The 144179-nt window shown below is 42.4% G+C and overlaps 2 protein-coding genes and 1 pseudogene across 5 annotated transcripts in view; all 3 read right to left on the minus strand.

Annotated features, from left to right (window-relative positions):
- Positions 1-9070: 9070 nt before the first annotated feature.
- Positions 9071-81179, minus strand: ZBTB8A (zinc finger and BTB domain containing 8A). 4 transcript variants are annotated; one of them, XR_007155085.1, is made up of 6 exons: positions 80758-80886; positions 66509-66612; positions 24037-24860; positions 19881-20050; positions 13029-13768; positions 9071-12679 (listed from the first exon to the last, which is right to left on the minus strand). XR_007155085.1 is itself a non-coding variant. In XM_047872891.1 (6 exons), exons 4-6 carry the CDS (start codon positions 24857-24859, stop codon positions 13436-13438), a joined length of 1326 nt encoding a protein of 441 aa, XP_047728847.1. In that variant the 5' UTR covers position 24860; positions 66509-66612; positions 80758-80858; positions 81120-81179; the 3' UTR covers positions 13028-13435. The 4 variants fall into 4 exon arrangements, 3 of the variants coding, with proteins under 3 accessions (XP_047728847.1, XP_047728848.1, XP_047728846.1); XM_047872891.1 differs by lacking the exon at positions 9071-12679 and adding an exon at positions 81120-81179 and having other exon boundaries at positions 13028-13768; positions 80758-80858; XM_047872892.1 differs by lacking the exons at positions 9071-12679; positions 66509-66612 and adding an exon at positions 81120-81179 and having other exon boundaries at positions 13028-13768; positions 80758-80858.
- A 19669-nt stretch (positions 81180-100848) lies between these two features.
- Positions 100849-101854, minus strand: LOC125173724 (proliferating cell nuclear antigen-like; annotated as a pseudogene).
- Positions 101855-128758: 26904 nt separating this feature from the next.
- The window catches only part of ZBTB8B (zinc finger and BTB domain containing 8B), a 22898-nt gene continuing 7477 nt past the window's right edge, over positions 128759-144179 (minus strand). Inside the window, exons 3-4 of the mRNA XM_047872324.1 lie at positions 132550-132728; positions 128759-129076 (exon numbers count right to left, since the gene is read on the minus strand). Of these exons, the coding sequence (XP_047728280.1) occupies positions 128759-129076; positions 132550-132728 (497 nt within the window). The remainder of the gene's footprint in view (positions 129077-132549; positions 132729-144179) is intronic.

The following is a 144179-nucleotide window of genomic DNA, read 5'->3' on the forward strand; positions in this document are numbered from 1 at the left end:
TCGGAAAGTCCTGCTTTAAAATTTTTTTTTTTTTTTTTAACGTTTATTTATTTTTGGGACAGAGAGACACAGAGCATGAACGGGGGAGGGGCAGAGAGAGAGGGAGACACAGAATCGGAAACAGGCTCCAGGCTCTGAGCCATCAGCCCAGAGCCTGATGCGGGGCTCAAACTCACGGACCGCGAGATCGTGACCTGGCTGAAGTCGGACGCTTAACCGACTGCGCCACCCAGGCGCCCCGGAAAGTCCTGCTTTAAAGCACAGCTCAAGGGGTGCCTGGGTGGCCCAGTTGGTTAAGCGTCCCAACTGTTGATTTCGGCTCAGGTCATGATCTCAGTTTGTGAGTTCGAACCCTGCCTCAGGCTCTGCTAAGGAGCCTGCTTGGGATTCTGTCTCCTGATTTCTCTGCCCCACCCCCGCTCGCACGCGATCTCTCTCAAAATAAAAACATAAACTTCAAAAGAAATATTAAAAAAAAAAAAAAGCTCAAGTCCCATTTTCTTGAGGACTTCCCAATATTCTAGCCTTCTGTGGTCTTTATGTCTCCCTAGTTAGTTTTAAAGATTTGCAGCCTTAATGTTTTAATTGTTCAGTGTTTGCTAGGCTCATCCCTCTAAACAGAAGGAGTGCTTCCCGATGGCACATAACGGATGGTCCATCACCGCCTGGTGGTCTCTGGGTTAAGCATCTTGGAACTGCATCAAACTCAAGCAGAGCTTGAGCTCTGAGAGATCAGCTCCTTGAGCAGATCTACAAAAGCGTAAGATTGCAAGTCACAAGCCTCAATTTCTAGCCCTCACTCTGCTGTCTAACCTTGGACCTGCTTCCCCATCTGCATATTATAAGTGTTAGTGGGGCACCTGGGTGGCCCAGTTGGTTGAGCTTCGGACTTTGGCTTAGGTCATGATCTCGTAGTTCGTGAGTTTGAGGCCCACATCGGGCTTGTTGATGTCAGTGCACACACTGCTTCGGATCCTCTGTCAACCTCTGTCTCCCTCCTGCATGGGCTCTGCCAAAAATAAACAAACATTTAAAATAAGTAAACAAATGAAACGGGAGTGTTAGTGATTCCTGAACTTTCCAGTTTTAAGTTTCTGTGATCCTGTATACTGTATTTTAAACAACTGAGCTGAGAACGAGCAGGTTTCTGCAGTTTCTGTTTGTTTAGGTCCAAAGCACACCCATCAGCATCTTCTCATTCACTCTTATCAGACAGCCTTTGTTGTGAGTATGGCTGGATGTGCTCTGATGGCAGCGATTTGCCGTAGTGGACATTCCATAGTGGCATGGTGACCTTTTCTCACTGGTGTCTCTTCCTCCCAAGTGGGCTAAGTAACCATCTGTCTCTGTGACCACTTTGCCAATTCTCTTTCCACTTTGTTATTTTGCCACTTGGGCTTTGGAAGAAAATGTTCAAGAAGGGTGGAAAAAGAACAATTTATACCCTCCTCAAGGTGGGGCATGTGCACTGAGTGAACTAGAATTCTGGCCCGTCCCCACCTCTGAAGTCTGAGCTTCAATCAGAAGGCTTTGAGGATTCCAGATTGAGACCAAGGATTCTGTTTCTTCATCTAAGAAACCAGGGAATTGGAAAGGATGTCCTCCAAAAGCTTTCAGAGCAAATATCCACAGAACTTAGTGACTATAGTACTTTATCAATGTTGCCCATCTAATGTACTATAAATAATTTTTATTTTGTTACCTATCAAATGAATGATGTCTAATTCTGGACATGCAAGAAAGTACTCTTAGGAAAAGGGCCAACATATTTATTTTGTCATAAACGCATATCCAGGACTGGTCTGTGTGAGGTATTTTCCCAAGTGCTTTCAGTATGTTTCCCATTTGTCCTTACAGTATTTTTTTCTTTTCTTCCTTTTTTTAGAGAGCATGCACATGAGTTGGGGAGGGGCAGAAGGAGAGAGAGAATCTTAAGCAGGCTCTATGCCCAGCGCATGGGCTTATGACCTGAGCCAAAATCAAGAGTCAGACACTTAACCGACTGAGCCACATAGGTGTTCCATGTTCTTCCAGTATTTCTATACGTGGTATCTGCATTTTACAAACATGGAAATTAGTAACACCTAGAACCACCTGGCTATATGACTCTCTTCATTGTCTTCATACCATATCCTTTAATATATAACAAATCACATTTATGTAATGATCCTCTGAGGTTAGTATAGCAGCCATCACTCACATTTTATATATAAGGAAGCACTTCATGTTTGGGTGATATTTCTAAGGTACAACCCAAAAAGAGATCACTGACAAAGATTGTGCCACTTTCTCTGACATTTATTCTGAAAGTTCAAAAGTTAATGTTATTTAGCAGAGACATTTGAACTATAGAAACGTCTGGTTTCCTAGGACAAGACAGTAAAGAATGGTGGATTTCTACTGTTTCTTCCCACTGTCAAATAAATATACAACTGTGTGTGTGTGTTTTAATTTATATCTATATATTAAATTTTTTAAACATTCATTTTTCAGAGACAGAGACAGAGCATGAGTGGGGGAGGAGCAGAGAGAGAGGGAGACACAGAATCCGAAGCAGGCTCCAGGACTGCTATCAGCACAGAGCCTGACGTGGGGCTTGAATTCACAGACCGCAAGATCATGACTTTAGCTGAAGTCGGATGTTTAACGGACTGAGCTCCCCAGGCGCCCCTATATCTATGTATTTTTAAGTAGACTCCACACCCAATGTGGGGCTCGAACTCATGACCCCAAGATCAAGAGCCGTATGCTTCACTGACTAGGCCAGCCAGGCCCCCATGTGTGTTTTTTAAACTGCTTCCAAGTATAACTGTTAAGGTCATTAGAGTCATGGATTCTGATGCTGACTCTGTCATTCATGAACTGTATGACTTCAGGAAATTTCCTTAACCTATCTGAGGCTTAGTCTCCTCAACTCTGAAATGGGGAGGATGACCACTGACAGACCAGGTTGCTGTGCAATACCCCAGCATCACTGGGGTCATTAAGAATCTTATTTTGTAAATGAAAAAAAAGGGGAGTAATTTTGGAATTACACTTGGAGCTGTAGACTACGCTAGCGTTATTTTGAGGGTTTGGACTGTGTTGTAAACAGCACAAACCAGAGCCAGATCACTGGGGTCCCTGAACAGTCCTGGTAAGCCACTTACTAACTGTCCACTTTGGACATGTTGCTTTACCTCTCTGCCTTAATTTCTTTATTTGAAGTGATGATGATAGTACTTGTAGGATTGTTAAGAAGATTAAGAAATATAAAGGACGGCACATGACACATAGTAAATGCTCTGTGAGGGCTAGTATTATTACTTTGACGAGAATAATAAGTGCTAACAGCTCCTTACTTTCCTCCTTATCAAAACAGTCCAGTGTTTGGTTAGGGGGTGTCACCAGCCTAGAGACAACCCTGGTCGCCGGTGCCATTCTGCGAAGGTCTGTGTTTATGAAGGGCAAAAAAGCCGCTTCTTTCTGCTTCTCCCCGCTCCTGTTTTCTCTTTCAACTTCATTTTCCTTCCTGCTTCTCTACGCCAAGTTTTTCCTGTTTTTCTTTCTTCCATATGTCAGTTGAGCATCCATTTTCAAAAGCTGTGCCCATCTCTTTATGCCAAACCAGTTGCCCTTCTGAGGCGCTCCCTTCCGCTCGTCCCTTCTGGGTTTCCTTGTAGCTCACAGCATTAAACATTCAAGGGCGTATCACAGGAGAAGGAAGATGAGCCAGTTACTGGGTGACTTTGTTTCTGCCTTTATCATTGTTCCCCTAGGCCCTCCAGAGCCCCTCTCAGGACCAGTGCAACTCACCATCACCAACCAGCTAAGTTTACATAACTCTCCAGTTCTGCCCTTTGATTTTTTTACCCAGATTGTCTTTATAACTACTTTATTGAGATATAACTCTACCATACAGTTCACCCACTGAAAATGTACAATTCAGTGGTCTTTAGTATATTTTCACAGTTGTGCAACTGTTGCCACAATTTTAGAACATTTTCACCCTCCAAAAAACCCACTACTTTTTTAAGTACACTCCCCACCCTCCTGCCTCCCAGCCCTAGGCAACCACTAATCTACTTCCTGTTCTTTAGCTCTGTGTATTCTGTTGCCCAGATTCTTACCTGCCAATCCTGTCCTTTTTTGAAATAACTGGAAACTCACCTTTTAACGTTTGTTTATTTATTTATTTATTTATTTATTTATTGGGACAGAGAGAGACAGAGCATGAATGGGGGAGGGGCAGAGAGAGAGGGAGACACAGAATCGGAAACAGGCTCCAGGCTCCGAGCCATCAGCCCAGAGCCCGATGCGGGGCTCGAACCCACAGACCGCAAGATCGTGACCTGGCTGAAGTCGGACGCTTAACCGACTGCACCACCCAGGCGCCCCTGGAAACTCACCTTTTAGAAGCTATTTGGACTCATCCCACCTGCTTGATCCCAACTTTCCTGGGTTCTCTGATTTCCAAAGAAATACTTAGACTGTGTTGTAAATATTTGGATACATTGCTGCATAAAGTCCCTTAAGTAAATATATGTAGTCACAATTCTGCTTTATATACGTTTTTTTAAGTTTATTTATTTTGAGAGAGTGGAGGAGGGGCAGGGAGAGAGAGAATCCCAAGCAGACTCCGTGCTGTCAGCACAGAGCCTGACACAGGCCTTGATCCCATGAACAATGAGATCATGACCTGAGCTGAAATCAAGAGCCCACGCTAAACCGACTGGGCCACCCAGGTGTCCCTATACCTTTTTTAAACCTTCTTCTTTTTTTTTTTTTTCATGCTTAAAAAAAAATTTTTTTTAACAATTCATTTTTGAGAGATGGAGAGAGACAGAGTGTGTGCGGGGAGGGGCAGAGAGAAGGGGAGACACAGAATCTGAAGGAGGCTCTAGGCTCTGAGCTGTCAGCACAGAGCCCGATGCCAGGCTCCAACCCATGAACCATGAGATCATGACCTGAGCCGAAGTCAGATGCTTAGCCAACAGCCACCCAGGCGCCCCTGAACCTTCTATCTTTAGTGGTCTGTTTCAGTGACACTTAATCCAGGTTTTCCTGGATTCCAAAGCTCCTGGCGCCACGCTCCTTAGGAAGAGATCCTTAATGTCATGTTTTCATATCCAAATTCCATATTTCTTATTTCTATCTATAGCACCCTTAGCCTCCCACTCCCCAGACTGCAGCTGTCTTGGATTCCTCTTAGACTTCTATTCCCTGCACTCATTCCGTGGTTATATTGATGTCCTTTCCATTCGAGGCACAGCTCAAAGCCCTAGCTTTCCTTTTCTTTTTAAATCAGCACGTTATTTGTATGTTGGGATGAATGGCCATTTTTGTTATCTATATTCGTTTTTGTGTAAAAACAAACGTAATACTCTCCCCACCCAAATAATTTGTCTCAACTCCACCTAGGGATCCGTGTGTTTGGAGGAGGCTGCAAATGGTAGATGTTCAGGTATCTGTTGAACGGACAAATTGATACGATTCTGGCAGTTGGTACTTTTCTACCTCACATCATTATTGGCCGTATGTACGTCTCCCCACCTGGAATGTAGTGTTCCTCCACCCTTTTCACTTCATTCCTCTGCCTTGCACGTGGCAGGGTTCCCTGAGTCATTATAAATGCCTAATCTCCCAATATATACTTAGAAGCAGGAGCCAGAGCCTCTGCTTCCAATTCCGTCTGGAAACTTACCGACTGTGGTCTTCCCTAAGCCTGTTTCTTCATCTACCATAATAGCACCTACCTCACAGGGCTGGACCGTTAAAACATTTGTTGTTCAATGCTTCTCTTAAAGAGTTATGACCCTCTAAAAATTAAGGGAACGAACGAGGGACGAGGGGCGAAGAAATAGAAAGGTCAGGTACGCCGGATAAACTGGAGAACAGCAGCGAGGTCCCGGCTGAGTCTGACCAGCAGGGCGTTCTGGAGTGGCAGGGGTTTCGGCCAACAGCGGGTCCGGCTCCGCCCCCACGTGTCTTTGCCTGGCTGCGATTGGCTTAGCTGCGGAAGCCTAAGACTATCATTGGCCGCCAAGGCCTGTCTGTCCAAGCCACCTGACCGGCGTGCGCTACGGCCTCGGTAGACTGTTCGTGTGTGAGGGTCCCGAACTGGCAAGCGGGGAAGCGCCTGGTCGCACACCTCGCAATAATGTAACCGGAAGTCGGGATCAAATGGACTAGCTGCCCCTGGCGTGGCCACGACTTTCGGCATGCACATGTGGGTGTGCCACCGCGTGGGCTCAAATCCCTGCTGGGACATCAGTCAGCGTGGCTTCGGAGTCAGTCATTTTTCACCTTCTCAAGCCTCAATTTCCTCCTGAGACAGGGGAAACTGAAGGACTTCATAAAATCTGCGTTTCGTTCCTTTTCCTGCTCCTATTCTTGCTAGGACCTGCACCCCCACTTCACATATGTCTCATCGTGCAAAAGCATATGTCCTTGTAAGGGACAGGGAGTTCATGATTTCTTTACAATAAATAACATCTAAGGAAGGACCAGGTGAGAATAACCAGCGGAAGCTATCGTATGCGTATTCCAGACCACTGGCCTAGACAGTTCCAGGTCAAGACCCCTGGCTCCAAAGAATAACTCCTGGCCCTCCTCTTTGTTCTAGCTGGTTTCTGGATGCCTGCGAGGAGTATACACCAGATCACAATCCTCAATAAAAAACCCAGACCCGCGGCAAAGACGAGGCTCTCTCCTTTCTGAGTCTCCCACTCTACCTGCACTCTCTCCATACCCTCAATAAACTCTTTCACCTCCTGCTGGCTCCTGTTTGATTTCTACCCTTGCGTGCATCCAGGGACCCTCTTGACTGGTTCCCTGGGATCCCCTCTGGGTCCTCACCAGGGCTGCCAGCATCACTTTCAGTCATAAACAGGGATGGTGCCAATGCCTACCTCAGAGGACTGGGATCCAGTAAGCACTCGGGAAATGGGGGCTCTTTAATCTGGTGCCCACTTTGCAGACCCTTACGTTTTTTCCCCTAGAATGTAGTCTTGGGGTGTCTGGTAGGTCGCGGGCCTCTCCTGGGGTCTAGCTGCGGGACTCTGTGATAACTTTCCAGGAAAAGCATTTGTGGGACAAAACAGGACCGAAAAGGAAAAGGAAGGTTTGTACTACTCACTGCTGTACTCCTCCCTGAAAAGAAGATATAAAACCAAGCCGTTTACCCACCTGACCGCGAATAAATGTCGCTGATAGTTAGCAAGAAAAAAAAGGCTTTCATTGTTTAACATGGCCCTCAAATGCTGGAGCCTTCTAGTGCTAATGCTTATAGGTGCTGCTTTTCAGGGTTGTGTTCCTCGTGGATTTTTTTCCTCCAGGGGAAAAAAAAAAGTTTTAAGTCAATTCAAAAACGCAGCAAAAGGCACAGTATCTATTTCTATTTTGTTCCAGCATTTAACCTTTTGAACTAAGCAAAAAAGTGCCACTTCGTTATTGGATAACATTCTTTTTTTTTGTAGGGGACCAAGCAAGGGAGTGTGTGTATACTATACTGGTGAAGGGATATACCCATAGTGTTTGAATCGCAAACACAACCTTAAAGGTGGGAATGAGGATGGTACTCTACTCGTCTTCTCATTAAAGAAAAAAAAAATTTTTTAATGGTAATACTTGAAGAATAAGGAAGAAAATTACTTTTGTTTCCTAATTTGTCCTCAGCCTTCTTTAAATAACACATCTTAGTATTGAATCCTACCTTTCCAGTATGACATTTAACTTGAATAAAAAATGACTTAATTCAGGGGCGCCTGGGTGGCGCAGTCGGTTAAGCGTCCGACTTCAGCCAGGTCACGATCTCGCGGTCCGTGAGTTCGAGCCCCGCTTCCGGCTCTGGGCTGATGGCTCGGAGCCTGGAGCCTGTTTCTGATTCTGTGTCTCCCTCTCTCTCTGCCCCTCCCCCGTTCATGCTCTGTCTCTCTCTGTCCCAAAAATAAATAAAAACGTTGAAAAAAAAATTAAAAAAAAAATGACTTAATTCAATTCATTGATGGAATTCTAATGTGTAGCAATTAAGTTCCATAGTGCTTAGAGAGTGTTCTGGTTCCTTCTTCAAAAACAAGACATAATTTCAAGATACCGTATTTCAGTCACATATTCCTAATGTAGTTTTTATTAATCTGAAGTACTGTGTGAATTCCCAGAATGCAATACCCATAATCAAATAAAACCCAAATGTATCCCAAAGTAAAAGTGGATTAGTTTAAGACTACCCAATAATTTAGAGTGTTATTATTTGTCCTAATAAAAACTTTAAGAAAACATATACGGTATCTTGACATTTCACAAAAATTAATATCTTCCTTTCAGATAAGGTTGAGAACCAGTAAGCTGGAAGGTCAAATGGTTCAAATGCCCATTGAGGCAACTATAAGGACAGAGGGAAACCTTGAATAGGGGTCCTATTTTGCACAAAAGACACTGGGAAGATTTTTAAAAAATACCTCATCAAGGTCCCATCTGCCAAAGATTGTGATTTGCTTAGGCATCTGTGTTTTTATTTTTACTTATTTATTTTTATTTATTTATTTTTTTAACGTTTTTTATTTATTTTTGAGACAGAGAGAGACAGAGCATGAAGGGGGGAGGGGCAGAGAGAGAAGGAGACACAGAATCGGAAGCAGTCTCCAGGCCCTGAGCCATCAGCCCAGAGCCCGACGCGGGGCTCGAACTCACGGACCGTGAGATCGTGGGCATCTGTGTTTTTAAAAGCTTCAGAAGTGGAGCGCCTGGGTGGTGCAGTTGGTTAAGCATCCGACTTCAGCTCAGGTCATGATCTCACTGCTCGTGAGTTCAAGCCCTGTGTTGGGCTCTCTATGCTGACAGCCTGGAGCCTGCTTCAGATTTTGCATCCCCCACTCTCTCTCTGCCCCTCCCGGCTCATACTCTCTCTCTCAAAAATAAATAAACTTAAAAAAATAAATAAATAAAAGCTCCACAAGTGATTCTAATATGCAGCCAAGGCTGAGAACCACGGTCTAGGCAGAAATGTTCCCCTTTCTCCCCTTAAGGGTTGAATAAATATAAATGTAAATGTAAATATAAAGTTACTTTTTAATGAAGAAATTTAAGTGGTTGTAAATAATATCAACAAGGGATTAAAAGATTTTCCCAATGGGAAAATCAAGCAACTATATAATGGATTTGTATATCTAGAAATCTGAAAGAGCAAAGCAGAGTATAATAAATTCCTAGATATACTTTATAAGCTGTATTCCATTTAACAATGTTTGTAAATGATCTATCTAATCAAGTCTCAAGGTAAAAAGATGACTGGCATTACCCTGGTCACTGGTTTCGAATCTCAAGGTGGTAAGTATCCAATGGCTTTTGAAACGGATGTGAAAAAAAATAAAGAGATGGAGAAAAATGTTTATCCTATTTTAGTATCGAAAAGCCTTGAAAAGTTAAGAGGCCCTTGGCTTCTCTTGTGTGTGGTTTATCACTTATTAACATATTTGACTTTTTGTTGGCATCAATACAAATTCCGTAGGGAAAAGACTAACATGTTAGAAGACGAAGTGTATAGATCCTCTGTGGATTTCATTTTTCTGGTCTATTCATGGCTCCATTAGCATGAATAGTTAAGAAACTCCTATATCAAAACAAAATATTAATTATACTTCACAATATATAAAGCCACTGGCTAAACAGTGCTGTTTCTGTGATAGCCTGAATTTTATCATTAAAACTCTTATAACTAAAGTCACATCCTTTACATAATATTTATTCTGTATAGGATTTATCCACATACAATGACGTCAACTTTAAGACAATTGACTATTATTTGTAAAAGGCATCTTATAAAATCGAGTAATACACAACACACCTCAGTGAATTAAGCTGATATTCTAGGATTCAGAAAATCCGATCATTCTAGTTCCTATTTTTGCCATTGTTTCACTGGGTTGTCTTAGGGAGGTTGCTTTACTGTTCTGTGCCTCAATTTCTTTACCTTTCATGTGAGAGAACTGTCCTATTTCATAGATATGTAAAGAATAACATAAAAATTATTAAATACTTTGTAAATATAAAATGCTATATAAATGATAAATAGTAATACTGATCCACTCTAATATAAAATAACATAGAACTTTCCATGTATGATCTAAAGTTTGGTCCTCCAGTACCTATTATTATCAGCCTTCCCAGTTAAATAATCTTACACTATGTCACTTTTAGTGATTTTCCACAGTATTAAATTTCCATGGTATTAATTAATTTAGGATATATATGTATATATAGGATATATATGTATATATAGGTATATATATATATATATCCAATATGAGTGGAAGTTTCGATATATCTTAGCATGACTTAGCAAAATAACTTTAATGAATTCAGTCTGAACTCTTAAGTAACTGACACACCAAACTTTCTTCATCCATTAAGCAATGACTTGGTGGCATAAAAGCAGTAACGGTGCTTGTTTTGATTTCGTTAGTCAAAAATACAATGTTGAAAAATTTGTTCTTCAAAAGACATGCTAACTATAGAAGGAATATTGTACCGATGAAGGCTGTGAGCTGCTGCTCTAGGAGACCCCGTGATTACCAGTTTATCAGCACGGTAACAGAGGTAATGAAGTAAGACCGCAATGCTCAAAGGGAATTCAAAAAGTTCCCTGGTTCCAAGGTTTTCAGTACCGCACTCCTGAGCTCTGCAGAGGTGTCTGGTGAAAGGCTCACAGAGGGCTTTAACAAGAGCAGCTCTGATTTTAGGGTTTCGCCCACCTTAAATGGTGGGCTTCTCTCTGAAACAATTCATTTGAAGAAAGGGTTTCTTGGGTTAAAAAAAAAATCTTTTAAACCACCGATCTAGTCCATTTTGCCTCCTCCAGCCACTAGGCACGACTGCGGTATTGCTTTATTTTGCAACACTTCTTCCCATCGCCACACACTCTTGAGGACCACACAGTTAGAAAGGCATTCACCAGCTGATAAACAGCATTACTGTAAGAGCAAACTTTGTTCTAACCAACTCCCGCTATTTTGCTAATATGAAAAAAAGAAAAAACCCTTGGCATAAATTAAGCTTACATTAAGAGATTACACCCCTATGTAACATTTCCCCACATTTAAAAGCCAAAGACTTTTGTTTTCTCAGAAACCATTACTGGACAGTCTCACTCTGGGAAAGAACTGGTCTTTAAAGTCTTCGATACATATGATATGATAACTGGAGTTATTATTTACAACTTACAAACATGTCACAAATGTTTTTCTTTTAGGATACTAAAATGGTAGGATAGATGAGCTGTCTAGTTTGATGAGCCTGATGGCTGTTTTGTGGGGATAGCCTGTTGCTTGTTATAAACAATGAGAAAGCATTATTTCAGATAAGGTGCTGGTGGCACCGTGTCCAGTGGGCTTTGCTGACATTCATGCTGATGTTCGCATGCATAAGAGAACAGCATAAAAGAACATTTAGATCACAGACTAAAGTGCATTAGAGCATACACATGCAAGCACTAATCATCCTCATGAATAAAGCTCCCATCACTCATTTTTCCTCTTGGCTCCAAGGACTAAAAAATCAGATAATAATTTTAAAAGATGCTACCATCTGGTGAGACTAGAGAATGACAAGTGTTCCCTCCCTCATTTGGATACAACTTCATTGTTAAGACTCCTGATTCAGGAACAGTCATGTTGGGAGCACAATGAACTCAGTGCATACCATCCAGTCTTGAAGCGAATGGAAATTTACCGCCAGGGGAATCTTGAAAAAAGTCTCAGCATTAAGTACCATAAAACAAAAACAAATGGTTAGTCATCTATTTATAAAAACTGTTTTAGAAATTAACCATTTTAGCCCTCAACTTGTATCAAAGGACAATCACTAATGAAAGAATGAGAGAAAGAATAAAATGAAAAGGGTCATATTGACATATGTTATGACATTTAGAAATATAGTATAATTTGATAGAGAGCCTCTCTCCATCAAAATTAAATCAGATCAAGCTTAATTGTAATAACTTGCAGTGACCTTTAGTAAGGTCAGGTTTTTTTGGCATTTAGATTTTATCTTCAGAACTAAAATAATGCTTCTCCAATTTAACTGTACGTTTAGAATGTTTCCTAATTCACACAGGGGAGGAGTTGAAACTCACCTTTGTTTCCTTGGGGAAAAGTTTGTTTTGAAAAATTACATAAACAAGATAAGTAAAAATGCTTAAAGCATCTAAGAGAAGAATTGGTTCAAATAGTGTTATATATAAAATTTACATATAAATAACTTGACATTAAAAACATGTCAAAAGACACTGTAGGGACATTACTGAGCACTCTTGGATAACTCTAGTTCAAGTTATTATATGTTGTTAGAGATTATTAAAATCTTTCATGCTTTCTGATAGGCTTCTTTTTCTAATTACTGCAGATTGGTGAGGTTTGACTTTAATTCTCTGCCATTTCCAGAGACAATACAGGGAGAGACAGTTGGAAGAGGGCTGTGTAAAATCAAAACCTGTCCGTCACAAGTCCCAAAGCTTAAACTTTCTGACCTTAATTTCGTCATTTGCAAATCAGAGGCAATTAATATTTACCTTGCTGATTAAGTGAGAAAATGTGTGAGACAGCACTTTAAAAACAATAGAGCAGAAAAATAAATGTTAGAAATCATTCTTAAGAAGTGGTAACCTCCAATTTTCTTGTGTATCGTTTTTTGTTGTTTTTTTCTCCTGTAGAGAGGAAGAGGATTACATTGTCAGATCTTCACAAACTACCTTGACTTTTAGGCAGTATTAGTTCCTGCTTTAGAAAATGAGGTCTGTACGTAATCTCTGGTCTGCCTCTACTTTAGGCTTTTGTTTTTTTAAAACAACACGGACTACGTAAGAGTAATTTTTAACTTCATGACAAAACATTCAAATATGAATCGTTTCAAACATTTTTGATTTGTCTTCTGCCATGATCCTAAAACAATATGTAGCATATTGGGATAATGACAGGTTGTTTTAGATCTGAAATTAATAGAAAGACTTATCAGTTCAGTCAGATTGGGTGCCAGACCCTTAAATGTGCTCTTACCTGGTTCCCTGTGAAAATTCAGTATTCATAGTTTGTGTTTTTGCAACACCTTGAAATTCTCTTACATAAGGTTTGGTTGTGGTAAATTTATTTAAAATATTTTCTTTGAGAAAAGTTTGCTAAGTAGATCTTCCAGTATTAAAAGGGGGAAAAAAAAAGAGGATTAATTGTTCATCCATCATGCCAACTCAAGCTAGGTCTTCCTTTCCGGTGCAGCAACATATTTTAGGGCAACAAAGTTCAGAATGGATACAATGACCTGTTTGGAAAGCATGCAAGTTATATTAGGTCATTACTTTTAAGTCAGTCTGATAAATTTGTTAACCAGACTCTGACCATGGAAAGAGAGATACAGGAAGTCAATGTAAGTTGCATACACGCCACAGCTCTGTGGGGTCACACGTCAGCTACCTAATGTTGGGTTTTATTTCCTTTTCTTCTTCTTCTTCACTATCATCAACCTGTTGTATGACCAGATCAGCAGACCCATCCTCTACAATCTCCACGTATGATCTATTCTCATCTTCACTCAAGTGCCATCTGGAATCCTTATCTCCATCTGATGGGGACATAAGATGCTGTTCAGCTTCCAAATCAATGGGGAGGCTGTCTATGCCAACTTCAGCAAGGCACTCGTTACAGAGTCTGTAGCGCCTGGTTCCTTCCTGGACCACTTGCCCTGTTAGATCAGTCACGTGGCGTTTGCATTTTCTGCAGATTAGTTTGCATGCCTGGTGAATCTGTGTAGAGATTTAAATAGCGATAAAAAAAAGATTTTTCAAAAGCGGCATAGTTCGAGATCTCGGTACCAGTGCATAAACTTAAGATGTCCAAAACCAAGCACTAATATTAAAATTAACATCTAATTATTAGAAAAAGATCACAGGTTTTGATGATAAACTGACATCACAAATAAATACCAACTTTCTCTAAATGATGGCTATAACGTTTTTATGATTAATATCACATGCTTAATAATTTCACATATCCCTTAATCCAACAATATTTTGATATCTAAGGTAACAAGGGACACCTTCCAGAATAATAATAATTGCAAACACTAAATATATCACATGTACTATTCTAAGGACTTTATATACCTTAATTTTGGTGAGGGAGAAACCTCTTGTTTTGTGTGTTAATTTATTATTATCAGCTAGAGAAAGAAAAATATATTGTCTCAAATTTAAGTTTATCGAAACATTTTTTTAAAAAAGATTTTATCTTTGGGGCACCTGGGTGGCTCATTTGCTTGAGCATCTAACTCTTGATTTTGGCTCAGGTCATGACCCCAGGGTTGTGGGATTGAGCCCCACATCAGGCTCCACACTGAGCATGGAGCCTGCTTAAGATTCTCTCTCTCTCTCTCTCTCTCTCTCTCTCTCTCATTCTCTTTAAAATAGAATAAAAAATATACAGGGTGCCTGGTGGCTTAGTCGGTTAAGTGTCTGACTCTTGATTTTGGCCTAGGTGATGATCTCACAGTTTGGGAGAGATCAAGCCCCAAGTTGAGCTCTGCACTGACAGCATGGAGCCTGCTTGGGATTCTCTCTCCCTTCCTCTCTCTCTGCCCCTCCCCTGCTTGCTCATGCTCTGTCAAAATAAATAAATAAACTTAAAACAATAAAAAATAAATAAGACTGGGGCACCTGGGTGACTGAGTCAGTTAAGTGTCCGATTTCAGCTCAGGTCACAATCTCAACGTTTGTGAATTCAAGCCCCGCATCAGACTCTCTGCTATCAGTGCAGAGCCAGCTTTGGATCCTCTGTCTCTCTCTCTTTCTCTGCCCATCCCCCACACTCTCTCAAAAATAAAAAATGAGACATTAAAAAAATATATATATATATCTATATATACATACATACATGTGTGTGTATGTGTATGTGTGTGTATATATGTATATGTGTGTGTGTGTATATATATATATATGTATATATATAAATTTTATCTTTAAGTAATCTCTACACCCAACGTGGGGCCCAAATCCACAACCTTGAGACCAAGAGTTGCATCCTCCACTGACTGAGCCAGCCAGGATACATATTTTTAGATAGAAGGATCTCTTGTCACTTCTATTAATGAAAGATCCTGTAGAAAGAGGACTAGACCAGGAACTGGAAGGCTTGGGTTCTAGCCCTGCTTTTGTCATTTATTAACCATGTATCTTGAAGCAAGTAACTGAAAACAATATAAACCTGCTTCCAGGGTGATAGTCAAAATATCTAACAACTAGCAAGGTAGAAGTACCACCCAAACAGAACAGAAGCCTGAAAATCACAATGGACACTGGTCCAGACAACAACATATGTCAAAACAACACAGGCTGCTATGTGTCAGCCTATTATTATCCCTGCTTCCTTCCTTAACAACTAGTGGGAATACAACTCGGGTTGTGAGAACCAAATGAGTTAATACGTGTGAAGTTGCTTTAGAAAAAAGTTGTAAGATGAGTAATTATATAATTATACTTATTAATAAGCAGATTTCTTTCTTTCTTTTTTATTTATTTTTGAGAGAGAGAGGGTGCAAGTGAGTGGCAGAGAGAGATGGTGAGAGAATCCCACAAGAGGCAGAGAGGGAGAGAGAGAGAGGGAGAGAGAGAGGGAGAGAGAGAGAAGTGGGGCTCACCTGAAGCAGGACCTGAACTCACGAACCGTGAGATCATGACTTAAGACGAAGTCAGATGCTTAACTGACTAAGCCACCCACATGTCCTAAATAACTTTCTTTAATAGCTGTCAGAGCAGAGATTATGGGTTCTACTCTAAAAATCACTATAATTAATATCATAATGTTGAATTAATATTTATGGCATATTCATTTAGATAAAATCAGAACACTATGGAAGTACATCACCAAACACAAATGGCCAAAAACCCCAAGAAAACTAGTGCAGTGTGGTAAAATATCTAAGAAAATGTATAGGACTACAACTCAGTATAGTTATTATTTTCTACTTAACTCCTGACATATTAATCAGTAAACATTGAAAGTACACAATTTGAGTGTACCTTTATTTCTCCTGAAATAGTAATGTTATGGGTATCATATGTGGTACTGTTTTTGTTAGAAAGTTCTGGCACAGATTCATGTTCATCCCCCATCCCTTCAATTCCAATATGATTATGAAGTCAAAGAAATTAAATAGAACATTATGTTAAAATTGAATATATCATCATGGATTAATTTTTTTTAACTTTTTTTTTTAATGTTTTTATTTATTTTTGAGACAGAGAGAGAGACAGAGCACCAGCTGGGGAGGGGCAGAGAGAGAGGGAGACACAGAACCCAAAGCAGGCTCCAGGCTCTGAGCTGTGAGCACAGAGCCCTACACGGGGCTCAAACCCACGAACTGTGAGATCATGACCTGAGCCGAAGTCGGACACTTAACCGACTGAGCCACCCAGGTGCCCCATGAATTCATTATTTTAAAAACATATATCTTCCAGCTCTGTCCACTGAAATAATCTTTTTTTTTTCAATGTTTATTTATTTTTGAGAGAGAGAACGAGCAGAGGAGGGGCAGAGAGAGAGGGGGACAGAAGATCCTAAGTGGGCTCTGCACTGACAGTGGTGAGACCAATGTAGGACTTGAACTCACGTACTGTGAGATCATGACCTGAGCTGAAGTCAGACGCTCAGCCGAATGAGCCACCACAGTGCCCCTGTCCACTGAAATAATCTAAGGGGAATGACACCATAGTAACAATGAGCACCCCAGGTGTCCAAAGTTTGGTTTCTAATTTCATTCCCCATTAAAAGGACCCACAGGTCTTTTGAGAAATGGCTGATTCCAGTTTTGTGACAGGGAAAATACAAGGTGAGCCTAGGGAAATTTGGGGGCCAGAGAATAAGGCCACCTTGAATATTTAATGGACTTATGACAAAGGGACACAAGAACCAGGTTCAAGTCGTCCAACTGGACAAAACTGAAAATTTGAGTATCAAAAAGAATAATAATTGTTGTGGTCCCAAACACAATGAACCAGTGAAAATTCATGAGACTGTATGCTATTTAGAAAAAAAATAAAACCAGAAAAAACTCATATTACCATTTGAGTATTTAATCAACTCTTTATTTTGAAAATTGATAATTAAAGGGAAAGAATTAAATATTTATCCTGTTTCTCCTGTAGTAACTGTATGTCAAAGTAACCAAGTAGTTCCAGGTGATGAGGGAAGGTTTTACTTTATAGGATTCTAGCTAATAATGTAGAAGAAATGATAAAATCAGTAAATCATACCACAAGTAAAATTAATAATTTGGGCAGAGTTTATCAACTGCTGTTAATCTCATTAAATGAATGCTTGATGAAGAAATGGATATAGCATAATGCCAAAATAGTTCCACATAGATTCCTTTCTAATCACGTGGTGGCATCTTTAACTGCTCAACGGTGGGATATCACTAAGCTAGGTATCATTACCTAGCTTATCTTTTTTTTTTTTTAATTTTTTAATTTAATTTAATTTAATTTTTAAAAATTTTTTTTTAACGTTTATTTATTTTTGAGACAGAGAGAGACAGAGCATGAATGGGGGAGGGGCAGAGAGAGAGAGGGAGACAGAATCGGAAGCAGGCTCCAGGCTCTGAGCTGTCAGCCCAGAGCCCCACGCGAGGCTCGAACTCACGGACTGCGAGATCGTGACCTGAGCCGAAGTCGGACACTTAACCGACTAAGCCACCCGGGCGCCCCTCTTTTTTTTTTTTTTTTTAATTTTTTTTAACGTTTATTTATTTTTGAGACAGAGAGAGACAGAGCATGAATGGGGTGGGGCAGAGAGAGAGGGAGACACAGAATGCGAAGCAGGCTCCAGGCTCCAAGCTGTCAGTACAGAGCCGGACGCGGGGCTCGAACTCGGGGACCGCGAGATCATGACCTGAGCTGAAGTCGGACGCTCAACCAACTGAGCCACCCAGGTGCCCCGGAAAGTATTTTTCTTGAATCCATTAAGACTTTAGATAAAAATTCTAGTTTATAGAAAATTCAGGGGGGAGAGAGGAACAAACTAAATGACACCATGTGGAAGCAAGCAGAGAAATCAAGAGGTAGGTTATTTTATAAAACAATTATCTTGATATCTCAAGTAAGTCAGTGTTATGGAAATAAAAAGGGTGGCTGAGAGTACTATGCTCTCTTAAAAACATATTTAAGGGACTTAACAGTGAGATCCCTGGGTCCTGAATTGGATACTGGCTTGGAAAAACCAGCTATAAAAGGTATTGGGAGACTACAGGGAAATGCAAAATTGAACTGGATGTCAGATAAAAGTTTACTGAGATGGCAAGGTAGATTATTCACGAAAGAGAGCAGGCTACAAAATATCACAAGTAGTATGATCTAATTTAGTTAGAAACAACCCATATATATGCATGTGATAAAGTGTTAAGAAAGGTATATTTCGGTGGTGAAAATAAAGTATTTTATTTTTCTTATTTTTACTTTGTTTAATACTTTTTCATTGCTTTAAATAATAAAAGGTTGTTTTTAATTTTAAAAAACCAGCTTCATAAGGTTAATGAAGGTAGAGATTTTGTCTGTTTTGCTCACTCACTGCTGGATACCTAGCACTGAGAAAAGGGGCTGGCGCATAGGTGCTCAGTATATATTTGCTGACTAACTATAAAGCAATGCATGAAGAAATTGCCTTACGTGACCCACTGTCCTTTATTTATTATTTATTTTATTTATTTATTTATTTATTTATTTATTTATTTTAACATTTATTTATTTTTGAGACAGAGACAGAGCATGAACGGGGGAGGGTCAGAGAGAGAGAGGGAGACACAGAATCTGAAACAGGCTCCAGGTTCTGAGCTGTCAGCACAGAGCCCGACGCGGGGCTTGAACTCACGAACCGCGAGATCATGACCTGAGCCGAAGTCGGTATTTATTATTTTTAAAAGTTTATTTATTTATTTTGAGCGAGGGAGAGAGAGAGTGAGCACAGGGGAGAGGCAGAAAGAGAGGGAGAGAATCCCAAGCAGGGTCTGTGCTGTCAGCACAGAGCCCAATTTGGGGCTCAATCTCACAAACTGTGAGATCATGACCTGAGCCAAAATCCAGTTGGATACTTAACCAACTGAGGCACTCAGGTGCCCCAATCCACTGTCCTTTAAAGCTAAAAGGAGATCATATAAATGGAATAAAAGTATGAGTAATACAACAGATTTTGGAAAACATTCTTGCCTCAAGATGAACAGCAGAGTAATTTTCCAATGTCCTTACCTTATTAACCCGCCAGAGCACTGAACAGCAAATTCCCTGAGATTTCTGACTGCTGACAATCCTGTCCCTGGCTGGAAGTGGCTCAATCTGCCACCTTGCTCCCTTCCTTGAGGAGACTACAGATAAACTAGAGAGAGACTAAAAAGGGAGTATAGTGGACAGAGGTTGAACAGTAGAAACTAGACTGAGATCCTTTCAGAAAAGGATTCAAGAACCACTAGCAGAGGCTGAGTACCTGAAGTAGTGACTCTGACCTAGACATTCAAATATCTTTGGTTTACATTGTCTTCGGCTCTTGAAAAGACCAGTATACAAAAACATATTAGATTTTAAATGAATTATAATATATATGCCAAAAAATAAATAAAAAACAAAAAAGTAAAATGGATATTCAAAAGAATATCTCTTACTTCAAGGTCTCAAAGGAGAATAAAAAAATGTATATATATTATATATTAAATTATGCATCACGTGTATAGGAAAACCATTAAGTTGGAAACATTTCCAATATGGTAGAGTTGTATGAAAAGATTTCCCGCAGTAAATGAGATTTAGTAAATCCTAAAGCAGATAAATGCGCACATTTCTTGAGAAGTAAGATGATGAAAAATTATATACATACTGTTCGGAAATGGCTACTGAGATGGTCCAGCCTGCTAAATCTTTTCCCACAAGCTTGACACGGATAGGGCCTTTCTCCCGTATGGCAGCGAAGGTGGCGCTTGAGGTCTGCTTTCCGCTTCACCACGTGTGTGCAGTACGGGCACTTGAACCGCATCCTGGGCAGATCATCTGTCAGGAGACAGTTTGATTAAGTTTCTGGAAAGTTCATCATAACAATTGTATAACACGAAGAATCCCAAAGGAGTTGGTGAGTCCCGTCTTCGAAAGGCAGGAGAAAAGGAGAAGGAAGAAATTGCATTTATTTCTTTTATTTATTTTCCCTTTTTTTTAATTTTAATTTTTTTATTTTGAGAGAGAGAGAGAGAGAGAGAGAGTGCAAGCAAGCAGGGGAGAGGCAGAGGGAGAGGGAGAGAGAGAATCTCAAGCAGGCTCCACACTCAGCACGGAGCTGGACTCGGGGCTCTATCCCACGACCCTGGGATCGTGACCTGAACGGAAATCAGGAGTCAGTGGGCCGCTTAACTGAACCATCCAGGTGCCCCAAGAAAGAAATTTTATTAAGACTAGATCATTAATGTGATCCTGAGTCCAGAACTGTAACTTCAGTATTTGATATATTTACAAAGTCAGGGTTAACTGACTCTCACCCTTATCTTTCTACTCAGTGTTGTAGAGTCACTAGATTTGAAATGTCAAAAGGTGGTGCTGGATTTTAAAACTGGAGATACAATCCGAAGTAAAAGTATTTAATATTATAGCTTTTTTTTTTTTAATTTTTTTTCCCCACGTTTTTATTTATTTTTGGGACAGAGAGAGACAGAGCATGAACGGGGGAGGGGCAGAGAGAGAGGGAGACACAGAATCGGAAACAGGCTCCAGGCTCTGAGCCATCAGCCCAGAGCCTGACGCGGGGCTCGAACTCACAGACCGCGAGATCGTGACCTGGCTGAAGTCGGACGCTTAACCGACTGCGCCACCCAGGCGCCCCAATATTATAGCTTTTAAGTGACTTTTTTATTTACCTATTTTTATCCTCTTGCCTTTTCTTTTCATACACTTATAGTACTTTTTAAAGGTGAAAAAATGAAAAGGATATTTAATTTTTTGTTTTAAAACTCATGTATTCAAAAGAAAAACGAAAAAAAAGGGCGCCTGGGTGGCTCAGTCGGTTAAGCATCTCACTTCAGCTCAGGTCATGATCTCACAGTTTGTGGGCTTGAGCCCTGTGCTGGGTTCTGTCCTGACGGCTCAGAGCCTGGAGCCTGCTTCGGATTCTGTGTCTCCCCCTCTCTGTCCCTCCCCTGCTGGCACTCTGTCTCTCTCTCTCTCTCTTAAAAAATAAATAAATATTAAAAAAAATGTTTTTAATAAAACTGTATTCAAGGGGTGCCTGGATGGCTTAGTCAGTAGAGCATGCAACTCTTGATCTCGGGGTCATGAGTTCAAGCCCCATGTGGGGCATAGAGATTACTAAAAGCAAAACAAAACAAAAACAAAAACATATATATACATATATATATAAACTTTAAAAAAATAAATAAAACTCATATGTATTCAAGATGTTAGTTATGATTGGAGGCAAATTTCATCAATTTAATAGCTGTTAAATTCAGCTGTTCATTACTGAAGTTAGGTTAACATAGCCTAGAATTACAGAAGTACAGAGCATAAACAGAGAAAAGATCAGTCTTTTGCTGTTTTAAAACTCAATAGAGATTTCTCATTTTTTGCTCTGTTACCAGTATGCCTTGGTCAATGGTCAGAGCTCAGCAGGACGTTTAGTAAGCTCTGTAATAGGATAGAATTTCATGTCTTTTCAGGTTAGTACTACAGAAAAATGTGGTTAGTAAAGATCAATCCGGTTGCCTATTATTTTTTTTAATGTTTCTTTTCGAGAGAAAGCGAGCGAGCAGGGGAGGGGCAGAGAGAAGGGGTCAGAGGATCAGAAGCGGGCTCTGCACTGGCAGCAGTGAGCCCAATGCAGGGCTTGATTGAACTCACGAACCTTGAGATCGTGACCTGAGCCAGTCAGGCGTTCAACCAACAGAGCCACCCAGGCGCCCCTTGGTTGACTATTATTTTAAGGTTATCTTATCTACAACTGAATTTTTTTTTTTTAATTTTTTTTTTTTCAACGTTTTATTTATTTTTGGGACAGAGAGAGACAGAGCATGAACGGGGGAGGGGCAGAGAGAGAGGGAGACACAGAATCGGAAACAGGTTCCAGGCTCCGAGCCATCAGCCCAGAGCCTGACGCGGGGCTCGAACTCCCGGACCGCGAGATCGTGACCTGGCTGAAGTCGGACGCTTAACCGACTACGCCACCCAGGCGCCCCTGAATTTTTTTTTTTAAGTTTATTTATGTATTTAGAGAAAGAATGTGCATGTGAGTGAGCATGGGGGAGAGGCAGAGACAAAGGGACAGAGAATCTCAAGCAGGCTCCGTGTTGTCAGCATTGAACCTGATGATGCAGGGCTGGAACCTACAAACCGTGAGAAAATGACCTGAGCTGAAATCAAGAGTCAGATGCTTAACCACTGAGCCACCCAAGCACCCACAACCGAATTATTTTTAAAAATTTATGTGACAACCCAGGAAATGTGAATACTGACTGGCTATTTACTGATGTTAAGAAACTGTTAATTTTGTTTAGGTACAATTATAGTATTGTAGTGGGTTTTTTTAAAAGACTATATTTTAGGGACACTTTCTGAAATATTTACAGATGAAAACTTATGATGTGTTATATTTGCTTAAAAAAATAAAGGGAGGGATGCTTAGGTGGCTTAGTCAGTTAAGTGTCTGGCTCTTGATTTCGGCTCAGGTCGTGATCTCATGGTTTGTTTGTGAGATCAAGTCCTGCATTAGAGCCTGCTTGAGATTCTCTCTCTCCCTCTCTCTCTGCCTCGCCCCCACTCAGGCTTTCTCTCTCTCTCTCGCTCTCAAAATAAATAAACTTAAAAAAATAATACTAAAGGGAAGGGTGAGAAGTAGTGATCCAGATGAAACAAGATTGACCATGAGTCGGAAGTTGTTCAGACTGGGTAATGGGGTACATGGAGGTGAATTATGCTATTCTCTTTACTTTTTTATATGTTTGAAATTTTCCTAAATTAAAAAAAAAATTAAATATATAATCTGAATCTTATAATCAGTCGGAGTTTCACCTTATGATTTTCCTTTAAATTCACACGTAAACTATTAAACAAATTTGCTACTTGATTAATTGATTTGCTGCCTGATTATGACATGCATTTCTGGGGCACCTGGGTGGCTCAGTCAGTTGAGCTTCTGACTTTGGCTCAGGTCACGATCCCACAGTTCATGGGTTCGAGCCCCACGTCAGGCTCTGTGCTGACAGCTCAGAGCCTGGAACCTGCTTCTGATTCTGTGTCCCTCTCTCTGTGTCCCTCCCTTACTCACAGTCTGTCTCTCTCTCTCAAAAACAAATAAACATAAAAAAAAAAATGACATGCATTTCTAATCCCTGTTCTCTATGGCAGCAGGGAGGGGAGAATTACTGAAACCAACAACCTACATAATAATCTTTCTGCATTTTACTACTATCATAAAAATGAGATGTCTCATATTATTGTTGCATATAGGATTACAGTGTCAATGTTATGGGTTGTGTGTTAAGTTTGTTTTTTTTTTTAATTATGTATTTATATCTCAATAAAATCAGATGTAGTTTCATTTCTGGTAGGTCTTGGGTCTGTGAACCTTTGTAAGTTCACATGGTTGCTCTGTTTAACTTTTCTCTATAAAAGTACTCCTCCCGAGTGAATACTCAGAAAAAAAATAACCCATTTAAAGTGAAGCTATGCCCCTTAGGGATTTAAACCATTTAGAAGAGAGCTTTAAACACTTAACAGTGATCTAATCATCTGTTGACACAGGTTTGGGAATCTTGGGCTTTGCACCTCAGAAGTCTGTTAAGTTTTGACTATTCTCAAATTTAGCCAATATTATTTTTAGTTAAAAATTTAAATTTATGTCTTATACAATAAATTTCATTAGAGAAGTAGGACTTAAAAAAAACCTCTTGGTTTAACTGCCTGTAACACTTCAGAGTAAGGGCATGTTGAGATAGGACTGATTTGGATAGGAGTCTTAGAAACTCATTGAGAGGACTGATGCTTTTTTTGGGTACCTGGAAAGCTTCTGGATGTGACATCAGATCCTGGACCATACGGATAGCCAACAGGAGTAGAGTCCATGTCAGCATCAACTTGTGCTTGTTCTTCCGACTGGGAAACGTGGCCGGAAGAATCCGATGTCCGAGCTTCTCGTTTGCTAGACTTATAATGAGCAACTTCAGAAGGCTGTGACAACCTCCAATGTTTGGACTTTTTAATGGAATCTTTCCTTTGTTCATGCTTGGCCAAAGGTTGTTGGGTGTTCCTTTGGGAGGCTGGATGGTAATTATACTTGCTCCAAGATTTCCCACTTATTATACCCGTTCCTTGATCTGGGCTTAGGTGAGAATGTGGAGAACCGCTTTCTTCTTGCCAGCTACCACTATAAAAGGAGGAACGTTCTATACCGTTAGAATTAGCATCTTTATCGGAGAGACTGAAATAGCGATCTTTTTCTTTCTCGCTAATGTCTAGTGAAGATTTAATAAAGGTCTTACATACACTAATGACATCAGTCATCTGAAGGAAGCTAGCAGCTGACATCACTTCTATGACATTCTGACCAGTGAGAGAGAGTTTGCCGGAATAGACGAAGTCCAGGATAACCGTAAAAGTGTCGGGGGAGAAAGCCTGAAATGTAGCTGTAGTGGGTTGACTGGTCTCCTTTGAATTCTGAGAAAGAAGCATTTTGAAATAGCCGCTGCTAGCAAATAATACATTTCGATGCGCTTTGAAGACCTTCCCTTCAACCAGAATGCTGCAGTCGCAAAAGACATCTTGCCTGCGCTGCTCGTTCAGTTGTTGCAGGAGGTGGGACTGGTGAGAGGAGATCTCCATGCTGGAGGGAAAAAGACACGTGGTTAACCGAAATGACACAGGCAACTGAAATAGCCATCAGAAACCTCTCTCTTGTTTCCACTGAAAAACACTTTCTTAGAGAATACAGTCTCCAAAACACAGGAGATTACTTAGCACTGTGCTATTAGTGACGTGATTCGGGGACAATTATTTGTTCAGTCACCAACCTTTACTGAGTATCCTCTATGAATCAGGCTTTCTGCTATGTGCTGAACTGAACAGGCTTGCTTCCTGGGTTCATGCAGTGTACAGTCTAGAGGGGGACCAGGAAACTAAGCAAACACTCACGTGAAGTCACAAACGACTTGCCAAGGGCAAAGACAGAAAGACAATGTTGTGAGTAGAAGAGTAAGTCAGTGGAGATTGGGATGGAGAGGGTTGGGAACACCTCCCTGAGAAGTAATCTTTAGGCTGGGACCTCAAAGGTGAACAGGAATTAGCCAGGGGAAGAATGAGGGGAAAGATTACAGCTTCCAGCAAAATGGTGATCTAGAAAGGGCGGAAACTCTCCTGCCACAAATTTCTAGAGATGCTGGCTAAAATATAACCAAATGTTTTCAACATATGCCAGGGCTTGCAGGGAAATGAGAAGTCCCTAGATGCCTGCAGTGGAGAAGGAGTAGAGCTGAAGCAGCAATATGGGCTCGGGTTTTGATCAGTAACAAGTAGGAACCCTCTAAGGACCACCACCTCAATGAAGAAAGACTAGTAAACTTTGCCCATAAATCCCCGGCAAAAAAACAAAGAAAGTTTGTCTTTGTGGGACTGGGGGGAAAAAAAAAGTACCTAGGTGAGATATCAAACCTTTTGCTTTTTTTTTTTTTTCAACGTTTATTTATTTTTTTGGGACAGAGAGAGACAGAGCATGAACGGGGGAGGGGCAGAGAGAGAGGGAGACACAGAACTCGGGGCTCGAACTCACGGACCGCGAGATCGTGACCTGGCTGAAGTCGGACGCTTAACCGACTGCACCACCCAGGCGCCCCTAAACTTTTTGCTTTTTAATTTTTTTTAATGTTTGAGAGACAGAGAGCAGGGGAAGGGAAGAGAGAAAAGACAGACACAGAATCCAAAGCAGGCTCCAGGCTCTGAGGTGTCAGCACAGAGCCCGACACAGGGCTCAAACTCACGAACCTTGAGATCATGACCTAAATCCAAGTCAGACATTTAACCGACTGAGCCACCCAGGCACCCCCAACCCTTTGCTTTTTGAGGTTCTGGAATCCAAATTGATTTTACCTGTTTGGTGTGGCAAACCACAAGGTGAAATTTTAATGTGAAAATTAGTCCTGGGCTGGTAGGGCCCGTTGGGCGCCTGGCAGAAGTAAATGCAAAACCGCTCAGGAGGGCTGCTCTCAGGAACCAAGCCATGTGGGAAGTAAGCTCTGCTTATGCTTCCCTTCTTCATATAAAGTGGATAGTTTCCAATATTGGATCGTCATGGTGCCTAATACCTCTTATCTTAAAAAGAAACAAGCAGACAAAACCTCCCTTGGTTTCACAGTCCACCTCTGGCTACTACTCATTTCTCTGTAATGGTTTTAAATTTTGTTTTAAGTAAACTCTACACCACACATGGGGCTCGAACCCATGACCCTGCGATCAAGAGTCGTATGCCCTACTGGCTGGGCCAGCCAGGCGCCCCAGCTTACTACTCATTTCCCCGCTCCCTTCACACAAAATTCATTGAAGGCGTGTTTTGGTTTGCTCTCTTCACTTGCCGTCTTCACTTCAGTTCTCTATCAGGTTTCATCCCGATCCATCAGAATCATTTTTAAAAAGCTCACTAGTAACTTGCATGTCAAATCCAACGGCCATTCCTTTGTCCTCATTTTACTGAGGCAGTGGGTCCTTCTCTTCATCCTCAAACACTTCCTTCACTTGACGCTGGGACACCAACTCCTCCATGGTTCTTCTCCTATCAGCCACTCCTTCTCAGTCTCCTTTGCTGGGTGTTCATTTTCCTAATCTCTCAGTGCCGGGGGATTCCGGACACGCTACCCTAAAATAGGGCACCTTGGTGTATTGAATATTTTGAACTAAAGAAGTCTGGGAAAACAGCAGAAGCAGAAAGGTCACTCTGACACCCCCCTCCCTTCTCCCCTGCAACTAAAATAACCCTACTGTGAGAGGTGCCCTCCCTATACCCAGAAGAAAGAGATTCCTTATCTCAGAAAACAAAGGGACGCTGAAAAGAATGTGAACAAACAGGCTTTGGCGAGTTCCCCCCCCCACCTTACTAAATTTATCTCCTACTCCTTGACCTACCATATTCCTCCACGACTGTCCTGTCCACTCTTCATCCAACCTAGCATAAAAATATACTGTCTGTTTCTTCCGGTCTTCATTTCCTTATGAAGGCTTCTGGGTCATGTAAAACTTACATTAAGTAATTTGTTTGCGTTCCTCGTGTTCACTTGCTTTTGTCAGTTTAACTTCCAGACCCAGCCAGGAAGACGGTCAAGGAAAAATTTTCCTCCCCTACAGCTGGAAGGTCCCAGGCCTCAGGGCTCAGACCTCTTCTCTACTTAACACTATTCCCTGGGTGAGCCCATCTGGTCTCATAGTTTTAAATACCATCTCTGAGCTTATGACTCACAAAAAAGCCTCCAAAGGCCCCCCCATCCAGCCTCAAAGTTATGACCTCAAAGGCCCTGCGTGATGGGCACCTCTCGCGTCCAGGTGTCTCTCTGCCCTCATCTGCTCCGCTCTGTCCCTCACATGCCACATTCCAGCTACACAGGCCTCTGCCCATTCCTGAACATTCAAGGCATGTTCCTGCCGTGCAGCCCTTGTCTTGGCCATTCTATCTGCTTGGGGATTCTTCTCCCAGATATACACATAGCTCACATTCTCACATTTTCAGGTCTCTTTTCAAATGTCACCTTATCAGAGATCTTTCCTTTACCATCCTATATAATCACTCCCTTCTGTTCTCTGTCCCCTTGTTTACTGTTTTCTCCTACTAGAATTTAAGGTAAGAGAGCAGAGACTTGGCCTGCTTTACTTATGTATCCCCAGCTCCACACGATACGTGCTCAATCAGTGTTGCTGAATGAATGAATCAAAAATGTTAAAACATACAAGGGAATCATTCTTTATAAAGAAGAATCAGCAGGTGGAACAAACAGGAGAATAGGAACGCCAACAATTTTAGAAAATAAAAACCCAAGAGACTATTAAATAAGCCTTTTTAAGACGGTCGAAGAGATAAAAGAGAATAAAAAGTAGCAGATAGTCATGAGCATAGACGCTAGAGCCGGGTAGCTGGATTTGGAATTCTGGCTCCACTTAATAGCTGTATGAACCCAGGCAATTTATTTAACTTCTGTATCCATTTCCTTATCTGTAAAATGGGACAAAAAAATAGCACTTCTTTCATAGGATTATTGTGAGGATTGAATGAGCTGAGGTACACAGAGCACTCCAAATTATATGTTGGACATGTAAAAAGTACTTCATAAATGTTAGCCATTCTCCTTTTATTATTATCCACAAAAAAAGAAACCAGTGGGGGGAGGGGCGGGAAGAAGAGGTAGGTTTGAGGGGGAACCAAATGGATTTAATATATGAAAAATACAATCAATGAAATTAAAACACCTCATGTTGCAAGATAGCGGCCGCCCCATCTCCAGCCTGATGTCCACATTCCTGGCAGGGAGAGGAAAAGACAAAAGACAATTACCAGCCCAGTTTGTCTTCTTTTTTTAATCGGGGCGGGGGCTGTGTGGAATGGCTTTCCTGGATGCCTCACCCAGGGGACTTACACTTGCAACGCAATGGCCAGAGCCCTGTCACTCCCATTAATGGTATATATCAATTACTACTTCTCATTTCTGTCAGAACTTAGTATTATACTTTTTAATTTTGTCAATCTTTCAAATATGCAATGGTATGTCATTGCTTTTATTTGTGTGGATCGTACAATTAATGTTTATTGACTGATTCGGAGAATTCTTGCTCATTACAGTGTTGTTAACTAACACTGTAAAACAACTAACTACAAAAAACAATGCCATACAGTAAGTATTTATTTAGCTCACATGCCTGTGGGTTGGCTAATTTAGGCTGGACTTGTTAGGGCAGCTCTGTGATCTTGCCTGGGTCCACTCACATACCTAGGAGTCAGCTGATTTAGGCAGCTTGTCCAGGTTAGTTGTGTTATTACATGGTCTCATACCTTCCTCCTGGAACCAGTTGGCTGGCTTAGCCAATTTCTTTTTTTTTTTTAATTTTTTTTTTCAACGTTTATTTATTTTTGGGACAGAGAGAGACAGAGCATGAACGGGGGAGGGGCAGAGAGAGAGGGAGACACAGAATCGGAAACAGGCTCCAGGCTCTGAGCCATCAGCCCAGAGCCCGACGAGGGGCTCGAACCCACAGACCGCGAGATCGTGACCTGGCTGAAGTCGGACGCTTAACCAACTGCGCCACCCAGGCGCCCCAGGCTTAGCCAATTTCATCTCGTGATAATGGCAAAGGTACAAAAGACCAAGTGGAAATATATGAGACCTCTTATGGCTTAGGCTTGCAAGTGGCACACTGTTACATCTACCAAATTCTAATAGTCTAAAGCAAATGCCATGGCCAAATCTAAAGTCAAGGGAAGAAATATCTCGTGCTGCGTGAGTGGGAAGAACTGTGAAGTCACACAGCAAAGGGTGTGAATATTGGCAGGGGATGATGAACAGGGGCAATAATGCTATCTACACAATAACATTTCTTATTTTTCAAGTTGGGTTGTCTTTTTATTTATTTATTTATTTATAGATATCCTTTAAATAGCCAACATACCAATCCTTCATCAGCTATATGTTTTGCAAGTATCTTCTCCCAGTCTGTGGTTTGACTTTTTAACTTCACTTAAGGTGGCTTTCATTAAAAAGAAGCTTTTAGGGGCACCTGGGTGGCTCAGTCGGTTAAGCGTCTCTTAATTTCGGCTCAGGTCATGATCTCACAGTTCATGGGTTCGAGCCCCGAGTCGGGCTCCCCGCTGATAGTGCAATCCTGCGTGGGAGTCTCTCTCTCTCTTTCTGTCCCTCCCATGCATGCTCTCTCTCAAAAAAAAAAAAAAAAAAAAAAAAAAAAAAAAAAAAAATTCCTGTTTCAAGGACATAAAGATATTTTTTAAAGTTCTGTTTTTCACTTTTAAGGCTTTAATCTACTATTTATTTTGCATGTGGTATTCTAATTTTTTTCATTCAGGTAACCAATTTTTCTGGCACTATTTACTGAATAGTCTATCCTTTCCCCATTAATTTGTAATACTATGTCTGTTATACATTTAGTTTACATAAATTCATGGATCTATTTCTGAGCTCTTTGTTCAGTTCAGTTGGTCTATTTGTCTATCTCTGCAGTAATACTTCACAGTATTAATTGCCAAAACTTTAAAATGAATTCCCCCATCTAATTCATCAAATAACATTAAAAAAAAAGTGTCTCTTTCTACTTCCATATAAATATTAGGGTAAGTTTATCAAGTTTCACTAAAAAAAAAAATCCTATAGGCATTTATTTTGGAATTGAATTTATAGATTATGGGAAAACTCACATCTTTATGATATTGAGTCTTATCATCCAGGAACATAGTATAATTCTCCATTTATTTAGGCCTTTTTTTGTATTCTTCAGTAATGTTTCCTTCTTTTTTCTTTTTTTTTTTTTTAATGTTTATTTATTTTTGAGAGACAGAGAAAGAGAGAGCAAACAGGGGAGGGGAGGGGAAGAAAGAGAGGGAGACACAGAATCTGAAGCAGGCTCCAGGCTCTGAGCTGTCAGCACAGAGCCCGACTCAGGGCTCGAATTCACAAACCGTGAGATTATGACCTGAGCCAAAGTCGAACGCTTAACCGATTGAGTCACCCAGGAGCTCCCCCTTATTTTCTTTATTAAGATCTTGCATATTTTTGTTAGATTTATTTATATTGACTGAATGGAAATGCTCCTAAAATTTCAGCATTAAGACTGATGTTTAGTATAGGTGTTTGATGGTTACCCTTTTGTTTCCAACTTGCTAAAAATTTTTATCATAAATGAGTCCTAAATTTTATTAAATGCATATGTGGTATTTACATGTTTTTTTCTTTCTTAATCTGTATATTAGTTTCCTGGAGCTATTGTAATAAAGTACCATAAACTGGGTGACTTAACACAACAGAAGTTTATTATCTTGCAGTCTGGATGCTGGATATCTAAAACCAGATGTCAGCAGCGCCATGCTCCCTCTGAAACCTGTGAGGGAGGAATCCTTCTTTGCTTCTTCCTAGTGTCTAGTGACCCCAGGAGTTCTCTGGTTTGTGGCAGCAAAACCCCAATCTGTTTCCATCTTCACACGGCTGTCTTCTCCCTGTGTCTCTGTGTCTTCACAAGGAGCTCTCTCCTTGTATCTTCACAATGTCTTCTTATAAGGACATTAGTCATTTTCTAGAGCCATTTAAAAAAATTTTTTTTTCAACGTTTATTTATTTTTGGGACAGAGAGAGACAGAGCATGAACGGGGCAAGGGCAGAGAAAGAGAAGGAGACACAGAATCGGAAACAGGCTCCAGGCTCTGAGCCATCAGCCCAGAGCCTGACGCGGGGCTCGAACTCACGGACCGCGAGATCGTGACCTGGCTGAAGTCGGACGCTTAACCGACTGCGCCACCCAGGCGCCCCTTCAGCCATTTTTTAAAAGTAAGCGCTAGGCTTGACATGGGGTTTGAACTCACAACCCCGAGATCAAGAGTCACATGCTCTACCGACTGAGCCAGCCAGGAGCCCCAGACATTAGTCCTTTTTTTTTTTTTTTTATTAAAAAAAATTTTTTTTTAATGTTTATTTTTGAGAGAGAGAGACACACACACAGAGCGGGGAGAGGGGCAGAGAATCTGAAGCAGGCTCCAGGCTCTGATCTGGAGCGAAAGGACACAAAAGGACATTAGTCATTTAGGATTAAGGGCCCATCCTACTCCAATATGACCTCATCTTAACTGATTACCTGTGCAACAACTGTATTTCCAAATAAGGTACTGCAGGTTGGCACTTAGACATATCTTTTGGGGGGAACACAATTCAAGCCACAAGCAATCATTAGTATATTACATTTTCTGGGTGTTGAATTATCTTTGCATTCCTGAGATACTTTAACCCAGTCTTTACTTTTGTTCTTCTACCGAATCAGAGACTTTTGAAAAGACAAATTTTCTGCTTTTTCAGCACAGTCTCCAATAATATTAAGTGAACTTAGTGGGTTGAATACTGTCCCCTCAAAATTCAGGTCTACTTGAAAAAAAAAAACAACAATTCATGTCTACCTGGAACCTCAGAATATAACCTTGTTTGGAAATAGGGTCTTTGCAGAAATAATTGGTTACGACAAGGTCACTGGATTGGGGTCTTCTGTCCTTGTAAGAAGAGGAGAGGACACATAAATACAAAGAAGAAAAAAAAAAAAAAACCTTGTGAAATAACAGGTGGAGACTGGAGTCATGCCATACTAGTCAAGAAATACCTCCCCCAGAGGCTGGAAGGAGTCTCCTCTAGAGCCTTCAGAGGGAACACCTTGATTTCTGACTTCCAGCCTCCAGAACTGAGAGAATACATTTTGGTTGTTTTAAGCAACCCAGTTTGAGGTACTTTGTTATAGCAGCCCTAGGTAACCAGCACACACTGCATGAAATTGCCAGGATTTAACCATTCTGACCAATAAAAATAGTGATTTCATATAGTGGATCTAAACTCTTGATTTTAAATGAACTGATGAAAGGGAAAATATTTATTTCCGCATTAACAGAAGAGGCTGCAGCCCTTTAAAAGCTGTGATTTGGGGCGCCTGGGTGGCTCAGTTGGTTAAACGTCCGACTTCGGCTCAGGTCATGATCTTGCGGTCCGTGAGTTCAAGCCCCGCGTCGGGCTCTGTGCTGACAGCTCAGAGCCTGGAGCCTGTTTCAGATTCTGTGTCTCCCTCTCTCTGACCCTCCCCCGTTCATGCTTTGTCTCTCTCTGTCTCAAAAATAAATAAAACGTTAAAAATTAAAAATAAATAAATAAATAAATAAATAAAAATAAAAGCTGTGTTTTAGGGGGGCCCGGGTAGCTCAGTTGGTTAAGCGTCTGACTTTGGCTCAGATCGTGATCTCTCAGTCCATGGGTTCGAGCCCTGTGTCAGGCTCTGGGCCGACAGCTCAGAGCCTGGAGCCTGCTTCGGATTCTGTGTCTCCCTCGCTCTCTGTCCCTCCCCCACTTGCACTCTGTCTCTCTGTCTCTCAAAAAATGAATGTTAGAAAAAAAAAATTTTTAATAAAAAAAATTTAAAAATAAAAGCTGTGATTTTAATTCTTTCAGTGATGTTTTCGTTTACCAGCCTGTTATACAACTTCCCTTCCATTTACTCATTATTCTATTCTGACTTCTCCCTCTTCTCATTTTTCTGGCAATTGCTTCCCACAACTTTTCTTGAGAGGATCACCCCTTCATCTCTTTCAGTTCTTATGGTTTGGGAGATATTGACTTGACTCATCACTCCAGAGGTCAACCTGTGACCTAGACCTGACAAATCGGGGCACTGCATTCCCATGGCCAGTTACTGGCTTGAGGATGGACACACCAAGCAAAGCAAGGAAAGGAGGTTCAATCAAAGTGAATCCTAGAATTTTTACTGGAGCAACTGGAAAGAAGACCACTCCCATGAGGATGTAACCCTGGAGTTATACATTGTAGATGTTCTTTCTGCCACCATGACAGAGCCTCCATGAGAAAGGGCCAACGCTGAGGAAAGCAGAGCAGAGAAACAGAAAGGCCAGATCCCACTGACATCATTCTGTTTCCTAGGTTGGTAATTTTTTTTTCTGTAAAGGGCCAGGCAGGAAATATTTCAGGGTTTGTGGGTATGAGATTATTATTTATAATAAATATATGTTTTTGACTTTGCCAATGGTCCCTGGCTCATTGCTTCCCAAACCCTTGTAATTTCCTAAGCAATAAGAGCAATAAAAGCATCTTTTAAAAAAATGTTGATTTATTTATTTTGAGAGAGAGGGAGAGAGAGAGAGAGAGCACGTACATGAATGGGGAGGGGCAGAGACAGAGGGAGAGAGAATCCCAAGCAGGCTCCACGCTGTCAGTGCAGAGCCAGACGCAGGGCTCGATCTCACAAACCGTGATCATGACCTGAGATGAAATCAAGAGTTGAAGGCTTAACCAACTAAACCACCCAGGCGTCCCCAAGAGCATGTTTTGTTCTCATATTTGGTCTTTTATCCTCAGTTCCCGAAATCACTTCAGAGCCATAAAGGTGCCACGGGTGTCTTGCTATTCACAAAAAAAACCCCTTTCAACAACAGCTGAGTTTATGTTAATGAGGTGACTCTTGGAAGTTCCCTAAGATGGTGGGGGGGTTGTGCCAGGAGAACCAACCATTACATTAGATTAATTAGACTAGAGGTTTGGAACTTTCAGTCCCTCCCCATGACTTCTGGGAAAGAGGGGAGGGGCTAGAAATTGAATCAAGCACCAACAGCCAATGATTTAATCAATCACATCTATGTAATGAAGCATCCATAAAACCCTGAAAGGACAGGGTTCTGAGAGCTTCCAGGTTGGTGAACCAGAATGCATCCACTTGTTGGCCCCAAGCTCCATGGGAAAGAAGTTCTTGCATTTGGAACCTTGCCCTATGTATCTCTTCATCTGGCTGTTCACCTGTATCCTTTAATATCTTTTGTAATAAACTGGTAATCTGTGAGTAAACTGGTTTCCTTAGTTCTGTGAGCCACTCTAGCAAACTATTCGAACCCAAGGAGGGGGTCCTCCAGTCAGTCAGAAGCACAGGTAACCACCTGGACTAGTGATGGGCATCTGATGTGGGGGCCATCTTGCGGGACTGAGCCCTTAACCTGTGAATCTGATGCTATCTCCAGGTAGACAGTGTCAGAACGGAGTTGGATTAGTCTTGGAGAATTGCTTGATTTGGGGCGGGAAACCCACACATCATAGTGGGGCTCTCTCTCACAACTCCTCAGCTTCACCACTATATTACTCACTTCTGCCACTGTGGCACAAAAGCAGCCATAGGCAACAGGAGAAGCAATGGGTAGGGTAGTGTTCTAATAAAGCTTTATTTACAGAAATAGCCACAGGCTGCTTTTTGTCAACCCCAGTCCTAGTCCCAGCAATGCCTTAAGCTATATCTATCCTTGGACTTTCCAGTTACCTGTCCCAATAAATGTCATTTTCCTTAAGCCAGCGTGAGTTGGCTTTCCTTTTACTTATAACCAGAGAATCTCGCTTTATAAGTTATTTCTGAAGGTTCTGAATTCTTTGATCACTTTCTTCTAATTATTAGTGCAGCTTTTCTTTTAAAAATGTTTTTTAACATTTTATTTATTTATTTTATTATTTTTTTAAATTTTTTTTTTCAACGTTTATTTATTTTTGGGACAGAGAGAGACAGAGCATGAATGGGGGAGGGGCAGAGAGAGAGAGGGAGACACAGAATCGGAAACAGGCTCCAGGCTCTGAGCCATCAGCCCAGAGCCTGACGCGGGGCTCGAACTCACGGACCGCGAGATCGTGACCTGGTTGAAGTCGGACGCTTGACCGACTGCGCCACCCAGGCGCCCCGACATTTTATTTATTTTTGAGAGAGAGACAGACAGAGACAGAGCAGGAGCAGGGGGAGGAGCAGAGAGAGAGGGAGACACAGAATCCGAAGCAGGCTCCAAGCTCTGAGCTGTTACCATAGAGCCCGGTGTGGGGCTCAAACCCACAAACTGCAAAATCATGACCTGAGCCGAAGTCACACGCTTTAACCAACTGAGCCACCCAGGAGCCCCAGTGCAGCTTTTCTTTAAAATCTACTCCTGATTCTGAAAGGAATCAAAATTGATTTCATAGAGGAATGATTAATTGACATCCAACACATTGTCAGTTCTTTTTCAGACATGAAAGTGTTTTATACAGTTTTAGGGAAAAGTTAATTCCGTGGAGGAAAAATGTTTTGTTTGTTTTTTTAGTTTAAATTTCAGTCAGATACTGCTTTCTTTTCTAGGCAACCTGTAGACGTTCTAAGTGAGCTTCAGTATTGTCACGTGTTGCAAACGGTAGTCACTCTGTGCAAATTTAAACAGGCTCCTGAGAGTTGACAGGGAGTGAGAAGATGTTTAGTGAAATATCCCACGTTGGCGGCTGAATTCCCAGTGCCATGTTCTCCCGTCTTGAAAGGAGGCTCTAATTCCAAGATAGGATTAAGAATAAGTTTAAGAGCCTTAATGAAAAGACTCCGATAGATAAAAAGGAAAAGGCAATTCACACGCATGTGTGCACACACACACACACACACACACACACAGGACCACAACCAGGTAACACACATATGGCAGGGAGAGCAAGAGAACAATCAAGGGTGACCCCGAGGCCAATGGCGTGGTACTGGCAGAGTGGAGTTACCGTTTACTGAAATGGGGAAGACTAGGAAAGGAACCCGTGGGGGCTGGTCTCTGCAGCTCAAGTTTGGACATGGTAAGTTTAACATGTCCTGTTATCCATCCAACAAGAGAGAAAGGGTGGGCGGTTGGACATACGAGCAGAGTTGAGGAAATAGGTCCAGGCTGGGGATGGGAACTGGGAATCAGCATTTGAATGGTATTTAAAGTCATGAGACTAGATGTGATTACCAAAGGAGGCAGGCCACATAGAATAGAGGTGAGCCCTTGGCCCTCTGACATTTAGGGAATAGAAGGATAAGGATCAAGCAAAGATACCAGAGAAAAACCAGAAAGCCAGGAGGACATCCCGGAAGTGAAGAAAGTGCTTCAAGGAGAAGCACTGGATGGATCAGTAGTGTGTGTGTGTGTGTGTGTGTGTGTGTGTATACACATGCACATGTGTGCATGTGTGCATATGTGGTGTGTGTGTGTGATGTGCGTGTTTGCATATGTTGTATGTGCCTGTGTGTGTCTATGTGTGTGCACGTGTGTATCTGTGTCCCTGTGTTGGGGTGAGTTTCACAGAGAATGGGATGGAGGAGAGAGTACATACAACTCTTTCTGCAGAATTTTGCTGTGAAGTGAAAGGATAAGGCAGATAGTGATAGAAAGGGGAGGTGTCATCAAGACTGAAGAAGAATTTGAGTATTCTGGAAAGAAAAAATTCACTGAAGAAATAAATTTCCAGATAAGGCAGGGAGGAATGAGATTGAGAACACGTTAAAATGGTTATTGTTGAAAAGGATTAGTGAGGGGTAGGAGGACAGGATACCTTCTTCTTTGCAACAGAAAGAGATAATGAAAAAGTGTACAGATCTCTACAGGAAGATGGTATCGGGGCTCATTTCCGATGCCTTTGATCTCTAAGTAAAATAGCATTATTTGTGAAAACGATGAGGATATGGGAAATTTGGTAGAATTACAGTAGTTAACATAAAAATGTATATCTGATGTTTAATCTACTCTGATTTATACTTTCCACTTAAATCACAAGATTAAAGTATAACAGCATGAGCCCGGCTTACAGCATAGTAATACTCAGCAAATATTTAAGGGATTTCTACTGGTGAAACTGTTCCATGGATAGACTATAGCAACTGACAGGCAGGAGAAGCTGCCATTTTTCTTTAACCTACCCATCTATGGCTGAATACATTTGTTCTTTGCCCTTGTAAGTAAGCAGGGCCTTCATAACTAAGGCAACTGATTTTGGTTTTTGTACTGGTTATCTACCTATTGTTTTTAAGCCCCCAAACTGCCTTTTTATATTCTGCTCTGTTTGTATTTTTTTTTTAACTTTTTTAAAATTTATTTTTCAGAAACAGAGAGAGACAGAGAATGAGTAGGGGAGGAACAGAGATAGAGGGAGACACAGAATCTGAAGCAGGCTCCAGGCTCTGAGCTGTCAGCACAGAGCCCGACGCAGGGCTCGAACCCACAAACCGTGAGATCATGACCTGAGCCAAAGTCAGTTGCTTAACTAACTGAGCCACCCAGGTGCCCCTGTTTTTTTTTTTTTTTTTTTTTTTTTTTTTAATTTTATTTATTCTTGAGAGAGAGAGACAGAGCATGAGCAGGGGAGGGGCAGAGAGAGAGGGAGACACAGAATCTGAAGCAGGCTCTGCACTTGCTCTCCCTGCCATATGTCTGTGCTGATGGCTCAGTAGGTTCTGAGCCATCAGTACAGAGCCTGATACAGGGCTCAAACTCACACATCATGAGATCATGACCTGAGCCGAAGTCAGATACTTAACTGCCTGAGCCATCCAGGAACCCCATATTCTGCTCTGTTCTGATGGGGCTGAGAGTCTGCAAACTACGTTACCCAGTATCTCTCACCAGCTGGCTTCCTGCAGGATAGGTACAATGGGACTTGGAGGGCTGGAGGAAGAGGGGAACTCCCTGCTCTAGCTCTCACGGTTGCTGATGGTTGCTGTAGTAGCAGCTGGGTGGCAGGATTCTGGACTACAGCAGCTCAGGCAGATGTGGAATCTTTCTGGTGGTTCCAGCTCTCATCGAAGTGTTACCTCTCAGCGGATCCTGGACTGTGTCTCCAAAAGGGTAGCAGCAGGTATATGCTCAAGGGCTCCAGCAAGGGTATATGCTTCAAGGGACATTAGCAGCTTGTGATCCCTGAGTATCATTTCCTTCTATTTGTTCTCCCACCCCCATCCTCATTTGTGCTCTCCCACACCGTCCCACACCTGTATAATTTCCAAGGTATCTTTGTCTGGAATATCTAGAATGGCATCTGTTTTCTGGATAGGACTCTTACTTTATAACCTGGGTAACAGAAAAGGTCCCAGGAAATAGAATCTCTAAAATAGGGTTTGGGGGTTGGTTTGCTGTTTTGAGCTTGAACAGAATAATGGCCTTATTGCCAATGAAAAACAGAAATACTGGTAATCCATGTCCTGTAGTGGCATTCTGATTACTTATCATCATTTGTTTCAGGTGAAGTCCTACTGAAGCGAACACTTTGGGAGACTAAGTGGCTGCTATATCTCACCATGACATTAGTAATGATGACTACAAGGACACATCAGGTGAGCTGCTTCTGACTGTACTGGAGCACTTACAGAAAGGAAATGACAAGCTCCAAGCTTTAAACTCAGCTTAGGGCGCCTGGGTGGGTCAGTTGGTTAAGCATCCAACTTCGGCTCAGGTCATGATCTCACGGTTTGTGGGTTTGAGCCCCACATTGGGCTCTCTGCTGTTAGCATGGAGCCCACATCAGATCCTCTGTCCCCTTCTCTCTCGCCCTCTCTCAAAAATAAATAAACATTTAATGGGGTGCCTGGGTAGCTCAGCTGGTTAAGCATCGGACTTCAGCTCAGATCATGATCAGGAGTTTGAGCCCCACGTTCGGCTCTGTGCTGACAGCTCTGAGCCTGGAGTCTGTTTTGGATTCTGTGTCTCCCTCTCTCCCTGCCTCTCTCCCTCTCTCTTTCCCTCTCTCTCTCAAAAATAAATATAAGCATTAAATTTTTTTTTTAAATAAACATTAAAAAAAATTTAAAACTCAGCTCAGGTCAACCATTAGAAAACCAGAGAACTGGGGCGCCTGGGTGGCTCAGTCGGTTAAGCGTCCGACTTCGGCTCAGGTCATGATCTCGCGGTCCGTGAGTTCGAGCCCCGCGTCGGGCTCTGGGCTGATGGCTCAGAGCCTGGAGCCTGCTTCCGATTCTGTGTCTCCCTCTCTCTCTCCCCCGTTCATGCTCTGTCTCTCTCTGTCTCAAAAATAAATAAATGTTAAAAAAAAATTAAAAAAAAAAAAAAAGAAAAGAAAGAAAACCAGAGAACTTTGACAGGGACCTTAAAGGAACCTCTGTGAAGCCACAGGGTAGATATAGCTAAAAATCAGACACTAAATGTAATTGTGTGGGTTGTAAAATTGCAGCCTAAGTTGATTTTACATCTGACCAAGTCTCTTATATGATGGGTGCTGATTGTGAAGGAGACCCTGGGACTGGGAACATCTGAATAGATTCAGACACTCTGAAAACCTTGAACTTGTAAATTCCCATGAGTCTCCCTTGTCAGGAAGCAGCCTCTCCTTCGTCTGAGGAGACTAGCCTTCCCTTTCTCGAAGACTCTGTAATAACACACCAGAGGGAATTGCCTTACAAGAGGATGCCAATTTTCCTCCAAACACACCTCACCACCGCTTATTGCCACGGACCATAACCAGAATCAGCATTTCTCCCGGAGAATAATGAAAAAAAAATATCATATGGGAGGAGATAATTTATAAAACCAAAACTATTGCACGGTTTTTCTAATTTACCTTGGCAAACACGGGAATATGTTTAGTGACGGATTCTGAGGGTTACCATGTTGAAACAGGCTGGATTTATTCATAAGGCCGCACTGGATTTTATGTGTTAGTTCAAACACTTAGGAATGGCTCTAAAAATTTGTGTCAAGGGCAGACCACAACTTGAACTCAAGGGTGGACTATTTTCAATGAAGCTGAGATGCCAGAACTCCTGCCATAATGTGGAGGAAGAAACCCAGAGATCCAGATGACACTTCCTTCACTGAGAGAATGCAGCTGTCACCTATAGGATGGAAATGACAAAGGGAGATGTCTTCACTGAAATGGGGATGACGAGATCCCAGAGTGGCAAAGACCAAGTGACAGTGGTTAAATGCCAGAGACAATGTGTACACAATTACCATATACACAGCAGGAGTGGGTCTTTGGTGATGGCTAGTTGACCATGTTGTCTCTAAGGATGAACAGCTTCCTAAAGTGTTAAATTGACCTCTATCACCAAAAAGCCAACAAACAAAAGTAAAAACAAATAAACAGAAATTCTAGGTCTCTTGAGCAAGAATCTGACCTGGTTTGCCTTACTGGGGGCATGATAGCCTGTCATGTATACCACAGACCTAAACCAATGTACAGAACTGGATTTGTTGAACCTTTGATCAGAGAAGGATACTACACTACCACGAGTACGTACTGGAACATTTCCTCCCTGTCTTCCTCAAAGAGACCTGAAATAATGTCCTGGTAAATGATGTCCTACTAAATGAATGTAAGTGAAACCATGTACTAGGATGACTGAAGACTGAGAAAGAGTAATATCTAGAGCTCCGAGGGATTGCTAGATATTGGTTCTGAATTGATGTTAATCTCTGGGTACCCAGAACACCATCGTGACCCACCAGTGTAGGCAGGGGCTTATCAAGGTCAAGCGTTGTGATCTTTCCATTGGAACAAACTGGCATAGTAGCCAGCACCTGGGATACAGCTATTGACTTGGAGAGATGTTTTCGTCTCTACATGGATTAGCAAGAACATGAGCTGCAGTTTGCTCTTACCTGTCAGGGACAACAGTTCACACACTGACAATGTCGTCCTGACTGGACACAACGAGCAGAAAGCAGCAACTATCCTAGGTGTCTTAGTAGGACAGATGCATGCCAGAAGGTAGGAGACAAAGACCCTGAAGATTGAGGGTCCCGCCTCCTTGCTGAAATTTTTAGGGGTCATATGATCTGCGACAAGTTGGGATTAGCCCAATATAAAGTGAAAGACAAACTGTTCTACCTTATGCCACCCACCACAGAAAGAGAGGAAAGTTGCAGGAATCTTTTGGTTTGGGAGCAACATTATGCCTCAGTCTAGGAGCTATTCCAACCTATATCTCCTGACTAACTCACAAGATGGACAGTTTTAATTGTGGCCCAGAGCAAGGAAAGATTCTGCAGAAGGTCCAGGCTACAGTGCAAGTTGCTCTGTTACGTAGGCCTTATGACACAGCAACTCCAGTGGTGTTACAGGATGCTTTATGGTACCAATGGCCATCCCCAGTAGAGGAATTATGGCCCTTAGAATTTGGGAGAAAATTCAATACTTCTTGTATTAGTTAAGCTTCTCCAGAAAAAGAGAACCAATAGAATGCATACACACATACACACACACACACACACACACACACACACACACATATAAACATACACATACACACACATATGTATATATAAGATTTATTATAAGGAATTGGCTCAAATGAGTCTAGAGGGTAACAAGTCCAAAAATCTGCAGTTGGCAAGCTGGATGGAGTAGTTCCAGTCCAAGACTGAAGGCCTGAGAACCAGGGGAGCCAATGACGCAAGTTCCAGTTCAAAGGCTGGCAGGCTTGAGACCCAGGAAGAGCCAATGTTTCAGTTTGAGTCCAAAGGCAGGAAAAAACCCAGTGTACCGGCTCAAAGTAGTCAGGCAGGAAGAAATACTTTCTTACGTGGGAGAAGATCAGTCCTTTGATCTATTCAGGCCTTCCACTGACTGGGTGAGGCCGACTCACGTTAGGGAGGGCAAACTGCTTTCCTATCAATTTCAATGTTAAATGCATCCAAAATCATTCTCACAGAATCACCCAGAATAATGTTTGACCAAATTACTGGGTACACTGTAGACCAGTCCAGCTGACACGTAAAATTAACCATCATACCTCTCCACCAAATAACTATTCTCCTTTTGAAAAAGAGCTTTTGGAATGCCACCAGGCCCTCTTATTAGAGCTTGATGCCTGACCATGGACATCAAGTGGGTATGCCTGAGTTGCCTATCATGGGTGTTCCTGACGTACCAAATTATACATTTGGGCATGTGCAGCAGCACTTCATACCAAGGTCAAATGTTACGTACAAGATTGAACTGAGCAGGTCCTGAATCCAGAAATAAGTTCATGAGCAGGGGGCCCATGCCACAGTTCCTACTCCTAGTACACTGCTGCTTTTCCACCACTCACACATATGGTTGTTGGGTTCCTAAACTAGCTGACTTAGGAAGAAAAAGTTGAAGCGTGATTTATAGATGGTTCTGTGTAATATGCTGGCACCAGCTGGAAGTGGGTGGCAGAAACATCATAACTCCAATCAGGAGGGCCCCTGAAAGACGCTGGTAAGGAAAGTCTCCCCAGTGAGCATCTGGTGGTCCACTTTGCATGGCCAAAGAGATCGACACAGGCACAGGTTTTACCTTGATCCATGGACAATGGCTAACAAGTTGGCCAAACAATCAAGGATTTAGAAAGAATTGGATAGAAGGATTGGTGGCCATGTGAGGAAGAGGCATGGGGAAAAGGCAGGTGGATATACCTCTTGGAGCGGGCACAGAGTATAAAGTTTTAGAGCTCAGGTGAATGTTTACTAAAGGGTACCCACTTCAGAGGAGGCTTTCAGAAATCAAGGCGACCTGTTCTGTGGCTGTCAGCTGGCCTCTTTCCCTGGCCGCCATGAAGCTTGCCATCTACTCTGCCACCCAGAAGCAGCTCGCCTGATAAAATGGTAGAATAACCAAGTGAATATTCCATTATGACCCCATCTGAGGGATGACAGCCTGAGAGATAGGGGTGCTATCCAAATGGATGTGGTTGGGGTGCCTGGGTGGTCCAGTCAGTTAAGCAGCTGACCCTTGATTTCAGTTCAGGTCATCATCTCATGGTTGGTGAGATCAAGCCCTAAGTCAGGCTAGGGCTCCATGCTGACAGCTCAGGGTCTGCTTCGGATTCTCTCTCTCCCTCTCTTCTCTGCCTCTCCCCCATTTGTGCGTGTGCACTCGCTTTCTCTCTCAAAATAAATAAATAAACTAAAAAAAAAAAAACTGCAAATGGATGTGGAATATGCTCTTAACCACTGACCAATATATAATGCTATGTTTTTCCATGGCTAGAAATCAAGGGATGGGAGTGCTTTCACTTTTATCTCTAATAACCCATTTACAGAATTTTTGCTTTCTGTCCCTGCCAAGGTCTTAGCTCCCAAGACAGGAACACTTCCAGCAGGGAAACATCACATGATTCTAATAAATTTGATTATGACTGACCTAGAAAAGGAATTAACATCACCCATTTTGGAAGTGGGTGAGGACTTTTTTTTTTTTTTTTTGGTATGAAGGATAGTTACATATTGTAAAACAGACTCATGAATTTATTTAGAATTTTAAAGATGGGAAGAGTGATGTATATAGATGCCAAGTTGCCCAGAGGGTGGACTGTGCTGGTCATTTACATGTTGTCTCTCAGCTCAACACGTGCCCTGCTCTACTCTACTCTCTGATGGAATTGGAATTCTGCAAATGACATTTCCTGGGCTTCCTTCCTTGCAGCTGGCTTCCGGTTCAATTCTTTCAATAGGAAGCACGATAGGAGGTCAGTAAAAGGAAAAGAAGTTTCCTGTTTTACACTTGATCTTAGCCAAAAGGCCGAGAAGCAATAGAAATGTCCTGTTTTGGGGCAGTGGAAAGGCAGCAATGGCTAGTGGCTGATGGCTGGTGTAGTGGCCTAGGGTTGGGTGATTCTGGACTCCACAGCCTTTCTATCCTTTGGTCTTTCCATCGCTGATAAAAGTGGCACCTGTTTGGCAGATCCAGAACTGACTGTGACAGCATCAACTACACAGCAGCCAGCACAGGCTCGTGGGCTCCGGGTCAGGGACACAGCAGCTTCTGATGTATGATTAGAATCCTTCTTGCTCCCTCTGGGCCCTCCTTTCCATTTTGCTGTTCTAGCCCTTCTAAGACTTTTGGAACCAATTTCATATATTAAATTCACTCTCTCTGAAATACCCAGAGTGGTTTCTGTTTTCCTGAGTAGACTCTGACTGATAATATTTCTAGGACCAAAAATAGATAAATCAGCTGTCTAAGGAAAGGATCTATCCCAAGACTTTCCCTTCTGGACAAGTGACATATAATCTTTCCTCTCAGTGTCTCTCTTACCTTTTATTTCTTAGAAACAATTGTAGCCAATTAGAAACTGCATTTATTTTTGCTCTTAACTTCTTTAAGCAAAATTTTAAACGCTCCCCAAAGCAGAACAGATAATACAAGGGGCGTCTGGGTGGCTCAGTCGGTTAAGCATCCGACTTCGGCTCAGGTCATGATCTCACAGTTCTTGAGTTCGAGCCCCATGTCGGGCTCTGTGCTGACAGCTCAGAGTCTGGAGGCTGCTTCAGATTCTGTGTCTTTGTCTCTCTCTGACCCTTCCCTACTTGCACGTGCTCTGTCTCTCTCTAAAAAATATTTATTAACATTAAAAAAGTAAAAAAAAAAAGAATAGATAATAAAAGGAGTGCTCATATATGTACTATCCATCTTTAACACTGATCAGTTTTTCTAACTTTCTGTCTTCCCTCTGCCTCCACTCCCCCCCTCCCACCAATAGTTAAAAATAACATCACAGGCGTTAAGTCATGTCACCCATAACTTTTCAGGTGTACTTTTTTACATGATCCTCCTTCCATGTCTGTTATTATACTCGGACTTCTGCCATCTTCTGTGAGCACAGCATGCCTCTCTTCCTCAGCGACCCCCTGAATGCATGACCAGACTGGTCAGTCTGAGTCCTCCTTTGGTTGTGTCATGGAAATTAGAGAATGAAGTTCTCACTAGAGGCCTTAAGAATCATAAAAACCTAGGATTACAAAAAATTACCTTCAAGAAGTGAGAAACCCACCTGAGAGTGATGCTAACACAGAGGAAAGCCAGACAAAACTGTTCTGGAGACAGTCCTGGTAACATTATTCTAACTCCTAGACCCAGCTATGCCTAAAGCCAATACTCTATCTAGATTTTTAGTAACAAGAGTCAATAAATTTCCTTATCTACTGAAATTTGAGTTTTTATAATGTGACCAAGAATCATTTATTCCTAATTTGTGACACTTTCCAAGGCTGCAACTGTAGCCCATTCAAGAACAGTCTATTTAGGGGTGCCTGGGTGGCTCAGTCGGGTAAGCATCCAATTTTGGTTCAGGTCATGATCTCACGGTTCATGAATTCAAGCCCCGTGTCAGGCTCTGCACTGACAGTGTGGAGCCTGGAACCTGCTTCTGGTTCTGTGTCTCCCTCTCTCTCTGTCCCTCTCCCCTCACGCTCTGTCTCTGTCTCTGTCTCTCAAAAATAAATAAACATTAAAAAAAAAAAAAAAAGAATAGTCTATTTAGCAGAGAGAGGGGAGCCTGGCTGGCTCAGCTGGTTAAGCATCAGATTCGGCTCAAGTCCTGATCTCAAGGTTTATGGGATCGAGCCCTGCAGCGGGCCCTGCACTGAACATGGAGCCTACTTGGGATTCTCTCTGCCCCTCCCCCACTCACATGCTCTCTGTCTCTCTCGAAATAAATAAACATTAAAAAAAATTATCAGGGGTGCCTGGGTGGCTCAGTCGGTTAAGTGTTCAACTTCAGCTCAGGTCATGATCTCATGGTTCATGAGTTCAAACCCCCACATAGGCTCTGTGCTGACAGCTCAGAGCCTGGAGCCTGCTTCAGATTCTATGTCTCCCTCTCTCTCTCTGCCCCTCCCCCACTCATGCTCTGTCTCTATCTCTCAAAAATGAAAAAACATTAAAATTTAAAAATAAATAAATAAATAAGCATTTAAAAAATGTTTTGTTTTTCCTTTCATACCCGCTGAAGTCCTGCTATCCCTATAGACAGAGTTTCCTTCAGCTTGGTTCGTTCATAGCTGTGAATCATTTCTTTGCAGGCCACAATAACTTTTATGATGCCTTCCATGATGTCAGAAGTCTTCCACCAATCTCTAATTAACAGCTGACAAGTTTCTTGAGGGTGTTTCCCCAACTCAAGCCACTGTAAAATATCCATTTCAAATCCCAAGTAATATTTGTGTTTAAAGTAACCTTAGCCTTAACACTTGCAGACCTGTGATAAGTCATTATGGGTCAAAATCATTCAGCAACACATGAAATAATGACAGAAGGTGAGACAATGGCCTAGGAACACAAACAGATTAGTGAGGTCTCTCAGACTCAGGAACAGTCTGTTAAATCAGCTCTCATTAGTGCTACCTGTATTAAGCAGACTGAGCAGTTATTTTAAAGACGCATTACCTACCAAAAAAATAAATAAAAATAAAAATGCATTAACTACAATCCAGTACTGTATCAAATTTATAAATATGAATGTATTTAGAGGTGAAGAGCACTCTAATAAATTAATGTTCAAGGAGTTATGTCTCTAATGAAGTTTCTTCCACGTTTAATGTAATCCAGATTCTAGCTAATAGTGGGCTTCAAAATCCAGAAATCACTTTATAAAAAAAAATGAATCACTTGGTTAGAGATTGGGGACTTTGCAGTCTCATTATATGCCCAAAGACCCAGCTGTTTCGGAGTTCTCGTATGACCGTGTCTCCAGAGCACAGGCAAACGAGAGCTACTAGGCTGAAAGAAACGGAACATACTTGGGGCTATGGCATACAACTGCCAAAACAAGACACCTGGGAATATTGCTAGAAAAGCATCAAATCAATACCCAATTTTTCACTATCATATCCTGTCGGTTAAAATCTAATAAGTCCTCCATTCTCATCTGAAATGTGGTCATGGGGCATGACTTTACAACTTTTCGCTATTATAAATGATGCCACAGCAAACATGCTTGCACACAGATCCTTGAGCACTTGTGAAATAATTTGGTTTCCAGAAGTGGAGTTGCGGAGTGGGTACAGAGTACCTTCCCAAAACATTTTATCAATTTATATCTTCACCAACACCATTTGACAGTGTCTGTTTCCTCCAACACTTTCATTAACTCCAGACACTGTCCTTTTAAAGTCCTTTCCCATCTACCCTTGGGGAAAAATACCAGGAAAATATTAATAACATTATTTAACATTGGCCTGGAAGTACTAGCCAATGAATTAGGCAAGATAATTAAATATACAGTATGGATACTGGAAAGGATGAAACAGTTATTGATATTGCAGGTAATATTATGTATCTTCAATGCAAAAGTGGGGCACCTGGAAGGCTCAGTCCATTAAGAGTCCGACTCTTGATTTCAGCTCAGGTCATGATCTCAGGGTCATGGGATTGAGACCTGCATCAGGCTCCCCACTGACTGCACAGCCTGCTTAGGATTCTCTCTCTTCCTCTTTCTCTGCCCCTACCCCACTCATTCTCTCTCTTTCTAAAATTAAAAAAAATTAATGCAAAAGTAAAATTAGAAAACTATTTTCATGGATTTTTTTTTTTTATTTTAGAGAGAGAGAGAGAGAGAGAAATAACATGAGTGGAGGAGAGGGGCAGAGGGAGAGAGAGAGAATCTTAAGCCGGCTCCACAGTGAATGCAGAGTCCAAAGTGGGGCTTGATGCCACAGTCCTGGGATCATGACCTGAGCCAAAATCTAGAGTCAGATGCTCAACTAACTGAGTCATCTAGGTGCCTCCAGAAAACTATTTTCTAGAGTAAAATTCTTGGGCTTTTGCCATGTTGGAGTAACTGGTACTACACTTGGCATTTTGCTATAAACAATTAGAAAACTGAATGAAATACATGCGAAAAATGTTTGCAGGCAATAAAAAACGGCAAAGTGGGACTATGATCCCTGAGAGAAGGGAATCAAATAAGGTCAGCTAATCACTTTGGCTTTCTGGATTGGGATACAGGGAAGGGAAATCAAAATGGACTGAACAGAGGTGTCTGGCTGGCTCAGTTGGTAGAGCATGTGACTCCTGATCTCAGGGTTGTGAGTTGGAGCCCCATGTTGGGCATGGAGCCTGTTCAATTAAAAAAAAAAAAGTTGGGGGGGGGGGCAGGGAGGGAAGGGCAGGGCACAGACTGAACAGAGTTAGTGTTCAGGAGGGCTGTGGTACCTGGAAATTATAGGGTAAAGTGACAGAGGAGGCAACTACACAGGCAAAGAGGTCAATGAATCTATACAGGAATATTCTACCTCTGTGCTGAACACTAATCCGTGCAGGTGTAGTGTGAAACTTCAGGAGTCTGAGTAAAGAACTACTGTGGGCAGAAAAATTCCCAGAGCTCACGAGGAGTTAGGAAACAATTGAGTTTTGACCAGCCCAAGTAAGAATTCCCTGCTGAACACCCAGGGCATTAAGTAGAGACCCCAGAACAGTAACACCTTAGTAGAAGAAATAACTTAACAGTATTCTAGAACTGCCCCCAAAGCTCAAAAACAGGCCTCAAATCATCAGACTGATCCCTTAACAACTAAACTATCAAGTAAACCAAAATTCGTAAGTCTTTAAAGACAACGAAATTCAGACACTCAAAAAACATTTACTTTGTTCATCATTTCACCAAAAATTACTAGACATATGAGAAAGAAAAAAAGAAGAAGAAAAAAAATCATGCTAAAATCAGGAGAAATGTATGAACAACTAATCTTTGACAAAGCAGGAAATAATGTCCAATGGAATACAGACAGTCTCTTCAGTAAATGGTGCTGGGAAAACTGTACAGCGACATGCAGAAAAATGAACCTGGACAACTTTCTTACACCATACACAAAAATAAACTCAAAATGGATGAAAGACCTAAACGTAAGACAGGAAGCCATCAAAATCCTAGAGGAGAAAGCAGGCAAAAACCTCTTTGACCTCAGCTGCAGCAACTTCTTATTCAACACATCTCTGGAGGCAAGGGAACAAAAGCAAAAATGAACTATTGGGACCTCATCAAAATAAAAAGCTGCTGCACAGCAAAGGAAACAATCAGCAAAACTAAAAGGCAACCGACAGAATGGGAGAAGATATTTGCAAATGACGTATCAGATAAAGGGTTAATATCCAAAATCTATAAAGAACTTATCAAACTCAACACCCAAAAAACAAATAATCCAGTGAAGAGATGGGCACAAGACATGAATAGACACTTCTCCAAAGAAGACATCCAGATGGCCAACGGACACATGAAAAAATGCTCAACCTCACTCATCATCAGGGAAATAAAATCAAAACCACAATGAGATACCACCTCATGCCTGTCAGAATGGCTAACATTAACATAACAACTCAGGCAACAATAGATGTTGGCGAGGATGCAGAGAAAGAGAATCTCTTTTGCACTGCTAGTGAGAATGCAAACTGGTGCAGCCACTCCGGAAAACAGTTATGGAGATTCCTCAAAAAATTAAAAAGAGAACTATCCTACAACCCAGCAATTGCACTATTAGGTATTTACCCAAAGAATACAGGTATGCTGTTTCGAAGGGGCACATGCACCCCAATGTTCACAGCAGCCCTATCAACAATAGCCAAAGTATGGAAAGAGTCCAAATGTCCATCGATGGATGAATGGATAAAGAAGATGTGGTATATATATACAATGGAGCATTCCTTGGCAATCAAAAAGAATGAAATCTTGCCATTTGCAACTACGTGGATGGAAGTAAAGGGTATTATGCTAAGCAAAATTAGTCAGAGAAAGACAAATATCATATGACTTCACTCATATGAAGACTGTAAGAGACAAAACAGATGAACATAAGGGAAGGGAAGCAAAAATAATATAAAAACAGGGAGGGGGACAAAACATAAGGGACTGTTAAATATAGCAAACAAACAGAGGGTTGCTGCAGGAGTTGTGGAAGGAGGGATGGGCTAAATGGGTAAGGGGCATTAAGGAATTCACTCCTGAAATCATTGTTGCACTATATGCTAACTAACTTGGATGTAAATTAAAAGAAATAGTAATAGCAGGTTATGAATGGCAGAATAATCCATGAATGTGAAGACATAACAACAGGAATTATCAGATGTTTAAAAAAAAAAAAAAGAGAGAGAGAAACTGACAAAAAATGAGCAGATCCTTAGTGACATGTGGAACAATATCAAATGGTCTAATATGTAATTGAAGTTTGGAAAAAGGTGGAGGCAGAAAAAAATATTTGAAGAAAAGATGAGAAACAGAAATACACTTTACTGTACATCAGAAGTTGGCAAACAAGTAAATATTTTTTGCCAAAAGGCAAAAAAGACAAGATAGTAAATACTTTAGGTTTAGAGGCTAATGGTTTTTGTTGCAACAACGGAACTCTGCCACTGTAGCACAAAATATGCCATAAACAACATGCACATGAATGGCTGTAGTTTGACTTATAAAAGGAGACAGGGATCCAAACTTGACCCTAAGGCTGCAGTTTGCCAACCCCTGCTATATATGAAGTGGTATAATATGAGATGAGTAATAAGTAAAATGCATACTGTGATGAGGGAAAATGCATATACTGTAACCCCTAGGGCAACCACTAAATGTAAAACAAAGAGATTAAGCTAATAAATTAATGCGAAGATAAAACAGAATACAAAAATTACTCAATATTCTTTATTGAGGCAGGATAAGGAAAAGTCAGGAAAATACAGGAAAGAAACAAAGACAGATCACATAAACAGAAAACAGAAGGATGGTATATTTAAATCCAACTATGTTGATAATTATATTAAATGTAAATATTCTCAACTACCCTTAAAAACATTATCAGACTGGATGAAAAACGACCAGTCAAATATATGCTGTCTACAGGAAATGCACTTTAAATATAAAGATACAGATGTTAAAAGTAAATAAATGTAGGGGTGCCTGGGTGGCTCAGTCGGTTAAGCGTCTGACTTTGGCTCAGGTCGTGATCTCGCAGTCCATAGGTTCGAGCCCCACATCAGGCTCTGTGCTGACAGCCCAGAGCCGGAAGCCTGCTTCGGATTCTGTGTCTCCCTCTCTCCCTCTCTGCCCCTGCCTTGCTTGCACTCTGTCTCTCTCTCTCTCAAAAATAAATAAACATTAAAAAAATTTTTTTAAGTAATCAATTGTTAAAAAAAAAGTAAATAACTGTAAAAAAGTATACCATAAACACACTAATTATAAGAGAGCTGGAATGGTTATACTAATATCAGACAAAGTAGACTCAAGAAAATACCAGAGCTAAAAAGAAATTTTATAATTAAAAAAAATTAATGCATTGAGAAAATATAACCAAAAGTATGTATGCACCTAATAACAGGAGCTCAAAATATGGAAAGCAAAAACTGGCAGAAGTGAAATGTTGAAATTCATATTTATTATTGTATATTTCAACACTACTCTCTCAGTAATTGATAGAAGGAATAGCTGGAAACACTGATAAGGATATAAAATACTTGACCAACACTATCAACCAACTTGACCAAATTGACATTTATAGAACACTCTACAGAACAGCAGCAAAATACACATTCTTTTTAAGCGCATTTTGAACATTTGCCAAATAGACTACAGACTTGGCCATAAAACAATTTTTTAATATATTTAAAGATTGTAATCATACAGAGTATATTCTCTCCCAACATGGAATTAAATTAGACATCAATAGCAAATGAAAATCTCCCAAATTTTGGAAATTGAAGATTAAACTTTCAAATAACCTAGGGGTAAAAGAAATCATAAGCAATATTAGAAACTGTTTTGAACTGCATGAAAACACAACATATGAAAATTTCTCATTCGTAGTTAAAGCAGTGTTTAGAGGGAAATGTATAGCTTCAAATGCTTATATTAAAAAAGAAAAAAGATCTAATACCCAATGAGTTAAGTTTCTACCTAAGAAGCTAGAAACGGGAGATCAAATTAAACCCAACATAAGGAGAAGGAAGAAAATTAAATAAAGACAAGATCAGAAATAAATGAAACAGAAAATGAGTAAATGACAGAAGAAAATCAATGAAACCAAAAGCTAGTTCTCTATATCAATATCAATAAATTGATCACTGGCAATAAAACTGATACCAATATTAATTAAATTTATCAACTTCTAGTTTGACCAATTAAGAAAAAAAAGAGGGGTGCCAGGGTGGCTCAGTCAGTTAAGCATCCAGCTTTGGCCCAGGTCACGATCTCACAGTTTGTGAGTTCGAGCTCCCCATCAGGCTCTCTGATATCAGCGAAGAGCCCGGTTCAGATCCTCTCTCCCCCCTGCTCTGCTACCTCCCCACTCACATGCTTTCTCTCTCCCTCCCTCCCTCTCCCTCCCCCCCCCCCTCAAAAACAATTGAAAAAAAAAAGAAAAAAATTACCAATAGCAGCAATTAAAAAAAGGAAACACCATTAAAGATCCTACAGACATTAAAAGAGCAAAAACAAAATACTATGAACAACTCTGTCAATAAATCCAACAATTTAGATAAAATGAACACATTTTTTTTTAAATGTTTATCTTTGAGAGAGAGTGCACACACAAGTGAGCAGGGGAGGGGCAGGAGGGAGAATCTCAAGCAGGCTTTGCACTATCAGCACAGAGCCCAATGCAGGGCTCAAACTCACGAAGGGTGAGATCATGACCTGAGCTGAAATCAAGAGTAGGACACTCAACCAACTGAGCCACCTACGTGCTCCATGAACACATTTCTTAAGAGATATAAATATTCAAAACTGATACAGGAAAAAAAAATCTGAGTACCCATGTATCAATTAAAGAAACTGAACATATATGGGAATGCAAGCTGGTGCAGCCACTCTGGAAAACAGTATGGAGGTTCCTCAAAAAACTAAAAATAGAACTACCCTACGACCCAGCAATTGCACTACTAGGCATTTATCCAAGGGATACAGGTGTGCTGTTTCGAAGGGACACATGCACCCCCGTGTTTATAGCAGCACTATCAACAGTAGCCAAAGTATGGAAAGAGCCCGAATGTCCATCGATGCATGAATGGATAAAGAAGATGTGGTATATATATGTATGTATGTATACACACACACACACACACACACACACACACACACACACACAATGGAGTATTACTCGGGAATCAAAAAGAATGAAATCTTGCCATTTGCAACTACATGGATGGAACTGGAGGGTATTACGCTAAGTGAAATTAGTCAGAGAAAGACAAAAATCATATGTCTTCACTCATATGAGGACATTAAGAGACAAAACAGATGAACATAAGGGAAGGGAAACAAAAATAATATAAAACAGGGAGGGGGACAAAACAGAAGAGACTCATAAATATGGAGAACAAAGTGAGGGTTACTGGAGGGGTTGTGGGAGGGGGGATGGGCTGAATGGGTAAGGGGAACTAAGAAATCTACTCCTGAAATCATTGTTGCACTATATGCTAACTAATTTGGATGTATTTTTATTTTAAAAAATAAAAAAGAAAATTAAAAAAAAAAAAGAAAAAAGTCAACACATTAAAAAAAAAAGAAACTGAACATATAATATTAAAGAAATTGAAAATGTAATTGTAAAATCTGCCTACACAAAATAAACTGCAGGCCCACATGGCTTCAATGTTAACTTCTATTAGACATTTAAGTAAGACATAATACCCATCCTATACAAACACTCAGAAAGTACGGAGAGAGGAAAACTTTCCAACTCACTTTATGAGGCCAGTATTACTGGTACCTAAACCAAGACACCATAAGAAAAGAAAACTAGAAAACTACAGAATAATATCCTTTGTAAACAGAGACACAAAAAATCCTTAACATTATATTAGCAAATCAAATATATAAAAAGACTGTAGCAACTAAGGGTTACTCCAGGAAGCCAATACAGTTAAACAGTTGAAAATCAATCAGCAAAATGCACCATATTAACAGAATAGATTATAAACCGCTGTAGAAAAAGCATTTGAAAAATTCAACACACGTTCATGATAAAAACTCTAGTAAAACAAGAATAAAAGGCAACTTCCCCAGCCTAGTAAAAAGCATTTACAAAAAGCTAAAGACCAAATAAATGCTTTCTCCTCTAAGATAGGGAACAGGGCAAAGATTTGTGCTCTCACCACTTCTATTCAACATTGACCTGGAGGTCTTGGTCAATGTAATAAGATGAAAAAGAAATAAAAGAAGATGAAAAGGAAGAAAAAAAACTGTTAGTGTTTACTCATTGTACAAATGAGTAAATCCCAAGAGCAATAATGTACACAGAAAATCCCCAGAGATCTGGGGTGTCTGAGTGGCTCAGCTGAGCATCCAACTCTTGATTTCAGCTCAGGTCATGATCTCACTGTTCATAAGTTCAAGACCCATGAGGGGTTCTGCACTGACAGCATGGGTCCTGTTTGGAATTCTCCCTCTCTCTCTGCCTCTCCCCTTCCCCTGCTTGTGCACATGCGCTCTCTCTCTCTCAAAATAAATAAAATAAACTTAAAAAAAAAAAAGATCTACAAGAGTCTTCTAGAACTAATAACTGAATTTAACAAGGTCACTGGATATAAGGTCAACATATAAAAATCATTTCTACTTCTATAAGTTAGTAATGAACAATTAGAAACTGAAATTTAAGGGGCGCCTGGGTGGCTCAGTCGGTTAAGCGGCCGACTTTGGCTCAGGTCATGATCTCGCAGTCTGTGAGTTCGAGCCCCGCGTCGGGCTCTGTGCTGACAGCTCAGAGCCTGGAGCCTGTTTCAGATTCTGTGTCTCCCTCTCTCTCTGACCCTCCCCCGTTCATGCTCTGTCTCTCTCTCTGTCTCAAAAAAAGTAAATAAATGTGAAAAAAAAAAAAGAAAAAAAAAAAAGAAACTGAAATTTAAAAAAACAATGCATTCATAAGAACATCAAAAACATGAAACACTTAGGGATCAATTTAATAAAATATATGCACACTGGAAATTACAAAATGGGTGAGAGAAATGTCAAAGATCTAAATAAATGGAGAGACAGGCTGTGTATATGAATTAGAAGACCAAAACATTAAATATGTCAATTTATTCAAATTAACCAATGGAATCAATGTAATCTCAATCAAAATCCAAAAAGGTTCTTTTTGTGGAAATTACCAAGCTCATTCTAAAACTAATAGAACATGAAATGGACCTAGAATAGCCAAAACAATGTTAAAAAGAGTAAAAGAGAACTTGCCTTACCAGATTTTAAGATAGTTATATTAAAGAGAATTATATTAAATTTAATTAAGAAGGCAGTGTAATATTAACATTAGGATACACACAAAGATCAATGGAATAGCATAGAGTACAGAAATATGCACACAAATATATTACCAATTAAGTTTTTTTTTTAATTTTTTTTCAACGTTTATTTATTTTTTTTGGGACAGAGAGAGACAGAGCATGAACGGGGGAGGGGCAGAGAGAGAGGGAGACACAGAATCGGAAACAGGCTCCAGGCTCTGAGCCATCAGCCCAGAGCCCGACGCGGGGCTCGAACTCACGGACCGCGAGATCGTGACCTGGCTGAAGTCGGACGCTTAACCGACTGCACCACCCAGGCGCCCCACCAATTAAGTTTTTTAGTCAAGTTCATTTTATCAAAAATTTTAAAAGGCACCACAATAATTCAATGAGGAAATAATACTTTCAAACAAATGGTGCCAGAATAACTGAGTATACATTACAGGAAAAAATGAAACTTGACCCTTACTTAACACCACAGACAAAATTTTTTTTAATGTTTATTTATTTTTGAGACAGAGACAGAGTGCGAGCAGGGAAGGGGCGGAGAGAGAGAGAGGGAGACCCAGAATCCACGGTGGGCTCCAGGCTCTGAGCTGTCAGCACAGAGCCTGATGCAGGGCTTGAACCCAAGTCGGACACTTAACCGACGGAGCCAGCCAGGTGCTCCATAAATTTTAACTCAAAATGGATCACAAAACTAAATGTAAAGTTCAATTTCTAGAAGAAAACATAGGAGGAGAAGTTCAGGACCTTGGGGTAGGCAAAGATTTCTTAGCTCACAAAAAGCACGGGCCATAATGAAAAACTTGATGAATTCTGCTCTTTGAAAGTTACTATTAAGGAAATGAGAAGCCAAGCCAGGAATTAGGATAAAGTATTTGCAATATCTGACAAAAGACATGTATCCAAAATATACAAAGACCGGGGCGCCTGGGTGGCGCAGTCGGTTAAGCGTCCGACTTCAGCCAGGACACGATCTCGCGGTCCGTGAGTTCGAGCCCCGCGTCGGGCTCTGGGCTGATGGCTCAGAGCCTGGAGCCTGTTTCTGGTTCTGTGTCTCCCTCTCTCTCTGCCCCTCCCCCGTTCATGCTCTGTCTCTCTCTGTCCCAAAAATAAATAAACGTTAAAAAAAATTAAAAAAAAAAATATACAAAGACCTCAAAAAAAAAAAAAGGGGGGGGGGGAGGCACCTGGGTGGCTCAGTCCGTTGAGCTTCTGACTTTGGCTCAGGTCATGATCTCACGGTCTGTGAGTTTGAGCCCCGCGTCAGGCTCTGTGCTGACAGCTCAGAGCCTGGAGCCTGCTTCAGATTCTGTGTCTCCCTCTCTCTCTGCCCCTCCCCCATTCATGCTCTGTCTCTCTCTGTCTCAAAAATAAATAAACATTAAAAAAAAAAAAAAAAGAACTCAGTAAGACAAACTACATACATTTCCTAAAAGAAGATATACAAATTAGTACATGAAAAGATGTTTAACATCACTCTTCATACAGGAAATGCAAATTAAAACCACAATTAAATATCATTATACACATATTACAATGGCTAAAACTAAAAAGATGGACAGTACCAAGTGTTGACAAGAATGTGGAGAAATTGGATCTCACTGCTGCCGGTGGGAATATGAAATGAGACAGTCACTGTTGGTTTTTGTTTTTTGTTTGTTTGTTTGTTTGTTTTAATTTTAGAGAGAGAGAGTATATGCACAAGTAGGGGAGAGGGGGAGAGGGAGAGAGAAAGAGAGAGAGAGAAACAGAATCCTAAGCAGGCTCCATACTCAGAATGAACCCTGACTCGGGGCTCAATCCCACAGCTCTAGGGTCATAACCTGAGGCAAAATCAAGAGTTGGACACTCAACTGACTGAGCCACCCAGGCGCCTTGGGACAGTCACTTTGAAAAACTGCTTAGCAGTTCTAATAAAGTTATACCTACTTTTGAGCCAATGATTTCATTCTTAAGTATTTACCCACAAGAAATGAAAACATACATCCACAAAGAGACCTGGCCAAGAACTGTCATAGCAGCTTCATTCATACAAGTCCCCAAACTAGAAAGAAAACGTCCATCACTTGGTGAATAGCTAAATTGTGGTTCATCCGTACCATGGAATAGTACTGAGCAATAGAAAGGAATAAACCTCTGATACACACAATGGCATGAATGAATCTCAAAAGCATTAGCCTCAACAAAAGAAGCCAGACACAAAGGAGTACATATTGTCCAATTCCTGTTACATGAAAGTCTAGAACAGGCAAAACTAATCCAGAGTGACAGAATTAGGAGATTAATAGTTGCCTGGGGTTGGGAGTGAGACAGACAGGAGGGTTGAACTACAAAAAGGCATAAGGGGGGGTGGGGGGTGGGGAAAGACAGGAGGGAAATTTTGTGCGATAGAAATGTTCTTTCTCTATCTTACTTATGGGGACTGTTACACGTGAATATATGTCAAAGCTCATTGAACTGTACCCTTCAAATGGGTGCATTTTACTGTATGTAAATTACACCTTAATAAAGTCAATTGAACACAAAATCCCAGAAACCAAAGAATTTGGTAAGATGACTAGTTATAAAATTAATACAGAAAAGTAAATAGCTAGTTTGCAGATACAATGGAAGATCCCTTTCACGAAAATAATTGAAACTAAATATTTTAACGTTTATTTATTTTTGGGAGAGAGAGAGACAGAGCATGAACGGGGGAGGGGCAGAGAGAGAGGGAGACACAGAATCGGAAACAGGCTCCAGGCTCTGAGCCATCAGCCCAGAGCCCGACGCGGGGCTCGAACTCACGGACCGCGAGATCGTGACCTGGCTGAAGTCGGACGCTTAACCGACTGCGCCACCCAGGCGCCCCGGAACTAAATATTTTAATCAGAAGCATGCAGGAAGTTTGTCACAAAAATGGCAAAACCCTACCAAGGATTGTAAGTGAACACTTGAGTAAACAGACTACTGTATTCACTTCCTTGCTGGTCTCTGCTTTTTCCAAAGGGATCTACTCAAACCTAAGTCAGAGCGTAGCATTCTTCTACTCAAAACCTCCAAAGGCTTCTATCTTACTAGGAAAGGAATCCAAAATCTTTTACCCTGATCTAAAAGGGTTGCAAGATGTCTTTTCCTCCTACCTCCATCCCCACCCCCAGCACCAACCTCATTGGTTTTGATGTTTCCCAATGTGCCAGTTCACTTCTGGTGGCCCTTATCTCAGGAACACTCCTCCCCTGGATCTTCACATAACTTGTTCCCCAACTTTATGCAAGTCTTTGCTTCAATGTCATGTTATCAGAGGTTATCTTAACAAGCCCATCTGCCGTATGGGGAGGAGTTCTACTGTATCGCTATAGCTCACCATAGCTCAGTGGCTGGTATCAGAGAAACTATGTCCTAGGAGGCATGGTTTAGAGACCAGGGGAAAGGATGCAAGGGGAACATGATGGCTGTCTTCCAATACTGAAGGCCAGTTATGTGGAAGAGGTAGAATTATTCTTTTAGTCACTCCAACAGACAAGTCCTCTGGACCAATCACTAGAATGCGCTCCCCTAAAGGGTGGAGACTCTGTTTTGTTCACCCGAGCATCTCTAGTACAGAGCATAATGTCTGGCACACAGGTGTTCAATCAGTGTTTATTGAGTGAACGTTCAGCCAAACGTGAAAGCCAAAGTGGACCAAGGATGGGACTAAAGGGAGCCAGAGTTTAGCTCAATGTGAAGAACAGCTTTTGAAAAATGAGAACTTAATGGGATTTGTTGAGCTCAGGTATCCTGATCTAGTGCCTTCATACCTATATGCCAGCAAACTGAGGTGTGGTTAAGTACTAAGCCAACGGTTATCATATTGCTTGTCTCAATCCATTAGTGGGTTTTGAAATCAATTTAGGATTTTATTTTATTTATTTATTTTTAATTGTTTTTAATGTTTATTTTTGAGAGAAAGAGAGACAGAGCTCAAGCGGGGAAGGGGCAGAGAGAGAGGGAGACACAGAATTGGAAGCAGGCTCCAGGCTCTGAGCTGTCAGCCCAGAGCCCGATGTGGGGCTCGAACTCACGAACCACGAGATCATGACCTGAGCCAATGTCGGACACTCAACCAACTAAGCCACCCAGGCGCCCCCAATTTAGGATTTTAAAGAACACAGAATAGAATTTAAAATATTAGGGCTTATTTCAAGTAGTAAGAATTCTTTCATGAGTTTTTTTGTTTCAGATAGAGAGAGAGAGTAATACGCAGAATCACAAATATGTGTGTACTGGGTCATGATGTAAAATACATTTCCTCCTGCGGGTTTGGTAAAACAAATAGAGAAGCAGTGGATTAAGCTGTTCAACAACAGAATTTGCCCCCTTGCAAAGTAATGAGTTCTATATTTCTGCTGTAGTAGAGGCTGAGTGTCCCTGATTTAGGATGAATGCACTTGGGGAGAGGTGAGACTGCATAATTTCAGGAATTTATATTTTTTCTTTATATTTGTCCACATTTTCTGAAGTGGTTATCTATCTTTTTTTAAAGCAATTGCAAGTAGTTTTAAATAAAATATATATACAACATATTTGAAAACAGAAATTAGACATTTAAAGGGAATGAGATGATTTCTATACACTTAAATTTAACAACATTTGTTCTCGAATCCAGGGCAAAAACAAACAACAGGGAAAACAAATGATTTATCTAGTGTTCACATCACCTCCCCAGTAAAAATGAGCATTTTTCTGCCACTGACTTCTAGGAGGAATTTGTCACATGAATCCTTATATAAGGACACTAAATGTCATCATAGAGAATATTTGGACTAATACAATAAACTTCCTAATTGGTCTCCTTGCCTTTTATCTTTCTCCCTTCAATCCACCCTGAAGTATGTTATCTTTCTGGATTCTGCTGCTTAAAATTCTTTAATAGCTCCTTCCTGCCTGCTGGATAAAATCCCTATTTCTATGAATGGATTTAATACTCTTTGGGACCCAGCTTCTGTCAATCTCGGCATGCTTATCTCCTACCACCTACCTCGCCTCCCATCCTTGAGGTACATGCCAATTCCCAGACACACAGTACCCTTCAGGCCGCCAAGCTTTTGTACATATTGTTCCTATGCTACAATAAAACCATCCTTCTCAATCTGAGAAGCTCTCATTCCTCCTTCAGAGTCAGCTCAAACAGAGCCTCCCTTGGGGGCTTTCCTGGACTTCCCTGGGCTGATGTTAATTTCAACTTCTCCACACTCCCTCCAATGTACCTTATACATGTACTTCGTGGCAAGTGCTGGATTGTATTGGTCTATCTTTTTTTTTTTAATTTTTTTTTTTAACGTTTATTTATTTTTGAGACAGAGAGACACAGAGCATGAACAGGGGAGGGGCAGAGAGAGAGGGAGACACAGAATCTGAAACAGGCTCCAGGCTCTGAGCTGTCAGCACAGAGCCCGACGTGGGGCTCGAACTCACAGGCCGTGAGATCATGACCTGAGCCGAAGTCGGATGCTTAACCGACCAAGCCACCCAGGCGCCCCTATTGGTCTATCTTAAGGTGCCTCCCTGCTACACTGTAACATCCATATGAGCAGAGATCATGTCTGTGTGTATGCCTGGCCTTAGTTTAATGTTTGTTATGTTGGAGGCATTTGATAAATATTCTCACCAGTGTCCTTACTGAACTAACAAAGATTCTTCACGTGACTTTCCCTATACGTTGCCTCCGAAGTCAAGGACATCTTATAATGAATTTAATGAGAACATTTCAATGCAAACTAAGCTAGTATGTTTTAGTACCTTGTTCTTTGGAACTTTATCTTGACATGGGGCTTAAGCTGATCAGCTATCACCCTTTTTTGTGTCTCCACTGTATACTCTATATAACTTTGTTGTGACATCCATAACATGGATACACAGATGCTGCAGAGACCAGCAAGGAAGTTAATACAGTTAATACACTAATTTGTGTATCTGTCTTTCCCTGTAAACTCTTTGAAGCCAGGCAGAGTCATATTCATTTTCTTTTCTTTTTAATTTTTTTAAATGTTTATTTATTTTTGAGAGACAGAGCGTGAGTGGGTGAGGGGCAGAGAGAGACAGTGGGAGACCCAGAATCCAAAGCAGGCTCCAGGCTCTGAGCTGTCAGCACAGAGCCCGACATGAGGCTCAAACCCACGAGCTGTAAGACCATGACCTGAGCGGAAGTCAGACACTCAACTGACCGAGCCACCCAGGTGTCCCCTCATTTTCTTTTTTTTTTTTAAATCTCTATTTTATGGTACAGCATCTGGTCCATAATCTGTACTCAGTAAAACCTTGTGGTGATAAAATATATCTATCTGTTTCAGTCTAAAACCTAGCATCTGGATAGAACGTTCCAGTAAAGCCAGCAAAAGAACAAGGATACCCACTAATACCACTATTATTTAACACTGTTCTGAAGGTGTTAGCCAAGGCATTTAACTTGAGAAAGAAACTAGAGAAAGGACCACTGGCAAGTAGGAGGTAAAATTATCATTATTTGCAGATATTATTACTGTATACCTGGGAAATACAACAGTCTCAACTGCAAAATGATCAAAAACAAGTAGAAGGGAAAGAGATTATAAAATTAATATTAGAAATCACTAACTTTCATATATACAAAAAGACACCCACATTAGGTAAGAGATATAATGGAATAAAAGACTCCCATTTTTAGCATCAAAAATACGAAATACTAGGAATAAATTTAACAAGAAGTGCACAAGACTCATAATAGGAAGAAAACACAGGGACACAAAAGAAGACTATCGAAAGCCAAGCCTTTCGAATTGGAAGATTCGACATGTTAAGATGTCAGTTCTTCCTAAGACATTCTGTAATAACATGAGCATCATAAAAACACCAGCAGGTTAGTTTAAGATCAATGCAAGTTGATGCTAAAGTTTTATGGAAAAATAAACACACAGGATATAGCTAGTTAAAATTCTGAAAAAAGAAGAACAAAGAGGGGGTGCCTGGGTGGCTCAGTTGGTTTAAGCATCCAACTTTAGCTCAGGTCATGATCTCACGGTTTGTGGGTTCAAGCCCCTCATCAGGCTCTGTGCTCACAGCTCAGAACCTGGAGCCTGCTTCCGATTCTGTGTCTCCCTCTCTCTCTGCCCTTGCCCCACTCACGCTCTGTCTCTCTCTCAAAAATAAATAAACATTACAAAAAAAGAATAAAGAGAAGGAGTTAGCACCAACATCTATTCAATTATATTATACTTCCTCAGTAAAGAAAACTGTGGTGAGGGAGATAAAGCAAAAGACCAGTGGAGTATATTTGGAACTCCAGAGTGCCTGGCTGGCTCAGTCGGTAGAGTGTGACTCTGGATCTCGGGGCTGTGAGTTCGAGCCCCACATTGGGTGTGGAGATTATTAAAAGAATAAAATCTTTTTTTTTTTAATTTTTTTTTTTAACGTTTATTTATTTTTGAGACAGAGAGAGACAGAGCATGAACAGGGGAGGGGCAGAGAGAGAGGGAGACACAGAATCTGAAACAGGCTCCAGGCTCTGAGCTGTTAGCCCAGAGCCCGACGTGGGGCTCGAACTCACGGGCGGTGAGATCATGACCTGAGCCGAAGTCAGACACTTAACCGACCAAGCCACCCAGGCGCCTCAAGAATAAAATCTTTAAAAATTAAAAAAATCCAGACAGACACCCTACTTCAGGTGGGAATTTAATAGACGATAAGCCTGTCATAAAAAACAGCAATTTTGGGGCGCCTGGGTGGCGCAGTCGGTTAAGCGTCCGACTTCAGCCAGGTCACGATCTCGTGGTCCGTGAGTTCGAGCCCCGTGTCAGGCTCTGGGCTGATGGCTCAGAGCCTGGAGCCTGTTTCCGATTCTGTGTCTCCCTCTCTCTCTGCCCCTCCCCCGTTCATGCTCTGTCTCTCTCTGTCCCAAAAATAAATTTAAAAAGTTGAAAAAAAAAATTTAAAACTGAGCAATTTAATAAATGGCAATTTTAGATTTCCAGAAAAAAAAAATTAAAGTGGATTTACAATTCCCATCTCATACAAGGATAAGTTCCATATGGATCAAACATTTAAGTGTGAAAACAAAGCCATAAAAGTTCTAAGAGAAAATATGGAAGACTACACAGTGGGAAGGGCCTCTGACTCAAAATACAAAAGCCATAAACACTGATAAAAAAAAAATTTTTTTAAGTTTTATTTATTTATTTTGAGAGAGATAGCATGAGTGGGGGGAGAGGTAAAGAGAGAGGAAGAGAGAGAATCTCAAGCAGGCTCTCTACTGTCAGCGCAGCGCCCAATGCGGGGCTCAAACCCATGAAACTACGAAATCATGACCTGAGCCGAAACTGAGAGTTGGACGCTTAATTGACTGAGCCACCCAGGTGCTCCCCCCCACCAAAAATTTTTTTAAATAAAAGATTGATACATTTGATTACATAAAGATGAAACATGAATAGCAAAAAAAATCATAATAAAAAAATACCACAAGCAAAGGCATAAGGCATATGACAACATGGTAAAAGAGTCTATCAGAGAAAAGGGTCATCTCAATACACACCAAGCTTCTAAGAAATTGACAAGTAAAAGAACAATAACCATGAGACAAAATGAGACAAAGGACAGTCCCCAGGAAAAGAAATATGAATGTCCCTTATCATATGAAAAGTATATTTAACCTTGGTCATAAAATATAAATGCACATTAAAACCACACTGATGTATCATTTTTTCCCCTCTCAAGGCAGCAATCCAATCCAAAAATGTGATAATATTTATAACAATGTGGGAAAACAGGTACCCTCAATCATTACTGGTGGGAATGTAAATTAGTATGACCCCTTGGAGGTCAGTTTGGCAACAGCTCTCAAAATTACGAATGCGTATCTTTTCTGACCAAGCAATTTCACTTCTGGGGATTTATGCTACGGGGCCACTGGTACATAATCAGAAAGACACACGTATATGGTTATTCACTGAAGAACCAACTGTGACAGTGAAGGGTTAGAAAAATATCCACGAATAAGGGATAGCTATATGGAAAGATGGCTATGACACATAGTTAAGTTTTGTAAAAAGCATAGTTAAGTTATGTATATATACACACACACACACACACACACACACACGGGAAAAAAATAAGCAGAGACTCTAAACAGATTAACAAGAAACGTAGAACAGTGGTTGCCAGTTGGAGTGGAAATGGGATCTGGGAGACAGGAAACAAGAATGGGAGGGAGATTTTATATGGTAAACTTTTAAATATTTTGAGGTTTGAGTATTAAAAATATATTCAAAAATAAAAAATTTTAAAGTCTGTCAAACATATGGGTGAAATATTAAGCATGAGTCTTACATTTAGCCAGATCTAGGTTGTAATTCAAGATTAAGATATTGTGGAAGTTCTCAGAGTTAAGGATATTCTGTGTCTGTACTTAAGTCAAGATGCATGTGCTAAATGAACAAGCATGGAAAGTCAAGAGGCTGTATTTCTGGGGGAGAGAGAGAGAAAAAGAACCCAGCCATTTCCAAGTGAAAGAACAGCTACTTTATTGGCAACTGTGGATCTGGTTAATGGCTTGAACACCGTGATGATGGCAGGAATGGGAAGGAAGGAAAAGATGAAAAATTCTTCAACGGGAAATAAACCCACGGGTCTTGATGGCTGATTGAAAAATCCTACTACAAATGTTCACTGCAGCCACCCAGATATTTTGTAACTTATTCAATTTGCCAGATTGTACCAGAGGGTACCACAATTTGTCATTGGCTGTGGAAGGCTAGAAAGCTATAAAGAGAACGTGGGGATTCTTTAAAAATTTTTTTTTTAACTTTTATTTATTTTTGAGACAGAGAGAGACAGAGCATGAATGGGGGAGGGTCAGAGAGAGGGAGACACAGAATCAGAAACAGGCTCCAGGCTCTGAGCTGTCAGCACAGAGCCTGACGCAGGGCTCGAACTCACGGACCACGAGATCATGACCGGAGCCGAAGTCAGCCGCTTAACCGACTGAGCCACCCAGGCGCCCCGAGAACGTGGGGATTCTTAAAGCCTGGGGGTTTGGTAGTATCACTAACAGAAATTAGGAAGTCAGTTAGAAGAACTTATTTACGGGAAAGGGAATGGCTTTGGTTTTAAGTTCATCATGTTTGAGGTGAATGGGAAATCGGGAAGCAACGGCCATGGGGCCACTGGAAATGCCGATCTGAAGCTCAGGGGGTAAGTCAGACTTGAAGACAGAGAAGTGGAAGATCTCGGCAAACAGGGATGGAGGGGCTCACAGGAAACATGGGCTGAGATGAGAGCCTGGAGGGCTGCCCTCATCTGTGGAGTAAGATGGGGAAGAGAAGCCAGTGTCACAGAGAATTACAGGGAGAATCAGGACAGCATTGCAACCGTGAGCCAAGGTGTGGAGTTTCAAGAAGCAGTGAAGGGGTCAACCCAACGGGAAGTAAAAAGGGCCACAGACAATAACAGCAGAAGCACAATATATTGTCTTCTTTAATCCTCACACACAACAACCCATCAGGTAGGTGGTATTATTCTCCCCACAGAAAAGGGTATTAACCCAGACAGTGACTCCAAAGCTGCGGGATGTAATTTCTGAGCTATACTCCTGCCCAAGTGTCGGGGGAAGAGCTGAGAGATCTAACACTAGCTCTACTACTCAGTTGGCTCTGTGTCCGTGGACTCTACCTTCACCTTTCTAGGCTTCATTTCCTTCTCTGCAAATTGAGGGGATGGGCCTACATAATCTCCAGCTCTAATATAATATGAATCTTTGATTAAGGCAGAATGGAAGGTATACATACACAAGAGAGGCAATGGATTAAAAATTTAGCAATAAGTGAACAGGGAGACCCGGCCAAGAAAATCAGAATGCTGAATGTTTTATACAGTGACTTTTCAAGCAATAAATCCATCCTCTGACATATAAAATCTATAGTTACGAAATTCTACTTTCTGTCTATATATTTAAGTTAGATACAATATCAAGAATTAAAATTGTTCATACCTGCAAATTTATGAACGCTGCTCTTGAAACCCTGCTAAGTCAATTGAGTGGAGTAAAAAAGGGAAGGTTCCAAGTCAAAAACACTCTGTATATGAAGGTTTGTCCTGTAGAGAGAGCAAATAGCTATTTACAATGTACTTTTACATTATAAGAGACAGAAACATCTGCTAAGGTCCTTAAAAGATACTTATTGAAATAAATTACATGGCAGCCCTTATCAGGTATCACTTTTGAGCACGTAAAAATAGATAATCGGCACAGATGATTAATTAATGGAAATAAATAAATTTGTATTTCTAACGGAAACCTTAATATTCAAATCTGCAAGAAGAGAGCTCTGATATTAAAATGTACTATGGCAAATTGAAAGCAGACACACTTTTTAACTGTGACAATAAAATAAACTTCTTTAGACAACAGCTGTTCGAAGGCAGGCCAGCAGATGAGATACTAAAACAGCAACACATGTCTTATTACCCTTTGCCTCCAAGTGGCCTAATATGATTTGCAAGAAAACCAAACAGAAGAGCTTTAAAGATTCAACTTGAAAAACGCAACATTTCTGGAAAACTGTATGGTTGCGGGAAGTGGGGAAAAAAAATATGTTCAGAAAGCCCTACTACAGTCACCAGATCTTTTATAACTTACTCAATTTGCCAGATTATACCAGAGTGTAACACAATTTTTTTTCCTGCCCCTCAGGGTTCCCTGAGTGTACCATAATTTGTAATATCAGTTGTAACAATGTTATAAAATGTTCAGTTTTTATTCTATTCCAAACCTTTGCCATTACCAAAAAAAAAAAATTTTTTTTTTTAAATCGGTTTGATTATGTTTTTCATTGACCATGAAGTTTTGTTAATCAAAGAGAGTGTCAGGCTTGGTGTCCACAGGCAGTGGAAAATGAATTTGATGCTTTCTAAACCAATCAGTTAAGAATTCTTGCCAAAAAATTTTTGCCTAAAGTAATGGGATCACTTTTTAAGGTAATCTGTCTTTTTTTTTTCTGATTATAAAGGTATTATATAATTACAGAAAATTTAGAAAATACAAGCCAGTAGAAAGAAGGAAACAAACTGAAATAATTTTTAAATGAGTATCCTGAAAACACCACCAGAGAAAGAAGAACCATTCAAATATATTTAAATTAGTAAAGCGATTGCATGTCAACTACCCACTCATGAGGAGGTCTGAATTCTGGCAACTTAAACCATTCAAAACATTGCTGCCTCGAGGCTTACAAAAATCTTTGAGGAGAAAACTGTAGTTGGGGGAATAAAATTATTAATTTTTGAAAACAACTCCTTCCTACACTAAAAGCTCATCTATCACCCAGCCCAGTGAGCTAGGAAGACACTCAGTAAAGGGACTTCCTGTGATAGCTTTACTATTTCAACAAAGGTACTTAACAGCACACTAACTAGTACTGGGTCTGTATGGTGGAAAGCAGAAGTTGATTCTGTAGCTTTTAAAGAGCGCTGATTTCTTTTTTTTCTCTTAAAAAAATTTTTTTTAGATTCTTTATGTATTTTTGAGAGACAGAGACAGAGAGAGAGAGAGAGAGAGAGAGAGAGAGAAACAGCACGAGCGGGGGAAGGGCAGAAAGAGAGGGAGACACAGAATCGGAGGCAGGCTCCAGGCCCTGAGCTGACAGCACAGAGCCCGATGTGGGGCTTGAACTCACAAACCATGGGATCACGACCTGAGCCGAAGTTGGACGCTTAACCGACTCAGCCACCCAGGCGCCCCAAAGAGCACTGATTTCTGAATATAGTCTGTGCCCGAAACAGTTTTTACATATGGATAAAATATCATTTTTAGGGCTAACCACCACGTTCTACCCTAACAGATACATATATGTATATGCCCAACATGGGGCTTGAACTCACAACCCTGATATCAAGAGTCACATGCTCTACCGACTGAGCCACCCAAACGCCCCTACCCTAGCAGATATTAGTTTGTGTATTAACCTTCAGCATCCTTTATTACTTCCTTTTGGTAAATGAAAAAGTACATTTCCAGACCCCTCTACAGTTGTTTCCCCATGTGAAATAGGGTCCATCCATCAGATGTTCTTCTACGAGATTTGGAAGGCAGAAATGAGGCGGGGACCATCTTTCTGCTGCTTAGGCATTAATGCTGGCAAGCACATTTATGGAAACACTGGATTTTCCTGCAGCAGCCTTCCAGTCTCCAGAGCGTCACTCATGGCTGTTTAGACATAGGTTGGGTGGAGACAACCGTCACCAGTTGGTGGGTGCTGAGGGGCAGTTTGGGGACAGCAATTTCTTGACCCTTGAACTGCAGCTAGCAATGTCATCTGGAACTCAGCAGTGCTGTGGCGGCCTCCTGATGCCCTCCCCTAAGGGACCTGGTTGGCAGTCTGGTTCTGGGAATGATTTCTGCAGGCCCAGCCTGGAGCCCATTCCTCCCGGCCTTTCCAGGGATTTTGTAAGCACTCAATTCCCTTTAGTAAACGAATTAAAACACTGGTGTGGTGTCTTTTTCCTGCAAAAGGGCCCAGATGGCATATTAGGACATCGCTTGCCTCAAAATTTAAGCAGAAGGGTGAGTAGTCTGTCTGTGAGCAGCAGTACTGGGTAGTGTGCTCAGGGGTACAGGCTCTGGAATCAGACTATCCAGGTGCAAATTCTGGCTCTGCCACACACAACTAGATAACACAGGAAGTTAACTTCCTAGAGCCTCAGTTTCTCATTCTATAAAATGGAATAATAATAATAATACCTTCTACAGTTACAGGACAGAGTAAATGAGAAGATCATCTAAGTAAAGTGCTTACAACAGTGCCTGGCTTATAACAAGCCCTTGGCAGATGTCAGCTATGATTATAGTAATAATAATAAAATCACTATTATTAATTATGCAGACCACTTTAAAACACTTTTTTAACTGAGTTGAAAAAGTAAACAGTTTATAATTTTCCTACCATACATTTTCTTGTGGCCCGTAAAATGCTAACTTATACAAAGGTGGACACAGAAAAAAATGTGACTGAGTCCATCATATTTGTACCCAAAGAAAGTGATCTTTCCAAAACCCCAGGGTACATGAAGGTAGCAAAACTCCATTCTCACTGGGCAACTAGTTAAAGCTACTCTAACTAGCTATTGTAGACCTCGCCCTAAGGAAGAGCTATTCTTTAAAAACAATTGTTGCCATTTTCCCTTTCAAATGTTACCTCCTTAATTATGCTCTAGGAACCTGGGTGTTTGCTATTCAGATTTTCTTCGGCTTCAGTTACCAGATCATTGACAAACTAAGATATTTAAAGTTACACCGTGGTGATTTCATATACATATACACTGTGAAAGGATTCCCTCCATCTAGTTAATTAACAAATCTGTCACCTCACATATCTGTCATTGATTTTGGGGGATGTTGGGGTTTTTGTTTTTGTTTTTGCTTTTTGGTGAGAACATTTAAGTTCTACTCTCTCAGCAAATTTCAATTAGGCAATACAGTGTTATCAAGCATAGTCACCACATTAGACTACAGATCTTCAGACCTTATTCACCTTAGAGCTGAAAGTTCATGCCCTCTTACCAACCTCTCCCTATCTTCTCCACCCTCCAGCCCCTCACAACCACTTTTCTAGTCCATTTGTACAAGTTTCACTTTTTTTTTTTTTTTTTTTTTTTTGAGATTCCACATTTAAGTGATAACATGTAGGGGCGCCTGGATGGCTCAGTCAGTTGGGCATCTGACTTCAGCTCAGGTCATGATCTCATGGTCCATGAGTTCGAGCCCCGCGTCGGCTCTCTGCTGAAAGCTCAGAGCCTAGAGCCTGCTTCCGATTCTGTGTCTCCCTCTCTCTGACCATCCCCCACTCACACTCTGTCTCACTCTCTCAAAAATAAATAAACATTAAAAAAAAAAAAACTTTGGGGCGCCTGGGTGGCGCAGTCGGTTGAGCGTCCGACTTCGGCCAGGTCACGATCTCACGGTCCGTGAGTTCGAGCCCCGCGTCGGGCTCTGGGCTGACGGCTCAGAGCCTGGAGCCTGCTTCGATTTCTGTGTCTCCCTCTCTCTCGGCCCCTCCCCCGTTCATGCTCTGTCTCTCTGTCCCAAAAATAAATAAACGTCGAAAAAAAAAATTAAAAAAAAAAAAAAAAAAAACTTTGGGGCGCCTGGGTGGCGCAGTCGGTTAAGCGTCCGACTTCAGCCAGGTCACGATCTTGCGGTCCGTGAGTTCGAGCCCCGCGTCGGGCTCTGGGCTGATGGCTCAGAGCCTGGAGCCTGTTTCCGATTCTGTGTCTCCCTCTCTCTCTGCCCCTCCCCCGTTCATGCTCTGTCTCTCTCTGTCCCAAAAATAAATAAACGTTGAAAAAAAAAAAACAAAAAACTAAAAAAAAAAAAAAAAAAAAAAACTTTAAGTGATAACATGTAGCATTAGTCTTTCTCTATCTGGCTTATTTTACTTACCATTAATGCCCTCTGGGTCCATCCATGCTGTTGCAAATGACAGGATTTCTTTCTTTTTCATGGCTGAATGTTATTCCATTTTACGTATCTGTATCTGTATCTGTATCTATATCTATACCTACATTTCTATCTCACATCTTCATACCCATACATTTGTTAACACTGAGCTTGTTTTGTCATTTAGATTTTTAAACTTATTACAGAGATTTCATGAGAATAGGATCTATACTCTCCATAAGATTTACAATCTGAAAGTTAAAATTTTAGTGTTTAGGGGCACCTGGGTGGCTCAGTCAGTTAAGCGTCTGACTTGGGCTTAGGTCATGATCTCACAGTTCGTGGGTTCGAGCCCCGCGTCGGGCTCCGTGCTGACAGCTCAGAGCCTGGAGCCTGTTTCGGATTCTGTGTCTCCCTCTCTCTACCCCTCGCCCACTCACACTGTCTCTCTCTCTCTCTCTCTCTCTCTCTCTCTCGCGAAAATAAACATTAAAAATTTTTTTTCTAATTTTAGTGTTTAGGCTTAGGATACTATTTTAATGTACATATTAAGAAAGTCTTAAAAAATAAAAAAAGGCCTTAGATAAAATTATGGCCTTGTTTGGTTTGCTAGTATCTTCTTTTTTTCTTTTTTTCAGAGAGAGAGAGAGAGTGTGTGTGTGCGAGTGGGGGAGAGGGGCAGAGAGAGAGAAATAATCTTTTTTTTGACATATTTTTTTCAATATTTATTTTTGAGAGAGAGAGAGAGAGACAGAGTGCAAGCAGGGCAGGGGCAGAGAGAGAGGGAGACACAGAAGCTGAAGCAGGCTCCAGGCTCTAAGCTGTCAGCACAGAGCCCCACGCGGGGCTCGAACTCGCGGACTGTGAGATCATGACCTGAGCTGAAGTTGGATGCTTAACCGACTGAGTCCCCCAGGCGCCCCAAAAGATAAATAATCTTAAGCAGGGCCCCATGCTTAGTGTGAAGCCCCGCGCAGGGCTTGATGCAGGGCTCGATTCCACAACACCGCCAGGATCATGACCTGAGCCAAAATCAAGAGTCCCATGCTCGACTGACTGAACCACTCAGGCATCCCCCACCCCACCTTTTTTTTTTTTTTTTTTTTTTTTTTGGTTTGCTGGTATCTTCTGTTGATGGAAACTACACTGTAGATGTAGATCTTGAAATAAAGCTTCTCCCAAATATCCTGGAACCATAAAAACCTTATGTTGCACCTTACCCAATAGAACCAGTGAGACAGAGGGAACTGAAGCAGACACAAAGGTATTTGCTGTACCCTCGATGGTTCAGATGCTGCTGAGATCCAAGGAAGGATTCAACAGCAGTGGAGACTTTCTGAAGGGTTAGGGAAAAAAAAAAATGGAAAGAGAGCAACTTCAACCTTTGATTGAATACTTTACCCTGTTCTGAACTCCACATAGCTCTATATGCTTTCTTCTCTAATTTTCTTAAAGCAAAACCCTTTTATTCTATTTTTATGAGAAGGAAAGATCCTCAAACCGAAAGGATAAATGTATTTATTCAATACATATTTATTGAGCACCAACTCTTTGGCAGTCTCTCTCTGACTCTGGGAATACAAAGATGATGACACATCAAAGGTCAGTGCTCTGGAACACCACACTATCTATGGAGACAGAGAGTCAGAGAAAGAGAGACAGCAAGGAAGAAAGAAACTTTTTTTCATGTGTATTTATTTTTGAGAGACAGAGACAGAATGCGAGTGGGTTGGGGCAAAGAGAGAGGGAGGCACAGAATCTGAAGCAGGCTCCAGGCTCCGAGCTGTCCACACAGAGCCCAATGCGGGGCTCGAACTCACAGACTGCGAGATCTTGACCTGAGCCGAAGTTGGACGCTTAACCGACTGAGCCACCCAGGTGCCCCTTAAATTTTTTTTTTAATGTTTGTATTTATTTTTGAGACAGAGCAAGACAGAGCATTGAGTGGGGGAGGGGCAGAGAGAGAGGGAGACCCAGAATCCAAAGCAGGCTCCAGGCTCCGAGCTGTCAGCACAGAGCCCGACGCGGGGCTCTAACTCACAATCTGTGAGATCATGACCTGAGCCAAAGTCGGACGCTCAACCGACTGAGCCACCCAGGCACCCCAAGAAAGAAACTTTTAAATGAAGTCACAACACAATGGAAAAAATACAGTAAAACCTTGGATTGCGAGTAACTTGTTCTGCTGGTGCTCTGCAGGACGAACAAACATTTCTAATAAATGTTAACTTGATAAGCGAGCGACGTCTTGCAATGCAAGCAGTACCTGACGCTGAACATCCCATGATCACAACCGAATCAATGGTTCTCATCTCTCTCTTGCGCACTCTCTCTCTCTCACTGTGGGATTGTGGGTGATCATCTCCCATGCTCAGATGACTGCTCTCAGGACGCAGTGTTTGACAGCAATCAGTGATTTTTCAGAACGTTGGGAGGTGTCCACAACAGGCACTCGTGTATTTTTTGTCACTTCAAAGCACCTATGGACAACAGTCCTCTGCTTTTCCATACAAAAGTAAGCTTAGGAATGCTTTGCTTCATTCTAGGTCAGGCTGCCAGCCGATATAGACCCTCTCCTCTGCTGCCTTATTGCCAGTTACATTAAATACAGTCGATGACAAGAGTTTATTAATACCGTACTGTAGTCAGCATCCGTGTGAGCGTATACAATGGCCCCCACGCAGAAGAAGGGTGAAAAGAAAGGCGGTGAGAAGAAGGAGGTGATTATGGTGGAAGTGAAGAGGGAAATCACTGAGAAGTGCGAACGAGGTATGTGAGTGGCCAAAATTGCAAGACTTGATGTCTCTGGCTGCATCTCCTCTGCAGAAGAGGAGGAGAAAAAGGAGGAGGAATCCCTCACCTCAAATGAGATTAGGGAGATGTGTAAAACGTGGGAAACGGTGCAAAATTTTGTAGGAAAGCACTACCTGAATAAGGCAGTAGCAGTGGCAGTGATGAATCCGTTTAAAGACAACGCGATGTCACATTTCTGTGAAATCCTCAAACGGAGGCAAAAGCAAGTGTCACTGGATAGGTTCCTTGTTAAAGGTGCGTGAAAAGAAAAAGATTCCATTGAGCCAACAGATAGCAGTGATTCCCGTCAGTGATAGTGAAAGTCGTCCTCCACCACAACCCTCCTCTCTCTTGTCTCTCTCACACCAGCCCTGAAGGTTTTCAGAGGTAAATGCAGGTTAATTTGTTTATTTTTCCGTATATTTTGTACTTTCTTTATTATTTGGAGGAGGAGTAAAAGTTCACTCATGAAAAAGAGGACACAAAGGACATTCCAGATACAGCACCAAGGGCAAAGGCACAGGCAGGTATTCAACAGCACGCCTTCTTCTTCGGGGATGATAAAAATGTTGCTGTGGCTACAGACTTAAGGCCTGTGGAGGGATAGTGGAAGATAAAACGAGAAAAGCATGTAAGCACCAGATCCTGAAGCGCCTCCACTTTTGCAGGTTCGGGGCACTTTTGAAGGATTTTAAGAAGAGTGACATGATTATAGGCCTACCAGTGACTGTGTGACTTAGTCAAGCTACTTTACACATCAGTTTCTTCTTTGTAAAATGAGGAAATTGACTGTTAAGAGGCTCTAAGGAAGTCTGTTAAGAGGATTAAATAAGATAATAGCTAAGATAAATAAGACTCATGGAATAAGAAATAAATTAAGACAAATAGTAACAAGCACATAAAGATATGTTTAACATCATTGGCCATTAGGGAAATGCAAATCAAAATCACAGTGAGATACCACTTCACATCCACTAGGATCGCTACAACACACACACACACACACACACACACACACACACACACACACACACACAAAGTGTTGGCCAGGATGTGGAGAAATCAGAACCTTCAGACACTAATGTGGGAATGTGAAATCATGCAGCCATTTTGGAAAGCAGTCTGGCAGTTCCTCAAATGATGAAACATAGGGTTACCATGGGACCCTGCAATCCCACACCTAGGTATGTACCCGAGAGAAATAAAAACATATGTCCCCACAGAAATCTGTATACAAATGTTTATAGCAGCATTATTCAGAATAGCTACAAGGTGGAAACCCAAATGTCCACCAAGGGGAAAATGGAATATGCATACAATGGAATGTTATTCAGCCTTAACAAGGTTTGGAGTACGGGTACATGCTTCCAATAGGGATGAACCTTGAAAACATGGGGTGCCTGGGTGGCTCAGTTGGTTAAGCCTCCGACTTCAGCTCAGGTCATGATCTCACGCTCTGTGGGTTAGTCCTGCATAAGGCTCTGTGCTGACAGCTCGGAGCCTGGAGCCTGCTTTGAATTGTGTCTCCCTCTCTCTCTGCCCCACCCCCGCTCACATTCTGGCTCTCTATCAAAAATAAATAAACATGAATGAATGAATGAATGAATGAATGAATGAATGAATAAGGGGTGCCTGGGGGGCTCTGTCAGTTGAGCATCCCACTTCAGCTAAGGTCATGATCTCATAGTTCTCGTGGAACCAGGCCTTGGGCTCTGTGCTGACGACTCAGAGCCTGGAGCCTGTCTCAGATTGTCTCCCTCCCTCCCTCCCTCCCTCTCTCTCTCTGTCCCTTCCCCCACTCATGCTGTCTCTCTCTCTCTCTCTCTCTCTCTCTCTCTCAAAAATAAATAAATATTAAAAAAAAAGAAAACATTATGCTAAATTAAAGAAGCCAATCACAAAAGACCACCTACTATAGGATTCAATTCCTATGCAAGTCCAGAATGGGAAGATCTAGAAGACAGAGTAGATAAGTGGTTGCCTGGGGCTAGGAGGAAGGGTTGTGGGGAGGGGGATGGGCTGAGTGGCCTTAGAGCTAAAGGGTAGAGGGTTTCCTTCTGAGGTGAAGAAAATGTTCTAAAATGGACTGTGGTGGCAGTTGTACATATCTATGAATAGACGAAAAATCATTGAATTTTACCCTTTAAATAGGTGAATTTTATGGTATACAAATTGAATTTCAATAAAGCTATTTTTAAAAATTACTTAATCCAATGACTCCACTCCTAGATATACACCCAAGATAAATACAAACATTTGTCCTCAAAAAAGCTTGCACACAGATGTTCACAGAGGCATTATTCATAATAGCTCAGACATAGAAACAACTCAAATGTCCATCAGCTGGTGGATGGATAAGCAGAATGTGACACATCCATACAATAGAACATTATTAGCCCAAGAAAAGGAACAGAAGTACTGATACTTGCTACAACATCGGTGAACCTTAAAACCCCCTAGCCAAGTGAAAGGAGCTAGTCACAAAAGACCATATATTTTATGATTGTATTTAAATGAAATGTCCAGGGGAGCCTGGGTGGCTCTGTCAGCTATCCTTCGCCTGGGGTCATGATCTTGCAGTCTGAGATTGAGCCCCATGTCAGGCTCTGTGCTGACAGCTCAGAGCCTGGAACCTGCTTCGGATTCTGTATCTCCCTCTCTCTGCCCCTCCCTCTCTCCTCTCTCTCTCTCTCTCTCTCTCTCTCTCAAAAATAAATAAACGTTAAAAAAAAATTTAATAAATGAAACGTCCAGAATGGGCAGATAGTGACAGGCCAGGTTAGTGGTTGTCACAGGTCTAGGGAGATACAGCAATGGAGAGTGATGGTTAATGGGTATGAGGTTTCTTTATATTATGGTGAAAATGTTCTGGAATTTGAGGGTGGCAATGGTTGTGCAACTCTATGAATACACTACAAACCGCTGAATTACATACACTTTAAAGGGTGAATTTTATGACCTGTAAGTTATACTTCAATAAAAATAGCTTGCAAGAGAGAGAGAGAGAGAGAGAGACAGAGAGAGAGACAGAGAGAGAGAGAGACTCAAGCAGGCTCCTAGAGAGAGAGAGACAGAGAGAGAGAGTGAGCGCAAGCAGGGGAGAGGGGCAGAGGAAGAGAGGGAATGAAGGAGGGAGGGAGAGAGGGAGAGGGAGAGGGAGAGGGAGGGAGGGAGAGAGAGAGAGAGAGAGAGAGAGAGAGAGAGAGAGAGAGAGAGAGACCCAAGCAGGCTCCATGCTCAGCGCAGAGCCCAACTTGGGACTCAACCCGGGGCTCAATCCCACTACCCTGGGATCATGACCTGAGCCAAAAGCAAGAGTCCGACGCTCAACTGACTGAGACACCCAGGCACCCCCAAATGGCTAATATTTGAATGTTTACTTGGCACTGTGCTAAACACTATACACTTATTGCAGTCCTCACAACAGCCTCAAGCTGCGATCCATGATGCACACTGTATAAAGAAACTGAGGTATGCGGAACATTTTTAAAAACTTCCAAGATTGCACAGGATCAAGTGAACAGAGACTGGAATTCTGGCTGACTGACCCTAAACCAACAACCCTGAGTTTTGCACTCTTCTGTCCAGAGAGTATGCACAAGACCCAGCCTGCAGCTGGGGCTCAATAAATATCAGGTATTATTGTTACAATGATTCCATTTGCATTACCAGAAGAAAACTTGAGAGGGCATGGAAGAGAAAAGGTGGGAGAGGCAGGCCCAGGGAGACCAATTTAAAAGCTTATCGCAATGGTCAAAGCAAGACATGGTAAAGGGACTACACTAAGACAGGCAGTAGAGACATAGGCAGGAGCAAAAACAGCAACTTTTACAGGACAATAGGAATTGTCCTATAAATTGGGTTCAGTTACAACTTGGTAATATTTACATCCACAGGACATTAACATAACCTACATTCATAACTGTACTCACACCATTAAGAAAGCTTTAAGTTACTTTCAAAATATGTGATTCAGTCATGGAAATGGGTAATATGTTTCAAATTTTCTTCTCTTGGTAGATTGACTTTATAAATTGAAACAGCAAATTACTTTAATTCATGTGGGACATCCAAAATTCAATGAAATATTTTAGATATCTATAAAAGAGATAGAGTTAAATATCATAAAATCCTAAGAATATTAAAGAAATCTAGATTCCCAGTTGAAAGATCTTTAAACAGGTGAATGGACAAGTCAATTACATGTTTTAGGAACCAAAGTTCAAATGTCCTTGGAATAGAAGGAAAAAAACACATATTTTATGATTGAAGATTTAGGTAACAAGTACAGTGAATTAAGACTGTGGGCTAGGGGCGCCTGGGTGGCGCAGTCGGTTAAGCGTCCGACTTCAGCCAGGTCACGATCTCGCGGTCCGTGAGTTCAAGCCCCGCGTCGGGCTCTGGGCTGATGGCTCAGAGCCTGGAGCCTGTTTCCGATTCTGTGTCTCCCTCTCTCTCTGCCCCTCCCCCGTTCATGCTCTGTCTCTCTCTGTCCCAAAAATAAATAAACGTTGAAAAAAAAAAAAAAAAAGACTGTGGGCTAGAAGACCATCTCTTTTAAGATACATAATCATTAATCTAGAATTTAGTGTGTCCATCAGGGTCACCAAAATAAATCTCATTAGCCTCCCTAGCAAAAATCCCTGAGTCAAAGAATTTGGGCTAACTAGCATGGTAATTGAATTCTTTGGTGAATGAACATCTTTTAACCCTGGTAAGATTTAAAATGAAGTATTAAAATGTTTAAGAAAATCAAAACCATAGCTGGAAAAGTCTCATTGAGAAGTTGGCATTTAAGTCCAAAGGAGGTGAGATAGTCATGTGGTATCTAAGGGAAGAGTGTTCCAGGCAGATGAAGGGCGAAGGCTCTAAGAAGGAGCAGGCAAGGAGGACTGGAGGAACATTAAGGAGGGATGGAGAGAGCAATGAGAAATGGAGTCAGAAAGGAAGGGGAGATCGTGCGGCCAGAAAGACATCACGGGACCAACTTTTACAAGGCCTTGGCTTTTACTATGAGTAAGATGGGGAACCACTGAAAATGGGGAGGCACTGACCAATTCTGAACAAAGAAGTGACAAAAACTTCCCTCAAGAGGATCAAAAACTTACACCAAATCCTTTAAATATTATAAACATATAATTATATCACTGAAAGGGCTAAACCTATTAAACAGAAACCCAGTTTTATTATAGGAAATAAGACTGAAATTATATAGGATGAATCAAGTATCCAGGGGTCAGAAATTTACATGACCTGGAAAGAGCCCAGGTTTTCAGGATGCCTTCTGCTGACATCTTAGAGTCTAACCTACCCAAGGGCTGGGGTTAGATTCTCCCTTCCCGTTTACCACTGGTGTGGCCAGGGAGATTCCCAGAAATAGACACCTGATCACCGGTTATCAGTGAAGAACTCTTGCTTCAGGGGTTCCACAAACCCACCCATATTTGCAGCTTGGGGACGATAACCCTAGAGAGGAAGTTTGAGCCTTGGTTCTTCTGCTGAGGATTTTGGAGTTTTTTTTCTGATAAAGATCAATTAAGGTTTTTAGAGCAGGAAAGCAAAGTGACGGACTTGCTTTCCAGAAGACTCTGGAGGTGCCTTTAGGAGGGAATGAAGAACAAGAACAGGAGGCAAGGGCGTTGGGAGGCTGCCATCGTTCACCTTCTGGTTTAAGGGTTACATTCTGCACATAACGCATTTCCTCATCTGGAAAGTATAATAACCATCGACCTAACTGGGTTGCTGTTTTATGTGAAATTAAGTGAAATAATTCATATAGGTGAAGGCACTCCATTTACTAAAGTTCCACAAATAGAAACGTTTATTGGAACAGAATACTGACGTGTGTAGTTAGAAGCCCACTAGGTGGGAATCTACTGCTTCCAAAGACGTCTTAAATGAAAACTAACACAAAATGTTACCTATCGATTATATTTTTTTTTTTTTTTTTTTTTTAAGAGAGAACGAAAACCTAACACTTCTTGGAAAGATGTGGAGTCTGCCTAGGAGCACAATCAATGCTAAACAAGCGCATTTGAAGGGGAAGGGGCCAAACCGCTAACTTACAAAAGAGGCAGTCTACACATGGGTAGAAGGTGCGTTTGTGCGGTTCCGTCATAAGCCAATAATTATGGCTCAATATGTGTTAGGTGTAGCAAGTCTGCCTTCGGTTCTGAGCCCGGATCTGTTGCATCACGACATAAAACCAAAGGATGGAAGCTGGAGGAGAAACTCGGACTACTGCCTAGGGAGCCACCTTCCCGAGGAAGCGCCCGGGACGCGGGGGAGCAGCTCCGGGACCCCGGCCCGCCCGCCCCCCGCCGCCCCATTGGGCGGGCCGCCCGTCACTCGCCCCGCAGCCCGAGGCCGGCCGGCCGCCGACCCTCCGGGAGTCCGCGGCGCCCGACGGCTCCACACATGCCGGGCACCGTCCCCGCGCCGCCTTCCCGCCGCCGCCGCCGCCGCCGCCGCCAGGAGGCTCCGCGCGCCTTCCCGCCTTTCCCCGCGCCGCGGTCGGGCCGGGCCCGGGCGGGCGGGCGGCGCGGCGGGCGCGGGCGGCGACGGCGCGGCCATTGTCCCGCAGCCCCTCCCGGGCGCGCAGGAGGGGCTGGCCGGGCAGGGCGGCCGGGCGGCCGCGGAGAAGGGCGGCCTCGGGGTCCCGAGCCGGTGCGCCCCGGCGCCGCCCGCCTCTCCTCGCGGGCCGCCGCCCCGAGGCCGGGGGCCCCCGCCGCCAGCCGCCCGCGCCGCCTTTGTGACCGTCCCCAGCCCCTCGGAACCGGCGCGCCGCCGCCGCCGCCGCCGCCGCCGCCGCCGCCGCTGCGCCCGGGGCTGCAAATGGCGCCCGCCCGCCTCTGCGCCTCCCGCCGCTCTCCCGGCCCGGGGACGTCTGGGGGCGCCGCGCCCGGGCCGCATCCCGCCGCCGCCCGCCCTCCGCCCGCAGCGAGGCTCGCGGCCCGTCCCGGCAGCCCCGACGCCCCGCCCGCCCTCCGCCCGCGCCGCGCGCAGCCACTTACCGCGGGCCGCGGCGCACCGGCGGGTCGCGCGCGCGGGCTCGGGGAGGATTCCTGGTCTTCGGCAGGGGAAATACCCACTTTCGAAGCCGCTCCTTTGCGCCCTAAAACAAGTAGCCCCAACGTGAGAGAAACAAAAGGTATTTGCTGACGTGGGCGTTGGACAGAAACGCCCGAGGGCTGGGGACACAATTAAAGGGGCAACGCACAGATTTCAGGCACCAACCAGCAGCTTCGCCCACTCCCCCTGCCCTAGCCTACACCCCGCTGCACCCTCCAGAGGCTCTGGGGTGCCCAGGTTCCCTGGCAGTTGACTACAGAACCATTATTTAGGCAGGAGCTTAAATTTTAAAATTGTACTTTACGTTGAGAAAGGCGCCTCCGGAGGGCAGAAGGGCTGGATTTCTAGGATCTGGAGAATTTGGTTTAGGAAAGAGGGAGGGATTTAGGCGTGCCCACAATTACTGTATAAGTACATGTGACATTATTGTACTTAAGTTTAGCAACGTCAAATATAAGCGATTTCCACGGAATTTTGCCCTTTATTGAGGCACTCGTTTTGGTCGGGGATAACCTTTTCTAAACCTCTACAGGTCGCAAGCATTTTATTTGAAGAGGAAAATCCAGAGAGTCTGAGATATGAGAAAATAATTCTCGCTTAAGTTCAGAGAAAATATAAAAGTAGTAAAAATAGCAGGTTTTGTGTTTTCCAATACAAAGATTCATTGGACATCAAGACTTTCCGAGGACGTATTTATGACCCTAAGTACAAACAGGTTAAATATTTGCTAAAAATCTTAAATCACTGAATTTTCACTGCAACTGCAGAAATATGATTTCTGCAGAAACATGAATTCTGTAGATTAGTTTCTAGTTCCTTATGCTGGGTCAGGTACTGAAAAGCACCATGATGTAATAAAACTGGGGGGGAAATGTCAAAACCTTTAGTTTTTCGATGGCTTCCTCTCCTACGTGATAGTCATATCAGGCAAAGTTTATTGCCTTGGTTCCAACAACAATTAGCTATGCATTTTGAAGATCATATGTTCTATGAGAGGGATACAGAATATCCACAACCAACTCTTGACGTCACTAACCTATTACTCTAGAGGTGTTTTGCTATTTAGCTGCATATCCTCACGTTCTGAACAGGTAAACGGAAACATGTTCAAAAAGGAGGGTTGGATGTACTCAAAGTACTCTGCAAGCGTCCCCATTGAGAACTCGCCAAGAAAGACCTGGGCATTTTTATAGCAAAAGGTTTTATTTCAGCCTTCGTTCATTAAAACATGCAAAGGCATTCTACAAACTTGTTCCTTAAGAGAGCACGTCAGGTGGGTGATAAACTCTTTGTTCCAAGGAAGAAGTAATGGGAATTTTTTTCCCCCTCACCTTCTTTCCCCCTCCTAGCTTCTGAAACTTGTTGATATATTTGGAGAATTCCTTACATTATGATTAATTGGTGAGAGGTGGATTCTGCCTTCTGCAATAGAATCTGGAAGTGCCAGTGTCTTGCTCTCCCAGAATCCCTGCAGCTAGGACAATGCCCATGGACTACACTTTGATAATCAGATGCATGCACCAGGGGCTTTGAAGAGGGAGTTATGACACCAAGAAGCAGGAACCTCAAAGAAGCTTTTCGTGCAGTGGTAACAGCTACAGCAAGGTAGTATCTCCAGGTGCTGTCGTGGCAGGACTGTTAGTGGCAGCATCCACATTATCCAAGGTTAGTGCTCTCAATGGTGCCAGCTGCCATGTCTCTGCTTGCTGAGAGCAGTTGTTGGTATCCTCACCAGGCCAGCCCTGTGGTATGATTTGGCTGTTGTTTCTGCCTGCTTAGTGTAGACTCCAGCCCCTGTGCTCTGCTCTGCCTGGAACTCTGGGAACTTTTAATCCATTCATTTCTGCTTAAATCAGCCAAGGCCAGTCTGTGTGCAACTAAGAACCCTGACTGGTACAAAATGTTAAGAAGGAATCTGGACATATGGCATAGAGCTTACTAGATACAATAGTTAGGGATAAAGTGTTGTCACTGATGTCACATGGATGGGAATTAGAACCATGGATCTGGATAGAGAGAGAATACACAGTGAGAAGAGAAGAAGAAGACTCAGAACCAACCTGCAGCCGCTTCATCACCCAATGGCTGGTTAGAGGAAGATGAAATTGCAAACGACCCCAAGAAGCAACTAGAAAGGAAGGAAAAGGCCTGGGATAGGGTGGTGTCATAGAAACTAGGAGAAGAGTAACTCAAAAATGAAGAACTAAACAATAGTGTTAAATACTTCTCTTAGCAGTCTAAGAGAGGGGCGCCTGGGTGGCTCAGTCGCATAGGCGTCCAACTCTTGATCTCGGCTCAGGTCGCGATCTCACGGTTTGTGAGTTTGGGCCCCAAGTCAGACTCTGCGCTGACAGTGTGGAGCCTGCTTGGAAGTCTGTCTCCTTCTTTCTCTGCCCCTACCCACCTTGTGCTCTGTCTCTCTCAAAATAAATAAATGAGCTTAAAAAAAAAAAAACCCTGTCTAGGAAAGTGTCTATTAGATTTAATAACTTGGAGATCATTGACTTCAGAGACTTAAACTTGAAAGAAAGGAGTAAAATCCAGATAAGAGGAATAAGTAGGGGATTAAAAAAAATAGAGATGATGAGAATAGACAATTCTAGAGAGAGCTGGGTAGAAAGGGTATGTTCCAGTGCCATGTAACAAGCCAACCCAAAACTCAATGGAATAAAAGAAAGCTATATCATCATGCTTACGGACGGATTCCACGGATCAAGAATTGGACAAGTGACAGCAAGGATAACCGGTCTGTGTTTCACGGTGTCTGGAGTCTCAGCTGGGAAGACACAAATGGCTAGGCGTGACTCGAACTGCTGGGAACTGGAATCATCTGGAGGGTTCTTCACCCACAGGCCTGGCACCAAGATTGGGATCACTTGAAAACTGGCTCTGCTAGGACTGCTACCTGGAGCACCTACGCATGGCCTCTCCATGCGACTTGGGCTTTTCACAGCATGGCGTCTGGGTTCTGAGAGGAAGTGTTCTCTCAAGAGAGCCTACCGAGGTGGAGTATCCAAGAGAACTAGGAAGGAGCTGTGTGATCTTTTATACCTATCAACAGAAGTTACATTGCCTCACTTGCCATATTCCATTGGGAAAGGAGTCACAACCTACCAAGATTCAAGCGGAAAGGGACATAGCTGCTATCTCTTAACAGGAAGAATCTCAGAGAATTTGGGGACATGTTTTGAAACTACTGCAGGCAGGGGCTCCTGGGTGGCTCAATCGGTTAAGTGTCCAACTCTTTTTTTTTTTTTTTAAGTTTTTTAAATGTTTATTATATTTGAGAGAGAAAGAAAGCATGAGTAAGGTAGGGGCAGAGAAAGGGAGACGCAGAATCTGAAGCAGGCTCCAGGCTCTGAGCTGTCAGCACAGAGCCCGACGTGGGGCTTGAACTCACGAACTGTGAGCTCATCACCTGAGCCACCCAGGCACCCATAAGTGTCCAACTCTTGATCTTGGCTCAGGTCATGAGTTCACAGTTCATGAGATTGAGCCCTGTGTTGGGCTGTGCGCTGACAGCCCGGAGCGTGCTTCGGATTCTGTGTCTCCCTCTCTCTCTGGTCCTTCCCAGCTTGTACTCTGTCTCTCTCAAAATAAATAAATAAACATTATAAAAAAAAAATCTATTATAGGGGCACCTGGGTGGCTCAGTCAGTTAAGCATCTGCCTTCTGACCAGATCATGCATGATCTCATGGTTCGTGAGTTTGAGCCCTGCATCGGGTAAACGTGAGCCCTCATCGGATGAACACGAGCCCTGCTTCAGGTGAGCAAGTGCCCCGTTTCGGGTGAGCCCCACTTCTCCCTCTCTCTCTCTCTCTCAAATAAATTAAGTAAATAAATAAATAAATAAATAAATAAATAAATAAATAAATAAATAAATAAAACTATTAGCAAAGAGAGAGGGTATTAGCTAGAAGGCAATATGGTAAAAGACTTAAAAATAAATGTGTTTAAATGCTAATGGAAAGCGTGAAGACAAAGGAGATTAAATATACAAGAAGAATAACTAGTAGTGGCTGAATTTGTGTAATTGAGGGAGAAAGAGATCAAAATCTCAAACAGAGGAACAGCGCCTAGATAGGAAAAGTGAAAACTCCACTATCTCCACTGGAGCTAGAGGGCAAGGACAAGAACATGGATGGTCATGGTGGTTTTAAAATTTTTTTTATGTTTATTTTTGAGAGAGAGAGAACAGAGCATGAGCAAGGGAGGGTAGAGAGAGAGGGAACACAGATCAGAAGCAGGTTCTAGGCTCTGAGCTGTCAGCACAGAGCCCAACACAGGACTTGAACTCACAGACCGTGAGATCATGACCTGAGCCAAAGTAAGACGCTTAACTAACTGAGCCACCCAGGTGCCCCTAGTCATAGTGATTTTTGAATGCTTACATATTCTTTGGCACTGTTCCCTTCAAGACGTTAATCCTAATTCCCCTCTGCATGAGTGTGAGCTGGACTTAGTGACTCACTTCTATAGAATAGAATAAAGTAGAAATGATAGTGTGTGATTTCAGAGTCTTGGTGATAAAAGCAAAACAGCTTCCTGCTTGTTCTTTCTCTGTCTTGGATCTGTTGTTCTGGGAGAAGCCAGTATCCTCAGGTGTCCATGGAGATGAACTGAGGCTTTCTGCCAACAGCCATGAGAGTATGCCACCTTGGAATGGATCCTCCAGCCCCAGACAAGCCTTCAGCAGACTGCAGTCCCAGCTAACAACTTGAGTGAAACCTTGCAAGAGACCCTGAGCCGGACCAACCAGCTAACCTGCTTCCAGATTCCTGACCCTCAGAAATCTTGTGAAGTAATTAATATTTGTCCTTTTAAGCCATTAAGTTGTGGGGGCAATTTGTTATGCAGCAATAGATAACTTATACACATTGTCGTACCTAAAAATGCTACCATAACAAAAACCTAAAAAATGTGACTTTGGAACTGGGCATTGGGGGAAAATGGAAGGACTTTGAAAGATGAGTGTTAATGAAACTTGACTCTTTCAAAAAATATTAGAGTCCTGCTGGTCTTTGAGGAAGCTGCCAGTGAGGGCTTAAAGGAAAGCCATACAAATCTGATTGGACACTGAAAGAAAAGGGGTCCTTGTGATGTGTTGGCAGAAATTTAGCAGCACTATTGCCTGCAGTAAGGTGAAAAGTGGAAAATGTACCTAATAAATCAGGTAATCTAGCTAAGGAGATTCCCAAGCAGAATGTTGAAGGGGCTGCCTGGTCTCTTCTTGCCACTTGTAGTAAAATATGAAAGGAAAGAGATAAGGTAAAGGAAGGACTATTTGACAAAAGGAAGCCAGAACTTTCTGGTTTCCAGAACTTTCTGGAAAATTCCTAGCCTCTCCAGGTGGCAAATGGTGCTAAAATTAAGAAATGGCTTCTGAGCAAATATTAAATCCAGGAAAACACAGTCCAAAGGTGAAATGAAGGGAGTAACATTAAAATCCTTTGCCAAGATCTAAGAAAGATTGAAGGTATTACCTCAGAGTATTGTTCATTTAGATAAAAAGCCCTTTAAAGATTTAAAGATGCGGGGCACCTGGGTGGCGCAGTCGGTTAAGCGTCCGACTTCAGCCAGGTCACGATCTCGCGGTCCGGGAGTTTGAGCCCCGCGTCAGGCTCTGGGCTGATGGCTCAGAGCCTGGAGCCTGTTTCCGATTCTGTGTCTCCCTCTCTCTCTGCCCCTCCCCCGTTCATGCTCTGTCTCTCTCTGTCCCCAAAATAAATAAACGTTGAAAAAAAAAATTTTTTTTTTAAATAAAAAAATAAAAAAAAAAAAAGTTGGATTCCTTTTTAAGTTTGTTTGTTTATTTATTTATTTATTTATTTATTTATTTATTTATTGAGAGAGAGAGAGAGAGAAAGCAGGGTAGGGGCAGAGAGAGAGAGGGAGAGAGAGAAACCCAAGCAGGCTGTGTTGTCAGTGCAGGAGCCCAACTCAGGGCTCAGTCCCATGAACCGTGAGCTCATGACCTGAGCCCCTCAAACAGTAGAATTCTAAGAAACTTAAGCTTATTGTTCCTCAGCAGAAGCTCAAGGCAGAGAAGGGTTTATCTTGAAGAGCTTTGTGAGGATACCTTTTCTCTAATGGAGTGAACCTCAAGAAGATTCGCGAGAGCCCCATGTTTTTCAGAAGTGTTTGGAAGAACGCTGCCCACTTGGACTGAAAGGATCAGAGGCAATACAAAATGAAAAGACACCTTCTGACCCCCAAAATTCTGCTGGTAGAATGCAATCTGTGAAAACTACATAGTTGCGGGGCGCCTGGGTGGCTCAGTCGGTTGGGCGGCCGACTTCGGCTCAGGTCATGATCTCGCGGTCCGTGAGTTCGAGCCCCGCGTCGGGCTCTGTGCTGATAGCTCGGAGCCTGGAGCCTGTTTCAGATTCTGTGTGTCTCTCTCTCTGACCCTCCCCCATTCATGCTCTGTCTCTCTCTGTCTCAAAAATAAATAAACGTTAAAAAAAAATTAAAGAAAACTACATAGTTGCAAATTGGAATTGTTTTCCATGCAAAAGGAAGGATGACTCAGAGGGCAGAATCAAGAGCCCAGAGAGTAGAACCAAGAGCCATGGATGATTAACCCCAGGCCTTGAGTTCTAATCAAGGAATTTCCAACATTTGTCCAGATAGATTTCAGAATTACTATGGACCAGTGATTGATTTATGCCTGCATTTTCATCCCTTTTGAACAGGAATGTCCATAGTGCTTATCCCATATGTACCACGACTGCCAGTTGGGTAAGCATGAAACAGATAACTTTTCTCTTTAGTTCCTGGGTCTTCAGATCAAGAGGGACCATCTTCAAGGAGCTGTATTTAAGGAACTATACCCTTGGGAGTTACTGTAAGATGTGGATTCACATGAGAGACTGGATGACATGAAAATTTTAACTAATCCCTAAATATGAACAAGGGATTAATGGGCAGAAAGGAAGGGTATATATTTTCTGAATTGGGGTGATGGTTTATTGGTCATTGATTCATTGAATTAGATTTGGCTGAGAGTGACAATCTAAAATAACAATGGCTTCAACAAGACATAAGTTTATTTTTCTCTCACATAAAAAACCTGAAGGTGGATGATTCAAGGCTAGTATAGGAGCTCCATTCTATGAAGCCTTCAGGGAACCAAGCATGTTACCAAGTTTCTGTTCCACCATACCTAGCTTGTGGCCCTAATGCTCCTATTCTAAAATGGACCGCCAACTCTCAAAGAAGATAGAGAAAAGGAGAAGAATGGGTAAAAGGCATATATTTGCTGTCACTTAAGGAAGATTGCTGGAATCTGCCACATCACACTTTCATTTACATCCCATTGGTCAGCACTTAGTCACGTGGTCACATCTAGCTGCAAGAGAATCTGGGAAATACAGTCTTTACATGGGGTAGTAATATGTATAGTTAAACATTCTCTTACTAAGGAAGAAAGAGAGAAAAGATGTTGAGGGGCCACTAACAGTCTCCTAGAGTCAGTATTGTTACTTGTAGAGAGTAGAATCCACTCAGGGTACTTTAAACTGAAAGAGCTTTTTATTACATAACATTGTGCGATTTATGAATATCCCAGTGGGCCAGAGAATCATGCTTAGATGCTGGAAGTTCAGGACAACATCAACCATGAGAAACTCCCAACCACACCACGTGACTATTGTCATAGGACCCCAAACGCTGCCACCACCTAATACTATGACATTAGGAATAGACATTGAAATCTCTGCCAAGCTGCCCCAGAAGAACCAGCCCCTTCAAACTAGGCTTACAAGAATAGCTATTATGCCCAGAGCCATGGCTTCTGCCTCACATTTCTCCTTTCCTCCATTTCAGTCTCACAAGGATGCATCTATTTGAAAAATAACTTCAGGGGAATCTGGGAAATGTAGTTTTTAGCTTTCCAGCCTATGCAGTCAGTATAGGAAGGAATACAAGAAGGGGATTGGAGAGTGTGTTAAATGAGCCAATACACAGTATATGCCACAGTCCATCATTTTGTATACTAGTTATCCATACAAACTTACCATACTTAAATTAAAAAAAAAAAGTAACAAAATGTTCCCGCCTAATATAATTCAACTGTCATAGAAAAAAAATTCTCATTATCTCAGTGAAAGGGAATACCCAATGACTCATGAAGAACTACATCATTCTCTGAGAAATATTCATGTCTTATCCATTAAATCATAATATGATATTCTGTAACCAAGAAAGAAAATGTGTATAGTTACTACAGTCCTTGTTTCTAAAACTGGTCACAGGGAATAGTTGGCATTTATAATTTCCTTCCTCTCCTTCCTGTGTTATGTCCCATAATATGTTTTGTCTTTTATGATTTGTTTTTTACTTTAAGTCCTATTTTATTACATATTAGGATTATTGGCTTCTAGATTCTTTTGATTTGTATATGCCTGGCATAGCTTTTTCTCTTTTAATATATTTTGGAGAGAGAGAGAGAGAGAGGGAGAGCAGGGGAGGGGCAGAGAGAGAGGGAGACACAGAATCCAGAGCAGGCTCCAGGCTCTGAGCTGTCAGCACAGGGCCCGACGCGGGGCTTGAACTCACAAACCATAAGATCATGACCTGAGCCAAAATTGGATGCTTAACCTACTGAGCCACCCAGGCACCCCTGGCATAGCTTTTTCTATCCTATTTTCAACCTTTCCATTTCTTTTAAGTATATGCTTTGATAAATTATATTGTTGGATTTTTAAAAGCTAGTCTGAGAATTTCAGCCTTTTAGTTTTGAATTTAATGCAATTATTGTATTTGCAGTTAAGATTTACTTCTGTCATATTTTACATTTGCTTTATGTTTTATTCCTTTTATTCTATTTTTACTGTTCTTCTCTTTAGTCTATTGGTTAGATTGAGTTTCCTTCTCCTGATTTAAAAGTTATATATTTATATTTTGTTCATGTTGTGGTTGTCCTTAATTTATTACCTATATTCATGTTTTTTACTCCTGTGAATAATTAAATGTATCAATATTTATTTCTTCACCTTAATAAGAAAGTACTTAAGCATATGCTCATCTCTCTTTTTTTTTCAGAGAATTGATATTATTTGTTATAGATGTGTTTTCTCTTTTCACCTTATTTGATACAACCCCTTTTCTTTAAAAACAAAGATAAACTTTACAAAAGTATTTGAATACTCTCTCTCTCTCTTTTTTTTTAAGTAAACTCTAGGCCCAACATGGGGCTTGAACTCAGGACCCCAAGATCGAGAGCCACATGCTGTACCGACTGAGCCAGCCAGGCACCCCAAAGCACTTGAACACTCATATTTCTCCAATCTCTTGGAGCATCTCTGGGATTTGTATCTCATCTCAAGTTCTTTCTTCAATACTATTTTCAATGTTTGTGTGGCAAAGCTTCCAAAGCATTGTGTACCAGAAAATATTTTTATCATGCTCTAACATTTGAATGACAATTTTACTGAATATAAAATTCTAGAATCAAAGTTCTCTTCCTGTGATACTATAAAACATATCGCTCTATTCTTATCTTGCATCCAGTGTTGCTGTTAGGTAGTATGATACCAACTCACTCTTTATCTTCCCACAGAATTCTTTTTTTTAAACTTTTTTAAAAGTTTATTCATTTCTAAGAGACAGAGAGTGAGTGGGGGAGGGGCAGAGAGAGGGAGACACAGAATTCAAAGCAGGCTCCAGACTCTGAGCTGTCAGCACAGAGCCTGATGCGTCATGATGATTAACCAACTGAGCCACCCAGGCACCCCTCTTCCCATAGAATTCTTCTTTTACAGTTCCCTTACAATTTTCTCTTGTCTTTGATATTCTTGCATTTTACATTTGATAGTCTTATATTTTGTTATAATGTGTCTGAGTGTAGATTTTTGTCTTAATGCTCCTGTTCGGCACTCTATGGGTCCTTTTAGTCTAAGACCTTTCATCCTTCTTTAATTCTGGGAAGGTTACCTTCACTATTCAAAAAATAATTTATTCCTCTCCATGTTTTTTCACCTGCCTTCTGGAACCCCTAATTTTTCAGATGTTGGCATTTTTATTCCTGTTCTCCATGTCTCTTGACTTCTTTTTATATTCCTTATCTTTTTGTCCTTTCTTGCTATCTTATGGAAAGTTCCTCAATATGATCTTGAAATTTACTAATTTTTCTTCAGTCACATCTATCCCTCTATTCTATCTTTTGTGTTCTTTCTATTTTCAATTCTCATATTTCTTCTTGGTTCTTTTTTATGATTTCTCATTACCTCATATGTTAATATAATCTGTTCTCTAAGTATTTTTATCATCCTTATTTTAAATTTTTTATTTTATTCCAATAGTTCTTAGATTATATATATATGTGCTTGTGTGTGTGTGAAAGAGAGAGAGAGAGAGAGAGAGAGGGAGAGAGACAGAGAGATTCAGTTTATTGTCTCTCTCATACTGGTTGTATATTGGCTCATGAATTCATGTCCCCTGAAAGTACTGGCTATTGTGTTGGCTAATGAAGTGCTTCTCAAACTGTGTTGAAGAACCAGATTGTTTTTGTTTGTAGCGTCTTTATTATATGAAACTTCTTACATTTTTTCACTTACTTTCACTTTCTGTACTTATCAACGTTTATTTATTTTTGGGACAGAGAGAGACAGAGCATGAACGGGGGAGGGGCAGAGAGAGAGGGAGACACAGAATCGGAAACAGGCTCCAGGCTCTGAGCCATCAGCCCAGAGCCCGACGCGGGGCTCGAACTCACGGACCGCGAGATCGTGACCTGGCTGAAGTCGGCCGCTTAACCGACTGCGCCACCCAGGCGCCCCTCACTTTCTGTACTTATTACAGACTGGGGACATCAGTCTGTGAACCACACATTGACCAGTATTGTCCTAATGCACAGTGGAAATGGGTATTGGTTCAGAGTGATATATTGTATTAGCCTTTCCAACTACTCCCTTCTTTCATTCTGAGAGGATTATATGTCACCACCCATTGCTGTGTGATGTTCACTGCCTCTCCGGAGACAGAGTGCAGTTCCCGGACCCATTGTCTAGTTTGGTTTTGTGACTTGCCTGGGCCAACGGAGTATGAACAGTGACAGCATGCCAGTTCTGAGCAGGAGCTTTAGGGCACATCATATGTTTCCACCAGTGCTCTTGTTCTTCTTCTCTGCCACATAAATATGTGACCCAGGGGCACCTGGGTGTCTCAGTCAGTTGGGCGTCTGACTCTTGGTTTCAGCCCAAGTCATGATCTCACAGTTTGTGGGTTCAAGCCCCGCATCAGGCTGTGCACTAGCAGCACAAATCCTACTTGGAATTCTCTCTCTCCCTCTCTCTCTCTGCTCTTCCCCTGCTCACATGCTCTCTCTCTCTCTTTCTCTAAATAAATAAATAAACATTTTAAAAAATAGTGTGAGCCAAATAGGGGCTGCTTTTATAGCCCAACCTGGGTCCCAGAGTGAGGTACTTTGAGCCATGGAAGCTGACCTATAATCACCAACTTGTAAAGACAGCAAAAAATATATGTTGGTGGTTGTAAACCAAGGGTTTGCAAACTACAGCCCATGGGCCAAATCCAATCTACTGTCTGTTTCTGTAAGGTCCATAAGCTAAGAATTTTTTTCATTTTTGAAAAGTTGAAAGGTAATATATGGCCCATAAGTCATATATTAACGAGACTTACACCAAAGGAACCAAGAACACACAATGGAGAAAGGGCCATCTCTTCAATAAATGGTATTGGGAAAACTAGACAGCAAAAGATTGAAACTGGACCATTATCTTCTATCATACACAAAAATTAACTCAAATGAATTAAAGACTTCAATGTAAGACCTAAAACCATAACACTCCTAGATGAAACTGTAGGCTGTAAGCTCCTTGACATGGGACTTGGCAATGACTTTTTGGATTTGACCCCAAAGCCAAGGTGTCAAAAGCAAAAATAAACAACTGGGACAACATCAAACTAAAAAACTTCTGCACAGCAAAGAAAATGCTCAACAAAATAAAGGCAACCTACTGAATGGGAGAAAATATTTGCAAATCATATATCTGATAAGGAATTAATATCCAAAATATATAATGAATTCATACAACTCAATAGCAAAACCAAAAACCAAAAATCAAAACCAGTCTGACAAAACCAAACCAATGGGCAGAGGATCTGAATAGAAATTTTTCCTAAAAAGGCACATGGGTGGCCAATGAGTACATGAAAAGGTGCTGAACATCCGTCACCACCAGAGAAATGCAAATCAAAACCACAATGAGACATCACCTCACTCCTGTTAGAATGACTGTTACCAGAAAGATAAGAAAACAGGTGTTGCTGAGGATGTGGAGACCAGGGAAAGTTTGTCCACGGCTGGTAGGAACGTAAACTGGTGCAGGCACGGTGGAAAACAGTATGGATGTTCCTCAAACAAACTAAAAATAGAACTACCATATGATCCAGCAATTCCACTTTAGGATATTTATCCAAGGAAAACGAAAACACTAACTTGAGGAGACATATGCACCTCACGTTCATTATAGCATTATTTAGAATAGCCAAGACATGGAAGCAACCTAAATGTGTCCATGCAAGGATGAATGGATAAAGGAAATGTGATGTGATACACACACACACACACACACACACACACACACACACACTGGAATATTATTCAGCCATAAAAAAGAAGGAAGTTTTGCCATTTGCAACAATCTGGATGGGCGTTGAGGACATAATGCTAAGTGAAATAGGTCAGAGAAAGACAAATACTATATGACCTCACCTATATGTGGAATCTAACAAAACAAAACAAATTCATAGGTACAGAAAAGAGATCGGTGGTTGCCAGAGGTGGGAGGTGGGGTGGGGGGCAAAATGGGTGAAAGGGGCCAAAGGTTACGAACTTCAAGTTATGAAATAAGTCATGGGACTGTAGTGAACATGTGGTGACTGTTGTTAATCATACTGTGTATTTGAAAGTTGCTAAAAGCATAAACCTTAAAAGTTCTCAGCATGAGGAAAAAAAATGTGTAACAGTGTGGTGATGGGTATTAACCAGACTTACTGAGGTGATCATTTTGCAATATACATAAATGTCAAATCATTATGTTATACACCTGAAACTAATATAATGTTATATGTGAAGTATATCTCAATAAAACATGATCAAAAGAAGGATGAGATTTGGGACATAAAAAGCATATGAAGTTCAAATTTTAGTATTCATAAAGTTTCATCAGAACGTAGACACACTTACTTGTTTGTGTATTGTCTACTGCTGCTTCCTTGCTCTAAGGGCATAACTGAGTCGCTGCAACAGACACCATATGTCCCACAAAGCCCAAAATATTTACTATCTGGCCCTTCACAGAAGAAGTTTGCCAGCCTCTGTTGGAAGCCACAGCGATTTTGAGGTTGGTTGTTACTGGAGCAAAAATGACTAATGTAGTCGAAATGAGTTTAAGGAGAGGGAAGGGAGTAGCTTCAGAGAAGGGAGTGCCAGGCACCACCAAACTGCTCTGGATCCTTCCCATTTGCTGTCACTGTGGACCGGCAGCCCTTCTGAGCTTTTACCTTTCAACTCCTTAGCAGAAGCAGCATTGGGATAAGGTATCCTCTTAGCTTGTAATTCCTTAGCCTTGAGTATTTGGAGGAGAGGCTGGCAGAGAGAATGCTCACGTGCTGTAGTCGGTTCACCCCCATCTTTAATCCCCCAGCAGGACTTGGCAGCGCCCCCATATTAGTCTTTCAGTACTGGCAGCCTGGGTTTTTGCTCTCCGCACTGCAGCCTGAACCTGTTGGAAATATTTTTATTTCTTTGGGCCCTACTCAAAGTTGTCAATCCTTTGGATTACTTGGTAGGTGGATCAGAGCAGTTGGAGAAGGTAGAGGGGAACATATGCATTCTGCTATGTTTTCCTAAATGGAAGAGAAAGAGTTGGGGTAAGAGCCAGGAATTTTGTGTACCCCACAGCCTATTTTATCTATGCTATAGACAGTAAGGAGCAAGCATTACCAATGTTCCATTTTTGGATGCAGCAACTATAAATTACGGATGCTTTGTTACACCCGTGAACTAGGAGAGGGGTGTTGCAGCAAAAACCTGGCTCAGGTATGGAATTGTTATCAATATGAATATTATCTGTGGTGGGTGTCTTGATGCAAACTAGGTTGAAAATCTCTGGCCTGGAACTCTAAATGCAAACTACTTAAAGTGGCTCATGATGTCTTTCATGTTCCTTACCATTCTCTCCTGCCTCCTGTTCCCCAGCTTCAGGAAGCTACCAGTATGTAATGTGCTTCCTCTTGCCTCTGGACATGCTTTCTCCCCTCCATCTGGATTACACTACTCTGTACCTTCATTTGCCTGGGAAAGTATTTTCCTTCAAGATTCAGTTCAGACATCATCCATCCTGTGAAGCCTTATGATATATCCCATGAGGTAGGTCTTCCTTCCTCTCTGCTTCTGCATGGCCCTAACAAGCATGTCCATCATTGTTCTTATGTAATGTTTTCATAGCTTTTCCTTTGTCCATTTCTTTCAACTACTGAAAGAAGGTACTGTATCTTATCTTACTATGATCATCTTCATGTGTGTGGCCTGATATCAGCTGGTATCAATCAATGTCTCATCAGGAGACTGAAAGCACACCATGAATTTAAGCATGGAAACTTTAGTATAGAGAATTCTATTTTTTTGAGAGAGAGTGAGAGAGTGGAGGAGAGAGGCAGAGGGAGAGAGAGAATCACAAGCAGGCTCCATGCCCGGTGTGGAGCCTGACACAGGGCTTGATCTCACAACTGTGAGATCATGACCTGAGCCGAAATCAAGAGTCAGACGCTTAACTGACTGAGCCATCCAGGCACCCCACTATAAAGAATTATTAATTGGTGAAAGGTATATATATATATATATATTTACACACAAAAAAATTTTTATTTACTTATATAAAGAGATTTATTATAAGGAATTGGCTTACATGATTATGAAGGTTGTCAAGTCCAAATCTGCACTGCAGGTCAGAAGGTTCAAGACCCTGAGGCTCCTGGGTGGCTCGGTCAGTTAAGCAACCTACTCTTGATTTTGACTCAAGTCATAATCTTGCAGTTCGTGGGTTCGAGCCCCATGTTGGGCTCTGTGTTGATGGTGCAGAGCCTGCTTTGGATTCTCTCTCTCTCCCCCTCTCTCTCTCTCTCTCTCAAAAATAAATAAGCCTAAAAAAAAGAAGGAGGAGGAGGAGCAGGAGGAGGTTTGAGACCTAGAAGAGCCAATGTTCCATTTCCAGTTCAAAGGCAGTCTGCTGGTAAAGTCCCTGTTACTCAGAAAGGCCAGTCTTTTTGTTCTTCAACTGATTGGATAAGCCCCACCTACATTATGGAGGGTAATCTGCTTTACCCAAAGTTCACCAATTTAAATGTTACTCTCATCAAAAACTACCCTCTAAGTTGATTCAACACATAAAATGAACTATCACAGGTGATTATCTACTAAAAGGGTAAAAGAGAACTTCAAAGAAAACAGGAATAACTAGTGGCAAAACAACAGACAAACAAAAAACAAGAGCGGCTAGCAAGGAACAAAATTACAAGACCCTCCCATCTCTCCTGCCAAGGAGATTTAGATGACTGATGATTTCTCTGCAGCTCACTGGATGATAAAGTTCACTGAGGTGCCACAGGCCTGAACTGGAGGGTCAGAGACCACCCACCTACAGGCCAGTATAACTTGCTGTAATGTGAGCACCACTCCCCTGGTTTAGGATCAAGAACAAAGATAAACCAGAGCCAGAGCCCCTGCCTCTGCTATTGCAGTGTCTCTCCAGTGCCCTCTACTAACAAGGACTAACATTGTTGCAGCTAACAGAGAAGACATGCTTACAGGGTCCTTCCCTTTTCACCAAAAAAGGGCAAAGAAGGGTAGATTTAGACAATAATGTGATAAATTGCTACATTTAAGGAACAAATGCGTGTTTTCCTTTTTAATTTATTCATTTTTGAGAGAGAGAGAGACAGAGCATGAGCATTTATTCATTTTTGAGAGAGAGAGAGACAGAGCATGAGCGGGGGAGGGGCCGAGAGAGAGGGAGACACAGAATTCGAAGCAGGCTCCAGGCTCTGAGCTGACGGCACAGAGCCCCACATGAGGCTTGAACCCACAACCATGAAATCATGACCTGAGCTGAAGTCAGACGCTTAACTGACTGAGTCACCCAGGAGCCCCCAAATGAATGTTTTCATCACCAAGAACTGTAACTAAGTAGGAGGATCATGTGTTATCTGAGATAATCAAATGAGAAAAACTTATCAAAATTTAATAAGGAGGGGTGTGGGGCTTGTTACTGGAAGAAAAAGGGGAAATAGGCTGTAAGACTCCTGGTGACCAGGGAGATCAGAGACTAACAGAGAGCTAAGAGGACAAGATGGGCCGATTCCTGTGATGTTTTACTAACTCTTTAACAAATGTGATTATGTTACCCTTATCCCAGAAGTAGAAACCTGTACTTCGTATGCTTATTATTCCAGTGACCATAAATCCATACCCATGCCACAATTCAGAACACATCATCACAATGAACTATTTTCCCAGTTTTGAATTTATTTCCCTAAGACTATTTACAAAGGAAATAAAAATTAAATCTCACTTTGTTTCATTTAATGTATTACTCCACCTAAAATAATATCTTATTTAAACTTACTGGTTCAGGTAATATTAAGCTAGCATTTCCCTTTTTTATGTTTATTTATTTATTTTGAGAGAGGGAGCATGAGTGAATGAGCGGGGAGGGGCAGAGAGAGACTGAGATGGGGGGGTGGGCGGGGAAGGGGGGGTGCTCGATCTCAGGAACCGTGAAATCATGACCTGAGCCGAAATCAAGAGTCGGTGGCTTAATTGGCTGAGCCACCCAGACGCCCCTAGGCTAACATTTCCATAATTCATTCTGTTTATCTCCCTACTATATTTGGCTACAAAATATTACACAAAGACTATCACATTTTGATTTTGTTGTTTTTTTTTTAATTACACAAGCAATTTGTGAATGCAGTCTTGTAAAAGATTTAAGCAATGCAGAAGTATACATGGCTAAAAGTGAAAGTCTTCGCTTACCAAGATCGGTTGTGCTGGATCCCAATTATGCATTTCCCCAGATGTGCTCAGTGGTCTTTTCTCTCACCGTTATTGAAGGCCCCTGAAACGATTGCCTGGTAGTAAGTACATTCCTCTAGTCTGCAGGGAGGAGGCCTGTCACGCTCCTAAGGCAGAGGAGAAATTGCCTTGGTGCTCTACTGGTTTATCCTGGAGGGCTTACCATGGGGACTACTCCTGGCCCCCCATGTTGCTCACAGGCATGACCCATTCTTGCCTTGGGCCTCAGAATCACCTTTGGGGCTTATCTGTTGCTGCTAAGACACAATATTCCATACAACCTACTCAACACCCATGCTTGCAGACTGGCTGGCCAGGCTGGTTCCAAAAATGTGGGGAGAGTTGATGCCTTTGGGGGTGAATGCTTTGTCTAGTGAAATACAGCAATGAGCACATAAATTCTTCTCCCTTCCTCCCCACCATGGACAGTTGAAAGATACAGTAGGTTTATACAGCATCTCTGATGACCTCTCTTGAGACCAAATAGTCACTGGTGCTTGCTATAAAGCTGGGCCAGCTCAGTGATACATCTACATCTTTATTGTCTCCCTTCCCTGCCTTACTCTCTTTTGCCCCTCACTCCTGCTTCCCTAGAACTGCACTATCCCCGAAAGTGTTATCACATAAGCTTTTGCCCTAGGCTTTGCCTTCTAGAGAACCAAGTTAAGATTCCAACTCTCTCATTCTACTTTCCTCCCCAAAGGTCACCATTGTTAATAGTTTAATATGTATCCTCTATTAATTTACTCACAGAAGTGAAGTTTTTGTTTTGCTTAGTTGCTTTACGTGCATATCATACTATACATTTCCTCTGAGGCTTGTTTTTTAACAATATGTTTTGGATATCTCTAATATTAGTATACACGTATTCAATCTCATTTTTTCCAAATGTTATAAACATTTTCAATCATACAACAAAGTTGGAAGAACTTTACAGTGAATGCCTGTGTACTCATGACCTAGACCCTACCATTAACATTTTCTTAGACTTGCTTTATTTCATATCTGTCCATCCCTCACTTCCTTCACCCATTCATTTTCCTTTTTGATGGATCCAAAGTAAATTGCAGACATCAGTACACTTTCCCCTAAAAAAAGCATCATACATATAATTAATTAGCATTTAAAGTTTGCATACACATTTTCATTCAAGGTAAAATATATGTACAATGAGGTGTACAAATCTTAAAGTCTACTTTTGCTGAGATTTTAAGATTTCATACATTTGTGTAATCAAACCCTCTGTGAAGACATAGAACATTATCATCACCCCAGCAAGTTCCCTCTTGCTCCCTTCCAGGTCAATTCCTGACCCTAATCTTCTATAGGCAGATAAGAAGAAATAAAATTTCTTCCAATTTTATTCCATAAAAGTTTAGTTTTACCTGTTGTAAAATTTCATATAAGTGGAATTATAAAACATGTGTTCTTTTGTGTAAGGGTTGTTTCATTTGGCATAATGTTTTTGAGATTCACCCATATTGTTACATGTAGTAGTGATTCCTTTGTATCATTGAATGATATTCCACTGCATGAATATAGAAGAGTTTATATATTTGTTCTCCTATTGATGGGCCCTTGATCTGTCTCCAGGTTGTGGCTATTATGAATATGCACATTTTTGTATATCTTTTTATGTACATAACTTTTTTTTATCTCGGTTTTTTGTTGTTTTTTTTTTTCTTTTATGTTTATTCTTGAGACAAAGAGAATGAGCAGGGGAGGAGCAGAGAGAGAAGGAGACACAGAATCCAAAGCAGGCTCCAGGCTCTGAGCTGTCAGCCCAGAGCCCGACACAGGGCTTGAACCCATGACCCGTGAGATCCTGACCTGAGCCAAAGTCGGATGCTTAACTGACGGAGCCACCCAGGTGCCCCTGCACATAACTTTTTTGATGTTTGAAATTCAAATAACTTTTATTTAAATTGAAAACAATTCTTTTTAAAAAATATTTATTCTGAGAGGGGCCCCTGGGTGGCTCAGTTGGTTAAGCGACCAACTTCGGCTCAGGTCATGATCTCGCAATTTGTGAGTTTGAGCCCCGCATCGGGCTCTGTGCTGACAGCTCAGAGCCTGGAGCCTACTTCAGATTCTGTGTTTCCCCCTCTCTCTACCCCTCCCCTGCTCATGCTCTGTGTCTCTCTGTCTCTCAATAATAAACGCTAAAAAAAATTTTTCTTCATTTTTTTTTTTAAATTTTTTTTCAACGTTTATTCATTTTTGGGACAGAGAGAGACAGAGCATGAACGGGGGAGGGCCAGAGAGAGAGGGAGACACAGAATCGGAAACAGGCTCCAGGCTCTGAGCCATCAGCCCAGAGCCTGACGCGGGGCTCGAACTCACGGACCGCGAGATCGTGACCTGGCTGAAGTTGGACGCTTAACCGACTGCGCCACCCAGGCGCCCCTAAAAAAATTTTTTTACAAATATTTATTCTGAGAGAGAGGAGAGGGAGAGCAGACACACATGCGAGTGGGGGAGAGGCAGAGAGAGAGAATCCTAAGTAGGCTCTGTGCTGTCTGCAAGAGCCCCACACAGGGCTGGATCTCACGAACCCTGAGATCATGACCTGAGCTGAAATCAAGAGTTGGATACTTAACCGGCTGAGCCACCCAGGTGACCCTAAATTGGAAAAAAAAAAATTCTTAAAACTGCATTTAGAGTCAAAACCCTTTTGCTATGAAAATCATGAGTATTTCTAGGTAAGACAGAAATATCTCTAGGTTAACAAGATCAGATTTGACTTTGGACTTTGGACTGTTCTTTAAACAGATTATAAGGAATGGAGGAAAAATAGGGTATTTACAGAAAATATCTACATATGTGCTCAGCAGTACAAATTTGGTGACAGAAGAGACTTAAGTACATGTTGGCATCTAAGAAGTAATTTGCAAAGTGCTTAATTTCATTTTCTTAGATTTTAAGAATGCCTAAGATCCTTCTCCATCCTTGATCTTGGGAGCCAAATAGTACTTTAAATGTCCCATATCAGCAATTTTACATTCTACACCAAGGGATACATCTGCAGACATACTGGGTGTCGCTGTAGGAGAGAGTGGAATGGCTTTGTAAAGAAGTTCAGGTACCAGTGCAAAAAGAAGTTAGCCAAACTAGCTCATTCGTCTCTATGGTAACAGCTTCCTCCTCTTTATCGACATTACTTGTGTGTGAAAACTTAGTATTTCTACCTCCTAGTACTCCATCTTTTGCACAGGAAATTACGACAGCATCTCCAATATGACTGAGATCTCCCTATATATGTGCACATTCACCAGAAGGCATATTTACTACACAGCGATACTCCTGTTCTAGAATTCCAAGTTGTTCAACACCTAAAGCCATTACCTTCATTTCAGAATCTGAAACCTTTTCTTTTCTTTTTTAATTTTTTTAATGTCTGTTTATTTTTGAGAGAGAAAGAGAGAGACAGAGTGTGAGCCAGGGAGGGGCAGAGAGAGAAGGAGACACAGAATCCGAAGCAGGCTCCAGGCTCTGAGTGTCAGCACAGAGCCTGACGCGGGGCTGGAACTCACCAACCATGAGATCACGACCTGAGCTGAAGTCAGACACCCAACCAACTGAACCACCCAGGCACCCCTGAAACCTTTTCTTGATTTGGAGTTTCAAATACTAGTGCCAGGGTGTCCGCATGATCTTCAGCTCTTAGTGAAATGATGTCGTCATTGCTGGCACATTTTAGTATTTTGGACATGCTGGTGAGGTTCATGTCCATGGTCAAATTGCCACATGGTGGCAGCGACACATGTGGAAGCCCACAGGCAGGGTGAGCTGCATCAGGGAGACGTGGGAGGAATCTGTGCTCGGCAGGTTTACGCCGCTCCTGCTTCTGTCCCAGGGGGCCTCCTTGATGAGATCCTTAAGCACCCCCAGCACCTTCTGCAGGATGGAGCCCTGAATCAGGCACTCCTGGAACATGGTGGCAGAGTCTCAAGGACACAGCTACAGGCGGAGGTAAGGGAGGAAGTCATAGCAGGCTTTGTCGTCACGGGATAGGAGCGAGCTGGCAGACACAGGAACGAAAGCCTGAGACCCAGGAAGATCACTGCACATAAATTCCTATTTCTCTTTGAGTAGATACCTAAGAACAGAATTGCTGGTTCATGGGGTAGGTGTATGTTTAGTTTCATAAGCAAATATCACACTATTTTCCAAAGTGGCTGTACCATTTTACACTTCCACAAACAACGTACAGAGTGCCCATTACTACCCATTCTTGTCAACACTTAGTATTGTCAGTTTTATTCCTGTTAGGCATTGTGGTGGGTGTGTAGTGGCATGTCATTGTGGTGATCCCATTGTTTTTTACTTTTTTAGTGTTTATTTTTGAGAGAAACAGAGAGTGAGCAGGGGAGGGGCAGAGAGAGAGAGGGAGACACAGAATCCGAAGCAGGCTCCAGGCTCGGAGCTGTCAGCACAGAGCCCAATGTGGGCCCGAACTCATGAGCTGTGAGATCAGGACCTGAATGGAAGCCAGAGGCTTGACCAACTGAGCCACACAGACATTCCCCTCCCCGCCTTTTTTTGGTCTCATTGTTTTTAAGTGCTGCATAGTATTTCATGGTATATGTACACCATAACTTTATTGCCCATTCCCCTAACAAAGGTCATTAAAGTTGTTTCCAATTTTTCCTGATACAAACAATGATGCACCGACAGGTATCCGCTCGTATGTCCAATTTGTAATGTGTCCACTTGGCTGGGCTGAATTATACTTCCCAGAATGTGCTTTCTTCTGTTTCCTTTAGAGCGGGCCATAGGGGAGATATGGGGGGATATTTGGAGGGCGGAAGGAAAGCAGCTGCCATTTTCTAGTTCATAGACATAGTTGCTGATCTGCTGACTCACCTCCTTGGAGGTGAAGCAGCAGCTGGACTTGAACTTCTCAACCTTCCCCTGGGTCCTCCATCAGCTTCTGCAACCCCTGAGCCAAGCGCTTGTGTTTTGCTCTGTGACAAAGGGCCCTAGCTTCTGCAGGACACCTACATCAGCAAGACTGGAAGCAGTGAAAAGCTGGCGTGGGTTCCAGCCCATCTCCATGGGGTGTTAGCTCTTCGTTGCGGTTCAGCCTGCTTCTGATCTCCCCGTTTACATCCATCTCCCTTCCCCATGGCTTTCCCACATTCCTCTAAAAGAGATTTCCTAGAGTAAGAGGTGCTAGGTCGAAGGGTGTGCATATTTAAATTGCTCACATAGTGACAAATTGCCCTCCAAAAAATTACCAATTTGCACTCTCATAAATAGTGCATGAGGGTGCTCATTTTCCTGCAACTTCATCAGAACTGGATATTATGAATCATTTTAATTGTGGCCAATCTGGTTGGTTAGAAAAATAATAACCATCTATGGTTTTGATTTGTATCCCTGTTTACCAGTGAGGCTGAACATCTTTGCATATGCCATTGGGTGTTTTTTATTTATTTCTTCTTCTTTTTTTTAAAATTTTTTTTTTCAACGTTTATTTTATTTTTGGGACAGAGAGAGACAGAGCATGAACGGGGGAGGGGCAGAGAGAGAGGGAGACACAGAATCCGAAACAGGCTCCAGGCTCCGAGCCATCAGCCCAGAGCCTGACGCGGGGCTCGAACTCACGGACCGCGAGATCGTGACCTGGTTGAAGTCGGACGCTTAACCGACTGCGCCACCCAGGCGCCCCTATTTATTTCTTCTTCTATAAGTTCCCCCACAGCCTTTTATTTTTTATTGAGATATTTGGGCTTCTTTTAAGGAGTTCTTTATGTGTTTTTGATATTCATCTTTTCTCTTTTCTTTGCCAAATATGTGACTCCATTCATTCTTATCTTTTAACTTTGTTTATAATATCTTTCACTCTACAAAAGATTTAATTTGATGTGGTGAAACCTACCCATCCTTTTCTTTTATGGTCTCTGGGTTTTATGCTCTTCCTTAGAAAAGACTTCCTCACATCAAGATTATAAAATATCATCCTTTATTTTCCTTTAATACTTTAATAACTATCTCGTTATGTTTGGAATTCTAATTCATCTACATTTTATTTTAATGTGTAGGGTCTAATTTTTTCCCAATAAGTTATCCAGTTGTCCCAATGATGTTTATATAATAAATCATCTTTACCTTCTGGGTTTAAAAAAAAAACACTTTTATCATACATTAAACTTACATACAGTCAAGAGTCTTTTTCTGGTTATGGTATTCTGTTCCGTTCATCTATTATCCACTGATGTGCTAATACCATACTGCTTTTAATGACTGTAGCTTTGTATTATACTTTACAGCATTAATTTTATTTGATTTTTTTTGAGAGAGAGAGAGGGCGCAAGTGATCAAGGGGCAGAGAGAGAGAGGGAAAGAGAAAGAATCCCATGAGGGACAAAAAGGGAGAAAGAGAGAATCCTAAGAGGGCCAGAGAGAGAGACAGAGGGAGACAGAGGGAGAGAGAGAGAGAGAAGTGGAGCTCACGGGAAGTGGGGCTCATGTTTTTGTTTATGTTTTTGTTTTTGTTTTTTTGTTTTATCTGAAGCAGGGCTCGTGCTCACCCAAAGCAAGGCTTGAGCTCACCCAAAGCGGGGCTTGAATTCATGAACTGTGAGATCATAATCTGAGCTGAAGTCAGATGCTTAACCAACTGAGCCACCCAGGCTCCCTACAGCATTAATTTTAAATGGAATAACCTTTTTATTAAGGCTTAATAAGGTACATTTCTTTCTCTGCCCATTTTGGCACTTGTTGTTACACTGAAATTAAAATGTATAATTTCAGCGGCGCCTGGTTGGCTCAGCGGTGCCTTGGTTAAGCGTCATGATCTCACGGTCTGTGAGATTGAGCCCCGCATCCGGCTCCACGCTGGCAGCGTGGATTCTCTCGCTCTCTCTCTCAATACATAAATAAACAAACATTTTTAAAAAATTATAATTTCAGCAAAGTAACCTTGTACAAAAGCACCAAGAAAATTTTTACTATTGTCATTACTTCTTTGCATCAATCGTCTTTGGTTTATTGCCAGAATTGTGTGTTTTCCTACCAGTCTACAGTGAATGGGCTTAAGACTAAAGTCCCTTATGGGTTGGGTTTTCTAGGAAGCAGATGCTGAGACAAAATTGGGAACATAAAAGAATTGGTGGGGAGTAACGCCTGGGAAGGAAAGGAAGCCGAAGCATTGGGAACCTCCAGAGCGGTCATTGCCCGGTGGAGGAGTCCCGTGTTTTGGCCAGGCTTCTGGAAAGCTGAAGCAGTTGAAGGCACTAACAATCAGAGGCTGTCAGCCAGTTCTTTCATGAAGGGGGACCTCTGTAGCACATCTCTCCCTGTCTGACATCACCTTTCTCAGCTCCATGGTGGTGAACTTGGGAGGCCTTGTAGTCATTCAACAAACATTGAGTAAGCACTGCCTATGTACCAGGCACTAAGCTAGATACTTAGTGCTACAGAGATGACTGGAATATTTTCAGTGAGCTCTTTTTCTCAAATGAATCTCATTCCCTGCAGAGACAGCTCACCATCCAGCAAAAGAAAAGCTAGCGCTACATGTGGAGTATTTTTTAAATTCATGAACTTTTATTCATCCATAATATAAGATGAAATATGCTAAGTGCAAAACATTCAAAAGCTCTAGAACCTAGCACCAGATCTGGCAAATAGCAGGCATTGAACAAGTATTGTTGACTGAAAGCCTGTGAGAATTCAGAGGAGGAGAAACTCATTTTTTTTGTTTTCTGGGGAGCAGGTGTTTGTCACCTATCAAGCAGTCAACAATACAATGTTTAAAAATAAGTTACAATTGGGGCGCCTGGGTGGCTCATTCAGTTGGGCATTCACTCTCAGTCTCAAGCTCAGGTCATGATCTTAGGATCATGAGTTCAAGCCCTGTATTGGGCTCTGTGCTGGGCGTAAAGCCTACTTAAACAAATAGGTAAAAATAAAAATAAGCTAAAATCGATTTGCTGCCGCAAAGATTCAATAAAACTCAGGAAGTAGACAAAGATTGCATTTTTAATAAAGTCCTCCCATTCTCCTGCCTCCTCCAAGCCCACCCACCCTTAATTTTCTTTCCTTCCTCCTAATCATCATTGAAGCTCCTTCCCTAACTCAGGGTGTCAGTCTCACTATTTCACTCTAACACTTCACAGTGATTTAAGAATGATTTTTAGAGGTGCCTGGATGGCTCGGTCCGTTGTGTGTCTGACTCTTGATTTTGGCTCAGGTCATGATCTCATGCTTTGTGAGTTCGAGTGCCATGTCTGGCTATGTGTTGACAGTGCAGAGCCTGCTTGGGATTCTCTCTCTCCCTCTCTCTCTCGTGCCCCTCACCTGCTCATGCACACACACTCTCTCTCAAAATAAATAAATTTTTTTTTAAGTTTTTATTTATTTTTTGGGGGACAGAGAGAGACAGAGCATGAACGGGGGAGGGGCAGAGAGAGAGGGAGACACAGAATCGGAAACAGGCTCCAGGCTCCGAGCCGTCAGCCCAGAGCCCGACGCAGGGCTCGAACTCACGGACCGTGAGATCGTGACCTGGCCGAAGTCGGACGCTTAACCGACTGCGCCACCCAGGCGCCCCAAATAAATTTAAAAAAAAAGGATGACTTTTAAATTTCTGCAAATTTATCTGCACTTGAAAACGAGGTGTTCAAACACAAATCATTCCGTGACTGGTAAAGAGGGATGGAATCAGCACCCTTGCCAACCACTGGCACTGTCACCAACACCACCTCCTCCCTCCTGCAGAAATGTCCTTTCTTCCTTAGAAGTGAGAAATAGAGTATGTGCAATTAGCCTTACATTCTCCTCTTATTGCCCTTCCCCACTGGGGGCTCGAGACAGCTGGCTTCTGTGTACATTGTTGGACGGGTGGCTCAGCCCTCAGAGGATTGGTAGATGAGGTTGCTCACCCAAGGACAAGGCCCCCTGGATTCCACTGTGGGACAATTGTTTCTTTAAAGTGGTACAGGCAGGGGGTTCCAAGGGAGGTGGCTGCTGGTGAGTTTTCACCAGGGAATGAGTCTGGTGGGAATGTGTCCACATTTTAATATTAGCATAGAGACAAAGCAATCTCACCTCCGTGGTCGCTCTCCCAGTGATCTCCACTGAAGTGCCCCTCCCCCCCCCCCCCATAAGACTCAGCTGGCTGAGGCTGAGTAAGCATAGGGACTCATGGCAAGGCCCACCCTGTGCTGACTTCCACAGTGACCTCTTTTTTTTTTTTTTTTTTTTTTAAATTTTTTTTTTTCCAACGTTTTTATTTATTTTTGGGACAGAGAGAGACAGAGCATGAACGGGGGAGGGGCAGAGAGAGAGGGAGACACAGAATCGGAAACAGGCTCCAGGCTCTGAGCCATCAGCCCAGAGCCTGACGCGGGGCTCGAACTCACGGACCGCGAGATCATGACCTGGCTGAAGTCGGACGCTTAACCGACTGCGCCACCCAGGCGCCCCCACAGTGACCTCTTAAAGAAAAAAGGAGAGAGACTGACTGCCTAGAGGTTGTGTAGGAAAGGCTGGCTTCCCCACAGCACCGTGCTTTGGCACTTAGCAAACTGTAGTCGAGTCCTTTTTTAATTTGTCTGTCCTTCCCACCAGACCGCAAGATACTTGGGGGCAGGGCCGTATGTCTTTCACCCAGTATCTCCAGCACAGAGAGGGATTCAGTAAACATTGGAAGAAAGAAGAGCATTGAGGGCCCACCATGCAGAAAAATAAGGCATGGTTCCTGCCCTCATGGAGCAGGGATTTGGGGAACAGACAGTCCATTGGGACTGGGCTGTAAAGGAGAAGTAAGTCTTCACCAGGGTGGAGAAGTGTATATACGGGTGTGTGGAGTGAGGAAGAGATAAGCGAGCAGAAGAAAACGTAAGCAAATGCAACATGAAAGGGAAAGGCATTTTCAGGGAGTATTCCAGAAGATGCAAGCGAGAGGGCAAGGTCACTTTGAAGATGATGCCAGTTTGGCTGCATTAGCAAGACTATGACTCCCTTGAGTTAATATTTATAACTTTATGTTTACCTTTTCATTATGATTGTTTTAAGATTTTTTAAAAGTCTGACCATTTTAAGCAGCGTATGCTACTTGGTGGAAATATTCTACTATTTATTTGATGATAGCTGCTTGAGGGTGGAAACACTACCCTTACTTTTTTTTTTCAGATCATGCTGTAGGGGCACCTGGTTGGCTCAGTCAGTGGAGCATGCGACTCTTGACCTTGGCGTTGTGAGTTCGAGCCCCATGTTGGGTGCAGAGATTACTTAAAAATAAAGTCTTCATAAAAAAAAAAAAAAGCTAGACCCATGCTATCTGATTATGGTGGTCTCGAGCCACATGTGGCTGCTGAGCGCTTGAAATGTGGCTGGTCCAAACTAACGTGGCTTGTATGTTGCAACACATACCAAATCCCTGAGCCTTAGTACAAAAAATGTAAAATATCTTATTAAGAATTTCTTATATTGATTACATATTGAGATTATATTTTTAGCCCATTGAGTTAAATAAAATGGTAAACTAATAATATTAATTTTAATATTGATAATATCTAATCATTTTTAAATTAGTCTGCTAGAAATTTAAAATTTTTATTTTTTAATTAACATAGAATAAAATTCACTCTTTCTGGTGTACTGTTCCATGAGTTGTTTTTTTTTTTCTTGACGTTTATTTAATTTTTTTTTTTAATTTTTTTTTTTCAACGTTTATTTATTTTTGGGACAGAGAGAGACAGAGCATGAACGGGGGAGGGGCAGAGAGAGAGGGAGACACAGAATCGGAAACAGGCTCCAGGCTCTGAGCCATCAGCCCAGAGCCCGACGCGGGGCTCGAACTCACGGACCGCGAGATCGTGACCTGGCTGAAGTCGGCCGCTTAACCGACTGCGCCACCCAGGCGCCCCAGACGTTTATTTTATTTTTGAGACAGAGAGAAGCAGAGCATGAACAAGGGAGGGTCAGAGAGAGGGAGACACAAAATCTGAAACAGGCTCCAGGCTCCGAGCTGTCAGTACAGAGTCCGACGCGGGGCTCGAACTCACGGACCGCGAGATCATGACCTGAGCCGAAGTCGGCCGCTTAACCGACTGAGCCACCCAGGCTCCCCCCGTTCCATGAGTTTTGACAAAGGTGTAGAGTCATGGAACTAGCACCACAATCAAGATACAGAACAATTCTCACACATCCCCAAGAAAACTCCCTTACGCTGAACCTTAGTAGTTAACCTTCCTCCTTCCCTGCCCCTGCCCCCTGGCAACCACTGATCTGTTTTCCATCTCTCTAGCTTTGTTTTTTTCCAGAATGGCACACAAATGGAATCCTATACTATGTAGTCTGTGTGTGTGTGTGTGTGTGTGTGTGTGAAAATATGAATATAGCATTAAATTTGCCATAAAACCGTTGGGTGGTAACTTTTTGAGTCTGGTTTCTCTCAACATAATGAATCTCAACATAATTTGAGATTCATCCATGTTGTTGCATGTATGCGCTTCCTTTTTTACTGCTGAGCAGTATTCCATTGTATGAATATACCACCCATTTATCTATCCATAAGACAAAGAACATTGGGATTGTTTCCAGTTTGGGGTATTTATGCAAAAACCTGCTCTAAACATTCACATATGGATTTTTGTTTAAATGTTAAGTGCTTATTTTTCTTGGGTAAATACTTAGGAGTATTTACTCGGGGTCAATATGTGGGAGGATTTCTGGGTCATATGCTAGGTGTCCTTTCTGCATTACAAAATACTGCCAAACTGTTTCCCAAAGTAGCTGTACCATGTTGCATTCCCACCAGCAACATATGAGAGTTCCAGCACTCTGTGTCCTTGCCAGTGCATGGTATTAACCAGGTTTTGTTTGGGTTTGGGTTTTTGGCTTTGATTTTAGCCTTTCTAATAAGTGTGTGGTATGGTTTTACTTTGTATTGTGGTTTTAATTTGCATTTCCCTAATGACTAATACTGTTGAGCATCTTTTCCTGTGCTTATTTGCCATCCATATGCCTTTTTAGGTGAAGTTCACATCTTTTGCTTGTCTTAAAAAATTGAATTGTTTTTTTCGGTTGAGTTTCCAAGACAGCTCTAGCCCTGCCTCCAGTCTATAGCGCCACCTCCATGTTGAGATGTTATACGTGTTGCCACCTTCTTTTTTGTGTGTTTTAAATCATGCAAGGGACTACCTGCAATCAACATCACAGAATTCCCGTGATCCAGTTATTCACCAGAATACACATTTTTTATTTAAAAAAATTTTTTTTAATGTTTATTTTTAAGATGGCAGGGGGGAGGGTCAGAGAGAGAAGGAGACACAGAATCTGAAGTAGGCTCCAGGCTTTGAGCTGTCAGCACAAAGCCTGACGTGGGGTTTGAACCCACCAAATGTGAGATCATGACCCGAGCCAAAGTCCGACACTTAACCAACTGAGCCACCCAGTCGCCTCTGGAATACGTATTTGTTAATTAATTGGATGCTGACAAGCCTTGCTGAAAGCCTGCCTGGTTGATATGATTGCTCAGAGGGTCAAAAGAATGTGCTAATCACTTGTTCCTCTGGATTTTATAAGCTCTGTCTCTGAATCAAACTACACACTTAGACAATATGAGTTTATGACTTAGTGTCGTGTACTTGGATTTTATTAATGGTCCATATTTGAAACAGCCCTTGTGAATTCTATAAAACTGATGATAAAGAAGTTACCCCTTATTTTTTAAAATTTACTTATTTTGAGATAGTGAGCATGTGTGAGAGCAGGCAGGGGAGGGGCAGAGAGCGGGAGAGAGAGAGAGAATCTCAAGTCACCAACCATGAGATCATGACCCGAGCTGAAGTCAGACGCTTAACCGACTGAGCCATCCAGGCGCCCCTAAATTTATTTTTTTAATGTTTTTTTTTTATATTTATTTTTGAGACAGAGCATGAGTGGGAGAGGGGCAGAGACAGCGTGAGACAGAATCTGAAGCAGGCTGCAGGCTCCAAGCTGTCAGCACAGAGCCCGATGCAGGGCTTGAACTCATGGACTGTGAGATCATGACCTGAACCGAAGTTGGACGCTCAACCAACTGAGCCACCCAGGTGCCCCATTAATATTCAGTTATACTAACTACCTTTACCCTTAATTACCCCTCTGCTCTCCGTGGCTTTTGTTATTTACACTGACTTAACGATCATATGTAAGGGCCTTTACTGAGAAGGTAATGTTCCAGTTACCACTGCTGCACAACACCCATCTCAAATGTAGTGGTTATAAAACAATCACTTTATCATGCCGACTGATTCTGTGCATCAGGAATTCTGAAAGAGCACACAGTAGGGGCTGCTCTTCTGCACTCCACCCTATCCTGAGCTTCAGCTGGGAGCTAGAAGGGGTGGGGCTGCAGGAATCCTTCTAAAGTGGCTTCCTCATTCACTTGGCTGAGCCTGGGCTGGAAAGGCTGAAGGCTACGCTCAACTGGAACTGTCATTGCAGAGCACCTGAACACAGCCTCTCCGTGTGGCCGGGCTTCTCACTGCATGGTGGCTGGGTTCCACGGGGGAGCAAACCCAGAAGGCATGTCTCAGGAATCAGCATTCCTAGACCGCTAAGTGGAAGGCGCGTGGCCTCTCCTAGCCTCAGAAATCACGCATCACTCTTGCCATACCCTATAGGGTGTAGCGGTCACAAACCCACCCAGATTCAAGGACAGAGTCCAAAGACCCATCTCTCGGTGGGAGAAGGATTAAAATAATTCCTTGCCACTTTCAAAAACTACAGACATAAATAATAAAAACAACAAACTCGTGGCTGTTTTCTGGTCAAAGAGATCTACATAGGCGGTTTCTCAGCATTTATCCCTGCTCAGACCCCATGGCTGGGGGTTGGCAGGGTGTGGAGGACAATGGTAGGAGAGGTCTCTTCAGCTCCCTAGGATCTTTCCACATTTGTTATGGAGCCATTTTAAAAATTCACCAAAGTTTCTGCAAAGCTAAGGGGAAAAGCTGGCTAAAATTAGATATATTACTAATTTGGTAGCAACAAGATTATCTTGGCCCTCAATAAGTTTTTAAAAGGGCATTTAAAAAGGTATTATCTTAGCCATGAAAGACATCTTTCTTTTAAATGACTAGTGAGAAGACACCTTTTCCACTGGTTGGAATTATAAATTCTGCAGATACCTGAAAACAGACACGTCTAAAAACCGTCCCTCTTCCTCTTCCTCTTCTTCCTCCTATTCCCTTCCCTTCCTGGATTCTTTAGAGGAAATTCCTTTATTAAGCACCTAAAATATGCTAAGTATTGTCACTCCCATAACATTTCAAAGCACAGATTTAGCAGCCAATTTAATAATGTGACTAAGATGCAATATTTCAGGGGTTGGCAAACTTTTTCTGGAAAGAACCAAATAATATTTTATGCTTGGGTGGGCAATACAGTCTCTTTTACAACTATTTAACTATGCTGTTGCAGCAAAAAGTAGCTATAGGCAATATATAAATGAATATACATGACTGTGTTCCAATGAAACTTAATTTATGGACACTTAAATTTGAATTTCATACCAGGACGCCTGGGGGGGTTCAGTGGGTTGGGGATCCAACTTCAGCTCAGGTCATGATCTTGTAGTTTGTGAGTTTGCGCCCCGCATCAGACTATGCTGACAGCTCAGAGCCTGGAGCCTGCTTCTGATTCTGTGTCTCCCTCTCTCTCTGCCCCTTCCCCGCTCATGCTCTGTCTCTGTCTCTGTCTCTCTCTCAAAAATAAATAAACATTATTAATTTAAAAACCAATTTTAGGGATGCCTGGGTGGCTCATTAGGTTGAGCATCCCGCTTCGGCTCAGGTTATGATCTCACAGTTTGTTGAGTTTGAGGTCTGTGTCGAGCTCTGTGCTGACATTGCAGAGCCTGGAGCCTGCTTCAGACTCCGTCTCCCTCTTTCTCTGCCCCTCCCCTGCTTGCACTCTGTCTCTCTGTCAAAAATAAATAAACATTTTTTTAAATTAAAATAAATACATAATAAAAACCAGTTTTAGGGGTGCCTGGCTGGCTCAGTCAGTAGAGCATATGATTTCTTGATCTCAGAGTTGTGAGTTCAAGCCCCACCTTGGGGATAGAGTTTACTTAAAAAATATATTATAAATAAATAAATAAATAAATAAATAAATAAAATGTAAAAACCAAGTTTAGCTTGTAGACAAAAACAAACAGTGGACCAGGTTTGGCCTGTGGGCTGACTTGCCTACCCATACAAAATTGAGTGAAAAACAGGATGCAAAATTGTATTTATAGTATGATTTCCATAACTCAAAAAAGGGGACTGACACATAAAGAAAAGACTGAGAGTAAATCTACAAAACATGGTTGTATTTTTATGCCAAATTATGGTTGATTTTCCTTTATTTTTCGGTACTTTCAAATTTTATTGAAGGGAATATTTTACTTTAATAATGAAAATAACAATTTTTGAAAGAATAAATGTGGTAGTACCAGAAATAATGAAGAAGGAGAAAATTGCAGGCACACCTTGATTTATTGCATTTCGCTTTATTGCACTTTCCAGGTATAGCATTTGTTACAAATTGAAGGTTTGTAGCAACCCTGCTTTGAGCAAATCCATCCTGCCATATTTCCAACAGCATTTGCTTATTTTGTGCCCTGTGTCACATTTTGGTAATTCTTGCAATATTTCAAACTTTCATTATTATTATATTTGTTATGGTGATCTGTGATCAGTGATTAGACCTGCTGAAAGAGATGATGGTTAGCATTTCTTAGCAATAAAGTATTGTACACTTTTCAGACTTAATGCTATTGCACACTTACTAGACTACAGCATAGTATAGACATAATTTTTTAAACTTTTTTAATGTTTATTTATTTTGGAGACAGAGCATGAGCAGGGAAGGGGCAGAGAAAGAGGGAGACACAGAAACTGAAAACAGGCTCCAGGCTCAGAGCTGTCAGCACAGAACCCGATACGGGGCTCGAACCCATGAACCGTGAGATCATGATCTGAGCCAAAGTTCAAACCCATGAACCGTGAGATCAAGACCTGAGCCGAAGTTGGATGCTCAACCAACTGAGCCACTCAGGCGCCCCAGACATAATTTTTATATGCACTGGGAAACCAAAAAAAAAAAAAAAAAATTCATTTAACTTGATTTATTGTGATACTTTATTGCAGTGGTTTAGAAATGAACCTGCAATATGTGGTATACCTGTAGAATGAATCCTGTGGTATTGGACTGGACCTAGAATTACTTATGTATATATCAATCTGTATCTGTGTATCTACACCTAGGTGTCAATCTAGCTATCACACTCTCTATGTAAATGTCCACTGAGAGATCATGAAAGCAGCATTTCAAAAGCAATGAGCATACCCAGCATGATGATATCCATTTCTAAGTAAGAGCTCTCCACTAAAAGAACCAAAGCTACTTGGAGAAGTATCTGATTCCAGGACTGGGGCAAGGATAAAACACAAGGCGAGCCTGGAACATCTTGTGGGAGAAAGGAAGCGTTCAAGTAGACATGTCAAGTAGACACAGAAGCTGGGACATGTCAAGTAGACACAGAAGCTGGGACATGTCAAGTAGACACAGAAGCTGGCTGAATGGGCTTCCACTGGCCAAATCTGGAACTGAAGCATTAAAATAAATGACAGCAACAGATTCCAGCCCAATGGCTAAAACAGGAAACCGCGAGTCCATGTGGTATAAAAAAATAAATGAATATTAAAAGGTTTGATGAAAAATGGGTGATTGCTACAGTTTCAAATACCTCTGTATATAACACTTCATAATTTCAAAAGGGAAAAGTGTCACTGTACAGTGGGGAAGCATGTGGGACATCATCTTAATCAAGCATCCAAGTGAACAGCATCAGTAATGAGACAAATTGACGAAGCTGAAATTAAGTGCCACTTGATACGACGCGCTGAGAAGGACGCAGCATCCCTTCTGTGATGGTCCTGCCAGAAATGCATAGCCTGGATGCAGGCAAGACTGGACACACAAAAGCAAACAGAGGGACAATCTCCACCTTAGCTGGGACCTCGTCACTCGCCGCGCAGCCGGAGCCCGGCCGGCCGCCGACCCTCTGGGAGTCCGCGGCGCCCGACGGCTCCACACACGCCGGGCACCGTCCCCGCGCCGCCGCCAGGAGGCTCCGCGCGCCTTCCCACCTTTCTCCGCGCCGCGGTTGGGCCGGGCCCGGGCGGCGCGGCGGGCGCGGGCGGCGACGGCGCGGCCATTGTCTCGCAGCCCCTCCCGGGCGCACAGGAGGGGCGGCCGGGCGGCCGCGGAGAAGGGCGGCCTCCGGGTCCGGAGCCGGTGCGCCCCGGCGCTGCCCGCCTCTCCCCGCGGGCCGCCGCCCCGAGGCCGGGGCCCCCGCCGCCAGCCGCCCGCACCGCCTCTGTGACCGTCCCTAGCCCCTCGGAACCGGCGCGCCGCCGCCGCCGCCGCCGCCGCCGCTGCGCCCGGGACTGCAAATGGCGACCGCCCGCCTCTGCGCCTCCCGCCGCTCTACCGGCCCGGGGACGTCTGGAGGCGCCGCGCCCGGGCCGCATCCCGCCGCCCGCCCTCCGCCAGCAGCCAGGCGCGCGGCCGGTCCTGGCAGCCCCGACGCCCCGCCCGCCCTCCGCGCGAACACCTCCGGGAACCCCAGAAACGCTAAGTAAATAGACGTTTTAAAAAAGATTGTGGTGAAGTACCCATAAAACCTATCATTTTAAGGACAACTCCTTGGCATTAAATGCATTCACAGTGTTGTGCAACTATCACCACTATTTAGTTCCAGAACTTTTCCCTCCACCTCAAAGGGAAACCTGCATTGTCTCCCGCCCAGCCCCTGGCAACCCCCACTGTTTTTTATTTTTTGTTTTTTGGGTTTTTTTGTCTCCGTGGATTTGTCTATTCCAGCCATTTTATGTAAGTGGAATTATACAATATGATGCCCTTTGTGGCTGGTTTCTCTCACCTAGCATAATGTTTTCAAGATTCATCCATGTTGTAGACTGTATGAGAACCTCATTCCTTTTGATGGGTGAAGAATATCCCACCGCTTGCATATGCCACATTTTGTTTATCCATTCATCAGTTGATGGACATTTGGGTGTTTCCACCTTCTGGCTATCGTGAATAGAGCTGCTGTGATCGTTTGCATGTACGTACAAGTTGTTGTATGAACACCTGTTTCCAAATTCAGTTCTTCTGAGTGTGTATAACTGAATTGACTTTTGCTGTCCTACTAATGGAAAAACTGTCCAGCCACCTGCAGGTTTCTCCCCATTGATTCTGGGAACTCCTGGAGGTATACAATGCCTGCTCTAGTAAAATTTCCTGTCTGCCTTGATTTTGTTCATATAGGAGACATGTGGGCCAGGAGCACCTGGATGGCTCAGTTGATTAAGCATCCAACTTTTGCTCAGGTCATGATCTCACAGTCGGTGAGTTCAAGTCTGGCATCTGAGCTGAGCCTGGAGCTTGCTTTGGATTCTGTGTCTCCCTCTCTCTGTGCCCCTCCCCTGCTCACACTCTGGCTCACTCTCAGGAAATGAATAAAACACTAAAAAAAAAATTTTGTTTTTAAAAAGGAGACACATGGGACAATATTTCTGCTCTCTCCAATGCCCCTTCCCAGAGAATCTGTCCCCTGTACTATCACCCAGCCCCAGCTTCCAAATAACACACTCCCCATCCCACCCTAACCTCTTGATTAGAACCCCCTGCTGCCTGACCCACGGTGCCATGTGACCCCATAGAACCCAGCTTTGCTGGGCAGAAATGGAGGTGTTTTCCTTTGGAGAATTTTACCTGAAGGACAGAGCAGTGGTCAGGTCAGGGCTGGGACAGCCATTTAAAGCTCAATGAATGGACAGAAGAAAGCTAATCCTCTAAGAGTGGCTGGGGAACTTCACGCTTGGCAGAGAGAAGCAGCCAAGGAATATAGACAAGGACCATGGGAGACCAGGAGCAGTCTCAGTCCTAACTTGCTAATTCCAGGTGATCTGCTGATTTCTTCCCCTAGGATGTTCATAAAATCCCTCATTTGAATCTTGAAACAAATCCTTTTAAAACTGCTTTCAAATTTTAGTTTACACCAGAACGCCCCTGGGATGATGCTGATGCTGATGGTTCTGGGACCACACATTGAGAACCATTACCTTCAGCTTGCTTGAATGCCTGTTCCTTGAAGCCAAAAGCACTCTGATGTCTGCTGCTGAATCTGTAGGGGCTTGGAAAAGCTGAAATCCTGGCTGCCTGCAGTGCTCACCAATAGGGCCCATCCAGCTGGATTTAACCTGTCTTGCCTTAGCTGTGCTAAGGATACACGAGGATAGAGGATGTGCAGAGTTGCGAAATACAGGGCAGTCAGTGCCCCCACCCTCCTGCTCTGCCTCATGCTTTTGGCAGGTGTTCCAAGCAGTGCAGTCTGAGCTCCCAGCATCTCACCAAGATTTAAGATCATGCTCCTTTAGTTTCTGCCTATAGCTCTCGCCCTGCAGGCTCAGGCGTACTTCCCTGGAGCTGAGCCAAGTGACCATCTTTTCTCCTGGTCAGATATTTCCAGAGACTTCCCCCCAGAAAACTTCATATGGATCAGCTGTGTCCCTTCCCTGACCTTCATGCATATTAGATATGTTTAAATCTTAGTGATGTTCACAGATTGGTCCATACATACCAGATAGTTTTAATCCTAGTGATGCCCACTATCCTATATAAGGTATAATAGACTATCTCTCGTGCCAACCAACATTTTAGATCACTGGTAGGCACACTCTGTAAAGTACCAGATAGTAACTATTTGGGGCTTTGCACATGAAAGATATGTGTCACAACCACTCAACTTTGCCACCATAGCACAAAAGCTGGCTTATACAATGTAGAAAGGAATGGGTGTGCCTGTGTTCCAATAAAACTTTATTTTGTTTGCAAAAAACAGGCGGCAAGCAGGATTCGGCCCAACTTCTGTTTTAGATAGTACTTTTTTTTTCTATTATTAAATGAAGTCAATGAGTCTTCAAACAGATGGAAAGTGTATTTACTGTTAGCAGTTATATATTGTTATGGGGACTCTTAAAAACTATAGGTTTTCTCAAGAGCTGGCAGTAAGCCCAGCCAATCTTAAATAAACCCAGCCTAAACATTTTCAAAAAATGTAAAATTATACCAATATATAGCTAAAACTGAACCACCTTCCTATCTTTAAAGGATAAATACTTGACACTGTTGTTTAAGCAGAAATAATTTTCAAAACAAAAATATGCACGTCTTAAAGGTTTACATTAAAAATGGAATGTCGAGACAACAGAAACAAGAAGTTAGATCTATATTATATAGATTATATCCACCAATGTATTACTTTATTCTCTCTTATTTTTAGTTCTTTATATATAAAAAGTAAAAATAGCAAATCAACACATAACCCAGACAACAATGAATCATATAAACAGACTTTGTACATAGCCATTTTAACATAAAGACCAACTTGGTTCCAAAAAGCAGGTTTCCCACTCCTTAAAAAAGATCTCAGTTGCTGTTGTTTTAATGTTCACAATCATTTCCAACTTCATCTTCTCTCTCAATTTTTTTTTTTTATAGCAGTTTTGACAAGTGCCTTTGTAAGACTTGACGGCCAAAGATCAAGTCAGTTTTTGTTTTCCTTCTAAGAGTTGTTGCAAAGTGTGTGACTGTAGAGCTCAGGGCTTAGAATGGTTGTGTCTTCTCTGATTTTTGTGTTGCCTGCCATTAGTTTTGCCTCTTTTTAAAAAAAAAATTTTTTTTAATGTTTATTTCTGAGACAGAGAGAGACAAAGCATGAGGTGGGGAGGGGCAGAGAGAGAGGGAGACAGAATCCGAAGCAGGCTCCAGGCTCTGAGCTGTCAGCACAGAGCCCGACGCAGGGCTCGAACTCACAGACTGTGAGATCGTGACCTGAGCCGAAGTCGGACGCTCAACCGACTGAGCCACCCAGGCGCCCCAGTTTTGCCTCTTATTGCGTTCTGCATTACTCACTCATCAAACAGTGGGCAGTCTTCTGTCACAGAATCTAGGTGTCCTGGCTTGGGATTCTCTGCCCAGAAACTGTCTCTTTTAAGGAAGTAATTGGTCCTATCACCAAGGGACAGAAAGGTGTGAAAAGATGTTTGATGGGAGCTGCTTCTGTTTACAGTTCTATTTAACAGCTTTGTTTTCTTAACTAATATCCTATTCATAGAATTCCTCGTTAGAATTTCAAGTAAAATAATTGCACTGAGAAAAAGTTAACTAACTTTAAATTACGACGGTTTATTAACTCATTCATGTGAGGGGATCAATCCTCAATTCATTTCATTCATTCTACAACTGCCTTAACCATTTCAAACTTAGTCATTCCAACATTCCCAGTTATCTAACTTAGGTCAATTTTAAATTCTCCAAGTATAGAAAATAGTTAAATTACATTGGTTTCTGAAGACAAAATGAGCAATGAAGAAAACAAACAAACCTTTTTCCTGAACCAGGATAAGGCTGTTTCTATTATAAACTTGTCACTAGGGTGTCTCAATCTGATTTCACATAAATCCAAAGAAAAATTTAGTTTCAGTCTATTTCCTACTTAGTCTCAGGTTGATTTAACCAAGTCACAGATGATTTGCACTAATTTTAACCCCAAACTTGGTAAATATTTCATTAATAACCAAGATCACCGGTTCTACATATTTTTAGATCATAAAGTGGCTAATCTATTTTACAAATAACTATTATATATTGTCATGGACCTTTAAATAAAATTTGCTTTTGCAGAAAGTTTATTAAAATCCACTAAATCAGGGCACCTGGGTGGCTCAGTCAGTTGAACAACAGACTCTTGATCTCGGCTCAGGTCATGATCTCACAGTTCATGGGTTCAAGCCCCGAGATGGGGCTCTGCAGTAATGTTGTAGAGCCTGCTTGGGATTCTGTTTGTCCTATTCTCTGCCCCTCCCCCACTTAGTGTGTGTGTGTCTCTCTCTCTTTCTCAAAATAAATAAATAAACTTTAAAAATTTTTAATGTTTATTTATTTTTGAGAGAGAGAGGGAGAGTGTGAGCAAGGGAGGGGCAGAGAGAAAGGGAAACAGGATACAAAACGGGCTCTGCGCTGAGAGCAGAGAGCCCAATGTGGGGCTTGAACTCATGGACCATGAGATCATGACCTGAGCCAAAGTCAGGTGCTTAACCCTGACTGAGCCACCCAGGTGTCCCTAAATAAATAAACTTAAAAAAAAAATTTGGGGGGGGTGCACCTGAGTGGCTCAGTTGGTTAAGCATCTGACTTCAGCTCAGGTCATGATCTCATGGTTTGTGAGTTCAAGCCCCACGTTGGGCTCTGTGTTCACAGCTCAGAGCCTGGAGCCTGCTTCAGATTCTGTGTCTCCCTCTCTCTCTCTGCCCCCACCCTCAAAAATAAATAAACATGAAAAAAATTAAAAAAAAAATTTTAATACGCTAAATCAAGAAATACCCAAATTCATTTTGTGTATACCATAATATTATATGTGCTGCTGATTTAAAATATGTGGTTTGTGGGGCGCCTGGGTGGCTCAGTCGGTTGGGCGTCCGACTTCGGCTCGTGTCACGATCTCGCGGTCCGTGGGTTCGAGCCCCGCGTCGGGTTCTGGGCTGATGGCTCGGAGCCTGGAGCCTACTTCTGTTTCTGTGTCTCCCTCTCTCTCTGCCCCTCCCCTGTTCATGCTCTGTCTCTCTCTGTCTCAAAAATAAATAAACGTTAAAAATAAATAAATAAAATATGTGGTTTGTGTTTCAGATAAGATTGTTCTTGTGGGGGCTCCTGGGTGGCTCAGTCAGCTAAGCATCTGGCTCTTGATTTCAGCTCAGAATCGTGATCTCATGGTTTTATGAGTTTGAACCCATGCTGACAGTGCAGAACCTATTTGGGATTCTGTGTCTCCTTCTCTCTCTCTGCCCCTCCCTCACTTGTGCTGTCTCTCAAAATAAATAAATAAACTTAAAAAATATCTTTAATAAAAAACCTCTATTTAAAAAATCAAATACATGATACATATTAAATAAGTGAGCAATAAAGATTTTGATTTGCCCTGTGTGTGTGTGTGTGTGTGTGTGTGTGTGTTGATGGTGGTTTATGTTGTTCAGATATGTGTAGGTATTACAGGCACAGAAATTAAAGTAACTTCCCCATTCTCAGCATGTGATTTGCCCTCTTCCTGTCTAAGCATTACAAGAATGTAAGCCATGATCACACAGAGTCAGAGCATTTTCCTCTTCTGTGATTTTAGTCTGATGGGCACCCAAGGAAACTAATGCTATCTATGGATGGTCTTTGCTGCCTGCCCCAACATGTTTATTATCAGCATTGGCCTGGCAGGAACTGGTCTCTGACCCTAACTAGCTGTGTGGGAACTAGGGACTAGTCATTTCATCTCTCTGTAAAATAGAGTTAGATTAGACTATCCCTAAAGTCCTTTCTATTTTTCTAATTCTTTGATTGAATGGTTCTGTTCCATATCTATCTGGTTTCCGGGGTATTAACTAGTTAACATGGCCAGCCAAGACCCAATCTAGACACAATGGGGCTCCTCCACATCTGTCACAGTGACAATACCTTGTTCTATCTTATCACACGGGATGAGGATAATGGGAAGTTATTTAGTGGTGGTGGTGGTGGTGGTGGTGGGAATGGTGGGAGTGGTGTTTGAATACGAAAACCATAGCATCTGATGCATATTTTCTAAAGAGTAGGATATTCTGAAATGCTTACAATATTTGTGCATCCCTTAATAAAACAAGTAATCTAAACATTGTTGATGTCTAGAGCCACCATGTTTGGAAAAGGCAGGAAGTGTCAGAAACTATTTAAAGTGTTGGGGTACCTGGGGGACTCAATCGGTTCAGCATCTGACTTTGGCTCAGGTCATGATCCCATGGTTCGTGAGTTCGAGCCCCGTGTCAGGCTCTGTGCTGACAGCTCAGAGCCTGGAGGCTGCTTCGGATTCTGTGTCTCCCTCTCTCTCTGCCCCTCCCCCACTCGTGCTCTGTCTCTCGGTCTCAAAAACAGGTAAACATTAAAAAAAATTTTGTAGTGCTTATAAATTATATCCCAGAGACAGAAGTTTACCGGATGAGGACCACAATAACAGTTGCTTAGATGGGGCAGGTGTTCTACCCAAGCTCTCTCAGAGCCCCCATTGCATCCTTGCCCCACTGTCACACCTAGACCTATGTTGTAGCTGCTTAATTGCTAGTCCCCCTGACCACACACTGCAAAGTCCTTGAGGGCAGGGAGTTTGTTCACTGGTGTACCCCTAGTGCCTGACATACAGCAAGGACTCCATGAATAATTGTTGGATAACTATTGCATAAATAGCCAGCTATCTCCACTTACTGATCTTCCAGAAGCAAGCAAGAGTAGTACCACGTGGCAGCAATAAGAGGCATTGTTACCAAGAGCCTAGTGTTTGTGGTTGCCCGGCGGACATAGATTCCCATCAACGCATGACTCATGGAATCCCCACAAACGTCCATTCAATAATGTCCTTTTGGAATGTCCTACTATACCTGCCTACTATTGGTAGCACCAAAGGATGTATGGCCTTTTCGTGGGACCATTTTGACAATTTATCCAACTCTTACTCATTCCTCAGAAAACTTGCCAACTGCGTGTTCACCACAAGCTGCTAAACACAAAGAACGAATACCCTTCAAGAGAAGAAAATGAGTTGGTGTCGGCTATATTTTAATAGGACATTCCTCTGGCTGCATGTTATAGGAACTAGGTGGGGTATCTGCTGTGCAATTGCTCAGCATACTTCTTGGGTAATGGATTAACAGGATCTTTTCCCCCTTCCATATGAGAATCTGACCTTTCGTTAACTTTCTAGCTCTGTTCCCCTGGCAGCCTAATGAATAGTGCATCACGTATGTTGCTGGAATCATTACATATGGTAGAGCTGACCCCTAATTGGTAAACTGCATCCAGACTGGGAGAACTATAAATGCCTGAGAGGAAGCCACAGCTCTGGGCTTCCGTGAGCACAGTGACTCTTGGAACAGACATATCTCTTGAGGGGACCCTGGAAAATATGTCTATGGAGTGGTTATAACCGACACTTGCTCCCACGGGACAAGAGGCTTTGAGCCAGGATAGGTTCCATACATGCCTGATGTGGGTCCGTCTCCTTGCACTGAAGCTACGACACACAGAGAGTTGTAGGGACTCCCATAGAAGAGCAACATCTAGTTCTGCCCTGCTGCTGAGCTGTGCTCCTCATCCAACATCCTTCTAAGTGACTCTGATGATACCAAGTGTAGCAGTTTCAGAGTATGAATGTTTCTAAATGCTCAGTTGAGCCTAAGTAGACCCCCGGAGGGCATCGTATACTACTTGTTCGTGTTTTGTTTTGCTTCGTTTCGTTTTGTTTCGTAGTGGATGCTCCACAGGGACTACCAGAGATGTGACACTGTGTGGCATGGTTTTCTGCTTCCAAAAGACTCGTGATCGTACCCTTCACTGTCTGCAGGATGGACAATCCATCTCCATTACGTTACCAAGAGATATATCTCAACTTGATGCCTTCCCTTAAAATCCCCAAGCTTGTTCCTACTGAACCTTCTCTACCCAAGCACACGGTCCCCACCCTCACCCCCCAATTTTTAACATGCTACTGATAAAGGTCCAAAAATCAAATGACGGATATAAAATTGTTCCCTCAAACCAGAGTTGTCAATGAAGAATTGGGGGTAGTAAAATAATCTACCTGGAGGTCAGAGCAGGTGCTAGAAGTCCTCCAGTTATGAAGGTTCCATATCCTCTGATCACAATAGTGTGAGTTACTGTCACCTTTTAAAACTAGGGCGTGTTAGGAACCAACCAAATTCCTCCTGCCAAAAACAAACAAACAAACAAAAAACAAAACAAAACAAAAAAACACCTTTTCATTTCTCCCTCTAGAAGCATTATCTGAAGAAAAGAATTCCATTTTTCCACACTACAATGAAACGTTTGAGGAGCACAGTCATATGTAGCAGAAATACTGAACAAAAATCCATGAAAACATTGTCCATCATAAGCAACTGAATCAAGTGCCCCTTTTTGGACTTGGAAGACAGCACAGCCACATGAAAGCACAAAGCAAGCTACAAGAGACGAACAATGACAGGAAGTACAGTGGTGCTGCTCAAAACAGAGCGCAATAGGAACTTCTCACACACCCCAACCCTTTGCCCCTCCCACCCCATGACACTAGACTTCACAGAGGTCATTCTATTATCAATGCACAAGAAACACATAAAAAAACTTATAAGTCCAATGAACTCAGTTGACCAAAGGCCACTCCAGTCTTCCCACTGCCCTCAGAATCAGCACATGCAGCCATACACATGGCTTTTTTCCCCAAGCAGTTTATCACAACATCAATTAATGACAACAACAAAAACCCATCGTGTATTCTGAGCCCCCAGAATACTCAATTTCACAATATTTTGCAAACCACCAGGTCAGTAGTTTTCTCAAGGAATATTCCAAATGTAGTGACCACCAAAATATTTACATCAAAATGGCATCTATCTACCAAATGACCAGAAGTCCCATTGCTCTATGTCATTTCTTAGTCTATTACAGATACAAGGCTCATTTACATTCCTTTCCAACCCTTGCTATGAAGGTCTGTCCCTTTCCCCCAAAAGAAACAACTTCCCATGGATGCCATTTTTAAATTCCATTACCAATAAGAATTCTGTTACTGTCCATGCAATGTATCTAACATAAGACAAATAATCTCTTTGTGAACTTGGATTGAATGTGCCAGAAAGACACTTGTTGGGATGAGAACTGGGTGTTGTGTGGAAACCAATTTGACAATAAATTATATTAAAAAAAATAAGGAAGAGGAGGAAGAGGAGGGGGAGGAGGAGGGGGAGGAGGGGACGAAGAGGGTGCCAGAAAGACGCCAGATATAAAATAAATCATTAATGGTCTGTGTTGGACCCAACTATTAATTTACTTATAGAGATGTCACCAGCCCCATTAATTACACCCCAAAGACACTGTGCAATTATAAATATTGACCGCTAACTGTGAACGTAAATTTAAAAGAGGATGTTTATGATTCGATAATCCAAATAAAGGGATTATCTCCATTAAAAGTGATAGAACTCAGTGGTCCAGTTAGTACTAAAGTCAGCATACAAACTCGAAACAGCCAATTGGAAATGCAACAATCTGAGACATTACAGAAAGAATAATTTAAATATTAAGCTTCATGTTCCATTTTCCTCCCAGTAATTTTGCTACTGTAAAATGTAATAAGGGGCACCTGGGTGGCTCAATAGGTTAAGCGTTCCACTCTGGATTTCGGCTCAGGTCATGATCTCACAGTTTGTCTGTGCTGACAGTACAGAGCCTGCTTGGGATTCTCTCTACCTCTCTCTGCCCCTTCCCCGCTCATGTGCACGTGTGCACTCTATCTCAAAATAAATAAATAAACTTTAAAAAAAAATAATAAAATAGGGGCACCTGGGTGGCTCAGTTGGTTAAGCGTCTGACTTCAGCTCAGGTCATGATTTCGCAGTCTGTGAGTTCAAGCCCCACATCAGGCTCTGTGATGACAGTTCAGAGCCTGGAGCCTGCTTCAGATTCTATGTCTCCCTCTCTCTCTGCCCTTCCTCTGCTCATGCTCAGTCTCTCTCTCTCTCACAAAAAATAAACATTAAAAAAAATAATAATAAAATAAAATGTGCTAAAATGACGAGAACCTAGTAATGGTTCTGGGAGTATGAATCAGATCAGAGTTTCTTCCTTTCTTTCTTCCTTTTCTTCCTTCCTTCTTTCCTTCCTACCTTCCTTCCTTCCTTCATTTCTATTTTAATGTTTACTTTTGAGAGACAGAGCTCTGTCAGCACATAGCCTGACACGGGACTTGAACACATGAACCATGAGATCATGACCTGAGCCAAAGTTGGACGCTTAACCAACTGAGCCTCCCAGGCGCTCCTAGAATTTCTAAGTTTCTACATCACAAACCTAATCAGAGCTTAGGCAAGTTATGAACAATTTAGCCTCAGCTCCTGATTTTACTAATTCCACTCTTTTCCAAGACTTGTGGGAGCATGAGGGCCTACTAAATATTATGAAGGTAAAAGGTAACCTGAAACATAACACAAAATTAAGTTCACTCATTAAAGGTCATTTTAAAAATCCAACTTTATCTGATGGTAAGGTTCCTCAGCCTTGGTACTCCTGACATTTTGGAGTAGAAAATCCTTTGTTATAAGGGGCCATCCTATGCGTCATAGGATGTTGAACACCAACCTCATCCGGCTGCCGGCAGTACCCTGCCCTGAGTTGTAACAGTTGAGGATGCCTCCAGACATTGCCAAATGTCCTCTGGGGGACAAAATCACCCGCAGTTGAAAGTCACTGTCCTAAAGTGAAATTGCTAGTGTAAATGTGTTTACTTTGGACCCAGCCATATGATTAAGTCATGGAGTCACTGAAGAGGTTGCTCTACCAAAGAAAGTGGGCACAGAAGTTGAACTGGGAGGTAGAAAAGTCACATTAAAACACCAGAGATGATTTAGGTGTGCCTGGCTGGCTCAGTTGGTGAGACATGCAACTCTTGATCTCAGAGTTGTGAGTTTGAGCCCCATGTTGGGTATGGAGATTACTTATAAATAAAATCTTAAAAAAAAAAAAAACATCAGAAATAACTTAAACAGAGCAAAAATATCAAACCTAACTCCTTGCAAAGTACATCTTCTACACAATCGGTTAGGTTTCCCATTTGCGAAGATCCCTCCTTTTAAACAACAGCTAATATTTCCATTTCAGGTAAGAAAAGTGTTTCTGGTCCTTGATAATTTCTAGTCTTCAACTCTTGATCTAGAACAATAATTTTCAAACTATCTGTGGTAAAAGACCAGTTTTGAGGTTTCCAACCTACTACAGGTCAACACATGGTCCTGCTGTGTAGATTGGTATCGAAGAATTCACAGACCAGCTGTCTGGGGGCCACAGTTCGAGTAATACCATTCTGGAGTTCTAACCTCTATTGAGAAGATGATTTAAGCACATTTTGAACTGTTCAATGACTAACATTCACAAGCCAATTTATAATGTTTTTTTAATTATTATTATTATTATTTTTGCTCAAGAGGCAGAAAGGTGATTTCACTACCTTTGGAAACACAAGTAGACTAAAATTAAAGGAAGAAAAAGGGATTTCTTTTAAAAATCCATTTTGGAGGGCGTCTGGCTGGCTCTCAGGGTCATGAGTTCAAGCCCCACGTGGGGTGTGGAGTCTAATTAAAATAAATACATAAACAATTTTTAAAAAATCTATCTTTAGGTCTTTATCTTTTTGTCTTATGTCTTTAATATAAGACAAAATTATGAAAGTGCCTTGAATATCCCTTAATCCCTAATATTTCCTGCTCTTCAGCCTTTTAAAGAAGTATAGCCTCTTCTGTTAGAATAACTGTGTTGGCTGCAAAGATTTTAAAAACCTGTTCTTCTACCAATCTTCTCTTTCCCTCCAGAGGATCTTTTAAAAGGTAAAAGATGTGTCTGACTCTTGATCTCAGCGCAGGTAATGATCCCATGGTTTGTGAGATCGAGCCCTGCATCAGGCTCTGGGCTAATATCCCGGAGCCTGCTTGGGATCCTTTCTCCCCTCTTTCTCTGCCCCTTCCCTCTACTCACTCTCACTCTCTCTCTCTCAAAATAAATAAATAAACTTTAAAAGGCAAACGATTTAGAAATATAACTTGTTTATACAGGCTCACACTTTCCCTCCAATTAAAGTTCTATTCATAATCGAAGTAGAAGGCCGTCAGCAGGGGCTACATTTCCACATTACACAGCAGCGGCTCTTGAAAATGGCAGGAAAACACAGGGAAGGGGTTTGAGTTTCATCCAAATGACTTGTTTTATGATCACAAAACAGGTCATCTGTGTGTGCAGACCGGTCAGATCCCAAACTAAACAGGGAAACCACCCAGACTTGGGCTCACAGTCTCCTTTCTCAGGACTAACTTAAAGTTGAACTTAGCTGGGCAAGTCAGAGTGCCCAGGAGTCTCTCAGCTCATTGCCATGCTTGCGTGCACATAAATACTCCCAGCCATTAAAACTGAAGTCTTAGAAGTATCTTTACACTCATGGAGCCAAACAGCCCTGCCTGCCTTATATCAGTGAAGCTTTGTCTTTAAGACTTCACCAGAGGGGCTCCTGGGTGGCTCAGTTGTTTAAGCGTCCAACTTCGGTTCATGGGTTCAAGCCCCATGTGGGGCTCTGTCCTGACAGCTCAGAGCCTGGAGCCTGCTTCGGATTCTGTGTCTACCTCTCTCTCTGCCCCTCCCCCACTCGTGCTCTGTCCTTCTGTCTCTCAAAAATAAATAAATGTTAAAAAAAAAAATACTTCACCAGAAAATTAAAATATGGAATCCATCAGGAGAAGCTTGGCAAAGGTAAGACTGATGTCAAAATATTTTTGCCTACGTTTCCAGAGAAAAAAGCTGACCAAAAAAAAGGAATCTAGAGGAATAAGACAATTAAATGTCTCAAGCATGGGGACTTTCTTGTCTTTCTCCTAACCAGAGTTTGGGTGCACAACAGGAAAAATGGGAAGCCTTGGGGCAAGCATTAATTCACTCAGAATTAACTCAACAAAGCCCTCAGAAAGCAAGGGCATTCCACTAAGAAGTCATCAGTCCTTTGAGTCACAAAATCCAACCTTCACTGTGTAATGTAACAAAAATGTAACGATAGTAACAGTGAAAACATGTTCCTCTCGGGTTTCCATAAAATTGGACAGATGGTGGCTTTCGAACATAGAATGAGCAACAACAAATTCTAAAACCTCTCCCCCTACCCACCCCCAGAATTTTCCGCTACGTAAGTGTCTCTTGATCTGACAAGTTGGGCCGAATCTGCTGTCTGCCATCAGAATCATCTCCAGCGGGGTCATTTTCCTCACCAGACTCCACATAGATTGGCCAGTCATTGTCTGTGTCACTCTTTTCTTGGCTTTCGGACGAGGCCTCCACCAGGCTGAGATTGATGGGCGTCAAATCGTCTTCATCATCGTGTGTGTCTGTAACACAGGTGCAGCTGTCACACAGCCCGAAGCGCCGCAGTCCCTGGGACAGGTGACTCGTGAAGGTTCTTCTGCAGCCCTTGCAGATGATTGGACGGTTGGATCTATGGACCTAAAATTACAAGCAGACACAGTAAACGTTCTCCTGCTTGCTCTCTCTGCCACAGCCTCAGCCTCACGAAGGTGTTTCCACCCCAAGGCCATTGGATATGGGAGGAACGTGCCCACCCCCCATTGCCAAGGCCTCCGCTACTACTAATACCTTTGAAGGAACTCTTCGCTGATGCTCTGGGTCAGGTTAGGTCCCCAGCTATATATTCCCACCTATACTCCTTCCTTTGTTGATTTTCTAACAAATTATTGGTAAATTCACTAGACTATAAGCTCCAAGAAGGCAGGGACCATTCTCATTCATGTTCTCTGTCACATTTGTTACTATATCCCTATGCCCAGCATATAAAGAGCATTCAGGAAACTGATGGGGATTTTAAGCATGGCTTTTTCTGTACCTGGGACTATCTAGTTATTAGGGAGGCAGACTTGTTAGATGGTATCTTCTCCATATGTGGCAGATGTCTCATTCGTAACTCTTCATTGATAAATACATTCCTTACCTAGGAGAAGCGCTTTGCATACTAGAAAAAGGAACCTGATCTCCTACCCCATGCAGCAACTCCTCAGGGCAGCAGCCCCAGGGCCCCCCTCCATATAAGGGACTATCTAATGTGTGCGCTATTCAGGAGCTCCAGCCTAAAGGAGCTCTGTGAACCAAAGCCTCTCCTGTAGAGACTCTGGATGCAGGATGGACACAAGAGGTAGAGACAGAGAGAAATGGTGGAGGACAAGGGCCAACAGCACTATACCCAGCTTGCTGGAGCTGCCACTACATCCTGGCCAATGTCCCTGTCTTCCATGGGGTCTTCTGGGCTTCCTACACCCACCCCACAGCACTTGAGCCAACCAGAATATGTACATGACCTTTGCAACCTGATGGTGCCTTTGAATACCACCTCCTTAGGCTGCAGTAGACTGGACTTTGTATAATGTGGAAAGATAGAGGGAATGAGGATTCCAATCCATGAAACATCTTAGGGGCACCAGGGACCTGTTGCTGCCAAGACAGACTGGAGATATAAATTGAGGAGGAAAAAAGACAAACAAAAACTTAAGACCATGGAATGAAGCTACTTTCAGACAAGTGTGCTGGGGCCAGCCCTGAGAGCAGAGGCAGTCAGTAACTTTGTACTTATCTTAAGTCTGGATTCTTTCAAACCCATAATTCACATTCTATAAAATTCACCTTTTTTTTTTTTTTTTTCTGAGAGAGAGAGAGAGGAGCAGGGCAGAGGGCAGAGGGAGAGTGAAAAAGAATCTTAATCAGGCTCCATGCACAGCACGGATCTCAATGTGGGACTCGATCCTATGACCCTAGGATCATGACCTGAGTCAAAGTTAAGAGTCGGACACTCAACCAACTGAGCCACCCAGGTGCCCCGAAATTCACCTTTTTAAAGCAAACAATTCAATGGGTTTTAGTACACTCACAAGGTTGTGCAACTATCACCACCATCTAATTCCAGAACACTCTTTAAATGTTTATTTATTTTTGAGAGAGAGAGCATGAGCTGGGGAAGGGCAGGTGGAATGGGCAGAGGGATGGGGTAGGCAGAGGATCCAAACTGGGCTCTGTGCTAACAGCAGAGAGCCCGATGCGGGGCTCGAACTCACAAACCATGACCTGAACTGAAGTCGATGCCTAACCAACAGAGCCACCCAGGCACCGCTAATTCCAGAACATTTTCCTCACCCCTGAAAGAAACCGTGTGCCCATAAACTGTCACCCCGCTACCATCCAACACCCCTCTCGCCCCTACTAACCACTAATCTACTCTATATGCATGAGTCTGCACATTTTGTATATTTCATATAAATGAAATCATATAATACGTGGCCTTTTGTGACTGGCCTCTTTCAAACAGCATAATGCTTTTAAGGTTCATCCATGTTGTAGCTGTATCAGAACTTCATTCCATTTTATGGCTGAATAAGGGTCCATTGTATGGATAGACCACAATTTCTTTATTCATTCATCAGTTGATGGACACTTGGGTTGTTTTCACTTTTTGGCTACTGTGAATAATGCTGTTGTGAACATTTGTGGGCATGTACTTTTTTGTGTGAATGCATGCTTTCAGTTCTCTTGGGTATATACCTTGATGTAGAATTGCTGGGACCTATGGCAATTTTATGCTTAACTTTTTAAAGAACCACCAAATTGTTTTGCACATTGGTTACACCATTTTACATTCCTATCCGCAGTGTATGAACATTCCAATTTCTCCACATCCTTGCCAACACTTTTTTTTTTTTTGATGATGATAACAATTCTAGTATATTTGAAGTGGTGTCTTACTGTGGTTCTGATTTGCATTTCCCTAATGACTAATGATGTTGAGCACCTTTTCATGTTCTTATTGGCCATTTGTATCTCTTCTTTGGAGAAATGTCTATTCACATCCATTGTTTAATCTGGTTATTTGTTTTTTATTGTTAAATTGAAAGTGTTCTTTATATATTCTGGTTACTAGATTTTTAGCAGATAAGTGGTTCACAAGTATTTTCTCCGTTTCTGTGGGTTGTCACATTCTTGATAGTGTCCTTTGAAGTCCAAACCCATTTTTATGTTTGATTTCCCAAAGACTGATTGCCTTGCTCAAAGATGATCTTAAATGCATGTCTTCCTAAATGGCCTGAATGCCTTTTAGCTGGTGGGAAATAACCACTCACCTGGGAGATGGGCTCCCAGGGAGTAGCCAGTGGGAGGGGAGGTCACCTTGGTCTGGAGCCCTGTTTGCTGCCCACAGGTGGCCTTATGAAGGGCAGCATGTCCTTTCCCTATGTCCAGGTACTGGCATTAGGTGGGAAACTGAGGATACAGCTTTCTCACCTTTAGTATCACACTGGTGAGAACAGACCCACAATACCCTGTCCAAGCCCCACTGTTCTCCCTTATGACAACCATCCCTAACTAGGATCTAAACTTTCTTGAGTCTAAGAAAACTGGTCTGTAATCATATAAGTTTTAACTTTCTCTAAGTGCTACCAACCCAGCTTTAATTTAGTAGAAACATATGTTTAAAATTCTCTGAAAATAGCCCAGTGGACAAAGACACAGAAGACAAACTGGTTTTTTTTTTTCGTTTTTTAAGGTTTTGTTTGTTTGTTTGTTGTTGTTTGTTTTTGTTTTTTTTTTTTTTTTAGAGAGAAACAGAGACAGCGCCAGCAGGGGAGGGGCAGAGAGAGAGAGAGAGAGAGAGAGAGAGAGAGAGAGAGAGAAAGAAAGAGAGAGAGAATCCCAAGCAGGCTCTACACTATCAGCTCAGAGCCTGATGCAGGGCTCAAACTCACGAACTGTGAGATCATGACCCAAGCCGAAATCAAGAGTTGGACACTTAACTGACTGAGCCACCTAGGCGCCCCAAAAGACAGGGTGGTTTACCCTTACTTCAGACAGATGTCGGGAACCCCCTCCCCTGTGTCCCCCGCCGCCCTCACCACAGGAGACCTGCCAGTCCAGACACTTACGCTTAGGGCATGACTCCGCAGGTGCTCCTGTCGAGTGAACCGCTTGCCGCACGTCTCGCAGGGGTAGGGCCGCTCGCCTGTGTGTGAGCGGATGTGCCGCTTAAGGATGCCCTTCTGTTTGGCAGTGTAAGGGCAGAAAGGACACTTGTGGAGCTTGATGGGGACCACCAGCACATCACCTGGGGAACCAAATGGGTTGATTTAGCTGCACTGTAAGCAACAATGACACTAGCCACCCTCCGACAGGTGATCAGGAGCTGGGGAATTCCTCCAGCCCAGATTGAGAGGGAGGACATCAACACTACCACCAGCCAGCGGCAAGACACTGCAAATTCCAAGTCTTTGTCTGGCTCCCCATCAGCCGGAGGGTAAAGGGTTGCAAGGAATGCCATACAGTTCTTACTGGCTTTCAACCTCTGTGGCTCAGTTAGAGATACAGCTTACATCACCACCTCAGTGGTATCTTCCAGTGGATAAGTGGAAAAGCTTCCCAAAATAACAGTCAATCTGACGGTATCTATTTTGTTTGATTTCATTTTAAGACAACGCTGATTGAGACTTTGTCATGAACCGTATTTCATCCCCCCCCCAATTCATACATCGAAGCCCTAAACTACAGTGTGATTATATTTGGAGATAGGGAGGTAATTAAGGTTAAATGAGGTCATAAGGGTGGAGCCCTACCCTGATAGGACTGGTGTCCTTATAATTAGAGGAAGAGACACCAGAGATCTCACTCTCTCTCTGTTCATGCACAGAGGGAAGGCCACGTGAGGACCAGCAGGAAGGCAGCTGTCTGCCAGCCAGGAAGAAAAAACCCTGCCAGCACCTTGATCTTGGGCTCTGAGCCTCCAGAACTGTGAGAAAACAAATTTCTGTTGTTTAAGCCACTCAGTCTGCCGTATTCTGCTGTGGCAGCCTGAACTGACTAACACAGACCTCCTCGATTGATCTCATGACCCCCAAAAGTTTGGAAACCTCTGTTATTGATGGATCACACCCCTGGATCAGGATCCATGTTCTCTCCCTCTGTCTCTCTCTGTCTCTCTCTCCCCTAGGATCCATGCTCTCTTTGACAGGAGCTCCTAAGAACAGCTTCCAGGCATGTGCAGAAATGGTGTGCTATGACACAGACCGTAAACTAGAATTCGTATTAACTCTATCTACCTGAAATCATCAACTATCCAGGGATTCACTTAAATCGTTTTCCAACTTTTTTTCCCCATCTTACTTGTACAACCATTATGGTTGGCAACACAATTAATCCCCAGGTATAAAAACTGTTCAAGTTTCCCGAGTTACCCTTACTACAGTATTCCAAGATGTGAACCCTCAGGACTTTTTGTAGACCTTGGTCATATCACGTCACATAGGAAGGCACTAGTGACTCAAGCTTTCCAGGCACTGAAGCCTGGGTTCAGGCCCCAGCTGTACCACTTACTAGCCGTGTGACCTTGGACATCTCACGTAACTTCTCTGCGCCTTACTTTACTCGCATGTAAAATACGGATGATAATAGTTCCCACCTTAAAGGATTATGGTAAGAATGAAATGAAGTAACACCTAAAGCACGGCACCTGGGACATGGTAAGGGCTCATAAATATCAGCCATTTTTGTCACCATCGTCAATAAACACAAACACCAAGTCCTTGGTGTCCTTACTGATGAAGCGGGCCAGGCTTCTGTGGTTTCTTTCAACACTGGAGTAACTCCTTTTCTCTGGGACCTTCTCAGGATACCTAGCTGGGCTTGGTCTCTTCCGAGGTGCTGCCAAAAGTATGGCAAGCTGAACCGCAAGTGAGAACCCAACATCATTCTACATAAGGGTGGAGATTTTCTCTGGTTTCTAGTTCCCGTCCGATAATGCCTAACACTCTTCATAATCTATAGTGAGTCCAAAGCGGTTTCCTAGAATAAAAGCAGCAGCTCGTGGCTCATCACTATATACATATGTTAGATTACTTTAGTTCTCATTGGTCACACTGGGGCTGAGATGCCAGTTTCCTGCTCCCTCCTCAGGGGTTGTGGAACCTTCTGGCCATCTATCCTCACCGGCCTGGTGTTATACTTTACCTTTCTTCTCAATTATCTACTAAAACATTAAGTAAAATGGGCCCAGTGTTAGTTGTTGGAAAAACCAATTGTTAACTATTTCTCCACCAGAAAAGTAAGAATTAGCACACTCCCCTTCCCCTCTCATGGTCTGATTTCACCAACACAAACGTTCATCTGAATGCCCAACACTGCGTTAACAAGGTCCATCATTACCAAGACACCCGTTTCCTCCCTCAAGAAGTTAAGTTTAGCAGGACAGAAAGACATGTGAACAAATTCATACAATGTAATGTAACACATGCAAATTTCAAAGTGATGAAGAAGTATAGACAGGAAAGTAATGAATTCTCTCTAGGAGTTCAGAAAAGGATTTCACAGAAGAGTGATCTTTGAGCAAGATTTAAAAGAATTTTTTTTCATGTTTGTGTTTGAGAGAGAAACAGACAGAGCACGAGTGAGGGAAGGGCAGAGAGAGACAGAGACACAGAATCCGAAGCAGGCTTCAGGCTTCGCGCTGTCAGCACGGAGCCTGACGCGGGGCTCGAACTCACCAAACTTGAGATTGTGACCTGAGCCGAAGTTGGATGCTTAACCAACTAAGCCACCGAGGCATCCCTCTTGGGCTTTATTCTTTAAGCAGCTAGAATCTAAGGAGGGGGAGTACATGGTCAGATCTGAGTTTTAAAAGCTCCCACAGAGGGCAATGCAGGGGAAGGATTTAAGAGAGGCAAGATGAAAGGCAGGAAGAGAGGGGGAGAGGATGAGAGATGTCATGAATTAAAGCAGAGAAGTAAAGTTAACAGCATGCAGTGACCACATGGGGGAGGGGAGAGAAGGGAAAGAGAAGATTCAAAATGACACAGATCGTGGGTCCATTGATTTGGTAGATGACAGTGGAATAAACTGAGGCAAGGAACACAGGAGAAAAGGCAGGTACTGGGACAATGAGGGGTTCAGTTTGGATTTTACTGTGTTTGGGGCAGCCCCGTAGCATCCATGGGGGAATATCTGGGTTAGACAGATACATCTGGAACTTAGGGAAAGAAGGGAAGAATACAGTTTTGCAAATCTTCAGCAAGTTGGACCTGTTGCTTTAATTGAGACCTGGCTCTCCCCTGAACACCCTGCTTCCCTTACCCCATAACCCTGACACCTCTGGGTCGGAGGTGAGTAGGATCCTCCTTGTGCTTCACTGTCATCTCCAGACCACTGTCCCTCCCTCCATCTTCAAAAACCTTAAGATCTTTTGAAGCTCACACCATCGAATGATAGTGATGAGAGAGCATGAGGTGCGCTAAGGACAAAATGCAAGCTAGCACACCCTCCTCCCCAGCTGGGACGTGGGTGATATTCCTTAGGCACTCCTGGCTGCCTAAGGACAAAGGAAATGGCCAACTGACAGAGATCACAGTCTTATAGGACATGGGTTTACAAATATCTTAGTAAATTGCAAGAAAAAGGCAATCTTATCCACAGCCTAATCTCCAGAAACCTATAGACTCCATTTCCTGGAGCCCCAACATCACCCCTCAATAGTGATGTGGGAAACAAAGGCAGGAAGGAAATGACAGGTAAAATTACATTCCTTATAACCTGCAGCCCATTGACAAATACTCGAGGCAAATACAGAGCATAACATTTCTCCAGGAAACCCTTACTGTCCTAATGTTAATGCCTTACTTAGAGGGAAAACAACCTTGGCTTGACGATAGCAAGGCCTCAGGTATCTTAGGAGTCTGCTTTAGCATGTCAAAGTCCCTCTGGAGGCCTCCTCCCAAACTCCATACTATAAAACCAGTCATTCTTCACAACCCCAGTGCAGCTCTTTCTGCCCACGGGTCCTGTCCCCAAGCTTTAATAAAATCACCTTTTGCACCAAAGACGTCTTCAAGACTTCCTTCTTGGCCGTCAGCTCCAGACCACCCTACCATCACCCCAAAACCTCATCAGTAGCATACCAACCTCTCCTTATCATAGTCATCTAGGAGCCCCGACGTCACCTCGTCATTCCATGGAGATCTGAGCACATTGCCTTCACAACATAACTCCTAGCGTAATTCTTGGTGTGAATACTGAAAATGACCCAACACCCTGGCCTCTCTGTTCCATGACCTCCTTTCCTCCTTGTCTTCTACCCCATGTCAGCTACCCGGTCCTAGACCAAGAGTTCTCAACTTGACCTGCATATCAGAATCACCTGGGAAAGGGGTGCTTCGGTGGCTCAGTCAGTTAAGCATTCAACTCTTGATTTCGGCTCAGGTCACAATCTGAACAGTTTATGTGTCTGAGACCCATGTCGGGCTCCATGCTGACAGTGTGGAGCCTGCTTGGGATTCTCTGTCTCTCCCTCTCTCTCTGCCCTTCCCTCACTCGTGCTCTCTCTCAAATTAAATAAATAAACTTAAAAAAAAAAAGAATCACCTGGGAAACTTAAAAAATACTGATGTCCAATCTCTGTCCCAAGCATATCTTTTAAGTTTTTTTAATGTTTATTTATTTTGGGGAGAGACAGAGCACGAGTTGGGGAGGGGCAGGAAGAGAGAGAGACACAGAATCCAAGCTCCAGGCTCCAGGCTCTGAGCTGTCAGCACAGAGCCAGATGTGGGCTCAAACTCACCAACCCTGAGATCATGACCTGGCCAAAGTCTGATGCTTAACTGACTGAGCTACCCAAGTGCCTCCCAAGCATATTTTTAAAGCACCCTGCTAGTGTATAGTTGGGAGCGGAATCATGGCCCCATACCAAGATATTGCCAATAACTGCATTTGCTCCACAGTCCACATTTCAAGCACCCCACTTCCCAGTCACCATCTCATATCTTTCCAGCTCACCCCCTAAGTGTCCTTTCTTGGCTGGGACCAAGCCATGGACTATGCTGCCACTTTACTGTCCTTCACCTCCTTGGATCCTCATGCCTCTCCTTCCCCAGTTTAGTACCCACAATCCATCACTGAAATCACTCCTTCACATCCACCCTCAACTGCCTGAGTCTTCTCTCTCCCTCTATCTGTATTCCCCTGGTTAAACCTAAATTCTGGGTAAATACAAATCTATGCCTATTCCATACCTGAAACAAGGCAAGCTAACATCACTGGTGAAAAATAACACAACTGTGTGTTCTAGTCTCACTTCAAATCCATCTAACCATCACTCTCTGAGCACTACTATCAGAGCCCTTGGTTCTTCAGGGACTATTCCACACCCTCCCTCTGCTCAGCTCTCCACCCCCGCTGCCCCTTCCTTCCTTTCAGCCACCATCCTTGCTGCTTTAACTGAGGAGAAGCAATCAGAAGAGAACCTCTACATGCTCCCAGCAACCCCCAAACTCTCCTGTGAACACATGTGGTCTGCTTTCACTCCTGTTCCTACGAACGAACTGTCCTTCCTCACATGCAGAGCCAGACTGTCCCTGCCATTTGTACAGGGACCTTGTCTGCCCTCGATCTATCAACTGCCCCTCTCTTCCACCATCAATTATCCTCCCCTCTCCTGGACTATTCCCATCGGCAAACGAACATGCTTTTAGATCCTCCACCTTAATAAAAACCTAGACCTCATATGGCCCTTTGGCTACTGATGCATTTCTCTGTCCCCTTCACAACAAAACTGCTTGAAAGAAGCATCAATACTCATTGTCTTCCCGTCTATATTCCCCAGCTCTGTTTCAGGCCGTTTGGTCTCTTGCTCCACTACTTCATCGCCACTGCTCTTGTCAAACCCACCAAAGACCTCCCCAGTGATCAGTTTTCAATCCGCCTACGCACAGTACTATACATAGTCAATTTCTCCTTTTTCCTGAAACGCTTTCTCCTCCTGGCATCCATCACTCTCGATTTTCCTCCTACCTCACTGCCTGCCCCCTCTCAGTCTCCTTTACTGGTTTCTCCCTATTTTTCTGACCTTGACATGCTGGAGTTCCCCGGGGCTCAGTCCTTAAATCTCTTATCTTCTCCTTCTACACCTGTAAGTTCACGGGATATATAGGTTTCAAATTCCATGGACCCATTAATGACTCCCAAATTTATATCTCAGCTCTGACTGCACCCCCCAACCCGGAACTCCAGACATACAGATGCAACTGCTTACTGAGCATCTCCACTTGGATATCTGAGAGGCGTCACAAACATAACATGTCTAAATCAACTGCTCAAGCTAAAAACCTTAGGGTCATCCTTGACTTCTGTCTTTCTCATACCACTCACATAAGCCATTAGCACATCCAGTTCATTCTACCTTGAGAGACAGTCCAGTCTTATCCAAGAAGACCACTACCCAAAGGGATCCTTTTTTTTTTTATTTTATTTTTTTTAATGTTTATTCATTTTTTTTTTTTTACATTTTTTTTTCAACGTTTATTTATTTTTGGGACAGAGAGAGACAGAGCATGAACAGGGGAGGGGCAGAAAGAGAGGGAGACACAGAATCGGAAACAGGCTCCAGGCTCTGAGCCATCAGCCCAGAGCCCGACGCGGGGCTTGAACTCACGGACCGCGAGATCGTGACCTGGCTGAAGTCGGACGCTTAACCGACTGCACCACCCAGGCGCCCCAAATGTTTATTCATTTTTGAAAGACAGAGAGACAGAGCACAAGCAGGGGTACGGCGGAGAGAGAGGGGGACACAGAATCTGAAGCAGGCTCCAGGCTCTGAGCTGTCAGCACAGAGCCTGACGCAGGGCTTGAACTCACAAACTGCGAGATCGTGACCTGAGCCGAAGTTGGACGCTCAACTGACTGAGCCACCGAGCGCCCCGGATCCTTTTAATATATGTCATTTCAAGTCACTCTTGGCTGAGAAACTTCTAGTGGTATCCCTTCTTGGAGTAAGACCCAAAGGTCTTCTCATGGCCCTCAGGGCCCTAGCTGATCCATGCTCACCCAAATTCTCTGACCTCATCCTCCAGCACCTTCTGCCTCGCCCACCCCACTCCAGCCTCCACAGCACCCTGCTGTTCACCCGACAAGTGTGACCTGCACTTTGCACCTTGCTCTTCCCTCTGCCCAGAATGTTCTTCTCCCTGATTTACCTGCAAAATTTGCTCTCTTCCTCCCTCGTGGCTTCTGCTCAAAAGCAACTTGTTAGAAAGGCCTTCCTTGTCAACACTAAACAAAATAGCATCCCCTTCGCTCTCTGCCAACTTTTCCCCTGCTTTTGTTCTCTTCATATTATACACTTGTTTATATGTTTGTTGTCTGTCTCCCTGCCTTGGAACATCAGCTCCATGAGGACAAGGACTACCTTTTGTTCATGCTGATGAGCAGTGTCTGGCATATAGTCAGTGCTCAATAAATATCTGTTAAATGATGGAATGAATGGACACACAGATCAGTGGGACAGAATAGAGAGCCCAGAAATAAACCTACGCTTACATGGTCAATTAATCTAGGAAAAAGGAGGCAAGAATATACGAATGGGGAAAAGACAGTCTCTTCAATAAACAATGCTGGGGAAACTGGACAGCTACAGGCACAAGAATGAAACCAGACCACTTTCTTATACGATACACAAATGTAAACTCAAAATGGATTGAAGACCTAAATGTAAAACCTGAAACCATAAAAATTCTAGAAGCAAGCACAAGCAGTAATTGCTCTGACATCGGCCACAGCAACATTTTTCTAGATATGTCTCCTGAGGCAAGAGGGAAAAAAGCAAAAATACACTATTGGCAACTACATAAAAATAACAAGCTTTTGCACAGCAAAGGAAACCATCAACAGAACAAAAAGGCAACCTACTGAATGGGAGAAGATATTTGCAACTGATAAATCCGAGAAGGGGTTAATATCCAAAATATATGAAGAACTTATACAATTCAACACCATAAAAACAGTATGATTTAAAAAACAGGCAGAGGACCTGAATAGACATTTTTCTACAGAAGACATACAGATGGCCAACAGACGCATGAAAGATGCTTAACGTCACTAATCATCAGGGAAATGCAAATCAAAATCACAACGAGATATCACCTTTATTTATACTTGTCAGAATGGCTAGAATCAAAAAGAAATAACAAGCGCTGAAAAGGATGTGGAGAAAAAGGAACTCGTGTGCACTGCTGGTGGGAATATAAATTGGTACAGCCACTGTGGAAAACAGTACGGCGGTCTCTCAAATTCCACTACTGGGTATTTACCCAAAGGAAACAAAAACACTAATTTGAGGGCACCTGGGTGGCTCAGTCAGTTAAGCATTTGACTCTTGATTTTGACTCAGGTCATGATCTCCCGGTTGGTGAGTTTGAGCCCTGCATCAGGCTCTGTGCTGACAGCACGGAGACTGCTTGGGATTCGCGCTCTTTCTCTCTCTCTCTCACTCTCTCTCTCCCTGTTCCTCCCTTGCTCGTGTTTTCTCTCTCTCTCAAAATAAATAAGCTTAAGAAAACCATTAATTCGAAAAGGTGCATGTACCCCTATGTTTATTGCAGCATTATTTACAATAGCCGAGATATGGAAACAACCTGTGTCCCTCAATAGATGAATGGATAAAGAAGATGTGACATAAACGTGGTGCATATGCACACTTGCATGTGCACACGTGCGCACACACACACACACACACACACACACACACACACTGGGATATTCCTCAGCCACAGAAAAGAATAAGATCGTGTCATTTGCCACTAGATGCATGGACCTAGAGAGTATAATGCTAAGTGAAATAAGTCAGACTGAGAAACACAAACACCACATTATTTCACTCATCCATGGAACCTAAAAAAACAAATAAATGAATAAGCAAACAAAAAGCAGAATCAGACCTATAAATACAGAGAACAAACTGATGAGTTAGTTAATTAATTAGTTAGCAGCAATGATATGATGTTGAAGAAGCAAGCCAATGATGGAGAACTGGCCACACTGGCATTAAATGACCCCGTGATGAGACTGGAAAGGAATGGGCAGAGGTTAAGAGCAATGGGTACACACAGTGTCAGAAACCAGAGGAAGAAAGAATTTCAAGAAGGAAAGAAAGGGCAGAGTCAACTACTGAGAGAGGCCAAGTAAGGTAACACTTGAAAATCGCTCACTGGATTGACTCTAGCAAATCTATGACTGACCTCATGGCAGCAGTGTCAGTGGTGTGGAGGGGGCAGAAGCCAGACCACAGTGAGCGGAGAAAAGAGTAGGAAGTAAAACGGTGGAGGTAACAAATGTAGATGAACTTTCCAAGAGGCAATGGCAGGTGCTGGAACTGGGGTTGGGAGGTCTGGGGGGGAGAAGACTTTACAGGAGGACCTTATGATCTGGCAGTGTCTGCTAACATCAGATATAAGCAATGTGGCTACAGAATTATCGCAACACCCTCCTGACTGTCTCCCTGCCCTTGTCTCCCATCTCCACACCATTGAGTGCTGAGGCCAAATTAATGTCCCACAAGCACAGATCCTGTCCACTTCCAAGCTCAGTAACTATCAAAAATTCCCCTATGCCTACAGACAAAACCTTACCTCTTAGCATTTAAGGTTTTCCATAATCCGACTCCAATCAATTTCTCCCTATGTCTCTTCTTGCCCTCAGATGCCACCTTCATAATGCCTCCCTGATCTCCCACGAAGAATCCGGTTCTCCTGCTTCTGGACTGCTGTGAAAATCACACCTCCATCTGTCTTCCAGCCCTGGTGACTTTTCATCATGTGATGCCAATTACACACATCCCATCTCCTCTAAGACACCCTCAGTTCTTTGAGGGCTGGATCCATGTCTGACTTATCTTCGAATCTTCACCAGGAAGGTACTCCAAATATTTGAGCAAATAAATGAATGACCAAACAAATCAGTCCTACTCTGCGCCTTGGCATTTGGAATAAATTTACCCAGGAGCCGTGTGAATGGAATCGAAACCTGGCAGACAACAGGCATGGCCAGGGCCAGGGGAGGCTGCCTTGCCACAGCACCTTGTCGTTGGAAACCTGACTTTACAGACTGAGGGACTGGACTTGAATGAAGATGGCGTAGAGCTGGAGACTATTTCTTGATACTTGTGCTTATGGGCAGAGGGCTTGAAAGATAAAACCATGGCACTGACATCCGTGTGCTGCCTTCAGAGTTTGTTTCAATGAAATGAAGCCAGCCCAGGTTGCTAGGTTTAGCTCTGCCACTTACCAGCTCTGCATTCTCAGGAAATTCACCAAACCCTGTGGGTCTTGGTTTCTCCACACTCATCTGCCAAACTCATGAGGGTCTAATGGATGTGAAAGGGTGGTCACCGTCTGTGAAGTGCTATTGTGCACGGAAATGAAATTTCAACCCGTTCCCACAGTGTGTTCACTGAAAACAGCCACTACCTTCTAAATGCTGGTTAAGCCAGTGTCCCTGAGGATCAGAAAGAGCATTTTCAAGTTTCCAAGCCTAGTTTTAATCAGACATACAGAGCGTTCTTGCTTTAAAAAATGAAATGAAACATCTCAAGACAGCCACTTAGTAACAAATAAAAGCAGCTGATCTCCCTTATCTAAAATACTTTCACTGCTCAGTATTGAAGGGTGAATTTAAATTGGGATTCATTAATTTCTTGGCTTGAGGTTCTGGAAGCTATAGGGTACTTTCATCAGTAAGGTAGCGGCCAAATCTATTTCTCTCTCCAAGACACTTTACAACACAATTACCCCACCTGTTCAGGAGAGTTAGTCATGTTAACTCATCTCTCAGAATGTTCAGGGGAACAACCAAGTTCTCTTAAAACACAAAAGCCTACAAAAGTAAAATATTTGATATAAAAGCTAGTTTAAGGTTGATGATTTAATTAAAACACACACATCTTTAGATGTATCAACATTAAATTTGTTTTAATTTGTTTTAATATTTATTTGTTTTTGAGAGAGACAGAGACAGAGTGCAAGCAGGGGAGGGGCAGAGAGAGGGAGACACAGACTCCGAAACAGGCTCCAGGCTCTAAGCTGTCAGCACAGAGCCCAAGTCAGGGCTCAAACCCACAAACTGTGAGGTCATGACCTGAGCCGAAGTCAGACGCTTAACTGACTGAGCCACCCAGGCGCCCCTTAAATATTTTTTTAAAAGCCTACCAAAGGATATAAGAAATTTACTCACATAAAGCCAAATGCCGACTCATTTTAGATATTCTCAAGTAGATGCACCATCGACCAAAACTGCCTGTCTACTATGTGCCAGGCACCAAGGTTAACACAGAGAAGAATAAATTTCTTAGAATATGTTCTCGTACATGAGAAAAAAATCTGAAAACCTTCTCATTTGGTCCTCAATGCTGTGAGAAAGGCAAGGCAGGGATGATTATCTCCAGAACAAAATGGGTTCAAAGAGATTTACTGATTTAACTGAAGCCCCACTGCTGGTTAGTAAAAGACAGTAGATTTTTTTTCCCACGTCCTCAAACTGCCCTCAACACCCTTATACTCTAGTTGTAGAGGTAAAATAGTAACACACAGGAAGAGACAATGCCCTGCACACAGCAGGTGCTCAACTAACACCTACTGGTGGTGGTGGTGATAATGTGGTGGTGATGACGGTGGTGGAGATGGTGGTGATGACAGCAGTGACAATGGCAATGCTGACGATCATGGTGATGGGAGCCAGTAAGGCACAGGTG

This window comes from Prionailurus viverrinus, chromosome C1 (assembly GCF_022837055.1).
Source record: "Prionailurus viverrinus isolate Anna chromosome C1, UM_Priviv_1.0, whole genome shotgun sequence".
Lineage (NCBI taxonomy): Eukaryota > Metazoa > Chordata > Mammalia > Carnivora > Felidae > Prionailurus > Prionailurus viverrinus.

Coding starts and splice junctions, on each gene's coding strand:
- ZBTB8A (XM_047872892.1), bottom strand. CDS start 24,859: ATGGAGATCTCCTCTCACCAGTCCCACCTCCTGCAACAACTGAACGAG. Junction 20,051..24,036: donor CACATCCAGAAGCTTTCCAG/GTACCCAAAAAA, acceptor GTCTCCTGACAG/ATGATCTGCCCAGGATGCGG. Junction 13,769..19,880: donor TCAGTAGCCATTTCCGAACA/GTATGTATATAA, acceptor ATCTCTACACAG/ATTCACCAGGCATGCAAACT.